Source organism: Saccopteryx leptura, chromosome 5 (genome assembly GCF_036850995.1).
Source record: "Saccopteryx leptura isolate mSacLep1 chromosome 5, mSacLep1_pri_phased_curated, whole genome shotgun sequence".
NCBI lineage: Eukaryota > Metazoa > Chordata > Mammalia > Chiroptera > Emballonuridae > Saccopteryx > Saccopteryx leptura.
In genome coordinates this window covers 50,595,011-50,739,189 of record NC_089507.1, presented here as the reverse complement: position 1 = coordinate 50,739,189, position 144,179 = coordinate 50,595,011, and the positions used below count along the sequence as shown (strand labels likewise).

Genomic DNA, 144,179 nt, shown 5'->3' with positions numbered 1-144,179 from the left:
TATGTGAAGTGAACAGTAATAATTTATGCATTTTAAAAATGTACTTTAAGCTCACAAGGCATTTTCATCAAAAATATGCAAAATAGCAAAATTAAGTAAACATAATTATAACTAATACTCAGATAACTGTGAAGTATAAATGCATGACTATGCAAATATTTCTCTAAAAATGTTCATCTTGAGTCAGTGGTTGAGTCCTTTAAGACAAACATATATTTATATATATGTTTTTTCACAATATTAGTATTCATGTAAAAATGTGATTAGAAAGGATAGTCACTGTGATAAGATACACTAAGAACATTTTTTCTTGAACTGAAGTAAATTGTTTATTGTTGCATATTTTTATTAAAGATGTTCTATTATTTCTACTCTGATGTTTTCTTATTAGCCACACCTCTGATCCATTAGCAAAACAAAACAAAACAACACAAAAACAATGATCATAAAACATTTAGAAGTGGAGAGGAAACAGCAAAATTATTTTGTTTTGTTTTTCCTAAAAGAGAGTCATCATCTTTATGCTGGGTGGATGATCTTTTTCTTTATAGAGCACCTCCTTCTTTTCCTTCAACATTTTGACAACTTGTTTGAATTCCTAACCTGAAAGATTTCAAAGGATTGAGCCATTGTTTATAAGCACTCCTAGTTACCTAATGAAACTTCAAACCCTAATTCAGTGGTTAGCTCCTTAGAGGCAGGCACTAATCTGATTGCCCAGAAGAGCTTGAGTGGATTTGGCAACATGGTTGATTCTGGAGGTGCATTTGAAGAGACCTTAGTTAATCCTGCGGTTTCAGTTGGCTGCCTGAACGATAATCAACCAAGAGAAGAAAACAGAACACTAGAAGTGGAAGTCAAGACTTCAAAACCACACTTTATCAATTTCAATTTTTTTCACTGTTAGTTCTATTAAATAGAATGAGGAAAATCTCAAAAGAAAACTGTGTTTTTGATCCTTGCCAAGGTAGCATTGAGAGTTCATTCATGTCAGGAGTTTTTTTTATGGCAAGATATAATCAACATTCTGGGTCCTCCTTCAGAATTTCCCTCATGTGATTTTATTTTTCAGAAGAATTTGTAGTCTGGACTATCAGGAATTTTGGCTAAATAGCTGAGAGATTTTTCTGCCTTCATTTTTCTTAAAAATGAAGTCTGTCATTTTTAAGCAGCTTTTTAATCTGCGTCATGATTCGTAAAATCTTTAGATTATGAGTTAAAGATTGCTACAACCTAGAGAAGCATCTAAGCTGGGAACAGGCAATAATCAAAATATACAAAGAGGATAGGAAAAGTAAATATAAAATTCTAGAGTGTTTATAATGAAGGACAAATGTAAACAATAAAGTCATTTTAGTTCTCTTTCAAACCATTGCATCTGAATAAATTCTAAGACATTTTATTTGATCAAGTTTTAATAGAATTAGATTTATGTTCTTATATAAATATAAGTTCTTAAACTCTAGAGATAAGAAAAAAATTTGCCCACATTTATATGAAGTCCTGTTTTGAGGTAAAGCTTTAAAAATAAAACTAGTCAAAATAAGAAATGTACAACATATACCCAATTAAGATACTATTAGGAAAAAAATGAGTAAGAGTTCATGAGACACAGAAAAGTACAGAAGGGTGTGGAGTAAGGGTGTAGAGAGTCAAGCAGTGAGCAATGTAGTTTTTGTGGTGCTGAGTGCTTATGAGATGAGGTAACTGTTTACCCATCAATGAAAGGTGAACAATATATAGAATCTATGTAAACACAATTAATTAAATAAATTTTAAAAAATAGAGAGAGAGAGAAAAACATTAAAAAATATATTGAATTTGACATTTAAAAAATGTGCTATCATTGTAAATTTTAAGAGACATCAAACAATAAGACTGAAATACAGGATATAAATTAAAAAATGAGATAAATTAGTTGTAGTTAGAATGGAAACAAGTGTCTTCTGTGTCTCAGTCCGATGCTCTATGCACTGCATCACCACCTGGTCAGGCTGGAAACAAGTGTCTTAAAAAGAGAAATATAAATTTTGCATAAAGTTTTATATTAACACACTATAATATACTAATTTAGCTTCACAGCTTTGTTTCTTCCCTGTTTTTTGGATAACTCTTCAGTTGACATCCCCAACTGCGTTAACTACCAGTCCAATATCTCCAGTTGTATATTGGAAATTTAAATGTCTTTCAAACTCAAGATATAAAATATTTACCATTTTTCTCTCCAAGTTACCTCTTCTATGCTTCATTTACTCTTCTTTACTTTTAGAGGTAAAAACTTGTGTCATTTTTAACATATTCCCATCCTCTACCAATATAGCTAACTAATTACCAACTTCTGATAAATATTATACTGTAAACAATCAAATTCATCACTTTCTTTTCTTGCTACACTATCAAACACCCCATCACTACATGCCCATGGCCTCTTTACTCATTGGTCTTCCCTTTTTAATTTTCTCTCTCCTTTAATTATCATCATGCAGACTGACTGCTTGCAGACTCATTTTCTTAAGCACTTGTTCTTATGATAGTCATTTCCGCAGGGTGAAGTTAAAATTCTTTTGATTAACACTGAAAGCTCTTTATAGGATCTATCTATCCTTTATAATCTAGTTGCCCTTAATATCCCTTAACATCATGCAGTTACTCCCTTAACAAGTATTATCTATAATGTGCTAGACACCACCCTATTCCCTGGGTATAAAACAACAACAAATAATGACATGGCTCCAGATAACAACATGTTCACAACTAGAGGTAAAATAACTGTCATATTAAAAATAAAAACTACTGTCAAGGTAGATCCATATAGGCTGGGCAATGGAAGACTTCAGTGAAGAGGAGATGACAGAGTTAAAATGATAAAGTTTGAGTGGAAGCTCACTGGGTAGACATGAGATGGACATTTTAGGTAGAAGACCAGAATGTGCAAGGCCATGGAGATGTGGAAGAGTTGGGTTGTTCATAGAACTCTGAGTAGTTTGAAATGACTGGCACATAGGTTAGAAACAGGTAGAAAGTAGGTTTAAAAGTGAAATGAGATGGAGAGATTGGCTTAAGACAGGGGCATAGTTTATTGACAGAAATATGAGGAAGAAGCTGAGTTTTCATTTTACCCTACAGATGGGGTACAGATGAAGAGAAGTTCACAAATGTGATAACGGAGTTGTAAATATTCTCTGATGCTTTCTATTTTCTCAGTGGACTAGGAAGTTAGGTTTTCAGTTAAGACTGAGTATGGGGTAGATGGTGCTGGAGGTGTGAGAAAAAAGTATAAAGTAGTTTTCAAAGAGGTTTAAAAAATTAACAAAGACTTAAAAAAGCATTTTCTCTGGAATGCATTCAACCCAATTTATTTTTATCTGAAATCCAATACATCAAAAACTATGCCCCTAATGTTACTTCTAATCTGAAAACCTGATGACATGTCCTGTCTAGATTAAAGTTTTTAAATATTTTGCCATGAGGAGAGCACATAGTTAAGGGAGAATGTGCATCACCAGGAATGTTAAAGTGTAAATTACAAGGCCCTTTTAAGAACCTAAATTCATTAAATTTGAGGTATGATAGGCTAATCTGCATATTTAATAAACACTCCCAGGAATGTCTGATTAAGGCCATTCTTCAGTCAGACTTGAAGGATACTACAACATAGGACAAAATCTCAACACCTTTATGTGACATCAAAGGTTGTTCTTGTTGTTGCCTTTCTGTTGATAAATTAGGATTCTCCAGAGAAACAGAATCAACAAGGTATCTCTTTCTCTAGATAGATAGATGATAGATCCTTTTGGCTATAGTATATCATATATATCTATATGCTCATAAATCTGTATCTATCATCTATCTATCTATCTATCATCTATCTATCTATCATCTAATCTATCTAATCTAATCTATTTCTTTTAATATGGAGATTGAGAAATTTTATTTTAAGAAATTGCTTAACAAAATTGTGAGTTTGGCAAGTTTGAAATTTATAGGACGAGCCAAACTATAAACTCAAGCAAGATTTCTGTGCTATACTTCCAAGGCAGAATTTCTTCTCCTAGAAACCTCAGGTTTAGCTCTTATAGCCTTCATCTGATTGATGAGGCCCAATTTCCTCCTTTATTACAAAAGTAATCAATCTCCTTTATTTCAAGTCAACTGATTATAAATATTTATCATAGCTATAAAATACCTTCACAGAAAAATGTAGACTAGTGATTTACCAAACAACTTGGCACTATAGTTTAGCCAAAGTTGACACACAAAATTAACCATCACACTATCCAACCTCATCTTTGGTCAATCCATGACTCACAGTTTGCTGTGAGAAAAATGAATTGTGAAAAAGAATTGTCATTCTTTGAGCACTGCATGTTGTTTCCTCATCCTAGATATGTTTCTATGCCTCTTTGTCTGGAAAGTACATTCCTGTTTCAACTTAAGCAGAGGCTCTCAAGAGATACTTGTTATATAAATTAAACACTGAAAATACCTAACATTTATTGTAGGTTGATCCTAGCAAGTTGTGTATAAAAGACCTCTTTGAATCATCCATTGACAAGCTAGTAAGAGAGATGAACACTGCTCTTACCCAATATAGCACTCCACATTCATGTGTTCTTTGTATATAATGACATAATAAATAAAATAGGATTATGATCATACTTTAAAAAAATTATGAAAGGCTTAGGCATAAAGAACTTCTAAGACATTTACATTTCCCATCCCTCTTCCTTTGCTACCTGACAAGTTCTTCTCTTATTCATACTAATTCTGTCACCACCCAATGATCATGGAAAGAAACTAGATTTTGAGTATAACTTGGCATCAAACACCAAACTCCTCATAGCCCAGATCCAGAGAGTGTGATCATAAACATTAAGGTAAGTTCATGCACTTTCTTTTTCTCTCCCTTGTTCTCTTCTTTCTTTCCTCCCTCCCTCTTTCCTTTTCTCTCTCTCTTTCTCTCCCTACCTTCTCTTTCTGTATTTTGTTATTTCTGTGCATAACCTGTAGAGTTTCCAGGCAGAAACAAAAAGAAAGAAATATTTGAAATGACTGACTATTTTGATAAACCTTTCATATGCCCTTTACTTTCAGACCAGTCACAAATTCCGGTACATCTTTGCCACTATGGATGATTGCCCTTATTGTGTTTGGAGTGTTGGCAGTCCTGGGAATAACTATTGGTCTCCTGGTTTATTTTCTTGCAGTAGGTTGGTGACGAATACATTTTTACTTATTATATTTTGTTGTAAACTTTATTTCTGTTTCTACAAAAGAAAAGAGACAACTGCAAGCAATGAATTATCTCTAATTAAAATGTTTGTTTCTGGGATTACAGGTAGAAGAAAGTATACCACATAGTGACCTGAATGTTTAGATAGATATTTGATAGGCAGAAAAAGTACTCTACCAATATGGTATTATATGTTATTTTATAATTACAATATTATTTATTTCATGTGTAAAAAATAAACCAAAGATTATTGAAGTTTGACTAATTTTTCCTAACAAAACAGTAATATAAAAGTTCCTTTAATGGCCCTGGCCGGTTGGCTTATTGGTAGAGCTTTGGCCTGGCATGTAGAAGTCCTGGGTTTGATTCCTGGCCAGGACGCAAAGGAGAATTGCCCATCTGCTTCTCCACCCTTCCCCATCTCCTTTCTCTCTGTCTCTCTCTTCCCTTCCTGCAGCCAAAGCTCCATTGGAGCAAACTTGGCCCGGGGAATGAGGATGGCTCCATGGCATCAGGCTCTCAAGCACTAGAATGGCTCTGGTTGCGGTGGAGCAATGCCCCAGATGGGCAGAGCATCGCCCCCTGGTGGGCATGCCTGGTGGATCCAGGTTGGGTGCATGCGGGAGGCTGTCTGACTGCCTCCCTGTTTCTAACTTCGGGAAAATACAACCACAACAACAAAAAGTTTCTTTAACATATTTTAGCTTTGAAAACATAAGCATAGTTGAAGTTATTTTTTAAAAACCACATTTTAACTTTAGACAGTATTGTTTTTTATGTTTTTTATATTCTGCTATGAAAGACTAAAAAATTAGCACACTTCTTATTTTTCTCCCACATTTTCCTGTAGTTTATTAGAAATATTATTCTTTTTACATTGTCAATATTTACAATACTTTATCCTGGTTTGTAATCATAATTACTACATGTATAGCCTTTTTAAAGTTTTGAATGTAAATTTACATATACTTAAATAGAGCATATGCTCACTGTGAACGGTTTTCCCATGACTTTGCCATGATTGCATTTCCCCCCTACAAAGCTATCTATATTCATAATTTAGAGTCAAATTTGTAGATCTTTTTATAAAAAATATCTCCTACATCCCATTTCTCAGAGGCTACCACTTTCAACTCTTTCAATTGATTCATAATATTGTTATATTCTAGTTTTTCAGTCATTGGTTTTATCTTCACTTTATACTGTGGAATATGAGGATTCTATACTCATTCACCTCCTGGCTATATAGCAGTCCATTTGAAATTTTCCTTCAGTAGCATCTTGGGGATTACTTTCAACTGTCTGCTGGACTTAATTTCTTTCTTTTTTTTTTTTCAATTTTTTTTTTTTTTTTGTATTTTTCTGAAGCTGGAAACGGGGAGAGACAGTCAGACAGACTCCCGCATGCGCCCGACCGGGATCCACCCGGCACGCCCACCAGGGGCAACGCTCTGCCCACCAGGGGGCGATGCTCTGCCCCTCCGAGTTTCGCTCTGCCGCGACCAGAGCCACTCTAGCGCCTGGGGCAGAGGCCATGGAGCCATCCCCAGCGCCCGGGCCATCTTTGCTCCAATGGAGCCTTGGCTGCAGGAGGGGAAGAGAGAGACAGAGAGGAAGGAGGGGGGGGTGGAGAAGCAAATGGGCGCTTCTCCTATGTGCCCTGGCCGGGAATCAAACCCGGGTCCCCCTCACGCCTTAGCCGATGCTCTACCGCTAAGCCAACCGGCCAGGGCCTGGACTTAATTTCTTATTGCCTGCATTCCATATTTCCTTTTTATTATTTTATTCACTCAGTTGTGGTGAAAAGTAGAAGCTTTGGGAAATATACAGTTGTGACAACTTGCATGTATAAAAATGTCTAAATTCTCCTCTTAACCTTAATTAACAGTATAAAGTTCTAGGTTGGAGGAATTTTCCTTCTGAAGATAAATCTTTATTGTCCTTTTGCTTTCAAAGTTTCTGTTAAGAAGTCTGATGACTTCTGATTCTAGAAATTTTATATAAAACCTCTTCTCCCTGAACTTCTGAAACCTTATTGAATCTGTTTCTGTGTTTCCAGTATTTTGAAATTTTATGTAATGTGACACCATCTAGATCTTACTTTTATTTATTATGCTTCCAATCTAGAGAGTCATATGCTTCAGTTCCTGAAAATTTTGTTAGATTATTGCTTTGACAATTTCCTGTCCTCTTTACTCTCTCTCTCTCTCTGGAGATCCTGTAACTTGAATATTAGACCCCTAAATGTTAACTTTAATTTTCTTGTCTTTATCTTTTTATTTTCCATCCTTAGTTATTAAAATTTTTGTTTATTGATTGATTTTAGAAAGAGACTATAGGAGAATTGAGAGAGAAAAACATCAATCTGTTGTTCCACTTATTTAGCATTTATTGGGTATCTCTTATATGTGCCCTGACCAGGGACTGAACCCACAACCTTGAGATATCAGGACAATACTAAGCAGAGCTGAATCTAACAGTGTGCACACCAGGTGCACACCCTGGGCCCCACTTCTGAAGAGCCCCACAAAACCCCAAGTTTACACTTTTTCCCTAATGACACCAAGTTTGGTTTAATATGTGCAATTTTAACATTAATAGTACATAATATTTTTTATCTATTTAAAAATATGATTAACATATATTTTTATTTTTCCTGTCTCTCTTTTTTTAAGGGGCCCAATGTTTTCTTCTGAGCCCAAGGCCTCAACCCATCTTAATCTGCCTCTGAGACTAAACATCTGAGCTATCTGGCCAGGGCTCCATCCTTAGTTTTTTAAAAAGTCACTTCTGAGTCATTTTCTTAAGTTTTCCAATCCACCGGTTGAATTCCTTATTTCTGCCTTTTATATTTAATTGCTAAGATACCCTCTTTATTATGTAGCTATTCATTTTTATAACATCTTGATCTTATATCTTAAAAAAATCTCTGAATATAATAATTTGTTTTAATATTTAGTCTCTTTCATCCAAGATTTTCTCTGCTTCTTAAGGCAGTCCATTGACCCTTGACCAACATAAAGGTTAGGGGTACTGACCCCTCATGCAGCGTAAAATTCACATATAACCTTTGACTTCCCTTAAATTTAAGATGTACTATACCTTGGTATCCATGAGGAATTAGTTTCAGGACCCCCCATGGATATCAAAATCCAAGGATGCTCAAGTTCTCTTTACAAAATGATGAATATCAATGCATACAGTTATCTATCCACTAACAGTGTAGGAATTTATTGAAAAAAATTTGTGTTTAAGTGGACTCGCACAGTTCAAATCCATGTTGTTCAAACATTAACTGTATTTCATATTAGATACTTTTCTCAAATATATGGTTATCTTTTCGTGTCTGCTAACATTTAAGATTGGGGATTAAAGGGCTGGTTGAAAATTCTTTATGAAATGAGTGTTTTGACAATGGCTTTTCATATAAACTATTCTAGCTAGGTTGTTTTGTTGAGAGAAATCATATTACCATATATTTAGGTCTTTTCTTTTGAACTGGTCCAAATACCCAGATGGGGGGAAATGCTTCCCTTTTTTAGGGGGTGGGATGGGGGAAAGAGACATATTCTGGCTCCTGCTACCTTTCTTTAGTCAATTTGGGGTAAAAATGCACCAAAAATTTTTGAGTATGCTGCAACTACCCTCTACAGTGTCTCAGTTTCCCTATTATAAAAAGAGCTGCTGGGGAAGACACTGGGATCTAGCTGTTTCAACCAGTCTTCTTAGTTTTAACCATACTTTCATCTCTACTTTCAAAACTACCTGGTGATATTTAGGTTTTATGGCTTAAAATGGCATAAATCTTTACTTTCCCCATTACAATATTTTTTTTTAATTTTTTTTTGTATTTTTCTGAAGCTGGAAACGAGGAGGCAGTCAGACAGACTCCCGCATGCGCTTGACCGGGATCCACTTGGCATGCCCACCAGGGGGTGATGCTATGCCCATCCGGGGCGTCGCTCTGTTGCAACCAAAGCCATTCTAGCACCTGAGGCAAAGGCCATGGAGCCATCCTCAGTGCCCGGGCCAACTTTGCTCCAATGGAGCCTTGGCTGTGGGAGGGGAAGAGAGAGACAGAGAGGAAGGAGAGGAGGAGGGGTGGAGAAGCAGATGGGCGCTTCTCCTGTGTGCCCTGGCCGGGAATCGAACCTGGAACTTCCACACGCCAGGCCAACTCTCTACCACTGAGCCAACCGGCCAGGGCCGCCACTACAATATTTTTATCTTTTGGCTTCACCATAACCAGCTTGTTTTAATGTTATGCTTGTCCTGTATCAATTTTCTTTAGAACTCAATGGGCATTTTTAAACTACAGATTCAAACTTATTTGTTCAGTACTTTTTCAGAAATATCAATTATTTGTCGATTTTTTTTTTTTTGCCTACAATGTTGGTCATTCTTTCAATAATAATTTTACAGTTTTCCTTTTCCATTTAGTTTTGTTTGATTTGCTCACACTTGCCCTTCACAACACAAAGATTTTTAATCTTATAACAATGGCTTCCAGTGTGGCTTTTATCTATGATACTTTTTCTTTCCTCTTCCATTTCTTTACTGAATTCTCCAGATTTTCTTCTTCACTAAATTGTATATTTTGAGCTCTTTATTCTTTTCTTTTTTTAAGTGAAAGGAGGGGAGAATAGAGATACAGAGTCATCTTGCATGTAGCCCAACTGGGATCCACCCAGTAATCCCTTCTGGGGCCGATGTTCAAATCAATTGAGCTATCCTCAGCAATTGAGGCCAACACTTGGACCAACCGAGCTATCCTTAGTGCCTGGGGCCAACACTCAAACAAATCAAGCCACTGGCTGTGGAAGGGAAAAAGAGAAGGAAGAGAGGGATGGGAAGAGAAGCAGATGGTTTTTTCTCATGGGTGCCAAGACTAAAAATCAAACCTAGGACATCCACAATCAGTGCTGATGCTCTATCCACTGAGCCAACTGGCCAGGGTTAGCTGTTTATTCTATAATAGCTTTAAGACAACAGGAAGTAGTAGTTAGAACTCTTTCTCTGTCCCCTTGATAATTATACAAGTTCCCTATTGGATTCTTTGTAATTATTATTTATTCTTCTTGATTTGGGTGAAACTGTTTTCAAAGGATTACTGTGGAAAGTGGGTCTAGGGGTGGCTCATAGGCTAAGGAATATATTTGCAGCATATCTTTTGTTTTGTTCTCTCAAACATTCTTTAAACCAATCTGTTATTTTCTTTAACACAAGGGCACACTTACCTTCAGTTTTTAACATTTAAGAAGCCAAGGTGGACCTGAGCATAGCACTTAATTTACACTCTCCATTTAATCTTAGCCAAAAGGCCTTGTGATTAATTTACCCTCTCTGAACTATGGTAGAGTGATCCTGGCTTCTTCCCTTCTCCACCCCAGCCTAGCTCCAGCAGAAGCTTAGACCATGAATAATTAAAATGGCACAGAAGTGTGGTTTCATTTTGATTTTCACTGCTGTTATTCTGCAGTGTCAAATAAGTCTCTAAAGAAATATTCCTTATCATTTTCCATAACCTGATTTCTTATTATCCAATTCATAGAATCATTGAGAACATTTTAGAAAATATTTATTTAACTCAACTCGTGAGGAGATGATACGAAGTGAAATAAGTAAATCAGAAAAAAACCAGGAACTGCATTATTCCATACGTAGGTGGGACATAAAAGTGAAACTAAGAGACATTGATAAGAGTGTGGTGGTTACGGGGGGAGGGGGAAAGGGAGAGGGAAAGGGGGAGGGGGAGGGGCACAAAGAAAACTAGATAGAAGGTGACAGAGGACAATCTGACTTTGGGTGATGGGTATGCAACATAATTGAATGACAAGATAACCTGGACTTGTTATCTTTGAATATATGTATCCTGATTTATTGATGTTGCCCCATTAAAAAAATAAAATTATTAAAAAAAAAAAAGAATCTTTGCTTTATACAATTTTTAGCCTTAGTGTATACTTCACAGTCTTTGGCATGTTTGCTTTATGGTTTTTGGTTTGGAATTATGACTGTTTTTTTTTCCCTTGAATTGGGCCCCTCACCCGTGCCTTTTCTGAGATTAGAAGCAGGAGAATTTAGAAGTGCTTATACTCTGCTTTATATATAAATGTTTTCATAATTTCTGTTTAAACTCTGTGATTGAACAGAGAACTCTTAATATACACTAACCAAAAAAAAAAAAAAAAAAGAAAGAAAAGAAAAAAAATCAAATGTTCATGCAAGTTTTTTTGTTATTATTATTATTATTTTTTACAGAAATAAGTTATACCAAGTGATGGACAAGTTGTAAAACAAGTTCCTTCTTTCTGCCCCTTACCCATGTTTCTTAATACATATTAGTATTTGAACAACCTATAGAGATGGAATGTTACTCATAAGGTGCAAGTAAGCCTTACTGATATCCCATTCCTAAGGGGTTATTTTCATCTCATCAGGTACCAACAGAGCATAATGGCTGTGTGAATAGTGGCCTTAGCATAGTCATCCATTAGGATTGTCACAAAGAGTTAAATTAAATGTCCAATTCAAGAATTGATTTCCTTGTTCCTGACTATGGTTTCTTAGTCTTAAATGTCTTAGACATTATATATTCAGTTTATCCACTGTACCTGGAGAAAAATGCTCCAAGCTTTTGAAATAAAAATTATTTACATCTTGCCAATTTATTTTTTTAATACTGAAGAATAGTTACAGCTGCCTAATTGCTGTAATAGGCAAAAATATATGGGAATTTAATTAAAAAACTAAAGGATACATTGCAAATAGTAAATTGTGAAAAATAAAGTTGAATACTTTCAAGGTCAATTTTTGCTACTTGTAGTAAAACCTACTACCATTGCAAAGCTTGATCTCTGAAGCAAAAGATCCATAACATACAAACTAACTACAATTAATATTTTTTATTCACAAATTATTATTTATAACCAACCCATTTTTAGCATTTTGTTTAGAACTGTCTGGCTTTTTTCTCCATCACTTTTCTCATTGTAAAATATTTTCACCACATATATAATTACAGTTAAAAAAATTCATATTTTATTTTAAGTATGAGATCTCCTTTTTCTGAATTCATATAGAACTTGTACTTGAACAATTACCTTTATCACTTAATTATATCCTTATTAGTACTTCATTAGTAATAATTTAATCCATATTAAGCCTCTTCTTCTACAGGATCGTTTTCAAAGGCAGTGATCATATTGCAAAATAATGTTAACATTTATTTAGTGCTTATAATATGTTAGACACTATCATATCATATCTAGCATATTCCTGGATACTTAATATATATCACATAGTAGAGGTAAGATATAGCATATATCAAATAGCTTAGTATCTACAAACATATAAGATAGAAATTTAATGAATTAGGTGTGGATTTTAGAGTCAGACAAATCAAGTTTTGATTCTGGGCTTTTCTTAGTAGTTTTATGATACTGAATAAGTTACCAAATATCTCTAAGACTACATTTCTCTGAAGAGTGGGTATACTTCATATGGCTTTTATAAAGTCTCTTCACATAATAAACAGTAATTATTTTTTTAAAGTCTGACGATTGATTGTTCTAGACCAGGGGTCCCCAAACTACGGCCTGCGGGCCGCATGCGGCCCCCTGAGGCTATTTATCCGGCCCCCACCACACTTCCAGAAGAGGCACCTCTTTCATTGGTGGTCAGTGAGAGGAGCATAGTTCCCACTGAAATACTGGTCAGTTTGTTGATTTAAATTTACTTGTTCTTTATTTTAAATATTGTATTTGTTCCCATTTTGTTTTTTTACTTTAAAATAAGATATGTGCAGTGTGCATAGGGATTTGTTCATAGTTTTTTTTATAGTCTGGCCCTCCAACGGTCTGAGGGACAGTGAACTGGCCCCCTGTGTAAAAAGTTTGGGGACCCCTGTTCTAGACAGAAATCTTATTTCTGTGATATGGCCCCGTCTCAATCAAGATGTCACAATGTTTTTTTTACTTCTGTATGATATATATCTACTTCTTTTTTGGTCTTATAAACAGTTTCCACAATGCCCAGGTTATCTAACCAACCATTCCAGAAAGATTCACAGCATTTTTCAATATCTAATATGAGCACAATACTTACTAGGTGGTATTACTATGTAAACTATGTCTAGATAGGAAATCCATTTCACTTAACTAATTCTTTGATCATTTCTTTATCTTACAGAAAACAAAGTCTACTACTATCAAGGTAGCTTTAAGGTGCTAGACATCCCATATAACAGAAATTATGAAAGAGAGGTATCATCAGAAAATAACTATCTTAGCAAAATTCTTGAGACTAAGGTAAATTAGTATTTTCTTCTATTCTTAATTGTTAATTTTCTGAAATGTAAATATATTATTAGAATTTGATGTTTGACCCTATGTTTTCTTTAACAGATGTCTGATGCATTTGAGAGTTCTAACATGTATAGACAATATATCAATTCTCAAGTCATCACATTGGTGTAAGTAACTAACAATAACAGAAAAGAGATCAACCCATCATTCATACTATTATGCTTAAAATTCTCCTGTGTAAAGAGTCTCTTGATATGTTACAGTAATTAGCCAATGAGATATAATATTCAGCATTATCCCAAGCTCTTTCAGATCAGTTGTTCAGTATAAAACCAAAGCGAAGATAGGTCAACATAGCTGAGTTCATTAGATTTATTATGAATGTGTCAATCCTGAAATGACAAATAATGTATTCATCTGGTTTCTTAACATTTTTATGTTCAGAAAACATTAGCTGGTCTCTTAGTCCAATGTTTGATGCTCTGACATTCTTATTTAGCAATAGCATAAATACAGACCCTGTTTTCTACTGTCTTTCTCCTTGCAAGTCAGCTAAATACCTTATAGAATTATCCTAGAGTTCTTATAGGGTGGGAAAGAGCATATCTATATCATATTTTGGTACCAAGACAGTTCTGCTAGTCACCATAATAAGAAATAAAATACCTGTGCTGTGTTCTCAGCTTGTGAGTTTGGAGTAGCATGGAATAACAGAAGGGATCCTAGAATAGGAACTGGACAATCTGAGCCCAGCTTTTGCTAATTAGTAGCCCTAAAGCCTTGGGAAAGTCACTATATCACTTTGAGTCTGCTCCCCTGTCTGTAAAATATTGATCATAACACCTGCACTGCTTCACTCATAAAACTGAGCTCATGATCAAAGAAGACAATGTGCATGGAACAATTTGCAAATAAACACATTTCAGATGAAGGGAACCATTGCTTTTATCTTCATCAATGGCACCAGACTATGCCTGCATTACTCCTGTTTCTGGAACCCATGGAACTGTTGGAATTGCAGAATAAATCAAGGTCTCAACTAGCATTAATGTTGGGGGTCATGTTTAGTACTGAAAATAAATAGGAGACTAAAATTTTTTTTGTATTTTTCTTAAGCTGGAAACGGGGAGGCAGTCAGACAGACTCCCGCATGCGCCTGACCGGGATCCACCTGGCATGCCCACCAGGGGGCGATGCACTGCCCATCTTGGGGTGTCGCTCTGCCGCAATCAGAGCCATTCTAGCGCCTGAGGCAGAGGCCACAGAGCCATCCTCAGCACCCGGGAAAATTTGCTCCAATGGAGCCTTGGCTGCGGGAGGGGAAGAGAGAGACAGAGAGGAAGGAGAGGGAGAGAGGCAGAGAAGCAGATGGGTGCTTCTCCTATGTGCCCTGGATGGGAATCGTACCCAGGACTCCTGCACACCAAGCCGACGCTACCACTGAGCCAACCGGCCAGGGCCAGGAGACTAAAGTTTAATTAATGTTTTCTCAGACAAAACTGCCACCACCAGAAGGTGTCTTCTTTGTTTTCTTATGCATGTAGCTTCAGGAATCTGCAGGAAGTGACAAAGAGGCATTTTCCCATTGGGGCACACCCCGTTATGATAATCAAACTCTCATGAGCTGAGTGCTTCTTAGGAATGATTATTGATTTATATGCCAAAAGAGTGGTAGTCCATTAGGGAGATCCAAAACATAATAATGTCACTTCAGATACTAGCCTCAGGGCTCCTTGACAATGCCTACATGTCCATTGGCCCAGTCTCTTGGGCTGCCCTCTCCTTTTCCCGGTTTCAAACAAATATACCCTGAGCACCACAGTCAGATTAATCTTCTTCATGAATGATTTTACTCAATTTCTCTTCATCACTACTCTTTAGCTATTATCAAAGGCCCCCCTCCATCAAAGTCCAATCTCCTAGACACTGTTGTCACTGGCTACTTGGGCACAGGGGGACAGAAGCATAGTGTAAAGAGCCCAGGTTATAGGTTCAATCATACTGAATCTGGATTCTAGTTTAGTAGCTGCATAATCTTGAGCACATTAGGTAACCTCTCAGAGTCTCAACTTTCCCTTGTCTATAAATTGAAGACAATGACACCTATGTTTCAGGGTTGTGGCAGAGACAAGTGTAATAATTAAGTATTTAAAACACAACAGATGAGCTTGACCTGTGGTGGCCCAGTGGATAAAGTGTCGACCTGGAATGCTGAGGTCTCTGGTTCAAAGCTCTGGGCTTGCCTGGTCAAGGCTCATATGGGAGTTGATGTTTCTTGCTCCTTCCCCCTTCTCTCTCTCTCTCTCACTTTCGCTCTCTCTCTCCTTTCTCTCTAAAAATGAATAAATAAAATCTAAAATAAAATCTAAATAAATAAATTAATAAAACATAACAGATGACCAATAAATGCTAATTAATATTACTGCTCTCTAGTTATGCTGAAGTTTTATTTCTTCTCTTCTCCACTTGATGAAATTTTCTGCTTGGTGATGAAGCCACAATAAAAATATTTAAGGGCCAGTATGTATGTCACCCCTTCCCTGAAAATTTCTCTGAGACTTTAAGTAAAATAAGACATCCTTTTTTTATTATTATCAGCAGATAAGATAAATATCTTACCACTTCTGCCTCATTTATTATAGTCATATGTATACATGCTTTATCTCCCTTAAAAATCTGGAAATTTTTGGGGGGTCAGTAATATGTCTTAGTCACCCCCGCATCACGCAATGGCACTCAGGAAAGTTGTTTGTCTGTAGCAGTTGCTCAATAAATGAGAAATGAATATTTGAATAAATCATCCCAGTTTTTCTACTTTGTGCCTCAGGCCTTTTCTATTTTTCATACTTGTAGAACCACTTATCCTCTAAACTGAAGAATATACTGCATGCATACTGTCACCAAGTAAAAATAGGTAGATGCATAATCCTGTGATTAAAGTGAAAGTACTGCACAAACCCATAAAAATGCAAAAGAAATCAAGATATGAAAGATCAAGAAATAAGAAAGGAAATGCAATATTTTTTAGCAACATATGACAACTTTATGTTGTTTCTAGTCCTGAAAACGACAGCGTGACAGCAAATATATGGCTGATATTTAAAGCTTCCAGGTCAACAAAGGGAGACACAACAAGAAGAATTGAAAGCATCCTACGTCAGATGCTGAGTGACCACTCCGGATCCTTGACTACAGATCCTAATTCTTTTAGGCTTGTAGGTAAGCTTATGTATTAGATGAGAGCAGTGTTACTTTCATCTTTTTATCCCTAACGCATATCAGAAGCACCAAAACAAAGCTGATCCTCAATACATTTTTAAATGAATGCCATTGTTTTACATAAGAACAATAATTTGTATTCTTTATTATTAAAAACACTTTCATTATTCTTCATTATTAAAAACCTTAAAACTGGTTCTGATGGGAAAAAGCTGCTTCATATTTCAAAGCTGTTAGTAAGACTTTGAATAGTTTCTATATGTGTCTTGCTGTTCTTTTCATGATCTGTAACTTTCAAAAACAGCATCGGATCTGCTATTATTACAGATCACTTTTTAAAAGTTATTTTTGTGTAGTAACAGGAATCAGGTTCACTTGTGGGGACTTCCTGCTCTTTTAAAGAATGATGATGTAGAATACAATTCCAATTAAGTAAAGAGAAGTCTCTCATGGAACTAGGAAGATGGTATTTCTACATCACACTCATATACAGTAAAGGAACAATTTAAATAAACCAACGTTCTCTCCTTTCTACTGACGTTTTATCTTGAGTGTCCGAGTCCTACTTTGCTGGACCTATCATCTCACTCCACTGGTCCCAGGGCCAGTGGACTAATGCTAGACATTAAATTTAACATGTCTTTTTTGTTCTGTTTCAGAAATCAGTAAGGTCAACGCTGAAAAGATTATCAACAGTCGTAAGTTAAGATATTTTTAAGTTAAATATGTGAGATAATCTAAAACATAGGTCAAGATGTGTTACTCAAAAAAAGAAAAAAGATGTGTTACTCTCTCAGAGTTTTACATACAACTTACTTAATCCTCACAACCATTCTAAAAATAGGTATTATTATCAATTCCACTGTAGAGTTGGGGAAACTGAAGCACACAGAAGTGACATAATTTGCCTAAGATCAACCAGCTTATAAAAGGAGGAACCAGAATTTAAACCAGCAAGTATGGTTGCAGAAGGCATGTACTTAATCATGACTTTATATGTCTCCTACAGCTATTACATTCTTCAAGTGCTGAGATATCTTAGAGGCCTTATGCTGGGTATTTAGGTTATTTAGGAGCTATTAGGGATTCCTGTACAGATTATTCTGTTCCTATCAGTGTAAGATATTGTCAAACAAAAGGAAACAAGAATGATTTACTTTACTCTCAGCTTTGTAATCAAAGAAACATTATCCTCCTATCCTCAATTGAACAAAATTGACTCCCTCTGACAGGCTGCGGGAGACGAGCAAGGATGTCAGCTACGTATGACAGAGTCAAGGGAGGTTCCAATGCTCAGGAAGGAGAATGGCCTTGGCAAGCAAGTCTCAAAATAAATGGCCGACACTACTGTGGGGCATCTTTGATCAGCGAAAGGTACCTGGTGACTGCAGCTCACTGCTTTCGAAAGTAAGTTCATCATGTTGCCCAAGGCTAAGGAGACCAAAAGCTCTGGAATACTTTCAGTTGACACCTGTTATCCCATTTTAATTATCAGTAGTACTTCCTTTCATTCTCAAATTTTTCCTGGAAGGTTTGGAAGACAAGTTATATGGTAAGCCAATCTAAGGCTTTCTTACCTTACCAGTAAAAATGGAAGAGTCATTTACTCATAACAGGACATCTTTATCTCACATGATGTTTATCACATCATTTACACTCTAGACATCCCAAACTACTTGTAGTTGCTAAAGCACATTGTCCTGTTTTATACCTCCCTCCCTCTCGTGCACACTTGTCTCCCTCTTGTCCCATAGGCAAATATGACTCAGCTCTATAGATTCATCCAAAATGCTACTTTCCCTAAGAAATCTTCTATTTCCTAGAGCATGCAGATTTAAACCCTCCTGTTTGTGGTCCCACTAATTATATACACAACCATTGAAGCAATTATAATTGTTGTGTTCATGCCATCTTTCATTAGACTTAAATTTCTTGACAGCATTTATTTGTATTTCTATTTCCTCATTGCCTTACACAGTGTATAGGGTAAGGACTCAAATAAGATTTTAAAAATTGATTTAAAAATCAGGTTGTATTGCTGTTAATGGATCATTGAACAAGGGAAATTAATGTCATAAATGTATATATTAGATGTAGGCTATATATGTCTATTATTTTGAAATCAATGCAAAATACATGATTTTTGGTTTTTTAGGACACTAAATCCAAGAAACTACACTGTCAGCTTTGGCACCAAAGTAACTCCGCCCTATATGCAACATTATGTTCAAAAAATTATTATTCATGAAAACTATATTTCGGGTGAACATCACGATGATATTGCAATTGTACAGCTCAGTGACAATGTTTTATTTACCAATGATGTACATCGAGTTTGTCTTCCTGAAGCCACACAGATTTTTCTGCCAGGTGAAGGAGTTGTTGTTACAGGATGGGGAGCACTTTCATATAATGGTAAGTCCAGTGAAAACTTATAGTGTGTAAGATACAAAAGCAACAAGAAAAATTAGTGATCTAGGTATAGAGTCGATAGCATTATTTACCTCCAGACGCCCAGTACTCCCAGGCAGTCTCTCAGGAAATGCTGCATATGGAATCATGACTTTGCATATTGCCCTGATTTAGAACATTCCAAGGAGATCAGCATGTTTGTGAGAACTCCCTAAACTGGGAAACTAATTGAGAAAGTTCTTGTCCAAAGATGTAAAAAGAGAGACAAGGGCACAAAAAGGCAGCATTAGGAGGATGTTTCAAATTATTCTCTGAACATTTCTTTTTCACTGGTTTGCCTGAGTGAGTTAAGTGGGCTTTTTCATTTTAAGAACAGGCAAGAGTCAAATATAGGTCTTAGGCACAAAGGACAGAATAAATATTCTAGCCCGCTTTGTCTCAGAGCAGCTCTTTTGCTGAGAATGTTGACTTCTTTTAGGTGAATTCCCAGTGTACCTTCAGAAAGCCCCCGTGAAGATTATCGATACAAACATTTGTAACGCTAGAGAAGCTTATGATGGAATGGTGAAGGACACGATGCTATGTGCTGGGTATATGGAAGGAATCATCGATGCCTGCCAGGTAAGTCTGGACATTGTGCACATTGACCACACAGTATAAAAGTAACTGTTATTATTTAATGAAAATTGCCAATATGGAGAAAATTCTAAGCTTCAATTAATTTGTACTTTGACAATCTTGTTAAATTCCCTTGGCTCTGGCACTAAAGTAACTCTTTCCTACCTGCAACATGTGTTTATAAGTGTTTAACAAATACTTAGGTTGGACTTACTCTGAGCCAAGCACAGACTGAAGTCTTTTACAAATATTCATTCATTGAATCCTTGTCACAACTTTGTGGTGTAGCTACTGTCATTATTATAACTTTATAGGTAATGAAACTGAGGCAGAAGAAGGTAAAGTAATTTTCAAAAAGTTACACAGGGATCTGGCATCCAAAACAACGTAGTCCAGCATTACAGTCCATACTCTTAAACACATTTCAACAAAAAACACATTTCAATGTGCACAATTGGCCTCAGAATGTTTCCAATTATTTCCATCCCATTTCTCTTACCTTTTTAGCCTCCTCATGGGTAGGGGGCTGGCTACTTTTCTTGGATATGAAGCCCTATACTCCAGGTATATCAATAATGTATGTCTCCCAAAGCTTTCTCATAGCACTAAACCTTATAACTTATCAGTTCATACCTTCAAGATTCAGGTCAACCCCAAAGAGCCCCAGAGACTATATTCTGGCTGGTCATAGTTACATTCTGGCCAGTCACAGTTAGAATTAAGGATGAAGCAGGGATTGACACCACGTACCTTTGTATGGTCTCCATGAAGCATGACTCACAAACATCATCTGGATTTCTCATTTAGGGTAAAGTATCTGGAGTAAATTATCATAATAATAAATATTCCGTTTTATTTAGGGTGACTCTGGAGGACCACTGGTTTACCCCAATTCTCGAAATATTTGGTACCTTGTTGGAATAGTGAGCTGGGGAGTAGAATGTGGTAAAATCAATAAACCAGGTGTCTATATGCGAGTGACTGCCTACCGCAAATGGATTGCCTCCAAGACTGGGATCTAAGAGAAAAGCATCTTGTAGAAACAATCTTAGGTAATTTTTACCTATTACATCTAAGCATTCTGTAACATGAATTTTAAATTAGTGTACATAATGATTGTTTTGAAAAAAAAAACTGTTGTCTTGAAGAAATATTTATGCACTTTAATTTTAAGCAGACTGCAAACAAGAAACCTCATGTTTAGTCAAGAAAGGCCCAAGCAAAGAAAGTACTCTTCTTAAAACCTGACTCGTCCTATTAGTTTTGTATTTCATGGACCCTGCACATCATGTTTATCTCACCATAGCGTAGAGCTCTTGGTTTTAGGCATTTAGACTTCATGGAATTATGAAAGTATGTTGTTCATTGCAAGTTACCAGGAGCACTGTGAAAGACTGGAACCAACACCTGCTGAGGGTTGGGTTGGAACTTGCTGTATCTGCCTTCATATCAGTTTTTGTGGAAGGGGTGTGATTGTGAACTAAATCTTGTCAGAATTTAGGCACTGACTTAGAGGCCTTTATTTGGGGTGCTGACTCAGTCAAAGAATTTCACCATCAGCAAAATGGTGATACAACACATTTTAGATTTACAGGTACTAGGGGTACAAACTCCTCAAAGTACATAAAGGTTTCTGTAGAAATTCTTCATTTGTAACATACAGAAAAAGAAGTCGCCATGAGCCATGGAAATGTATATTGTATTTTAATTAAAACAAATTTAAAAGCATACTATCTTTGTTCAATATGACAGTTTTCTTTTTTTGTTTGTTTTCTTGAGAGTTCTTTGCAGGTTTTTTTTTCTCTTTTCTTTTTCTGTTATTACCTCCACTTGGTCAAGGGCTTGGTTGGGAAAGGGCAACACAGTAGTTTAAAAGCTACTTGGAGGCAGGAAGGAGAAGATCGGCTGGACCAGGAGCTACCGTGGGCAGGTTCCATAAAGGCCACTAGGTAGGGAGGCTTCTAGTCATATTTGAGAGTGAGGCTGGTTCAGCCAGGGTTGGGGCCCCATAGCTTGCGGAACTCAGTCAGTCAGGTGGTCGCACATCCTCTCATGAGTGTCAGCTCTGGGTCTAGGAAGTGGTTTTCCAGAGGCAACAGAGATGAGGATCCATGCAGATAGAGCCCAGGATGTGCCTAATCTTCTGGGTGGAGCAGGGTTTCATGGCATGCAGGTGCCTTCCCACTCATCTCAGGATGGCTTCTGATCTTCCTGGAAAGGGCTTAGTTGTCGTGCTGGTTTTGCATCTTCAAGAGATGTAGGGTGCCCTGATTCCCCTCATCTAACTGGCAGAAGAAGTAGTGCAAGTGGTCCAGGGCCACATGACCATGGATATGGGGGCCCAGAGAGAAGCAAGTAAGGGAGGCCTGCAGATTTAGGCTGAATGGGCTCTGATGGCCACCGTACATTAGAGGAAAATTTTGGCTGATTTGAGGGCTCATGATTCATTGGTGACTAGGAGCCAACCATACACACACACACACACACACACACACACGGTATTCATCGGTCTCAGAAGTGGATGATGGAATGAACAGGAAGATGACCCTAGAAGCTGCGCTGGGGGCTGAGGTGAAAGGAGGGTAATTGGAGACTGGAGAGCATCCTGATCTGACCAAAGACAGATATGCACATTGTGCCTGTAGTTGACTGTTTTGTAGAGGAGACTTGTTAATTACTGGCCATATCCTTGGTCTCAGTTTGTAGAACTGAGCATGGAGTCCTGTTTTATGAACCATACAATCTTCATAAAGTGACTTTAGTTTGTAATATTCATCTTTGAAGAATAAAATTTTTTATCAGTCTTTACTGAGTATTTGACTCAGAGTTTTCACAAAAATCCTTATACAGTATTTAAATTTTACTTAAGCTTCAACTTCATGGATTGACTATATGAGGAAATGTTTTACTTACTGAACTTTCTCCTCCCAGAAAATATGAATTTTACTCTACTGATAAGCATTTTCCATGTATCAAAAATCTGGAATAAATACATATCTCATACAACCCTATATATAATTTAGTTGTCCCTGAGTTTCAAAAATTTGCTTTTAAATAGCAGTTTTAAATTCTTTTCTATCATATATAATACAAGTTTTTAAAAATGTTCAGAGATCAAAGACTCTTAAAGTAGTTTTAGCACATTAAATTCAGTTATTAACTACCTTGATATTTAACCCATTTAGTTGTTTAACTAAATTAACACCCAATAAGTCATACCAAGAAGTTACTCAAACACATATGAATAAAAAGGAATAATTCATTTTCAGAAACTGTCAAATCACCCTATTTTGGTCATGGTGACATGTGCATAATCTCTCTGACAATTGCTCCAATGAGCTGTTAAGAAAGAGGAAGAACAGCAAAAACAATAAATCTTTTTTCAGGAAGATTTAGAAAGAGTCAAGTAGAGACTGAATAGTTACTCATCCAGAGTGGGTGAAGGGATTCAAGGATTTGATTTTTGAAGTGGTGGTAAGATTAGAAGTAGAAAACAGTGATACTAGTGACATTGATCTAATTTTAGTATAAGGCTGCTGAAGCGAGCACCAAATACCAATTCTAAATAACTATAGTTTGTCATTCTTTTAAAATAAAATGTTGTTTCATGACAAAAGTGGTGAGTTCAGTATGCAAATCATACAATTGTTCAAGTGCCTTCCTTCAGGACAGCCATTTTAATTCAATATGCAGCAAAAGTGTTTATTTGTTATTTCTTATTTTGTCATTCACAATATTACTGAAGATATGTACTCAGCATGAAAAATTTGTACAGCTCATAGTTTTTAATGTTTCAACCTGGAAATTTTTAAATGAAACTAGGTTTTTATCTCTGTGGATATGTGGCAGTGAAGAATACAATGATACAATGACTCTTGGTATCGTCTGATTCCACTATCTTGATTTGCTAAGGGCCCAGCAGTTTTAGCCACAATTGCATTGCAACATTGATTTGATTTCACAGATCTCCTGAAAGGGTCTCAGAGACCCTCAGGGGTATGTAGACCAAAATTTTAAAACCACTGATCTATCTATGTTCTAAAGGGAAGTTGTACATTACCAACATCTACAAAAAAAAATTGCATCAATCCATAAATGTCCAATTGTCATTAAATCCTATAGTTATCTATGACACAAGCATGTGGAAGAGGCAGCTAATCCAGAAAAGTGATGGGGGCAATCAGAGCTGAGATAAGATGAACAAGAGGAAGCCAGGAAAAGACTTCCTGGTGAAAGGGTGGAGGTGCTTGCATAGAGCATCCAAAAGACACATTGTCAAACACCATGACTGAATATAGCATCATGCATTAGTCAGGATAGACTAGATTATATTGTGGTAACACACACCTGAATCTCCATAGTTTAACACATCAACATTTATTTCTCACCCCCCTACCCTCGCCCCAACTAGGAAACTCTCTTAGACAGCTGCATCAGTAATCCAAGCTGCTTTTGTCTTGTTGCTATCCATGTGAACATGTGGCCTCCACAATGTCTATGGCAAGTGAAGAGAGAGCAGCTAGTAGATCTATTAGCAGAACTGAAAATATAGCCACTAATGCTCCTAGACCATTTGTCAGAACTCCTGAAGTGGGCCTTTCTAACTTTAAGGGGGCTGAGTGATACAAAAAAACACTTGGAAATGTAGAGAGGCATACATTTCTTTGTCCTTGTTCCTTAAAACAAATCCTAGGCACGAATTTCTTTTACCCATTTTTTTTTTTTTGTATTTTTCTGAAGCTGGAAATGGGGAAAGACAGTCAGACAGACTCCCGCATGTGCCCTACCCGGATCCACCCGGCATGCCCACGAGGGGCGACGCTCTGCCCACCAGGGGGCGATGTTCTGCCCCTCCGGGGCGTCGCTCTGCCGCGACCAGAGCCACTCTAGCGCCTGGGGCAGAGGCCAAGGAGCCATCCCCAGCGCCAGAGCCATCTTTGCTCCAATGGAGCCTTGGCTGCGGGAGGGGAAGAGAGAGACAGAGAGGAGGGAGGGGAGGGGGGTGGAGAAGCAAATGGGCGCTTTTCCTATGTGCCCTGGCTGGGAATCGAACCCTGGTCCCCCGTGCACCAGGCTGACGCTCTACCGCTGAGCCAACCGGCCAGGGCTCTTTTACCCATTTTTGATTGGATTGTTCATCTTCTTGGAGTTGAGTTTTACAAGTTCTTTATAAATTTTGGTTATTAACCCCTTATCAGATGTATTGTCAAATATGTTCTACCATTGTGTAGTTTGTCTTTTTATTCTGTTCTTATTGTTTTTAGCTGTGTAAAAGCTTTTTAGTTTGATATAGCCCCACTTGTTTATCCTGTCTTTTATTTCACTTGCCCGTGGAGACAAATCGGCAAATATATTGCTGGAAGATATGTCGGAGAGCTTACTGCCTATGTTTTCTTCTAAAATGCTTATGGTTTCACGGCTTACATTTAAGTCTTTTATCCATTTTGAGTTTATTTTTGTGAATGGTGTAAGTTGGTGGTCTAGATTCATTTTTTTGCAGGTAGATGTCCAATTTTCCCAACACCATTTGTTAAAGAGGCTGTCTTTACTCCATTGTATGCTCTTACCTCCTTTGTCAAATATTGGTTGTCCATAAAGGTGTGGGTTTATTTCTGGGTTCTCTGCTCTGTTCCGTTGATCTATATGGCTGTTCTTATGCCAGTACCAGGCTGTTTTGAGTACAATGGCCTTGTAGTATAACTTGATATCAGGAAGTGTGATACCTCCAGCTTTATTCTTCCTTTTCAAGATTGCTGAGGCTATTTATGTTTTTGGTTCCATATAAATTTTTGGAATATTTTTTCTATATCTTTGAAGTATGTCATTGGTATTTTAATTGGTATTGCATTGAATTTATAAATTGCTTTGGGTAATATAGACATTTTAATGATGTTTATTCTTCCTAACCATGAGCATGGTATATGCTTCCACTTGTTTGTATCTTCCTTGATTTCTTTTATCAATGCTTTATAATTTTCCAAGTACAAGTCTTTAATCTCCTTGGTTAAATTTACCCCTAAGTACTTTATTTTTTTGGTTGCAATAATGAAGGGGATTGTTTCCTTAATTTCTCTTTCTGACAGTTCATTGTTGGTGTATAAAAATGTCTCTGATTTCTGAATATTAATTATATATCCTGTCACCTTGCTGAATTAATTTATCAGGTCCAGTAGTTTTTTGACTGAGACTTTAGAGTTTTCTATATACAATATCATATCATTTGCAAATAATGATAGTTTTACTTCTTCTTTTCCAATTTGGATGCCTTTTATTTCTTCTTCTTTTCTGATTGCTGTGGCTAGGACTTCCAGAATTATGTTGAATAAGAGGGAGAAATGGGGGTACCCCTGCCTTGTTCCTGATCTTAAGGGTATTGCTTTTAATTTTTGCCCATAGAGTATGATGTTGGCTGTGTGTTTGTCATAGATGGCCTTTATCATGTTGAGGTATGTTTCCTGTATTCCCACTTTGCTGAGAGTTTTTATCATGAATGGGTGCTGGATTTTATTAAATGCCTTTTCTGCATCCATTGAAATTGTCATGTGGTTTTTCTCCTTCCTTTTGTTTATGTGATGAATTACATTGATTGACTTGCAAATATTGTACCAGCCTTGCCTCCCAAGAATAAATCCCACCTGACCATGATGTATGATTTTCTTCATATATTGCTGGATCCGGTTTGCTAATATTTTGTTGAGGATTTTAGCATCTAAATTCATCAGGGATATTGGCCTATAATTTTCTTTTTTTGTGTGTTGTCTTTGCCTGGTTTTGGAATCGGAATTATGCTTGCCTCATAAAAGGAGCTTAGAAGTCTTCCTTCCTCTTGAATTTTATGAAATAGCTTGAGAAGGATAGGAGTTAGTTCTTTGAATATTTGGTAGAATTCACTTGTGAAGCCAGGACTTTTCTTTGTTGGGAATTTTTTGATAACTGTTTCAATCTCATTTGTTGTAATCGGTCTGTTTAGGTTTTCTGATTCTTCTAGATTAATTTTTGGAAGATTATATGTTTCAAGGAATTTGTCCATTTCATCTAAGTTGTCTAACCTGGCATACAGTTCTTCATAGTATTTTCTTACAATATTTTGTATTTCTGTTGTGTCAGGTGTTATTTCTCCTGACTCTCATTTCTAATTTTATTTATTTGTGTCTTCTCTCTTTTTTTCTTGGCAAGTCTGGTTAAAGGTTCATCGATCTTGTTTACCTTTTCAAAGAACCAGCTCCTGGTTTCGTTGATCTTCTGTATTGTTTCTTTAGCCTCTATGTCATTTATTTTTGCTCTGATCTTTATTATTTCCTTCCTTCTACTTGCTCTGGGCTTTACTTGCTGTTCTTTTTCTAGTTCTTTTAGATGCAGGGTCAAGTTGTTTATTTGAACTTTTTCTAGCTTCTTAAGGTATGCCTGTAATGCTATGAACTTCCCCCTCAGTATTGCTTTTGCTGTGTCCTATAAATTTGGAGTTGATGTATGCTCATTATCATTCATTTCTAGGAAGTTTTTAATTTCTTCTTTGATCTCATTGTTAACCCATTCATTATTTAATAATATGCTATTTAGTTTCCAAGTGTTTGAGTATTTTTAAGTTTTTCTGTTGTGGTTGATTTTTAGTTTCATGCCTTTTTGATCAGAGAAAATGCTTGATATGATTTCAATCTTCTTAAGTTTGTTGAGACCACTTTTGTGCCCTAACATGTGGTTTATTCTAGAGAATGTACCATGAGCACTTGAAAAGAATGTATATTCTGCTGCTTTAGGGTGAAAAGTTGTGAAGATATCTATTAAATCCGGTTGATCTAGTGTGTCCTTTAAGTCTGCTGTTTCTTTGTTAATTCTCTTCTTGCGGATCTATCTAGTGATGTTAGTGGGGTATTGAAATCCCCTACTATTATAGTATAGCTGCTGATCTCACCCTTTATATCCATCAAAGTCTGCTTTATATATTTAGGTGCTCCTATATTAGGTGCATAGATATTTATAATGGTTATATTTTCCTCTTGGATTGCACCCTTTATCATTATGTAGTGACCTTCTTTATCTCTTACTATAGCCTTTGTTTTAAAGTCCATTTTTTCTGATATAAGTATTGCTACCCCAGCTTTTTTTTTTTCATTTTCATTTGCATGAAATATTTTTTTTCCATCCTTTTACCTTCAGTCTATGTGCATCTTTTGTTTTAAGGTGTGTCTCTTGTAGACAGTATATGTATGGGTCCTGTTTTCTTATCTATGCAGCTACCCTATGTCTTTTGATTGAATCATTTAATCCATTTACATTTAAGGTTATTATTGATATGTAGTTGTTTATTGCCATTTTATTTTTTAAAGCTATATTCCTCTTTTGCTATATTCTTTTTCCCCTTTTGATCTGTTTACCACAAGCCCCTTAGCATTTCTTACAGCATTGGTTTGGTTGTACTAAATTCCTTGAGTTTTTTTCGTTTGTTTGTTTTTTGTCTAGAAAGCTTTTTATTTTTCCTTCAATTTTAAACAATAACCTTGCTGGATAAAGTAGTCTTGGTTGTAGGCTCTTGTTCTGCACTACTTTGAATATTTCTTGCCATTCCATTCTGGTCTCAACTGTTTCTGTTGAGAAGTCAGATGTCATCCTTATGGGGACTCCTTTTTTGGTGATAGCTTTTTTTTTTCTAGCAGCTTTTAATATTTTATCTTTATTGCTTAGCTTTGGTATTTTAATTATGATGTGTCTTGGTGTAGATTTCTTTGGGTTTATCTTTAATGGAGTTCTCTGTGCTTCTTGAACTTGTGAGAGTTTTTTATGCATTAATTTAGGGAAGTTTTCAGCTATGATATGATTGAACAAAGTCTCTATCCCTTGTTCTTTCTCTTCTTCTTCAGGAACCCCTATGATGTGGATGTTATTTCTCTTCATGTTGTCACAGAGCTCTCTTAGAGTTTCCACAGACTTTTGGAGTCTCTTTTCTTTTTTCTGCTCTGCTCTGTGTCTTCATTTATCTTGTCCTCTAACTCACTGATTCGATCCTCAGCTTCATCCATCCTGTTTTTAATTCTTTCCATTGTGTTCTTAATTTCTGATATTGTATTTGTCATTTCTGACTGATTCTTTTTATTATTTCAATGTCCTTTTTATATATGCTATGTCTTTATTTAGGTGTTCATAATGACCACCTATTGTAGTTCTAAGACCTTTGAGCATCCTAACAATCATTATTTTAAACTCTGCATCTGGTAAATTGGTTATATCTGACTCATCCAGGTCTTTTCTGGGGATATCTGTTGATTCATTTGTGTTGTATCTCTCTGTCTGCCTTCCCATTTTGTCTGTGTATAAGAAGGTTTTGGCCACTGGAGTCCACTGGGTGTGGCCTCTGTGTTCCCTAGGTGTGGTCTGTCTGCAGGCCTGCCACTCCTTCTGCCACTGCTGCCTAGGGCATCTGGGTATGGGCGTTGCGAGTACCAGCCCGCTGGGGCTATCACTTTGGTTTCTGCCTCTCCTTCCCCGGAAGGCACTGTGATCACATGCCCTGGTCTACAAGCCTGGTGGCCTCAGCCTTTGCCCCACCCCCATAGGTGGGGTTATGTGCCACACCTGGGCACAACCCTTGGCACCGCAGGCAGGGGTGAACAACTTTGCTCAACTGCAGGTCTACACCTGTTTCCAGGCTTTTGCCTTGCCCCCCCCCCTTCCAGGAGCCTGCTCAGGTTGGTTGCAAGCCTGAGGGGCCAGGAGGGGCTGTGCACCCATGCTCAGTTGCAGGACTCTGCCTGTTCTGGGATTTCTCCCCAAGCCTGGGTTCCACAGGCCTGGCAAGGCTGCACGCCCATATGCCCTTGCACAGTGGGGGGGTCTCTGCCCCTTTTGGGGCTCCCACCCTTCCCCCACAGGTGGGACTGCAGGCGGGTGGGCCCACAGCTGGGCCTGACCACTTTCTCAAGTCCCCTGTGCCCCCCCGAGGCAAGACTGAGCTCACACCGGGTCTCAGTTGTGGCTGGCCAGCTTCTGCTTTTGCCGAAGGAACCATGCTTCCATGTCCCGCCGCCACCGGCCCTCCAGCAAGCCCTCAGCTGTGTGGGTGGGGGCGCTGCAGCTCAGACCCTAAGACTCACTACTGTAGTCCTGAAAGCTCCCTCCTTCTAAGCAGCCCTTCTCTGAGTGCCATGGGAGAGCTTGTTTGGCTGGTGTTCTGCTTCCCTTTGCTGGTATTGCTGTTTCCAGGAGAAATATTTGCTTCAGATATGGGGAATGACTCAGCCCAGGGGTTAGGGTAGCTGTCCCTTCAAGTGTTTCTCCCAGTGCCTCCTAGATTACACTGTCTTCCCACTACTCCAGTCCTTTCCTCTCTCGCATCCCCCAGAGCCCCAGGTGAGTGGTTGTGAGAGAAGTTTACTGCACAGTCCCTTTAAGAAGAATCCTCGGTCTGAGAAATCTGTCTCTTTCTCACAAACAGTATCCTGACTTGTTTCACAGCTAAATACTGTCCGTACACCTCTTCTAGGCTCTGGGGCTGCTGGCTGAGGCTTTGTTCCTGGGACCTTCCCCTCTCCACTAAACTCACCTCCCACCACACAAGTTTTCTCCAAACTGCCGTTTGCTCCTGGGAGCTTGGCAGCTCTCTCCTTGTTTCTGCTTTTTCTACAAGTCTCAGTGTGGCTTCTTCAGAGTTCCTTGGTTAAAGAATCCTCTTAGTTTAGTCCAAAGTTGGTTTTTCCAGATGATGGTTCTTAAAATTAATTTGTAATCAACTTTGGTTCTGGGAGGTGGATGTTGATACGTCTGCCTACTCCATCGCCATCTTGCCGCTCTCCCATGGGGACTTTTTATTTTAAAAAATTTAAGTATATGTATCTATATCATATATACCATATATATACATATATAACATATACATAAAACATTAATATTTAAACTGCATATAATTATTGGCATTTTAACTTAAAAAAAGAGAAAACTTGCTGCGTATACATGCAAAACCTTGAGGCACTACTCTCAGATCTTAGGCAGGTCTTTGCAGAGCTTTGCTGATTTGTACATTTGTTTTCTCCACAAAACTCCATCTGTCATCCAGACTGATGAGAGCATTCCTGATGATGTACTGCAGTTATTACTTTTCAACCTTCTGTTTCTCCATGCCATCAAGGGCTGTGCATTTTTGGGTTTATTCACCCTGTGATGCTACCTTAATAAACATTCTCTAATTCCCTTGACTTTTTTGGGTGGAGATAACCATTGTCTTCTCTTCTCTCAGGACTTTTCCTCTCTTAACAGAGTCTCTCTGACACTTCTGAATCTCTCTGCCCCTTCTTCCCCCAAAACTCCACTCTGAAACTACATCCTGGTGGTCAATTGTGTGTGATATGTCATTGGTGGACTGAGAGCTGCCTTCCTCTAATACCCACTCATTTGTTCTAGCTTTGGCCTGAGGAATGCCACAGGATAGAATTGACTTCTCTTCTCTTGGTGGCTCATCAAGCAGCATTCATGTACCCTTCAAATTTTTCTTGCAAACAAATCCTAAGCATAATTTAAAGCAGACATATCAGACAAAGAGGCAACTAGCTAGTCAAAAGGGGGAAACTTAAGTTAATCTAATAGCTGTTTTGTTTTCACAAAGGAATAAAGTCAGTTTTCTTTTTTCACATTACCCTAAATTTGTTTATGAACACAGTTTATAAATTTAAAGATACAGAACTTTTCATAAAAATAATTGAAGAATCAGCTTGCATAGTATTGAACTTGACAAAAACAACTGTATTATCTCTTTGCCTTGGTTTTAGACTCTTTTCCAGCACTTAGAACTGTTATACTTTAGGTATCTGGTATAAAATCATCTTTACTCCTTGATATATTCATTAATTCTACAAACAGTTACTAAGGATCACCCTGTGCCCACGCTATGTGGTAAGTTTTCATAAACATAAATAAGAAACAATCCACACTTTCTCTCCGCTTACATGGAGACAAATAAACAAATACATAATTCAAAATAAAATGATATGCTTTGTGTTAGGCAAACATGTGTGTAAAAAGCTTAGTTGTATGTTAGGTTTAGTCGCATGTACTTTGCCTGATTGGTGCATGAGCACAGGGCAGCACTGTGTGTGTATAGTCTATGTAAGGAAGCACGGTTCCTTCAGCAAGGGCAGAAGCTGGCCGGCCTCAGGGTGGCAGATTATAAATTATAGATTGCCTGCCGCCATTGGGAGGGGCCCTTGCTTCCTATTATTTGCCAGAGAAAGGGTTTCCCCCCTTCCCCCAGCTTGTTTTGTTTGTGAGTTCTGAGAGGGAGAGAGAGAAGGAGAAGCAGTTTTTCCCCACCTGCCTGCTCATCTGCAGTACTTTTTGAATTTAGATGTGTTCAGAATAGTCAACATTGTTACTGAGTCTGGTCAAGAATCACAATATAGATGGTCTTTCCCTATAAAATTGGGAAGTATAAACTAAAATACAGGGATGCACAAAATAGGTATACAGTTTTGAGTACGTGAAACAGAGAGTTTAATTATTATACTATTTATTATTATTAACCTGCTTTTGCCCACTCCTGTATATAAAATCCTAATAGACAAAGCAAGGCAGGACCAAGTTGGGAAGTGGACTTCCTGAAGCATTCGAAGAAGGTAAGATCAGATGAAGATGGAATAACTGACCCAGAATGGTCTGGGAAGGCACACCGGAGTTGTAGTTTAAAGCATGGACACTGCAGTCATCAAACTTGTGTGGGAATCCTGTCCTTGCCATTGCCCAGCTGTATGAACATAGGCAAGTTTCTTCAACTCCCCAAGTGCCCACGTCCCTGTCTACAAAGCAGCAGTGATTATATATATATATATATATACAAACAAACCTTGATACGATTATATATATATAATCGTATCAAGGTTTGTTTGTAACACAATCCATATAAAGCATTTAATATGGTGCCTAGCACATACTAAACCCCCTCACCCCCCAGCCCAGGTGATTTGTTGTTACAGTAGCTAAGCCTTGATGAGAAGGAGAATCTGGACAAATCTGGACAGGTAGAGAGTTTGTGAAAAGGCTGGCATTTCAGATGAGGAGAATAATGAACTGGAATTAAGCAATGAATATGGTACATTTGAGTTCACCAAGAAATAAGTGCATATGGGGTTGATCTAGCTGCTTCCCAGCTTTGCAGCCTTAAGGGAAGAAGTGAAATGTGTAGTTATCATAAGGAATCCTCATACCCATTAGTGTTCTAAACAATACTTTAAACTAAATATAAATTATTTTCCACCTTTTTTTTTATTCAGTAAGAGGAGGGGAGGCAGAGACAGATTCCTGCATGCACCCTGACTGAGATCCACTTGGCAATTCCACTAGGGGGCAATGCTCTGCCATCTGGGGTTCTTGCTCCATTGCTCAGCAATCAAGCTCTTCTTAGCACCTGAGGAAGAGGCCATGGAGCCATCCTCAGTGCCCATGGCCAACTCGCTCCAATTGAGCCATGGTTGCAAGAAGGGGAGAGAAAGAGAAAGAGAGAGAGAGAAGCGAGAGGGGTTGGGGTGGTGAAGCAGATGGATGCTTCTCCTGTGTGCCTTGATTGGGAATTGAACCCAGGACATCCACATGCCAGGCTATGCTCCACCACTGAGCCAACCAGCCAGGGCCAACCTACCACTTTCAAATACATATAGTTGCTGTTGAAATTAATAAAATAAAATTTTATTTAAGAGTCATTAAATTAATAACTTTAAAAATTTTCAAATAATTCTGTTCTTTGATCTCAACTTAAATTTCACATTTTTGGAGAGATATTTCTGCGTTTCAATACTTAAAATATGAGTGGCCCATGCCCACTCATTTGCTAATCCTTATTCTATTTAATTTGCTTCCTAGCACCAAATGCAAGCTGCAATTATAGTATGTATTTATTTGTATACTTCTTGTCTCCTCTCTCTGATTATAAACTGCCATGATGGAATTCACTATTTTCACTCTAGTATCTAGACCCAAGTCTCTAATATGTACATGGTGGACCTCCAATAAACATTTAATGAATAAATGAACACTTCTACAAAGTATAGCACTAGTTTTGTGTTCAAACAAGGCATATGAATTGATAATGTTATATGCAGTCATTTGTATTTTCTCAATGAATAATTTAAATTAGAAGAATATCAGAAGACCCTTCACTTCTTCTGTATGGTCCTCATTGACTCTTTGCTAAAATGAAAATTTTGTATTAATAAAAGAGATGTCACCGAAGACTTGCCCAATTATGAGACACATAAGAGGGAAATGAGTCATTGTTCTAAAAGGCTGTAGCTTAACATGTGGAAGAAAATCGCTTTTGCGATATAAATACATAGCATAGCTATTCATTTCAGTGTGCAAATGATAAAGACATTAATCAGAGTTTCCCGTAAATCCAGACAGGTTAAACCTCTAATCTATTACGTAAAATTAGGTAATGTGTTTTGTCACTTAGATACCTAGTCATCCAAGTGATGGTACATTCTGAACTCCTGAAACCTCAGCCATGAACATGTGTCATGAAGGTTACTTAAAGGTATAATAGAAGCAAGGTCTGTGCTTATATATAGTAAGGAAGCAGGTCATCAATGGATATACTGAATATTTGGTGAGAGACTTGATGTGACCCAAAGTACTTAATAAAGACCATTATGTTAGGAGACATGTGAATTTTTAAAATCAATGTTACATTATTTGATCCACTGTCTTTACCTTTGATCTTTCTGCTGATATTTATAGATACATATTGACCACTAATTATAGGACAAGAGTTGATAGCTCCACTAAAGTATTTTATGTATCTGAACTTTTTTTCCCAAGAGTTTGATGGAGTTGTCTTCACTTCATTTCCTTCCTATGGGAGGAATGGAAATAGTGGTCATACTGTGCTCTTTTTTTTCTCCCATTTCAGGCTGTTATTTTTTAAACACAGTTCATTAGGAAATTTGCTCTGGATATTTGGCCATGAATACAATGCATTAATATAGGCCCAGGCCAGTTGGCTCAATGGTAAGGCATTGGCCTGGTGTGTGGATGTCCCGGGTTCGAGTCAGGCTAAATAGGAGAAGCAAATATTTGCTTCTCCACCCCTCCCCCTCTCGCTTCTCTCTCTCTCTCTTTCTCTTTCCTACCCACAGCCAAGGCTTGATTGGAGCGAGTTGTTCCCGGGGGCTGAGGATGGCTTGTGACCTTCACATCAGATGCTAAGAATAGCTCAGTTGCAGAGCAATGGAGCAACACCCAATATGTCAGAGCATAACCCCGTAAAGGGCTTGCCAGGCAGAGGTGGATCCCAGTTGAAGTGCTAGTGAGAGTCTGTCTCTGCCTCCCCTCCCCTCACTTAAGAATAATATATATATATTATCATGATAGTAAGACACATAAGATACAAAAAGCTCAGATACATAAAACACTTTAGTGGAGCGATCAATTCTTGTCCTATAATTACTGGTCAATATGTATCTATAAATATCAGCGTAAAGATCAAAGGTAAAGACAGTGGATCAAATAATGTAACATTGATATTAAAAATTCACATATATAAATATATATAAGTAAGTACATAAACAAGCACATGTAAAATAACCTGTTTATCTGTATACTCATATATTGCTACATCAGAATTATTTCTGATATATCTGTACCTAAAAATTCCTAAACTCCACCTCTTGCAAATCAAGTAAGATATTTTCAGTACTAGTGATTTGAATAGTTGCATGTATAACTCCTTTCCACCCACTGTACCATCTGTTACCTATGAAGCACAGACATTAGTCAAAATATTATACTTATGATTCTCCTAGTGGGACAACCTCCTCTACTTTCTTGGAGCCCAGTAAATGATTCTCTCTTCTGTTTCTCTTTTGTCTCTCAATCAAGTAAGTATAATTAGGCCCCAAAATTTTCTGTTTCTACAATTTAAAGCTATTGCCAATCTTTTCAAACAAGATGAATAGGATTTGACTCCAAGAAAAGAAGCTAATGGTGGGGTATCTTAAGATCACTATCTTAGTCTAGATTTCTGAGAAAACAGAGCCTGAGGGTAATTACTTGTGAGGGTACAATTCTGGGGAAGAAGTAAAGAAAGAGCACCAATGGAATAAGAACAAATGGAGAACAAAAACAAGGGTTAGGTTACCAATCTGGATGAATCTTTATATCAATCAAGCTAGGTGAAATATCTCCAGAAGTCTGTATAAGCTATTGTGTTACTGAATAGTCTGACCAGGGAGAGAAAAGATGAATTTATCTTATCTTCCACTATCTGCCTGTGAACAAAGCTTAAACTATTATGAATCAACAATGACATGCTTTTAGGGTTTACCACTTGGCCTTCCAGCAGCCATGGGGAAGCTAAATTTCAAGACAGCAGTGACAGCACCCACAAGCAGCAGTCACATTGCACCGGGTGACCTAGTGAGCAGCAGCAAGTCAGTGATACGTCCCACTTGTCCACATATAGACTTCAGGCAAGCCAGTGTACCTCTCGTGTGTCTCAGAGGCAAATGAAGAGCCCCAGGTGAAGAACAAGAGGTGCAGAGTAAAGAGGTGCAGAGTAAAAATTGCTGTCAGGTTTTGCTTGAGATCCCAGGAGGGACTAGGAGCAGACTTATCAGTGGAATGGACTGGCCAAGCAGGTGGAGCATATAAAAACATAGCCCCCTCCATGAAGATATCAGCAAGCTTCCCTCCAATAAAGCCTGAGATTCTACTCCATGGTATACGCTTATGTGGTAGGTGCCAGGAAGTCATCTGAAGAATTTTCAGGAGCATCCTGCAGAAAATTACAATGTAGAATCCAAGGGATGAACAAAAACTGGGACCAGCCATGAACCAACAAAGCTGGAAGGGAGTAAGATTCTGATAGAAGTGGTTGTAGAAAATTATATTATATATATATATATATATATGATGTATATGTATATTTATGGAAATTCAGCTCATAAAATAAACAGGGAAATAACTTATTCTTAATCCTCCAGACAGAAGTGCTGAAAGAGGCCATTGTTCCTTTTCTGAGTCTTTCCCCCACAGAAAGCCATATCTGAGTCTCCATTATCCTGGTTAACATTGTTAGCCTTTCCCTTTTGATTGCAGGAGACCCCCCACCCACCCAACCCAAGCTTTTCCAGTAACGTTTTCATACAAACTGCCTGTCTCTGTTCATGATGTAAACTTTTTGAAACTCTCTCGAACAACCAACAGCTGGCTTTGACTCACAGTTTTACTTGTGTGTGGCAGGTATAAACCAAGAGGGATATCTCAGCTTCAGAGGTTCCCCCCGAGAAGCAGTCAAATACCAGGCTTCAGTGGTGGGAAGATAAGTCCCATAACTTCTGGATGTAAAAACCAGCAGGGATTGTGGCTGAGTGGGATGGAGGGCTGCTGAAGTTCCAGGCATTCTCTTAAAGGGTCTGCACAGAGCCTTAGTCAGACTCACTCACTCTGAGCTCCAGCACTGAGCAGTCGTTCGAAAGGCACCAGGGGCATATGGAAAGGAATTGAATCATCTGGCATTAGGATGAAACTGAAGGGGCAGCTTTCCTCCAGACAGAAGTGCTGAAAGAGGCCATTGTTCCTTTTCTGAGTCCTCCTTCCACAAAGAGCCATATCTGAGTCTCCGTTATCCTGGTTAACATTGTTAGCCTTTCCCTTTTGATTACATGAGACCCCCCACCCACCCAACCCAAGCTTTTCCAGTAATATTTTCATACAAACTACCTGTCTCTGTTCATGATTTAAACTTTTTGAAACTCTCTTGAACAACCAACAGCTGGCTTTGATTCACAGTTTGGCCTCTATGGGCACCTCCAAGCCCAGCAAAAGTAGTATCTATCTGCAGCTCACTTTGTAGCTCATGCCAAATGGCCCCAGGTAGAAACAGGTAGCAATTGACCTTGGCCTTCATCTCCCAGGAGGCCCCAGAGCTTGTTCACCTGGCGTATAGCTTCAGATAATTAGAATCATCACCCAAACTCCTCCACAGGCAACACACTCAAAAGGAAGAATTAGTGGGCATCAGTATCACATTAAAGTAAGTCCTGCTCCATGGGGTCAGCCTATACACAGCTAATCCTCCACAGTGAGCACAGCCAGTCCTTGTAGCCAATCAGGCTAGCAGTAATTCTTCCCTTTGAGGTTCCAAGATCAATCAAGGCTCTACAACACCAGAAGGGTGTACACAGCCCACATAGGGCGTACACCTGGAGTGCCGAGCTTAAGTGATTGAGAAGGCTGTACCACTGGATGCTATAGGGCTCCTACTGCATAAGGCCACTCAATCAAGCCAGGAAGATATAGCAGCTCTACTTAATACATAGAAACAAACACAGAAAAGGATTCAAAATGAGGAGACAAAATAACATGTGCCAAGTAAAAGAACACAACAAAACTTCAGAAAAAAATAAACGAAGTGGAGGCAAAGGAATATGCCAGATAGAGCTCAAAACACTGGTTATAAGAATACTCGATGTACTTAGGGGAAGAGTAGATGAACTTAGTGAAAATTTCAACACAGAGAAAAGAAATATAAAATAGGAACTATAAAACATAAGAAAAAACCAATAAGACATGAACAACACCCACTAACTGAAATGAAGAATACATTATAGGTAATCAGCAGCAGAGTAGATGAAGCAGAGGATCAAATCAGAGATTTGGGAAACAAAGAAATGTAAAACATGCAATCAGAACAGCAAAGAGAAAAAAAAGAACAAAAAAGTATGAGGATAGTATAAGGAACCCATGGCATATCTTCAATAGTGCCAATTTTTGCATAATGGGGGTACTGGAAGGAAAATGAGAGAAAGCAAAGAATTGAAAATCTCTGTGAAAAAATAATGATGGAAAAATTTCTTAACCTGGTGAAGGAAATAGACACACAAGTCCCTAAAGTACAGAGAGTCCCAAACAACATAAACCCAAAAAGGCCCACACCAAGAGACATTATAATTAAAATGCAAAAGTTAAAGACAAAGAGAATCTTAAAAGCAGCAAGAGGAAAGTAATTACCTACAAGGGAGCTTCCATAGACTTTCAGTTGATTTCTCAACAGAAAGTTTGCTGCCAGAAGGGAGTGGCAAGAAATATTTCAGGTGATAAAATGTAAGGATCTACAACCAAGATTACTCTACACAGATTAGCTATCATTTAGAATTGAAGGTCATATAAAGAGCTTCCCAGACAAGAACAATCATCACCACCAAACTAGTATTACATGAAATGTTAATATAAATAATAAAGTGACAGTAAATACATATCTGTCAACAATTAATTTAAATGCAAATGAATGAAATGTTCTAATAAAAAGGTATATAGAGCCCTGGCCAGTTGGCTCAGTGGTAGAGCATCACCCAACATATGGATGTCCCTGGTTCGATTCCCAGTCAGGGCACACAGGGGAAGTGATCATCTCTTTTTCCACCCCTTCCTCTTTCTCTCTCTCTTCCCGCAGCCATGGCTTGACTGGCTTGAGTGAGTTGGCCCAGGTGCTGATGACGGCTCCATGGCCTCAGCCTCAGGTGCTAAAAACAACTCAGTTGCCAAGCAATGAAGCAATGCCTCAGATGGTCAGAGCATCACCCCATAGGGGGCTTGCCAGGATCCTGGTTAGGGTGCATGTGGGAGTCTGTCCCTGTGCTTCCTCTCCTCTCACTTAATTAAAAAATAAGATATATAAAGGCTGAATGGATAAAAAAATAAGACCATTACACATGCTGTGTACAAGAGACTCACTTCAGATTGAAAGACACACAAAGACTAAAAGTGAAGCAATGGAAAAATATATTTCATAAAAATGAAAGTGTTGGGAAAATGAGTTGTAAAATCTGTATTTTCTGGTTTTGCTCACTCTTATTATTAAAGATGGCCACTGCTCACGTGATGATGCTTTCATGTGATACAGCTAACTGCCTTTCTGCTTGGGAAGGGGCTTGGTTATGCTAATATGTGCTGGGGGAGGATTTTTGTGCTGAAAAGTTTTAAAAGGAGGAGCTAGGAGGCCATTTTGGGAGGAGAAACCATGTTGTTGTAGAAAAGGAGAGGCCATGTGGAGGAGAGGAGGCAGCCAAAATAGAGGCATGCAGAGGGGACTGAGTGAGGCTATGAGGCCTTTGATTCCAGCAAAAACTGGAGAAAGTCAGTGGCTTTGGGAACCCTAAATGAAAAGGGAAGTGTTTTCCTGCTGTGTGTATTTTCTTGCCCACCAGTTGCAAGCAGGAATAAAGGATGGCCCACCATCTTTTGGCTCCACTGTTTCTTTACCATCTGCCCGAATCCAATGAGAACCTGGAAGGGCCAGGCAGCTGTGATGGTGGCCATGGCTACTGGCACTACAGGAAGCAACAAACAAAACAAAAAGGTGTAGTAGTAATATTGGTACCAGACAAAATAAACTTTAAAACAAATGTTATATAACAAGAGGCAAAGAAGGATCAACAATTCCATTTCTGGGTATTTATCCAAAGAAACCAAAAACACTAAATTAAAAAGACCTACACATTCATATATTCATTGCAGCATTATTTACAATAGCCAAGATATAAAAGCAACCTCAGTGTTTATCAACAGATGAATGGATAGAGAAATGTTGCATATATATACAATGGATTATGACTCAGTCATTAAAAAGAATAAAATCTTGCTATTTGCAGAAACATGGATGGACCTAGATGGAATGGTGCGAGTGAAATAAGCCAGTCAGAGGAAGACAAAACCATGTGGTTTCACTTACATGTGGAATCTAAAAAACAAAATAAACAAAGAAGCAGAACAGAAACAGACATCTTAATTACAGTTTTCTTCTTAAAATAAATTTAAAATTAGAGAAAATTTGTAAGTAATTATAAGAACTTTCTTTTACATAATACGTAACATGCAGTTTATATGTCCAATCACCCTCACATACTGTAGTATATATTTCTTACACAAATTGAAACATTATTCTAGTACAGTAAAACCATCAAAATCAGAAAGCTAACATAAATACAATACTACTTCCCAATCCAAAGACCATATTTCAGTGTCATCAGTTATTCTAATCACATTAACTATAGCAAAAGGACACAAATCACCTGTTCCATTTGGTTGATTAGACTCCTTCAGTCTGGAAGAGTTCTCCATCCCTTCTTTGACTTTCATGACCTTGACATTTTTTAAGACTATAGGCCATCTATTTTTCAGGCTATCTCTTCATATGGATTTTTGTATTTTTGGCAAAAATGTTAAAGAAATGATGCTCCATGTGCTTGTTTTCTCCTATCAAGTAGGACACAATTTTGATTTGCCCCAATGCTGGTAATATCATTTGATAAATTAAAGTGTTTGCCAGGTCTCTCCACTGTAAGACTTTTTGTAACTAAGAAGTAATTTGTGGGAAATATGTTGAGATTATGCAACTATTGTTCTAGATTTAGTATGTTTTTGGTTAAATGGATCATGGTTGTAATAGTTATCAAGAGGTAACTTTTCTAATTCTATCATTCTTTTTACATTCATAGGTAAACACTAAAAGGAAAAATTATTCTTTCTTTAGATATTTATAACAGAATTGCTTTGTAGCTTCATATTTTATTTAATAGATTATCATCTGGTACGATATTTATTTTTATACTAAATTATTCTAAATTTGGCCAATGACAACCCTTTTACACTGGCTTTTGTGCCTTTGACATCTTCCTGTTATTCTTTTATTACTTCCATACTTTCTAGGAAAACAAATGTTTCAAGTTCACCTTGTATTTTATGGGAGTCAGACTGGAAATCATCCATTTCTTAAAGAGCCTTGGTTACTTTAATAAAGAATACTATTTAGAAACCAAGACCTGAATGCTACCTGTAATCCTTACTATTTAGGTATTGCTTCTCCCAAGCTCTCTTAGTGAACAAAGCTAAAGAACGTATGTGCATCTATATCTTTAACTATAATTATCTAAGTACATGTATATCATCTTTACATCTATATTTTCATATCATTATATTGAAAACTATGAGTACATACCAATAACTTCATTTTAAATACAAAATCATATTTCACTCAAGCTTTCTGTCTTTTAATGTTTGGAACTTCCTTCTATTGTGAAAAATATGGCTCGTATTATCCTCCATACATTTATTTACTTAGTTGAGTTACCACTGAGTAATCAGTCACCTGATCTTTTGATGAGCTGCTGCTTCTGCCTACTACTCTCCATTCCTGAGCCTGTATGTGGATACACTCTACTGGGCTTCAACCCTGAGTCAGGCTGCCGCCATCATGACCTCCCTGCATGAATGCCCTCATCCAGCCTGAACTCTCTCTAGGCTGTCATATATGACAATTACCTCACCCAGCCCCACTTATTGCATCTGGGAAGGAATTAGGAAAGAAGGAAAGAAGAAAGCAACCAATGAAGGAGGGAGGGAAGCAAAGAAGAAAGGGAGGAACACAAGTTAATAGATTTTAAAATCAAGATCTTTAGAAGATGTAAGAAAAAAGTTAATGCCTCCCCCAGCAGTATCTGAGACTGTCTTCTCCTCATACCAGTGCTAAAATCTGGTATCAAAAGTTTTAGTAAATGCTCATTTAATAGATGGAAATGATGTATCTCCTATTTAAATTCAGAGTTCCCTGATTTCTATTGAGATTATATACTTTTCCTATGTTTATTGGTCAATTGTGTTTCTTTTTTGGTATTATCCCTTTACTAGAAAGTAATAATTCTTCATAAACATTTTTATCTAAAGTACAGTAGAAAAAATAAGACAATTGCTTAAAGAAGACAAGGATTTTCTTTATTTCTCAAAAATAAGTTTATTTAACATGTTTATGTACTAAAAGGGACAATTCAGTACCAAGTAGAAAAAGGCTGATGCAGGAGAGAGAGGCTATCAATTGCTAAAGAGATATCCTTTGAGAGATTAGTGAAGACCAGCTCAAGGGGAATGGCCTTGGATAAAAACAATTGAGCTGTGCATCCACAGAAGACAGAAGAGGCCATAATGTGTGAATTCAGATGAAGACTGATTATTAGGTGAGTTTGGAAATTTACTTCTGATTCACTTCTATTTCTTCAGTTAAATAAATAATAAAGTCACCAGCCAAGTGTGAATGAGAAAGATGTATTTAAAAAGAACAGATGGACTCTGGCCGGTTGGCTCAGAAGTAGAGCGTCGGCCTGGCGTGTGGGGGACCCGGGTTCGATTCCCAGCCAGGGCACATAGGAGAAGCGCCCATTTGCTTCTCCACCCCCCCCCCTTCCTCTCTGTCTCTCTCTTCCCCTCCCGCAGCCAAGGCTCCATTGGAGCAAAGATGGCTCGGGCGCTGGGGATGGCTCCTTGGCCTCTGCCCCAGGTGCTAGAGTGGCTCTGGTCGCGGCAGAGCGACATCCGGGAGGGGCAGAGCATCGCCCCCTGGTGGGCAGAGCGTCGCCCCTGGTGGGCGTGCCGGGTGGATCCCGGTCGGGTGCATGTGGGAGTCTGTCTGACTGTCTCTCCCCGTTTTCAGCTTCAGAAAAATACAAAAAAAAAAAAAAAAAGAACAGATGGTCTGAAATAATTGTCTAGGACAGTGTAAGAATGTAATAGATATGTATAGTAGGATTATTGAATAGTATCTAGGGGCCACAAAATTAGCATCATGAATTTAAAGAGAGAAGAGAGTTAAGACTGTATACAGAAAATGTTATAAAGAAGGGCCGTGCAGTTTAAACTTTGGTAATGAAGGACATGAGAACTTTATGGGGGTGAACAACCCTGAAAAAGGAGGTAGGACCAATAGATCAAAGATCTTAAGTGGGTCAAGAAATTGTTGGAATCAGGTTACAAAACAGAGTGAGCTGGAGATATAAGGAGTGAATGCAAAATGTGTGCATTTCTTCCTCCCCTTAAGTAATGATATATCTAGAAAATAAAGTTGTAGGTTCTGAGTTGTTTTCTTATATACTACTCACAAAAATTAGGGGATATTTCAAAATGAATATGAAGCAATAAGAAAGAGAAGCATTAAATTTTTTTTTATTAAACAAGAACATCAGAAAATCAAATGACAAGTCAAAGAAAGTTGTTTGATTATGCAAATGAGATGCAAAACCAACTTTTATTTCATTGGTGAAAATGCACTATACAAGAGGCTGAAAGTACTGGAGTATCTGCATGTTCCCTGATCCCCTAAATTTTGTGAACAGTATATTTTTAAAGATATTGCTCTTTTTTCTTCTCTTTGCATGTTATGTTTTTATTTGTTTGGGTATTTTTTCTAGCTATTGATATTCATAAATTTTACTGAAGTATTTTAGAGGAGGACTTAAAAAACAGTTTATCATACTTTAAATTAAAAAAAATTTCATTTATTTTTAGGTGAAAGGAGAGGAGATAGACTCCAGCCTGTGCCCCAGCTGGGATCCACTGGGCAACCTCATCTGGGGCTGATGTCTGAGTATAGAGCTATTTTTAGCTACTGAAGCTGATGTGCTTGGCAGTCGAGCTATGCTCATCCATGTCCCCTCTAACCAATGGAGCCACTGGCTGTGGGAGAGTAAGAGAAAGAAGGGGGAGAGGAAAAGGAGATGGTCACTTCTCCTGTGTGCCTTGACCGGGAATAGAACCTGGGACGTCTGTATACTGGGCCAATGCTCTATTCATTGAGCCATGGACCAGGGTCACTTTAAATTCTTTAGGCCTTTAATCTACAGATCTATGTCTTCAGAAATGTTTGACTTTTCTTTATTCTAATACTGTCTCACTCCATTATTTTTAATTTTAATTTTAATTATTTTTTTTAGTGAGAAAGAGAGAAAGAAAAAGAGACAGGAAGGGAAAGAAATAAGAAGCATTAACCCATAGTTGTGGTATTCTAGTTGTTCATTGATTGCTTCTCATACATGCTTTGATCAGGGGGCGAGCCAGTGACCCCTTGTTCAAACTAGTGACCTTGGGCTCAAGCCAGCAACCATAGGGTCATGTCTATGATCTTACACTCAAGCTAGTGAGCCTGTGCTTAAGCCTATGAGCCTGTGCTCAAGCTGCAGACCTCGGGGTTTTGAACCTGGGACCTCAACATTCCAGGTCTATGCTCTCTCCACTGTGACACCACTGGTCAGGCTCATTCCATTATTTTCTTTCTTTCTGGGTTTTTTTTTGTGTGTGTGTGAGCAAGACAGAGAGAGGAACAGATAGGAACAGACAGACAGAAAGGGAGAATGATGAGAAGCACCAATTCTTCACTGTGGCACCGCACCTTAGTTGTTCATTGATTGCTTTCTCATATGTGCTTTGGGGGGCTACAGCAGAGGGAGTGATCATTTGCTCAAGCCAGTCACCTTGGATTTAAGCCAACGACTTTGGGCTTAAAGCCACAGACCTTTGGGCTCAAGTCAGCGACCATGGGGTCTGTGATCACATGCTCAAGCCAGCGACCCTGCGCTCAAGCTGGTGAGTCCACACTCAAGCTGGATTAACCCTTGCTCAAGCCAGCAACCTTGGAGATTCAAACCTGGGTCTTCTGCATCCCAGGCCAATGCTCTATTCACAGCACCACTGCCTGGTCAGTCTTCATTATTTTCTTTTAAAACTCTTATGAAATAAATTTTTATTTTATTCTGTGCCTTTATAAGTATTTTAGTAAACACTCTTGCCATTTCTAAACAAGCAATCTTTGTACCCAGAATTTTAACTACCATAGTAAAATGAGTCTATTTGTTCTAGATATTTATCAGTAGCATTACCTGGAGGTGTTTTTAACTAGAGACTTTTAAAAGATAAAAAAAATACTAAATGAGACTACTAAAATATTATAAAATATTTTAAATGTACAATAAATTATACAGTATGTCCGTAAAGTCATGGTGCACTTTTGACCGGTCACAGGAAAGCAACAAAAGATGGTAGAAATGTGAAATCTGCACCAAATAAAAGGAAAACTCTTCCAGTTTCATACCTATTCAGTGCAGTTCGATGTGGGCTCAGATTTTTTAGGGCTCCTTAGGTAACTATCCCGTATAGCCTCTACAGACTCATCACTGACTGATGGCCTACCAGAACGGGGTTTCTCCACCAAACTGCCGGTTTCCTTCAAGTGCTTATCCCACCAAGTAATGTTATTCCTATGTGGTGGCACTTCATCATAAACGCGCCGATATTCACGTTGCACTTTGGTCACGGATTCGAATTTAGCGAGCCACAGAACACACTGAACTTTCCTCTGTACCGTCCACATCTCGACTGGCATGGCCATGGGCTGCTCCGCTGTTACCATGTTACATCATCATCTGCGCATGTGCACATGCTGCCACATCATCCTACAGAAACTGGGAGGGTTTTCCTTTTATTTGGTGCAGATTTCACATTTCTATCATCTTTTGTTGCTTTCCTGTGACCAGTCAAAAGTGCACCATGACTTTACAGACACACTGTATATAGTATGTTAAAAGTTCACTAGTTAGAGGCTGAATATACAAATAGGCAATGGCCAGAACACACATAAAAATATAATGCTAACCCATTACCTTCAGCAATCAGCCCAGAAAGGCAATTCATTATTGCCAACAATCAGTTCAAGAGGCCAAACAAGAAAGCAGTCAGCCTCAAATGACTAAGACTTGGTTAATAATTTGGTTGATAACTGATACTTCTCTATTTGTTCCCCCCCACCATGAATTCTAATTTAGGACCACCCAGAGAAAGCTAAATATGCACCCCATCAAATCAAATAGTATGCTGCACTTCCAGTTAGCTCTCCTACAGCTTTCCCATGCCTACAGTCTTCAATTAGGACACACCTGAAGCCTTCCCTTTTTAACATGATAAAGCTTTCCCCCTGTTCTGCTGACCACTTTGCTATAGCTGAGTAAATAGCCTTTAATTGTTCTCATCTGGTTGGTTATGTTTATTAGTACCATATATATGGACAATTTATAAATATTATGTAATTTGGTTTCAACATTAAATTCCAGTGGTTTATTATTAAGAAACTGTGCAAACCTTGGTCACAAGGTATAGTAGAGGAGCTGCTTCAAACATTAGGTTTTATGTATAATATTTATATACAAACCTTATGAATGAGCAATTGATTAATATGCCACTTCACCAGTATTTACAACTGTTGCACATACTAGACAAGCGCCTTTTATATGACGACATTTGAGCAGAGATGTGAGCGAAGTGAAGGAGCAAGATTGAAAGGATCTGCAGAAAACTTTCAAAGGAGAGAGAATAGAAATTACAAAGGCCAAGGACAACATAGCTGGAACTGAGAGGAGATGGGGTTGAAAAGATCAGAAGAGGTAACAGAGCAAGATTACATATGGTCTCATATGCTATCATAGGCCTCAATTTTATTCTGTGTTGAAAGGTGCTGGGGGTTTTATGCAAAGCAGCAACATAATCTGTCAAATAATTCAATAAGATTACTCGGACTGTTGTATGCATGATTGACTGAATGGGGCCAATTGTGAAAGAAGTGAGTGATGCTAGTTAGGTGATTGATGATCAGATCACTGATTAGGATGGTATTGATGAAGATGGCAATAAGTGGCCAGATTTGAATTTACATTTTGAAGGTAGAAACTCTAGAATTTCTTAATGAAGTGAATGGGAAGAGGAGTCTAGGATTACTGCAGGGTTTTGTCATGACCAGCTGGGTGAAAAATGGTGCCACTTGCCACCTACTGAGTTTGGGAAGAGTGGAAAGAGCAGTTATGAGAATTAGGGAGAATTAATTTAGTTTTGGACATATGAAGTATAAGATGTCTATGTTAAAGACAAGTGAGTATATTGGATAGAGATTTAGATATGCAAATCTGGGGTTCAGAGAAGAGATCAGGGCTGGAATGTGTAAATTTGTAAATCATGAACATATAAGTAGTATATTTGAAACAAAGGAAGTGGATGTGACTCAAAGAGGAAGTGTAATAGAGAAGATACATGAAGACAGCCCCGAGAATTTGCAAAATTTAATGGTTGGAAAGAGGTAGACAATTTAGCAAAAAGTTTCTAAGTTGTCCTTTAAAAGCACAGCATAGTATATACTAGTCTGAACATATCTCTTTTGTTAATTAATGATAAATTAAAGCCAAAATGTAGCTACAAATTACTTTTTTTTGGTATTTGTTCAATATCTTTGAAACATTAAATCTCTTTAATCAACTCTAAAGGTACTGTGATTAATTTAATTTAAATAATAAAAATGTTTGCTCAATTCTTTAAAAGTTTAGTGCCTAAAAGTGTATCTTAGAGTAGTAAGAATGAAATATATATTAATTCCATGCTTAATCTTTCATTGGAGAGATACTTAATAATCACAAAGGCATTTTATGTACAGCAAAGAACACTTTAAGAATTATTACTGTGGGGGATATTCCCCATTCATTTTCTTCAGCAGCATAAAGGAATCTGAATGAGAAAAAAAGGTATTTCTTAATATAAGGAGCCCATATTCAAGTTCTTTCATCAATATTTTCACTTCTAACTTACTATGAGGCTTTAGTAAAGCTGCATAACCTTTGTATAGTACAATATGAGTATAATGTTTTTTCTTTTTACATGAAGCTGTAAGACCTGATAGTCTGTGTGCTGTCCTCAGGGCTCTCTGGAAGACAGCCAGGGATAATGATAATGAAGACTACAGGTGTATTAAAAAATAACTCATTGATGAGCTGTTGATTTTTGAATGGCTTTATGATTGGCTAAAGAAAGATGGCATGTGACTACCTTCATATTGGCAAGAATCCTTGTGAAACCATGGTCCATGCCTGACACAGATTTAAGTCCTGGGAAGAGATTAACTCAGCCTTGTCTCTCATATGCCTTGGCTCTCAGAGGAAAGATTCCAAAATTTTATTCTAGGACCATTTTAACGGCTGCCAGACAAAGAAGTAGATGCTATCTAATGACGAAACCACTTCCAGATTATAAACTACAAGGTATGGAAAATAATAGAGGATTCATGCATATTGTTAAGTCTTTTTGTTTTCCTCCTTATGCTCTGTTATAGTTTCCTATGGCCTGATATATTTTTTAGTTTACTTCTTTTGCTTACATTTTAAATCTGTGCTGTTCAAATTTTATTCTCTCTACTGAACCTTAAGTGAGTGATTAGGCATTTAAATTTATTGCTTAGAAAGATATGTCCAGTTAATTTAAACATATCTTGGGAGGTTTGTAAAAGCATTTGTTTAGTTTGAAAAGTTTACCTGGCCAGGTAGCTCAGTTGGTTAGAGTGTCATCTCAATATGCCAGGGTTGTGGGTCGATCCCTGTTCAAGGCACATACAAGAATCAACCAGTGAATGCATAAGTAAGTGGAATGACAAATCAATGTTTCTCTCTCTCTCACACACCCTTCCTACCTCTCTCTAAAATCAATAAATAAGAAAAGAAAAAAAGAGAAAAGTTTAACTCAGTTTTTCTCAAGAACCATGGTCTCCTGTTGAGCCCTGAGATGTCATGGACTGCTGACATAAAAACTAAGGTCTCATCTGCATTTTCACCATGTTAACATTTGCACTGATGGAACAAAAGCAATTTGGTCAAAACTGCTGGCATTTTAGTGTGAATCGAGGCAGTGGCACCAAACTGCACCAGGAGTCTTTATACTTTTTTTCTTTCAAATACAACAGAAAAAAGAATTTCAGTTTCACTTAAGAATATTGTTGATGAAGTAGTAAAAACAGATTAATTTTATTAAATCTTGATTGTTAGACACAGATCTCCTTAAATATGGTAGTCTATAAAATGAAACACATATGTAAACACTCAGCTGCATACTGAAGTACAATGGTTGTCCTGAGGAATGTTTCAGACATTTGAGTTGAAAGCTGAAATACAAGTAGCTATTTTTTTTTGTATTTATTTATTTTTCAAGAGAAGAGAGAGTGAGTAAGAGAGAGAGGGAGAGAGAGAGAATGGGCGAGGAGCAGGAAGCATCAACTCGCATATGTGCCTTGACCAGGCAGGCTCAGGGTTTTGAACCAGCAACCTTAGTGTTCCAGGTCGATGTTTCTTCCACTGCGCCACCACAGGTCAGACTAAGTAGCTATTTTTAACATATACCACCATGTTTATCTGATAGAGTGACTGACAGACTAATCATGGTTATTTAAACTTGGTTCTTTGGCAGACAGTTTATTAAAAATTAATGAAAAGAGCTAGTCTCTTTAAGGAAAACAACTACTGTAATAATTTGTTGTTTGTGATAAAATTTAAACTCACTAGTGAAAATAAGAATTTTGAAAAACTTGTATAGTCCCTTGTAAATCTGACAACTTCTCAAAGACTTTTCATAATGAGACTGGCTATGGAATATGATTTTTTGATATTGTATAATAAAATGTGTAAACATTTAGGACATCTGCATAACTATGTGAAATAAGTGAATTGATACTTTATACATAGTTAATGCACAAAATTATAAAATTATATCAATAAAAGATTCACTCATAGTATGACAGAGACTGATATGTTTTTACATATAAAGTATGAAATTTCATTGATATCACTTCAGAGTCTACATTGCAATAACTAATCTCTTAGAAAATACCACTTTTCAAGTTTTGGTGTAAAGTCAAAAAAATATTTCCAATTATTTAACAAGGGTATCAAAATACTTCTTTCCAATTATATCTTTGTGCGAGACATAATTTTCCTAAAATATTTGCATCAAAACAACACATTGCAATATAGCAAGTTTCAAAGCACATAGACATAGAATGAGTTTCATAACTTTTTTGAAATATTATACATTTCCTAAAAAATGAAAATGTTATTTTAAATGGATTATTATTTTAAATAAATAAATATTTTAATTTTTTTACTTTAATTACTAAGAAAGTAAATATTAATAGATAGCTCACATAAACCATAGCTGTTTAGGGTCCTCAATAATTTTTAAGGGTACGAAGTGTCCCTGAAACTAGAATGTCTGAGTACCTTTGATTTAATTCTTTGCAAGGGAGAAATCAGCCAGAACAGAACTATATATATAGTTATAGGGTATTAATTTATTAGCCTTGAAGCTGTGTTTTAAAAATATATAAGTCCACAAAAATGTTATCTGTATTTTTTCATTAACGAATCAGCCCACCATATATTTAACATAGTGATTATGTATCTAATGACTGTGTAGATCAGAAACTTTAAAAAGTATAATGCCACTGCTTAGGTGATACTTTTTTGTCTTAATGTTTATGTCCTGGCCCCTGGCATTTAACACAATCACTTTCACTGTCACAATAAAGATCTTTAACAATACATACTTTGATGATTAGAAATTTATTTGACCCTACTACAAATAATCAGGTTTGGCATAGTCATGTGATTAAAATCCTGGAATTATAATTATTTCAGAATTATAATGGCAGATACAGAAATAGAGGCCCAGAGAGGAGTAGCTGACATATAAGGTTGTTATTCTCAAACTAAAATCTGGGTTCTTAGTCAAACTCTCTTTTCAGTAAACTGTTGTTTATTCTCTACTGATCTTCACTTTCTGATAATGTGAAATCTTTTGCTTTTGAGTGCAAAACTTCGAATTACAATGTTCCAGCAGCAATTCCATAGACCTAAGCTGACGTTCTGTGAAATTTTCACCCAATCCCTCAGTCCACTAGGAGGACCCAATTTTATTACGTCAGTGTTCTGAGGTGTTAAATGAGAGGTAGAAAGACAAAATACTGCAAATTAAATTTAGAATTTTAGCTTAATTTTCCAGGCATTACTGCCCTAGTTGCTGCTACCATATCTCTTTCATTTTTTAAAATTATTTACTGTGATGATTTGGGTAACATTGCCACACTGGAACCTCTGAGAGATTATAAATAAAAAGCATTTGAAGAGCCATGATCTGAGAACATTATGCCAAAAGGAACACTTGAGTTTTGTAATCTTCAGAATTTCCTATGCTCCTTCTTTCACTTTCTTTCATTTTATATTGTTTTCTGCCTATTTTCTTCTTTTTCTCTACTCCTCCCTTTCCCCATCCTCAAATCTAAAATAAGTTTTCATATTTTAAAATAATGTTACATTTATGTAATAATTTTATGTGGCCAGTTTTTACATATAAAAATAATCTTAGTCTTCTATAAATGTGTCTCTTTTATAATATTTTTCTGCACATCTTTGAAGTTTTTTTTTTCTTTTTAAAATGTGTCTACATGAGTCTTAAGGCTATTACTAATTTTATATATATATATTTAATTTTATTTAGAAAATTAAATTTAACTGGGTGACTAGTTACATTTTATACTTTTTGCTTTTTTAAAATATTTTTAAAATTATTTTTATTTATTCATTGCAGAGAAGAGAGAGAGGTAGAGAGAGAGAAAGAAAGGAAGGAGGAGCAGGGAAGCATCAACTCCCGTATGTGCCTTGATTGGGCAAACCCAGAGTTTTGAACCGGCGACCTCAGCATTCCAGGTGGATGTTTGATCCACTGTGCCACCACAGGTCAGGCTACTTTTTGCTTTTAAGAAAGAAATAATTTTATTATTTTCAGTAAGCTAATATTAATAAAGTTATTAAGTATGGCATATTTACTCTTTGAATCAAGTCAGTTTTTAAATCTTTATTAGTTTAGCAGTTTTCTCCTTAATTAGCTTTGGGTATTCAAAGACCTAAATATAAGATCAGAGATGATAAATTATGTGGAAAAAAACACAGGTACTAAATTCATGAACCTTGGCTGAAGAGAACAATTTATGAATTTGATCCCAAAGGCAAGGGAAGTAAAGGCAAAAATAAATAAATGAGGCTATATCAAACTAAAAAGCTTCTGCACAGTAAAAGAAACTGACAACAAAACAAATAAACAGCCAAACTAAAAAGCTTCTGCACAGTAAAAGAAACTGACAACAAAACAAATAAACAGCCAACTAAATGGGAGATATTTGCAAACAACAACTCTGATAAGGGGTTCATAGCCAAAATACATAAAGAATTCACAAAGCTCAGCAACAAACAAGCAAGCAATCAGTTAAAAGAATGGGGAGAGGACCTGAACACACACTTCTCCCAAGAAGACACACAAATGGCAAACAGATACATGAAAAAATGCTCATCTTCACTAGCAATTTGAGAAATGCATATCAAAAACTACAATGAGATGCCACCTCACACCTATTGAATTGGCTGTTATCAACAAGATAGGTAATAAGAAGTGTTGGAGAGGCTGTGGAGAAAAAGGAACCCTCATTCGCTGTTGGTGGGAATGTAAATAGTGCAACCATTATGGAAGAAAGCATGGTGGTTCCTCAAAAAGTTAAGAATAGAATTACTATATGTCCCAGCAATCCCTCTAAGGGGTATATTCCCCCAAAACTCAGAAACATTGGTATGTAAAGATACATTCACGCCCATTTTCATTGCAGCATTGTTCACAGTGGCCAAGACATGGAAACAATCAAAGAACCCCTTGATAGAGAATTGGATAAAGAAGATGTGGTACATATCATATATATTATGGAGTACTACTCAGCCATAAGAAATGATGACATAATATCATTTATGACAACATAGATGAACCTTGAGAACATTATACTGAGTGAACTAAGTAAATTAGAAAAAGCTAAGAACTGTATAATTTCACACATTGATGGGATACCAAGCTGAGACTCATGGGCATAGATAAAAGTAGAGTGATTACCAGTGGGAGAAGGGTGTGGGCAAGGGATAGTAGGGGTGGGGAAAGGGTGTAAAGAGGGACAAATAAAATATAAGGTGATGAAAATGATTTAACTCTAGGTGATGGGTGTACAACATAATTGACTGTTCAAATGCTGTGGAGATACTTACCTGAAATCTATGTATTCTTGTTGATAAATGTCACCGTGTTAAATTTAATTTTCTAAATAAAAGAAAAAATACTATATTTACTTACCAGCCTTTCAATAGTTAAATGTACTCTTACAATTTCTTGCCATATCACATCATCATGAACATAGAGAAAACTGTTAAAAAATATTTTAACCCTTCACTTCAACTATGATAAAAACATAGCTCAGAGAAAATAACCTCTGTTAATACTAGCTGTTTAAAAATATATACATATTAATCTATAACCAATTTCTAAAATCCCTATTGAAACAAATTTAAGGTAATCTTATCACTTACTGAATGATTACTCATATAGAACAAGAATAAGTCATCTTTTTTAAATTATTGACAAGTGAATTTGATAAAATTTTAGTTGTTTACAATAAATTTCTAGAAATTGTATAATAATGATTAAATCTCTCTACAACTGGTATCTACCCTATACCAATAAGTAGATAAAAAGAATAACTTGTAATATTTGAGATGCTAATTAGACATCTAAAGTATAGCTTTCATGAGGAAGCCCAACCAGCCAACATTTCATCATAACTGATTTCATTTATGAATTATGGGAATAAAGAAACTCTTGCAGTGAGAAATACTTAAACTATGCATAGATGAGAGATAATCATGGAATTAGTACATTCACTGGAGATAAATGACACATAACATGTGGTTTAAAAGAGATGGAAATTGATAAACTCCAGTGTTATGTGAATTTGAAATGTTATGAGAAATTGGCCTGAATTTAATGAGAATAATAAGTACATTTTTAGATAGGGCGTGAGATTGGGGGAGAAGTGAGATGGGGCTCAGGTAAGAGCCAGACTTGAGAAGATAAAGTCCAAAGAATAAACATGGTAAGTCTTTGGGTGACACCTTCCCTTCAGCATGGATATTGGCTTTGAAGTACTATTATCTTTGTTGTTTCTGCCTACTAGTGTAGAGGTCAAAGAAAATAAATGAGTTCACTTAATTTCTATTTTACCACTTAATATCAGAAGTCTAGTTTAATTCCAATTTTTAAATTGTAGCTAATAGGACCCCTGGAAATAATTTATTTTAGAACAGTTTCTTGGTAATTCTAATTTAGATGGTTAAGGATCAAATTAGAGAGATTCTTTAAAAAAATCTGTGGCATTACCTGATGGTACTAAAGATGACTGTATTGTGACACATATGTATGTATTTGTGTGGGTAATCCCCAATAATAACCAGGAAAAATCTAATGCTCACAAAGATAACTTTAGAGCATGATATAAGAGGTAGGGTGGGAGTGGGGCATTAGTGGGAGGAATATTTCATCAATGATGTTTAGAATTGCCGGTGCATGGTGACAATGATAACCATACCAATTTCAATCAGATTCTTTTTGTTTTTAAATTCTTTACAGACCATGTATGCTCCTATTTCTTGCATGTAGAACAAAGTGCTTATACAGCTCCTGACTCCAGTCTTGGTGTGCCATTAAGTTCCAAGTTATTACATATCAAGTCTCTTTTGTCATTATCAATAGGCAATGAGCCATTTATGAATAAAATATAAGCCACTGCAAAACTTAAATCAGTTACTAAAAAAGAAGAAAAGTATTTAGAGGAAATGGCTATTCTGATTTTTTTTTAAATTGTAATTTATTAGAACATTTCTTTTTCTTAGCAGCTTAGGAAGACAGAGTCCTTAAAAAGCTCTGGAAAGCTAACAATACAATTCTTACAGATAGATTTTTTTTTTACTTTTAAGATGAAAGTAAAAAAGAATGAAATATTATGATGCAATTCCAACTTCCAGAAGTTATATATAGGGTAAAAGTGAATCATAGTTTGGAATGGAATAAAACAAATCAGTCAGTGAATATTAGCCACTTATATCAGATACTAGAAAACATCTCAGAAGCAAAAGATCCAGTTTTTGGGTTTTAGAATTTAAATGTAGTTGAAGAGATGAAACTAGAATACCTAAGACAATAACAATGAGCACAAAACTGCATATTATTAAGGGATAAATTATGTGTCATAAGTTCTAAATGTTAGAGAAGTCTATCAGAGGAGAAGCTGGAGTTCTGGAATAGTTTACTAACACTGCTAAACAATTCATGAGGATGATGAAGATGATGTAATGTTTATTGAAATATTTACTGAGTGATTACTTTTTTTAAGATATTTTTCCAGGTAATCTACAATCAGTTTCTCATTTACTACTCACAACTATTCCAAAAGATAGATGCCATTTTCATTTTCTTTTTAACTGATGGAGAAATTGAGGCACAGTGAGATTAAGTGACTTCATTACAGTTATAAAGTTAGTGGCAGAACAAAAATTTGAATTAAAGCAGTCAGTACCTAGGAATTGCACTTTGAACTGCTATTGTTAACTGCCAGGGATTTCATTAAGGAAGTTGTAATGGGGTTAGGCTTTTACCAAGTGTCATATTTAACTGAGAGAAAAGAATAAGAAAAACAACCCAGTGGAAAGGAGGCTGTGATAATAGAAAATTACAAAATCAAAATGAATATTACATGTTTTAGGGATGAGAAAGGTTGATTAGACTTCAACTTCATCATGTGACATCATGAGAAATAAAGTTGGAATAAATTTTATTCTTAGAGGGTTTTTTGAATTTCATTGAGTACCTTCTTGATGAAGTAGAAAATTGTGAGCCACGAATGAATATTTTAGTAGTCACATGATGAAAATTATGTTTTTTGGACTATTAGTCTTTAATAAGCAGGAAGGTGAACTTGAAGAAAAAGAGAACAAAAAACAGGGAGTTCAGATGTAAAGCTATTATAATAATCTAAGGTAGGTTAGGAAGAGAAAGAAACATATGGACCGAAAAGATAATTTGAACAAATAATTATTAGAGAATGAAATTGAGCACTGCGTTAAGAATACCTTTTGAGTGAAGCTGTTTGGGACACTGGGTGGTTCCACTGATAAAGACAGGGACACTTGGAGGCACAAAAAGTTGTTGGTTCCGAGATACCTCACTAGATTGTAAAATTCTGAGAGCAAGGGGTATCATATTTACCATTTTAGACTTAGTGATGTAATAGGCATGATGCCTGGCAAATATCAGGTGATCAAGAAAATATTTTTATATATACTGATTGTAATCACAGTAAGATAGTGAAATAAAAACTTTGTAGGCATCTTTAGGACTAAAACTTCAGTGAGGGAGTCAAGTGAGGACACAGGTTTAGGAGTTGTCTGACTAGAAGAGAGTTCTATGAAGTCATGAGAATGGATTAATATATGAAAGAGAAATTTGTTTTGAAAAAAAAAAAATCCAAAGGACCTAGTATAGAAACCATCTACAAGAGGTCTTAAAGGAGTTCTTTCAATTTAAAATTTTTTTACAAAGAAATAAATGCTTATATAGTGTTTGTGTCACAAAAGAGTATATTTGAATTCAATCCTTCCTGGAGAGCTTGTGGTATGTTGATTAGTTTGACCCATTTTTATTTTAAGTCAAACCCAATGAGATGCAGCTAATATATCAATATAAGAGTATAAAGTAGATTAGTGTAAAACATATTAGTATGTCATAGTCATAGCTTATGCTTTCTCTTTTAGGGATAGTATGCGCAAAAAAAGAAAGCAGTGGTCAAGTCTGAGTGGTATGGAGACACTGAAGAAACTAAAGAGTTGGTATCAAACCAAGTAGTGATTAAAGTTTAATTATATTTTAGAAGGAGGTAGGATGTATGTATTATTTAAGGGTATGAGAAACAGAAATTTACACTTGCTCTCATGCTCCTCTGAAAAAGGTAGTATCTCCCAATAGGTCATATTTCTGTTTGTTTATTTACTATTTATACTCAATTCTTTCTATTTTATGATGAGAGTACAACTAAAACCAGATAAATTTATTCATAAACAATTCACCTAAACAAATAAACATAAATTGCAACACAAAAAATTATGATGAAAGCAAACCAATAAATGTCAGTACATGTCTATTGAACCCCTAGTCTTTCTTCAGGATATCTGGGATGCTATATGTAACATTATGACCTGACATCCAAGGCTGACTGAAGACTCAGTGTTAATCAAAGTATTAAACATTAGTTATGCTTTGCTTCATTCTTAATATTCTTTAGATTAAAAAAATTCATAAGCAATAAATTCTAGTAGTTTTCTCCCACACCTCTGTTGATGACCTTGTGCCTTTTCCCCCTCCTGTAGTGTAAGCCCTTTTCTTTGAAGATTATATCAAACTAGTCCAGATTCACTCTAAATGTTAACAGTTGAAAGTAAATTGGTAAAACTCAAAGCTTGCTCTTGGGAATGGTTCTTCAAAATTTCTGGCAACAGGAAATATTTCCTAGATGTTAATCTTAAAATCAACAGGGCTATGAGAGAAGGTGTTATCAGGACCAGTCACATTACCTTCTGGGATCTACACAGCTTAGAAAAACCAATCTTGGTTAAACCATGAAAACTGAGCTCTCTAAATATCATCATGATATTGATGACTTCATTCAACAAACTGACAGTAGAGGTAAATATTTTTTAAATTCTTTCCTCATTCCCAGATTGAATTTTCAGACTATATCCTTCTATAGAATTTTTAAAATAATAATGAAAAATTAAGAGTAAAATTCAACTTTGAAAATACCTGTTACTCCTCCAAGTTTTACTTCCAACTTTACCTTAATAACCTAAATAGACTAAACTCAGCCTCAGAAATTTGTTTATATATATCATTCAAAACTGCATTTTCCTACCGTGGCCGACTGGCTCAGTGGTAGAGCATCGACCTGGCATGTGAAAGTCCCAGGTTCAATTCCTGGCCAAGGCACACAGGAGAAGCACCCATCTGCTCCTCTATCCTCCCCTCTCTCCTTCCTCTCTGTCTCTTTCTTCCCCTCCCGCAGCCAAGGCTCCATTGGGGCAAAGTTGGCACGGGCTCTGAGGATGACTCCATGGCTTCTGCCTCAGGCACTAGAATGGCTCTGATTGCAGCGCAGCAAAGCCCCAGAGGGGCTGAACATTGCCCCCTTGGTGGGCATGCCAGGTGGATCCTGGTCACGCACATGTGGGAGTCTGTGCCTCTCCCCCGCTTCTCACTTTGGAAAAATACAAACAAACAAACAAACAAAGAAACCCCCTGCATTTTCCTTGAAACAGAGTTTCCCTAATATCTACAAGCTTATGAGTGAGTGAAATAAGGCCATTTAATCACTTAATTTAAATTGCTAGTCAAAGGTTATACAGTAAACTTGTAGTGAAGTTACCCAAGAAGCAAAACACATTAGAATGTGAAGAGGTAGTTCACACACACACACACACAGTCATTTGGAAAATATTAGAACACATTCAATTCACAAACAAATGAACAATTTTGGAAACAAATGACAAAGTTTTATACCTATTTTGTAAAATTCAACTGCAAGGGTTCAATGTAGGAGCAATTTTTAAATTTTATATTATTTATTTATTAAACAGCAAAAGGACCAGAATATTTCTTAATCTGATTACCATATCTTTGTAAATTTCTTCTCAGTATGGACTAAAAATTGCTAACAAAAACATGAAATTTTATAGCAACACCTCTCTTCCTTCCCAACATAAGATGTTGAGGAAAAACAAAATAAAAATTACACCTGTTTTACCTTAGATAGCAGGAAGTTGAAATCTATATTAAAATGATAAAATTTTTTATCATAGTTATTAATAGTTATCAAAACTCTTGAGTTCAAGGTACTATAATGCTTGAAAGGAAATTAAATAATCATGAATTAAAAGAGTTTTAGGGAACAATACATAATTTGAAGCTATATATACAGTTGACACTAGAAAACTTTTCAATAGGTTTCTTTTTCCAGAACCTGCTATGAATCCTTTAACTTCTTTGTACCTAATATATAAAACAAAGCATTGGGTAAAAATTTCTATTCCTCTCCCATTCTTCATTACTAAGTACTAAATTGAGCATGAGATCATAGACATAACCCCATGGTTGCTGGCTTGAGCCCAATGGTCGCTGGCTTGAACAAGGGGTCACTGGCTCGGCTGGAACCCCATGGCCAAGGCTCATGTGAGAAAGCAATCAATGAACAACTAAGGTGCTACAACTATGAGTTGATGCTTCTCATCTCCCTTTCTTCTTTCCTGTCTGTCTGCCCCTCACTTTCTCTCTCTTTCTTGCCAAAAAAAGAGAATAAACTAGATTTGTCTTTAAAATACTGTACTCTATAAAGTTTTATATTCATATGTCTCACAAAGCTTTTACAAAGATCACAGACTATTTTACCTGGCACAATATGAAATGCAATGTCAGTTACACTTAAACTAATTCAAAAACAGTATGAAATAAAACTGGATATTTTTGTTGACAGGAAATGTTTCTTGTCTGTCTTCTCTGAATCCTGGAGTCTTTATGGTAGTATTCAAGTATGCTCCTGTAGCAAATTTTTCATCTGCTCTCACAACATAATTTACTATAATTATTTGCTTGACATTTATTTTATTTGATGAACTGTAAGAACTTTACATATACAAATTAATCTTCTTTGCTATAGTGTGCTCAGTAATTAACACACTGGCACATAGTACATGATCAATAAACATCATTTAATGACAATGCATAAATAAATAAAAGAGTCCAATTCCTAGAAGGATTTGTAGTTTGGAAATTTTTAAAGAGGACAAAGTGGTTTCATTATTTTTGAAGAGCACATATTTTGGAATGAGAACCATATAGATATAACTACAGAATTATTTTTTTAAAAAGTGCAACCATATAAGATAAATAAAAAAATCTTCATAAATATTTTTATTGTTGCCTTATTAAGGATATTGTAAAACTCTTAACTATATGGCCAAGAGAATATATCTGTTGTAATCTAGATTGAATTGTTTCTCCTTCTTTTGCTTTTCTTTTCTTTTTATACTTATCTTTTCTGCTTATCTTTCTTTTCCTGCTTCTCCTTCTCTGTTTTCTCCTCTTTTTCTCTTGTCTCTCCTCTTCTTGCGTCTCCTCTTCTTGATATTTCTTCTAGAGTCTGAGTCATTAATTTGTACTTACATAAGATAGTACAGTTGTATGTATAAGAAAAAAAAAGGAAAAAAAAGGAAGATAACAGTATATGTGTATAAACATTACCAAGACAGTCCTGAGAATTTGGAAATAACTTTTTTGCACATAAATAAATAAAGAAATAGTCTCCCCTATGTTATGTCTCTCTCTCTCTCTCTCTCTCTCTCTCTCTCTCTCTTTTGCAAGAGAGAGGACAGACAGGGACAGACAGGAAAGGAGAAAGATGAGAAGCATCAACTTGTTGTGTGTCCCTTAACTGGGGGTGGGTGGGGGCTTCCACTGATTCGGTGACCCTTTGCTCAAGCCAGCAACCATGGGGTCATAGCTATGACCCCATGCTCAAGCTGGCAACTCTGAGCTCAAGCTGATGAGCCTGAATTCAATCTAGTGATCTCAGGGTTTTGAACCTAGGTTCTCATTGTCTCAGTCCAATGCTCTATCCACTGTCCCACCACCTAGTCAGGCCCCTATGTACTTTTTCATGAGGCTTCTAGAGAAGAAAAAATTGTCAAATAAATAACTATCAGAGCATTGCAGTAGGGGCAGGTTGGGTTCTACACTTAGGACAATAAGAAATACTGATAATCAACCAACAGGACCTCAAAGATTATCTGTTTCAATAGTTCTTAATGTGTTTTATATCACAAAACCTATGGTGAATCTGAAGAAAATTTCCTTAGAATATGCACACGCATAACATACAAAGAAATTGTATAGTAATTTAAGTAATTCTAACTGGAACATATCCATGGATTTTAGACCTAGTTCAAACTCTGAAATTTATCTCATTTCATCTTAGAATGTTTTTGCACATCTTTGTCATTTTCATAGATTTTTCTTTTTGAACAGTTACATTCTTCTCTTTTAAAAACAAATCTAGTGCCCTGGCCAGATAGTTCAGTTAGTTGGAGCATAGTTCCAAAGCACAGAGGTTGCCAGTTTGATTCCCTAGTCAGGGCACATACAGGAGCAGCTCAATGTAGACTAAACTCAGCCTCAGAAATTTGTTTATATATATCATTCAAAACTGCATTTTCCTACCCTGGCCGGCTGGCTCAGTGGTAGAGCATTGACCTGGCATGTGGAAGTCCCAGGTTCAATTCCTTGCCAAGGCACACAGGAGAAGCACCCATCTGCTCCTCCATCCTTTCCTCTCTCCTTCCTCTCTGTATAATTGTTTGTTGTTTTTTTTTTTTTTGAAGGAGAGAAAACGAGAGAGACAGGAAGTTAAGAGAAAGAGTGAGAAGCATCAACCTGTAATTGCTCTCACTTTTAGTTGTGTATTGATTGCTTCCAAGGAAAAGAGGGAGTGAGAAGCACCAACTCATGGTTGCTTCCACTTTAGTTGTGCATTGATTGTTTCTTATTTGTGCCTTAACTGAGGCTGAGTCAATGTCCCCTCACTTAAGCCAGTGACCTTGGCTTTTCATGCCAGCTACCTTTGGGCTCAAACTGGCAAACCAGGATTGTGTGGATAATCCCCTTCTCAATCCAGTCACCCTGTGGTGACAAGCCTTTGCTCAGAGCCAGCAATCTGAGGGTTTTAAACTAGCAACCTCAATATTTTGAGTCGATGCTTTATCCACTGCTCCACCACCAGTCAGACTGCATAGTTGCATTTGATTTTCTAGTATTTTATTTTGAATGTTTGCATTTGTAGTCATCAGAGATATTGGTCTGTAGTTTTCTTTTTGTGTTTTTCTTGCCTGGTTCTGGTATCAGGATTATGTTGCCCTCATAAAATGTGTTAGAGGCCCTGGCCAGTTGGCTCAGCGGTAGAGCGTCGGCCTGGCATGCGGGGGACCCGGGTTCAATTCCCGGCCAGGGCACATAGGAGAAGCGCCCATTTGCTTCTCCACCCCTCCCCTCCTTCCTCTCTGTCTCTCTCTTCCCCTCCTTCAGCCAAGGCTCCATTGGAGCAAAGATGGCCCGGGCGCTGGGGATGGCTCCTTGGCCTCTGCCCCAGGCGCTAGAGTGGCTCTGGTCGAGGCAGAGCGACACCCAGAGGGGCAGAGCTTTGCCCCTGGTGGGCGTGCCGGGTGGATCCCGGTTGGGCGCATGCGGGAGTCTGTCTGACTGTCTCTCCCCATTTCCAGCTTCAGAAAAATACAAAATAAATAAATAAATAAATAAATAAATAAATAAATAAATAAATAAAGTGTGTTAGAAAGTATCGCCTCTTCTTTGATTTTTTTGGAAAAATTTGAGCAGGATAGGCATCAAATCTTCTTTGAATGTTTGGTATAATTTAATAATAAAGCTGTCTTGTCTTGGAATTTTATTTTTGGGGAGGTTTTGGTGGTTATTTCAATTTTCTCACCATTTATTTAGATTTTCCAATTCTTCATGATTCAAACTAGGTAGCTTATATATTTCTAGAAACTTAACCATTTCTTCCAGGTTACTGAATTTGATGGCATACAGTCTTTTATAGTATTCTAGTATGATCCTTTGTATATCTGTGATGTCTGTGATAACTTCTTCTCTCTCAGCTCTGATTTTATTTATATGATTCTTTTCTGCTTTTCTTACTGAGTCTAGCGAGGAGTTTGTCAATTTTATCAGTCCTGTCTCACAACCAGTTCTTTGTTGAATAAATTTTTTATACAGTCTTCAATTCTGCTCTAGTTTTTATTACTTCCTTTCTTCTGCTGATTTTGGACTGCCTTTATCCTTTTCTGTGGTATTTCATCCCACTGGGAACTACTGGTGTCACGTGGAAAAAACCTACTCAAGACACAAACTTATGTCAAGAGGAAAAGAGAGGGAGCCCTGCTAAGGGAGGCAAAGAGAGAGATCTCCTGAATCTCCTTCTCCCTTAGCTTTTATTACCAGAAGCAGAACAGAGGCAACAGGATTATAAGGGAGGGAGATCAGGTGACAAGGAGAAGAATGATTAATGGCCATTTTCCTGACATGGAGAAAGGGCTAAATTGATCAGAACATTCATTTCTTTTGTTCATTAACAAGCACAAAGGAAGGGGCAATCCAGAACCTCTAGGATAACTTTCTAAAGCCTGTTCACATGTATTCCTTTGTGTCTGCACAAAGGTCACTTACTCAGTTTCTTGGTGTTTGCATCCAAAAGACATTCATTCAGGCTTTTTTTGTTTTGTTTTGTTTTTTGTTTTTTGGGTTTTTTTTGTATTTTTCTGAAGTTGGAAATGGGGAGGCAGTCAGACAGACTCCTGCATGCGCCCGACCGGGATCCACCCGGCATGCCCACCAGGGGGCGATGCTCTGACCATCTGGGGCATCACTCTGTTGCAACCAGAGCCATTCTAGCACCTGAGGCAGAGGCCACAGAGCCATCCTCAGCGCCCGGGCCACTTTGCTCCAATGGAGCTTTGGCTGCGGGAGGGGAAGGAGAGGGGGAGGGGTGGAGAAGCAGATGGGCGCTTCACTTATGTGCCTTGGCCAAGAATCAAACCCGCACGCCAGGCCGACGCTCTACCACTGAGCCAACCGGCCAGGGCTCATTCAGGGTTTTTAGCTAAAGTTCCCCAATCCAAGTCATAGAGGATTCAAGGTTAAATGGGTGATTCCCTACACTTTTCCTCATTCTTTAAAATGTAATGTTCGGTTGTATACTTGGGATCTTTCTTGTTTCTAAGATAGACCTAGAATGATATAAATTTTCTTCTTATTACTGCTTTTGCTGCATTCTAGAAGTTTCTATATGTTGTATTTCATTTTCATTATCTCTATATATCTTTTGATTTCACCTTTTATTTCTTCTTTGATTCTATCATTTTTTAGTAATATGTTATATAATTTCCATATTTTTGAGGTTTTTTTTGCAATTGATTTCTAATTTCAAAGCATTTTAGTCAGAGAACATGCTTGTTATAATTTCAATCTTCTTGAATTTGTTGAGGGTAGGTTTTTGGCCCAACATTTGGTCTGTCCTTGAGAATGTTCCATGCACTGGAGAAGAATGTATAATCTGTTGTTCTGGGATGAAAGGCTCTGTAAATGTTAATTGTGTCTATTTGGAATAATGTGTCATGTAAAGCTGATATTTCTTTATTTATTTTCTGTTTGGATGATCTATCTAGAACTATCAATAGAATATTAAGCTCCTCAACTATGATTGTGTTTTTGTTCATTTCTCCCTTTAGTTCTGTTAGTTGTTTTATATATTTCAATTTTCCCAGATTGGGTATATAAAGAAGTGTTAGGTCTTCTTAGTGTAGTGTTCCCTTTATTATAAAATGTCCATCTTTTTCTCTCATTACCTTTGTTATCTTGAAATTGATTTTGTCAGATATAAGTATGGCTACATCTGCTTTTCTTGAAGAATCATTTTTCATGCTTTTACTTTGAGTCTTTTTGTTTTTGCCACTTAGATAGGTCTCCTGAAAACAACATATGGTTGAGTTTTATTTTTTGGTGCAATATATTACTTTGTGCCTCTTTATTAGGGAAGTCAGTCATTCACATTTAGGCTAATTATTTTGGGTACTGAACAAGTACAATCAATTTGGAAGTATCTCAACTTTCCCCTTGATCACATGGTATAATGTCATCTTATTACTGACTTTTCCTCATTGACATTTTGCACCATACACTCATACTCATTGTCTTTGAAAGACAATAGAACAATCAATAGTGCAACAATAAGAACCAGTATTGTGCTTGCCCACATGTGGCTAAGGGTGCTGAAAATCAGTGAAATAAAATTTACATGTAGTAATTTTATTACTGATACAAATTACTAATGCTTGCTAACCTTCATAATTAACCAATAATTTTTCAGTCTTATAATGATTATTTAAAAATCTTCATATGCTACATTACTTAGAACATAATATATCAATGTTTTTATTTATTACAAGTAAATCAGAGGACTAGACACAATATGTTGTTGAAAAAATATATAGAGAGAAGAGTTTAAAAAATATTACTTTTGAAGTCTATTAAAAACAATGAGCAATATAGTGCTAATCTTGTAGGAGAGGAGGAAATGAGAGTAGAGAGAGTAAAGTACCTAATATTTTTAGGGCTTTATTATGGACCAGGAACTATTTTAAATATTTTAAACTTATTATCTCATTTAAACTAGGTACAAGTATTATCCTCATTTTACAGAGAAAGACGCTGAAATGTAGAAGGTTCGCACAGTTAGTTATTGAAAGCAGCAGGAATGGAGCCCAGGCATCTCGTCCAGGAACATGTTATCCTCCAGCATCCCACTCCCCTACAGATAATAAAAATGAATCATTTCATATTCACTGAAAGTAAAATGAGGAGAGAAAACCAAATGTAAACAAAGAAACAGAATCTTTAAATCAAATAAAAGATAATTTGAAATAATGGTGTAGCGAGAAAGGTTTCTATGGAAGATAGTTAAACTTCTATTTTTGAGTTTTTTAAAATAAGATAACTTTTACTGTAATTTTTTATTAATTAAATATTATTTTATCTTTAAATTCCTCCCCAACCCCCACAATATTATGATTCAGTATGAAAATCCTGATTTTTTTAAGTAGAAGAAGAAATATCTTCATACTACCTGTCTCATTCAAGAACCCTCAAAGCTGGTTCTTGTACCCACTTTGGATATTCTTCTTGTTAGTATAGTTTTTTTCCTTAAGCCACAGAGTATATTTTCTATTGTATTATTATTTATTAACTTAAAGAAGTGAGAGTATTTTTATGAATTTTAACAAATACTAATGAAAGTGTTTATAAAAAATATTTTAATGTAACCATTAAAACAATTTTAAATGCATATTTGTACATTGGTAATTCCAAATTAGTACAAGTGCTACCAAATAGAGAATCAAACTAATAATCAGTCATAATCATAAACCAGAATAATAAGTTTTTAGGAACTTTTTTGTTAGATTTTTATTATTTTTTACTTTGGAGATAAATCAACCCTCCAGAGAATAAAGTTACTTTTTTTAAAGTAAGTTATTATTTTCAATTTAGATAAATAATATGTTAAATTTTGTGAACTATTTATTCAGAAATATTTTTTTCTTTTCAAAATAATATTGTCACATCTTTTTGTTAAATTGTTGATGACTATACATACTGAGAGTCTGCCTCAGTTTTTTCATTTGCAAAATATGTTAGAAAATGTAATTCATATTAGTGCTTTAGCAGAGTATTTTAATAAAATTTTAGTATTTGATTAGTATTGTATTTGTAGCATTTTAAATAAAGGTATTCTGTATAAACAATAAAATATATGTTTGTAGCTTTTTTTTCTTCTTCTTTAACACCTCCTGGCTCTAAGATTATAAAATTAACTCTTACAATCATGCATCATGCAGCTGTACTGATCTTCTTTGGGAGTTCATGAATTCAGACTAAAATGAATGAATACATTATCTAAAGTGACTATATTCCGTATATATAAAGGGAATTTGCATACACTAAGACTATAATATTTTTCATGATGGGAAAGAAAAAAGAGGGTTATTTTTTTTTTTTTGCCATTTTGGGGGTAAATAAATTCTTACATTTAAATTTGGGGGGGGGGGAATAAAATCCTTGTTCTTTTTAGAGCTAAAATGGATAGTATTAGAAAAAGCTAATCCAGCCCTGCCATTTTTCTTTCTGAGAAAGGTAAGTCCCAATGAGCTAAGCAGCTCTCTTACATGATGTGAAAACAAGCACTCTGGCCTGTAGTCCAGGTCTTTCCTGCACCGTCATACCTCACGGCTCTCTTAAAGGGAAGAGACATACAATTCCAATGAAGAATAAATGCCATCAATGTATTCTAATGTTTTGTTGTTGTTTTTTGAAAACAAATTGGGGCCACACCTCAGTGCTGATCATACCTCCCCAACCGGAAAAGTATGACCTTATGAATCATCACCAGTTGCACGTTTTGTGCCCTTGACTGCTTGAGCTTCTCTGTAGGACCAGCTGTCACAACATTGATCATGTTCTTATCAGACTATATCTCGGCTGCAGACCTCAGTCACTAAACCTGTCAGACTTGTTGCCTTTCTTGTTGCCAATGACTGTCATTATTTTCCAGCTTCCCAGTCCTGACCTGGCTGATATAGATCAGATGGTGACTGGATAGAGGCTGCCCCAGTGCTGGGTCCATGATGTATGCGTAAGTACTCTTGAGGCTTTTCTCAGTCCGGGTTATCAACAGGGACAGAGGTTCACAACTCCTGCGATAGGCTGGACAGATGTTGGCTGTTAGAAAGTGCTATAAAAATAAGAGTTTTTCATGTGTTGTTGTATTTTGTGTTAAAGTTTTATTTTGCTGTTTTTAAATGTAAGAGTTTTTTGTTAACAACAGAAACCAATGTAGTCAGTCCTTTCCTTCTAAGTAATAGAAATAGAAATTATATGCAGTAATAAATTAACTATATTATATTTAAACATTTAGAAAAACATGCTTCATAAAGTAAAATTTTTGATAGAATTTATTAAATTTTTCTAGCATAATAAATAGTTTGGTATAAATGTTTGTCATGTTATTTATGAAAACATTCTCAGAAAACTAAATATAAATGTAAGAGCAGAGTCTATTAGAATTTTTTTAAACTCTAATACAAAGTATGGTAGCAACAAGAATATTGTATATATCATGAGTGAAAAGATTAAAACTAAAATTTTTTGTAGCTAAAAATTACTAAGTTAACAAAAATCTAGACTCTGTAACATTTATCATAATTGAATTTTAAGATAATTGATCAATTATGAATCTAAGGTAAAGAATTTGTATATATTTATATTTAGGCAATTTCAGGCTATTGTTTTACAGACTCGGAAATGAATAACATATTTGGTTAGAGTGATTTCATTCAAACTCCTGCTTAATCAAACATTGCTTCACAATGGGGTTCTTGACTTCTGAATAGACACCAATTTCCCATATGTTCTGCATTAATGTGTCAAATTTATTCATGATTTTATGATAATTATAATTGTGCAATTATTTGATTTTGTCTTTAATTAAATATAGTACTTGAAGCCTGAAGGGTCTGACATTAAATGATGGGTGTTCTTGCCCTTTAAATAACAGCATGAGCCTGAGGAAGAATGGTGTCATGGACAAAGCTTCCTCCTATGGACCCTTGCATGAGAGCATGATGTAGCATATTATCTAAAGTCCTTACTAAATATAAGCAAGTGTATTTCTTGTTTATCAAGACAAGGACAGAAAGTAAGATAAAACATGCAGTGGAAAATACTACCCGTTATATTGAACAAATTTTCATACAAATATGATGGGCTAACAATTTTAGTTTAAAAAAAATAGTGAGCAAAGAGTTCTGTTGTTTTCATTCTTTTCAGATTTCTGCGATATCGTTTTTCTATCAACCTGGTTCTTCTCTTCCCAATTTATGACATCATCTCTACTCATTCATTTTTCCACTCAAAGTATCATTGAAGACATGAAATTCCTGTATTCATCAGCTTTAATCCAGTTTATAGTTCTGAGGATTTTAAGTATACTTTTTTTTTTTTTGTATTTTTCTGAAGCTGGAAACGGGGAGAGACAGTCAGACAGACTCCCGCATGCGCCCGACCGGGATCCACCCGGCACGCCCACCAGGGGCCACGCTCTGCCCACCAGGGGGCGATGCTCTGCCCCTCCCGGATGTCGCTCTGCCGCGACCAGAGCCACTCTAGCGCCTGGGGCAGAGGCCAAGGAGCCTTCCCCAGCGCCCAGGCCATCTTTGCTCCAATGGAGCCTTGGCTGCGGGAGGGGAAGAGAGAGACAGAGAGGAAGGGGGGGGGGTGGAGAAGCAAATGGGCGCTCCTCCTATGTGCCCTGGCCGGGAATCGAACCTGGGTCCCCCGCACGCCAGGCCGACGCTCTACCGCTGAGCCAACCGGCCAGGGCTAAGTATACTTTTTAATTGCATTCCAGATCAGTATTATTTTTAGCACAGATATTGTAAAAAACTATGGATTGTGCCATAGAGATAAGATTAAAAGATTATTAACTGAATTAATTAGTAAAGGTATTTTACCCAAGGGATATAGTCTTAAAGAGTAGGAGTTAGATATGGAAACCTTCTTAGCAGACATTATATCTCTCTTTGCACTGGCCGGGTTTCTCAGTTTGTTAGAGTATCATCCTGATATGTCAAGATTGTCAGTTCAATCTCTGGTCAGGGCACACACAAGATTCAACCAATAAATGTATAACAAAGTGGAACAACAAATTCATATTCTCTCTCTCTCCTTTCTCTCTCTCTCTTAATCTCTTTGTCTAAAAATCAATAGATCTTTAAAAATGTTTTAAAAAGTTATGTCTTTCTCCTTGTGATATAGTGGAAGGAGTACTAGCATGAGATTTAGATGAGTTTAGATCCAGCTTTGCACTCTTTGTTTGAACAGTTTACCTCTCAAGACTTTATTTTTTTTAGTCATAAGACTGGGAAGAGTTCACAATAAAATAACTAGGGGAGAGGTTGTCATCATTAATGGGACCTGAAATCATTTTTGTTGATAAGCACAAAGCTGTTTTTGGTTTATTTGATACTATTAAATTTAGTTTTTATTTTTTGTGTATTAAATAATAATAAAATACTATCCAATATTGATTTTTGTTATATTTTTACTATATCCTAAGTACTAAAGCAGTAAGTGAAAGTATTATTTTGTGAAACTGTTGTTTCAGATATATGATTATGTGTGTGCTCTAAGCTGTGATATAGAACATTTTTTATTGTGAGTCATGGTCAAAAATATTTTTTTTAACATTGCACTAGATAGCCTTAAAATTCTTTAGAAAATTTAAATTTCATGTTTTCTAAAGAATTAATGGCTAGATAACATGAAGAACGTTAACTTTCTTAAGAAATCCTAGAGGAACATTTAAATTATTCCAGAGTATAATTTTTTTTGTTTTTTTGTTTTTTTACTAGTCCCAATATCTGATTCCCTCTACTGTGAGGCAGAGATAAGAAATGTGGTTACCAGCAAGTAGAGACCTCAGAGGCAAGAAGCAAATCAATAAGCACATGCTAATAAATGTAAAAAAAGAAGTATAAACAAGGTGTTATGGAAGTGTCCACTTGATCTCATAAAAGCTTTTCTGAATATATAATTACTGTTTAGTTTTAAAAAGTAGAAATTAGAAGAATGAAGAAAGAAAGAGGTATTCTAGTCCTTGCAAAGGTCAAGAGACTTGAAATATACTCACAAATAGCTATTGGAAATTATCAGGTGAAACTGAAGTGATCAGTCAGATTAAGAAAGGCCTTTTAGCCCTGGCTGGTTGGCTTAGCGGTAGAGCGTTGGCCTGCCGTGCGGGGGACCCAGGTTCAATTCCCGGCCAGGGCACATAAGAGAAGCACCCATTTGCTTCTCCACCCCCCCCTCCTTCCTCTCTGTCTTTCTCTTCCCCTCCTGCAGCCAAGGCTCCATTGGAGCAAAGATGGCCCGGGCGCTGGGGATGGCTCCTTGGCCTCTGCCCCAGGCGCTAGAGTGGCTCTGGTCAAGGCAGAGCGACGCCCCGGAGGGGCAGAGCATCGCCCCCTGGTGGGCAGAGCGTGGCCCCTGGTGGGCGTGCTGGGTGGATCCCGGTGGGGCGCATGCGGGAGTCTGTCTGACTGTCTCTCCCCGTTTCCAGCTTCAAAAGAAAAAAAAAAAAAAGAAAAAAAAGAAAGGTCTTTTAGGCCCTGGCCAGTTTGCTCAGTGCATAGTGTGTCGACCTGGTGTACAGATGTCCGAGGTTCAATTCCCAGTCAGAGCACACAAGAGAAGCAACCATATGCTTCTCTTTCCCTCTGTCTTCCCCTTCTTTCCCACTTCTTCTCCTGTAGCCAGTAGCTTGATTGAGTCAAGCATTGGCCCCAGACAGGAGTTGCTGTGTGGATCTTGTCAGGGTGCATGTGGGAGTCTATCTTACTCTCTCAGCAACTCTCACTTAAAATAAAAGCAAAAATAGAGAAAGGTCTTTTATACCACATTAAAATCTTTGAACTACATTAGAAGAGTTGAGTGAAAGTTAAACAAAAGGAAGACATGATGAAATTTGTAATTTGGAATGATAGGATGGACCATCAAAGCAGGTTGATGGTTTAGTTGCCTTCTGGGTACAGTTGCAGACCTAAAGGAATAGAGTGGCAGGAACACCACCTATATATATACCTATATACAGTATATATATTCTGCCTACAGTGAACAGTCCTTCTCATATTCGGTAAGACACTATAATCATCCTTCAAGATTCTAATCAAAGTTAATTGTGAAAATTTTCTCCTACCTTCACATCTTGTACCTTAATTATTTCTTAAACCCAGCCATCTTATTCAAACCTACATAACACATTGTATATACTTCTGTTGGCACTATTCTGTATGGTTAATTATTTGTTTTCAATTATACCTTCTTAGCTAAGCAGAGTGCTTAATGTATGTATCCCCAGTGCCAAACACAATGCCTGGCCCCTTATAGACTCTCAACATTTATGTGAAAATATTCAATAAAATATGCCTAGAGCCAAAGAACAGAAGATGAGGAAGAGGAAAGGTTAAGAGTAAATAAATAATTTAATTTTTTACATATTTATTCAAGAAAGCCTATGATATATTTGAGGTGGAGTAATTCAAAAGGTAAATAAAAAGCTGAACAGTGGAGAGAATTCATTCCAAGTAAACATATGATGGGAATTTATTGTAGAAGTGATGAGAGCAGCAGATAAGTACTTATAGACTAGACTTTTAAGTTTCATTTATTCATTAATTCAACAAATGCTTATTATTCTAGCTGATAGTGTACTGGTAGCACACCACATACACATAATTATTATATATACCTATATACATTATACACACATGTGTTGGGAATATATATTACATATGTATATATACACATATCATATGCACATAAATACACATATAGACACACATATAAATAAAACATATTCTCTACTTTTATGATGTTTACATTTTAAAGACAGAAACATAATAAATAACTAAACAAGCAAATGGATGTGAATTATAAATGTGATGCATAAAGTTTTTGTACTTTTTTCCAAAACCTTTTTCTAATTCAATTCATTTATTTTATACTTGGATTTGATGATAATGCTGGTAGTAGTAACTACTGGCTGTGCTTTACAATAGGCTTTTAGTTTATATTATAACACTCTGCAGTGCACTTTTGTTTATCTGCAAGATAAATTTGTGAAATGTATTTTTTTTTTACCTCCTTTATTCTCCTGCTCCCTACCTCCATACCCCCTTTTCCTCTGGGGAACTGCTACCCTGTTATCTGTATCTATGTGTTATGTGTCTATAACTTGGCTAATTCCTTCACCTTCTTTTGATTCTATCCCCACATCTCTCTGACAGTTGTCCATCTGTTCCCTGCGACCCTGCCTCTGATTCTATTTAGTCCCTCAGTTTATTGTGTTCGATTCCACATATAAATGAAATGTATTTTTAAAACACTAAATACTAAAAAAGTTTTCTATGGTGTTTAATAAGTCTTGTGAAGACCTAAAAAGGACCTCTTAAAACTATTCAACACATGTAGAAAGACAGCATGGAAACCAATATTTGAAACCAAAATAAGATTGCTTTGCTTCAAATAGTTATTTGCAGTAGTGTTTAAAAAGAATATTGTGTCTTGGAGTATTATGTGATTTGGGTTGTGTTGGTGAATGGGTATTTGGGGACTAAAAGCAGAAAGTTTTCACACTGTTGAGTCATATAATCACTATATGGATTTATTATTTATTATGAAACATTTGAACCCTTAGCTTTTCAGTAATGCTTATATTCAAACTCCTGATTCAAAAACCAACTCAAAGACAAATCAGAAATATTTGCATTGGGTTCTGTACATTATATTTTCTTCCAACAATGTATATAAGTAAGCTTTAACTGTTACCTGACTCTCTACAGTTTCCAGTATTTAAAATATATTAACATGTCTTGAAATCATATTGCAAAGTTTTTAAGATTTTATAATTAATTGCTTATTATTGCTCAAAATTTGAAACAGTCTACTTTAAAAGATACAACATTTATACTACATTATCATTAGATAAAGAGAGCAGCCCACACCTTGGATATTTTATAGAACATAAAAATATATTAATTTAAAATATAACTATAGAAAATATACAGTAGCACAATCTACTAGTAGGACCATATGAAATCTATCTTTTTCAGGTTAAAAATGGCTGAATACTAGAAATTTCATGTAGTTCAAAGTTATCAAGTCTGTTCCAGATACCATTTTATTTATTCTAGAATATAATATATGGAATGACTAATGCAAGTTTCAAATTATATAACTTAAAAAACTATCAATGTAACATTTGAAAAATTCTTTGTACTATCTAAAATATAATGGCTTAAATACTAAAATGTCAACCAATCTTGAACACACATCCCAAAAGGTAAAATGTGGTAGAGTAGTTTTGCAAGAATTAACCTCTGAAAATAGAAAAGAAATCCAATGCACAACAGGGTGTAGTGGCTAGATACTACTGTAAGCAAAAATGGGGGGAAATCCAGTTAATTTTTAGATCTACAAGGTATCAAAAACTACCTTACCTGTTTTATCTGTCCCCTTAGACCCATTGAGAGATTCTTGTATAATCAGCCAAATAAACCTGAACAGTCTTAAGTATTTTAAATTATTGAGGCCTTTGTGTACTATGTAGTGTCAAATCTTAAGAGAAGTGATACAAAGCAAGAATCTACAGTTTCATCTTGATAAAACTTTCTAAAAATAGATTAAAAGTCAGGTCAGTTATGTTGCTCCTATTGTTCACACTGAACTTATGGTTTCAGTCATGCGTGTAGACCTGAACAAGTTGTAGAGACCTGTTAAAGATTGGAATTGACAATTTGCACAGACGCCGCCTCGAAACTACATCTTTTTCCTAAGGTTATGAGGCATTTCCTGTCCCATCATGACCCTACTACTTACCTTCCCTACCACTTATCATTCTTACTTCCATTATCATCTCTCTCTTTGATGCTAACTGGTCTCTGATTATACCTTCATTTACAATATCAAACTTGGGTTGCTTTAGGTAGTATTAGTCTTTATTTTGCTATTGATAAGGTAGACAAAAGAGCAATTCTTTACTCATTGTTTATATATTGTATTACTTTTAAGAATATATTAACTCATGGGATATTATGATTGGGTACTTGAGATATTATCAGATAAAATGATTGAGACAAGTACCTTCACCTTTTCACATTTTTAGTTAACTCAAGTAATATGTCCTTAGAAGTAAACACATACTAATATTCCTTGCCTTTCATGAGTTATCTTTTTGAAGGCAACTACATTTTGCTTAAGACTGTTCCTGTGTTTTGGGTTTACCTCTTGGTTCAATAAAAGCAGCAATAATTGCCTGACTAGGCAGTGGCACAGTGGATAGAGCATCAGACTGGGACATGGGCGGCCCAGTTTAGGAACCTCGAGGTTGCTGGCTTGAGCATGGGGTCACTGGCTTGAGTGTGGGATCCCAAACATGACCCCTGGCTTGAGCCCAAAGGTCACTGGCTTGAAGAAGTGGTCACTGGCTCTGCTATAGCCCCCCGGTCAAGGCATGTATGAGAAAGTAATCAATGAATAACTAAGGTGCCACAACAAAGAATTGATGTTTCTCATCTTTCTCCCTTCCTGTCTGTCCCTCTCTCTCACTCTCTGTCTATAAAACTTTCTAAAAATAAAAAAAAAGGCAGCACAAATTTAGTCAGTATTTATTTCTTTAAAATTGGAAAAACGATTCATTTCTCATTCTTTCAGCTGGTCAGCTGCCATCATTCTCTTGCTGACAACAGCTTTTTAAAAAACATTAAACACTACATATTACTAAATGGTAGTAACTTGGATGATATAGCTTATTAAACAAGAACTTCATTCATGAATTTATTAACTTTGAATCAAATTTTTAGCAGTGTTGTATCTATCCATTTGTGTTGTAGGGGATCTATTTGTCCTGACTCTTTCTGGACCCTCCATTAGTTGAAAATTTGGCCTGACCTGTGGTGGCGCAGTGGATAAAGCCTTGACCTGGAAATGCTGAGGTCGCCGGTTCAAAATCCTGGGCTTGCCTGGTCAAGGCACATATGGGAGTTGATGCTTCCAGCTCCTCCCCCCTGTCTCTTTCTCCTCTCTGTCTCTCTCTCTCCCTCTCTCTCTCCTCTCTAAAATGAAGAAAGAAAGAAAGAAAGAAAGAAAGAAAGAAAGAAAGAAAGAAAGAAAGAAAGAAAGAAAGAAAGAAAGAAAGAAAGAAAGAAAATTTGGATGGTTTAGGTAGAGTTGCAGTTGATTATCAAGGGAACATAGTAATGCTGAGTTCAGATTTAAGCATCAAAAGAAATCTTCATGATTGTCTTTCTATAAGTGACTGAATACATTTAAAAAGGATGTACTCATTCAACAGGTTATGTATTAGTAGTTCTCTGCTTCAATTATGTTATCTACACATTAGAATAAATAAATAAAGATTAGTTACAATGTAATCTACCTATTAGAATTATATTTTCTTTGATTCATATACTAATGTTGCATCTATAATATAACTGCTTACCTGCAATGAGAATATACATGAAAATAGATTTCAAATCCCACAATATACTTAATGAAATATGACTATTATAATGAATATAGCTTTAAGCTTTATTTCTGTAATTCCTTTTTAGAGTTTTTCTGTAGCCAGATATAATACTATATAGAAGTAAATTTCTGTTAATCTATTTATGAAAATAAAAATAGAATCTAATGGAATATAAAACTCAAAAATAAAATTGTAGGTATTACAAATACAAAATTTAATACTTACATTGCTTAAACTATACAAGTTGTAAGTATTCTAGAAAAGCTCAGAAGTTAAGATTCAATTATTCTATGTGATTTCATAGCTACATGGTACGACTTTTCAGACTTTTGGGAATTAGATGATTTTATTATAGCAATGAGTGAATCACTTAATATGTACTCAGATATTCAAAAAGTAAAAAAAAAATGCTGTTTGAAAAAATAATAAATCTAATGAATTAACCATTGGGTTGCATATTTTCATTCATTAGTCAATGACAAAGCAATGCAGCCTTTGAGGGGAAAATTTCAAGAATGAGAAGCTCTTAAATTTCTTTGTAAGCAGCACTCTAACCTACTCATTACTTCTTTTACATATGGCTCTTCAGCAATGTGACAAAGATTCTGGGACATGTTAATTTTGTTTATTTAATATGCAGATTATATCAGTTGTAAATGAGAACATTGTTGATCTCTTTCATCTAAGTCATTTATATCTTAATCATAGCTCCTCCCTTTTAACTGGATTGCAACATACCACTGAAATATAAACCTTTATACCAGTCGATCATACAGGAAGCTAAGAGAAAAATATTGGCTGCTTGCTGAAACAACTTCATTTTAAAATACATATTTATCCATTTAATTAATTAGTTTGCCAGAAACTGAATAATAATAGCACATTCTGTTTGGTATCTGCCATATACAGAGTTTAGCAAAAGTAGGTTTACAGTATGGAAAATAATACAATAATTAAATAATACAAAAATAAACTGTGTTTTGCAAACTCACAACTATAAACCTACTGTATACATAAAATAGAGCTGGTATTTATTGAGTTTTGAATTTATTGTAATCAATAACACTTTGTATAGCTATTTGGTCTGTAAAAAGTAGACAAAATGTTAAAGATATTTTTAGGAATGGCATGCCATAAATGTTGAACAAATATACAAAATATTTGTGAGGAGAGTATGTGCTTAGCAGTTTTCAAGTACTAAGGCTATTTTAAGTCTGTTTTTGCCCCCTCATATATACTCTCAAACTCAGTGGCAACTAGCAAAATGGGATTTCTCAAGAGGCATTTATGCTGTGTCGGATGAGGATGGTTTAGTTGAAAGAAAGGTACTTGAGTTAAAAAGAGAACTTATTCATATGCCACTGGGCTATTCATATAACTAAAAAAGAAAAAAGAAAGAAAGAATGGATATTGGAGGCATGGATCCAATATGGATCCAGTCAGCGAGGTGTGAGAAACAAAAAGGGAATCATTTAGCATTTTCCTCTCCAATTTTTCTTATGTCAATATTTGAAGAGAAAATTCTTGGCTCTCTCTCTCTCTCTCTTTTTTTTTTTTTTTTAACTAATTTATTTTTTTTTTGAAGTTGGAAACTGGGAGGCAGACAGACTCCCGCATGCGCCCGACCGGGATCCACCCAGCATGCCCACCAGGGGGCAATGCTCTGCCCATCTGGGGCATTACTCTGTTGCAACCAGAGCTATTCTAGTGCCTGAGGCAGAGGCCATAGAGCCATCCTCAGCGCCCGGGGCCAACTTTGCTCCAATGGAGCCTCGGCTGTGGGAGGGGAAGAGAGAGACAGAGAGGAAGGAGAGGGGGAAGGGTGGAGAAGCAGATGGGCGCCTCTTCCTGTGTGCCCTGGCCGGGAATTGAACCCGGGACTCCTGCACGCCAGGCCGACGCTCTATCACTGAGCCAACTGGCCAGGGCCTGGCTCATTTTTGAGAAAAAAAATAAAAGTCCTGCCCATTACCTGAGCTGCAGACCAAATATCTAATGGAAGTCTCATTTTTCTCTTTATTGTTAGACGGCATTGGCTACTATTTGTCCAGTCTCAGGGGATAAAATAAAATCTCAGACCTGAGATTCTTTGATTCTGGGAAGTTATTGTGGTTTTCTCTTAATTGTTGTTTGTCAAATGTTGTTTTCTGTTCTTCTTGATTTTGGGAAATGCTGGCAAGTTATGAATCTGAGGTACATTTTGGTTCATTTTCATAGTTAAAATTTTTCAAGTCAAAGAGATTCTCTGACTAACTGCTCTGCAAGGGTGTTTTGGAAAGATAAGAAAAGAAGCAGAAGACAAACCGCTGCCCTTCAGGAACTTACAATCTTAGAGAAGTGAACTTTACACACATAAGCAAATAATAAGTTAGCGTGCAGTTAAGGGTAATAAACTATATACTATATAGCGCAGGTGAAAAGGACAGAAGAATGTTAACATGCCGGGATGTTACATATAATCACCACAGATAGTATCTGTATAATTTGTATACCTTTTGTCTGTATGGTATCCCTGTTAATATTAAGTATTTCCAGGTTTCACAATCACTAGTTTTAAAAATATTCAGAGTAATGTGATAAAATTCTATATATTTACAATATTGTTCTTTAATAAACTTTATGTGATATGATATTGGCCAGATTTATAAAGCTAATTTTGCACATTTAGACACAAAAATTTTTGTGTGATTATTTTGCATATCTCCTTGCCGTGACTTTGGGCTGTTCTCTTTCATGTTCATTGTTTCATCTACATTAGTCTTATTTCAGTATATGAACTTGACAAGTTTCTACTCACCTAACACACAGGCCACATGCATTGCTTCCTCTAAGCTTTACCTAATTAGATAATCCTTCATATTTTGGTTTAAATGTTCCCAGAGAAACTTTCCCTGATGTCTTTCTTTAGATAAGTTTTCCCCATTATATGCACCTTGCATTTTGCTAGCATTTCATAATAATTAACACATATTCTTATAATATTTTTAATGTCTGCATCTCCTCCTCGACTGTATACTCTAAGAGTAGTCTGATTAAACATTCCACTCTCAAACAGTAAAATTTTCAATAATTATTTTTAATGAATATATAAATGTCAGAATTATTTTTTTTTTACCTAGCATAAAAGGAAGACCTGATTTCAAAAAAGTACTGGGAATCTTTTGTAATTAGCATATCATGCATATGTAATGGATGCTTCCAAATTGCATGAAATATAAACAAAAGTTTCTTCAGTGGGTTATAGTATTTTCTTTTTAAGTGTTTCTGTATGCATTTAATACCAAAGCAATACTGAGTTATAATATAGCTTGAATTAAATCTTCTTTGGGTTTCAAAAGAAATTTTTCATATTCTTGTTAGAAGCTATGTGATTAACATTTAAATATGTGCATTGGTTTGATTTTTAAAATTATGATGAACTAAAAACCCAGCCTCTAACTTACTGAAACAAACAAAAAATAATTTAATATAACAGTAAACCAAAGGCAGGGCTAGTCTCAGTGGTGTGTGATATAGCAGCTCAGTTGTATTATATAAGAACCAAGTTCTTTCTTTATCTCTACTTTGCTGTTCTTAATAAGTCAGCTTTTTTTCTTAGTCGGCTCCTCTCAGAGTTGCAAGATGGCTAGAGCAGTCCCAGGGACAAACAATGTCCAGAGGGAAAGAAAAGGAACCATTTCTTAGTTTAACTTATTTTAAAAGAAAGAAAACTATTTTCTAGCAGTGATCCCAACTGACTTTCCTTCTCATATCACCAATGGCCAGGATTGAATGAATGGCTATTTTTGAACAACCATTTTCTAGGAAGGTGGAAGTATCAGGATTAACTGACATTAATTACCTGGGGGCTAAATATATGTAGGAATGTGATTTAATGGAACTTTTGTCCCTGTATCAATGATAATTAATATTTCTTTTTATAATTCAGTGAATTGATGATTGAGAATTCTAAGAGGCAAAACTAGCCAGAAAGTTTTTTCAATTAAGGTGTACAACTTTCTAATTAAGATAATATTATATACCAGTTCTAATTGGTTATTTTTTAATTAGGTGCTCAGATTTCTTTTTGGTGATATCTTTCTTTTTCTATTATTTCAGATATCCATATAAAATTTCAAGAAGTTACCTTTATCCACTACCATGTTAGATGATTAGTATAAAAAGACATTTGACTTTGTTCAGTCTGTGGACATGATCTTAACACTATTTCTTTTTCCCTTGAGAGAATAACTTCTTCCCATTTGATACTTAAGACAATTGAAAAATTAATATTCTAACTACAAACTTCTTTTGTCCAGTTGGGAAAATGATAGGTTTCCTCTAGTCTCTAATAGAGACATTTCAAATTAATAAGCATTGAAATTTTCTTATATCATAGTGCAAGATTAAGATAAAGTATATTTTATGATTTTTCTCTCTCCTTGTTATAATTGCATCTGTGGAAATGAAATGGTCTAAGCCTTATTGAACCATTCAACTAGTGACAATCTTACAGTAGTACCTTGACACACAAGTTTAATTCATTTCATGGTCAAGTTTGTGACTCAATTTGCTCATGTGTCAAATCAAATTTCTCCATTTAAATTAATGGGAATGCAATTAATCCATTCTGGCCCCCCAAAACCACACAAATTCTTTGTTTTATATGCTTTTAAATAAGAAAATGTACTTTATAAATAACAAATACATATACATATGTATATATATACATAACAAGAGAGAATATAAAGAAATAAATTGGTTTATGAAGTGTATTTATCTTCAAGGTTAGGAGAAGATGCTGGCAGAGGGACAGGATACATTAGCATAACAATGGCCCTTCCCAAGCAGGAAGGTAATTAACAATTTCACAGCTACCCAGCACCATTTTTTTTTTAATACAGGGACAGAGATAGAGTCAGAGGGAGGGATAGATAGGGACAGACAGACAGGAACAGAGAGAAATGAGAAGCATCAATCATCAGTTTTTCGTTTTGACATCTTAGTTGTTCATTGATTGCTTTCTCATATGTGCCTTGACCATGGGCCTTCAGCAGACTGAGTAACTGCTTGCTCGAGCCAGTGACCTTGGATCCAAGCTGGTGAGCTTTTGTTCAAACCAGATGAGCCCGCACTCAAACTGAGACCTCAAACCTGGGTCTTCCACATTCCAATCCGATGCTCTTGCCACTTTGCCACTGCCTGGTCAGGCTGCCAAGCACCATTTTTAACAATAAAAGTGAGCAAACTCAGAAAATACAAATTTTACAAACTCATTTGTCCAACAATCATCATTTTATTCACTGACTTTTGGCTTTTTTGCCACAGTTTCCTTGCTTTTATGTAGAGGCCGTTTCAACAAAAACCTTTCCATGGAAGTTTGTTTCTTCCTCCCTTTCAGAACGTTCAGCAGGCTAACTAGTGGAGGGTGGAGGAAGTTCGTTGTATGGCCAGTAGTCGTGGCTATACATATTTAGGTTCCCATTAGATTCAGGAAAATGGTAAAGAAACAGTGGAGCCAAAAAATGGTGGGCTATTCCTTTATTCAAGACTTGTACCGGCCAATAAGCAAATACACACAGGGCTCCCAAAGCCACTTATACCTTCTCCAGTTCCACAACCAGGAGAATCTCTGGTTTTTCCTAGAATCAAAAGCCCCCACTGGTCTCAGTCACCTCTGGTTCCCCATCTGCACACCTTCTGCCTTCTACTCTCTGCACAAACTGGCTTCTCCTTCAGCACCCTGCCATCTTGGTTTCTGTCTCCCTGCCATCTTGGCTTCTCCTTCAGCACTCTGCATCCTCTCTGCTATGATGGCTTCTTCTCTTTCTCCTTCTCCTCGCCTTTCTAAAACGTTTCTGGTGCCAAAACCTCTCCTCCAGCCAATAGTAGCATAACAATGGCCTTCAGCCAATAGTAGCATAACAATGGCCTTTCCCAAGCAGGAAAGTAATCTGCAATTTGCAATCAACTGCCCTGCTCCAAGGGCAAGCACACAAGTGGCTGCCCAGTACCATTTTTAATAATAAAAGTGAGCAAACTCAAAAAACACAAATTTTACAAACTCATTTGCCCAACACTCATGATTCAAATATCCGCTCATGACTTAAAGCAAAAAAATCCCGTGAGTGACCACTCATCTCTCAAATTGCTCGTGATTTAAAGTGCTCATGTGTCAAGGTACGACTGTACTAAGAAGGAAGGTTCTAGTTAGAAGAGAATCTTAACATGAAAAAGTATACACACGACTTTCCATAGAGATTTGTCATATATGCGTGGGCCCCACAAAAATACTTGTTACAGAAGAAAATTAGCTTTCCTTTTATTTATATAACTTATATTGAGGAAGATTACATAAATAAAAGTTTTTCTTATATAAATCTTTTACAAATTTTGTTAGAGTAGTATTTAAGAATTTCATGGATTTTAGTGCTGTTGTATATGGACCATTGTTGGTGATTTAATTCCATCGTATCCTATGTCCGCGGCTGAACACTGGGGAAGAAAACTGAGTCTATGGATATTGCTGCCACTCAAAAGTTCCTTTGGGCATTCAAAACTGCATTTAAAACGAATGCTGTGTTTGTTTTCTGTTGCTACTTGTCTCCGTCTCCACTAGGATGTGTGTATCACTACCTGTGTGTTTGTTTCAAGGAAGGTTGTTAACCTCAGTTAACCCATGTCATTAAGAAGGTATTACTAATCACAGGCATTCCCAGAAATGAAGACTTTTTGGCAAGAATTAGAGAGAACTGTGCCCAAACAGAATATCTAATGTGTATCTGTGCTTCAGGTTGAATACAGATATGTTAAGACACATAAGAGATAAAAAGAATTTCCCCTGAGGGCTGCTGCCTGGATAAAAACTGATTAGCATATAAATATTTATATTGCTCTTGGAGCAGTGTACCTCATTCACCTTCAGCTTGATTATTTACATTTCTTTAGTAGCAAGCATAGTCAGGTATTTAAATTCTCTTCTTGATGGTATCATGTATCTGATGGATTCATTTCACCCACTTCAGATTAATTGTACAGGGTTTCCTTGTAACATTTTAATGACATTAAGAATGAGCACAGAAATGTTTCCAATGAGGAAGTCATGAGAGTGATAAAAATAATTGAATAATATTGGTCATAATTATTAAGGAATGCTATAGAGGCCTCACAAAATAACTTCTCTTTTGTACTTTAAACCTTTGGCCAACTCATTCTCCTTTTCTTTGTGTTACTTAGTCAAACCAATATATAACTTTCTTCTCATTGCTTCTTGGCCTTTTGGCTAAGCGTAAGTGTAACATATAACTTTCTTAAACATAAATTCTTCGTTTTCTGTTTCTAATTTTGAGAGACATCACTTAGTTGATTGATCATATTATTTTTTCATTTATTTTTTGTTCTTTTAAAAACATTTTTGTTATTTGACTGATTTTAAAACAAAGCCATATCCTTAAATTCTGAGTGTAAAAAGCAGACTTATAGCCTGACCAGGTGGTGGTGCAGTAGATAGAGCATAGGACTGGGATGTGGAGGACCCAGGTTTGAGACCCCGAGGTCGCCAGCTTGAGCGTGGCCTCATCTGGCTCACCAGGTTGGACCCAAGGTCGCTGGCTTGAGCAGGGGGTTACTCAGTCTGCTGAAGGTCCACGGTCAAGGCACATATGAGAAAGCAATCAATGAACAACTAAGGTGTCAAAACGAAAAACTGATGATTGATGCTTCTCATCTCTCTCCGTTCCTGTCTGACTGTCCCTATCTGTCTCTGTTAAAAAAAGAAAAAGTAAAAAGCAGACTTATGAAGTTCTCAGGGAGATGTATTAGCATTATTCATAGTCACCTGTTATATAATTCCTATTAATATTTTTCAATTCTTGGAAGAGATAGAGGAAATACTTTCTTAACATGTTCCTGACTGTTTTCCAATGGCAGTAAGGGGATTTGGCTAACTGGTGGAAGGAACAGGAAATGTTCACATGATATTAGTTTATGTGACAACAGGTACCTAGGTTTGTTCCTCAGTGAAGACACAGTGCCTATAATGGTGCTGGGTACACAGTAGGTGCTCAATAAGAACTTGTTGAATGAATACATGTGACAGAAGGGTTAGATTCATTTTGCATGATCCTAAGGAAATATAACTAGTGTAATAGATGTAAACTCTAGCAATGCATTCCTATAAACAATCATCAGGTTATTCAAAGGTGAGAGAAGTTTCCTCAGAAAGTAAGAAAGAAGGAATTTAAGAATAGGCTGGCCAACATTATAGTAGTAATATAATGAAGGGGATTTTAGCTTTGATGATTGAAGGGGATTGATTGTAAGTTATATTTAATTATGAATCTGAGATTCTATATGGATTTCTGTGTAAAACCAAGAAAGAGGTCTTCAAATTCCTACCCTCATGTTTACAAATACATTTGGATCAGCAACCAATCTCAGAAGAAGCAGGTCCCTTTGTCAAAGACTATCTTCTCTAGATTTCAGCCTCTGCTACTTATTCTGAGGCTCTGGGACAGAGAGAAAATAAATGGCTCATGTCTATATGTACTGCGTGCCTGCTGGTTTCTTACTTATAGGTCAAAGCCTGCCCAGGAGTTTCCTTTGTAGACAAGACTTTTTAGAGGTGACATTTGAAAGATGAAAAGGTACCGCTTGGATGCGTGGCAGGTAAAGGCTGGAGGATAGACTGTAAGAGAGATCAGTAGAGGCTGTGTGGCAGACCAGGCTGCTGAGGGCTATATCATGAAGGACCTTGGATGATGCTTAAGAGTTTGTATGTCAATTTAAAATTCAGCATTAATTCTTGCAAATGGGCCTCAGTGAATGATTACATACTGGCAGAGTTCTGTACAGCCTTTCTATCCCAGAATAGCTCTGTTTTAAATTGGTGTTACACATTAGAGTTCAATAAAAGCATTAATTTGAGAAAGGGGTTTTACCATCTCAAAAAATTGCTTTCCCTTGCTCTGGCTAAATACCTTAGAATCCTCCTCACCTCTTCTTTCACATGTTCTGCAACTAGTTTATCAGCAAAGTCTGTTACTTCTGCTTTCAAAATATATCCTGAATCCAATTATACATTCTAATGTTCTCAGTGTTACCATCCTAGTCCAAGCCACCATTTTCTCTTACCTGAACTGTTATTACAATAGTTCCCTAACCATTTCCCTGCCTCTGCTACACTTCATGCTACCCTCGCCACTCACTACGGTGTATTCTCCACAAAGGGAGATTTTTAACAAGACGATTCCATTTCACTGATCAGAACTTTATAATGGCTTCCTTTTTCTCACAAAATAACATGAAAAAGGTCCTTAATGTGACTGCTAGGTTATGATCTGGCTCATGACTCTGACCTATCTCTTCTTCCCATTTCTGCTTGTTCTCTGCACTCTGGCCACATTGACCTCACTCTTTTGCCAGCACACTAAGTCTGTTCCCACTTCAGAACACTTGGATTTATTGTTCCCTTTGCTTCTAGTACTTATTCTTAAATATTTGCATTATTCCAGTCTTTACTTTGTTTATATCTCTGTTTAGAAGTCACCTTTGTAGAAAGGTTTTTTCTGATTCTCTTAACCCAATCACATGCCAACTCATTCTCTATCCCCTTACCTGACACTTCCCATTTACATATAGCTTTTTTTGCTGCTCACTATCTCCCCAACCAAAAGATGCAATGTCAAAGAATATATCCTCAGTCTTGCTATATTTCTACCACATAAAATAGTGTCTGAAACAAGTAGATGCTCAATGAACATACATTGAAATGAATGAAATTAAAGGTATCTTATTAACAGTATGCTTGGTAGTCATGGTAACCATAAAGTCTTCTTTAGGCAAAGGTTTTGAAAAGCCTGGTACGTTTTGTGTGTGTGTGTGTGTGTGTGTTTTAGTATTATACAATTTATAATTTTATTTTTTATTAAATATTTTTCAAGTACAGTTTACATTCAATATTATTTAGCATTTGTTTCAGGTGTACAGTATAGTAGTTAGACAATACAAAGTGTTCCTCCTGATATTTCCAGTACCCACCTGGCACCATACATAGTATTACAATATTATTGACTATATTCCCTATGCTGTACTTTACATCCCTGTGATTATTTTGTAACTAACAAACTGTACTTCTCAATTCCTTCACATTTTTCATCCAGTCCCTCAACCCCCATTCCCTCTGGCAATATCAGTTTGTTTCTGTATCTATGTGTCTGTTTCTGTATATAGGTGAAATCATATGACACTTGTCTTTCACTTACTATAATACCCTCTAGGTTTATGCAGGCTGTTGCAAAAGGTAAAATTTTGTTCCTTTTTATGGCTGGTAATATTCCATTGTTTATATGTACCACTGTTTTTGTATCCACCCATCTATTGATGGGACTTGGATTGCTTCTGTAACTTGGCTATTGTGAATAATGAACAATGAATATAGGGGTGCATATGTTCTTTTGAACTAGTAGTTTGAGTTTCTTTGACTATATTCCCAGAAGTGGAATTGTTGGATTATAGACAGATCCATTTTTAATTTTCTGAGAAAAATTCAAACCATTTTCCACAATGGCTGCACCAATCTGCAGTCCTACCAACAGTGCACATGGGTTACCTTTTCTCCACATCCACGTGTTGTTGGTTGTTTTATTGATGATAGCCATTCTGACAGTTGTGAGGTGACACCTCATTCTGGTTTTAATTTGCATTTCTCTGATGATTAATAACATTAAGCATTTTATCCCATGTCTATTAACCATCTCTATGTCCTCTTCAGAGAAGTGTCTATTCAGGTACTTTACCGATTTTTTAATTGGATTTTTTTATGTTGAGTTTTAGGAGTTCTTTGTAAATTTTGGATATTATTCCCTTATCAGATGTATCATTGGTGAATATGTTCTCCCATTTCATGGGTTGTCTTTTAATTTTGTTGATGGTTTCCTTTACTGTGCATGAACTGTTTGGTTTGATGTAGTCTCATTTGTTGTTGTTTCCCTTGCCCAAGGAGATATATCACAAAAAATATTGCTAAGAGAAATATCAGAGATTTTATGCTGGTGTTTTCTTCTAGAATTTTTATGGTTTGAGTCTTAACATTTAAGTCTTTAATCCCTTTTGAGTTTATTCTTGTGTATGGTGTCAGAAGATGGTCTAGTTTTGTTTTATTGCATGTATCTGTCCAATTTTCCCAACACCATTTATTAAATAAACTATCTTTACTCTAGTATATCTTCTTGCCTCCTCTGTCAAATATTAATTAATTATAAAGGCATGGGTTTTTTTTGGGGGGGGGGCTGTTTATTTTCTTCCATTGATCTACATGTCTGCTTTTATGCTGGTGCCATGCTTTTTTTTTTATTACTATAGCCTTGAATTATAATTTACTATCAAGTTTCATGATTCTTTTAACCTTGTTCTTTTTTCTTAAGATTGCTATTGCAATAAAGGGTCTTTTGTGGTTTTATATAATTTTTTTGGAATATTTGTTTTAGTTTTGTGAAATTTGCCATTGGTATCTTGATAGGAATTACATTAAATCTATAGACATTATTTATTTATTTATTTATTTATTTGTATTATTTCAAAGTTAGAAGCGGGCAGGGAGGCAGTCAGACAGACTCCCGCATGCGCCCGACTGGGATCCACCCAGCATGCCCACCAGGGGGCAATGCTCTGACCATCTAGGGTGTTGCTCTGTTGCAACTAAAGCCATTCTAGCGCCTGAGGCAGAGGCCACAGAGCCATCCTCAGCACCCAGGCCATCTTTGCTCCAATGGAGCCTTGGCTGCGGGAGGGGAAGAGAGAGACAAAGAATAAGGAGAGGGGGAGGGGTGGAGAAGCAGATAGGCACCTCTCCTGTGTGCCCTGGCCGGGAATTGAACCCGGGACTCCTGCACGCCAAGCCAACGCTCTACCACTGAGCCAACCGGCCAGGGCCCTTCTAGATTGTTTTTTTCATACAATTGCAAGAGCCTGGTATGTTTTTGAAGGAAATGAGGAAACTATGTAAATGTTATTCATATTTGTAGGAATTAAATTAAATTACTAAATATTGTTGCTTGTGTAGTTGTTTTCAGAGGTCAAGCTGACCTTGCTGATCTTATAGCCTGGGAGGAGGTTGTTTCCAGGTGCTTACAAGATGGCAACTATAGTTTTAAAATAAAGGTCAGCTATAAAGGGAGATAGAACTTGTGCTGGATATAGAATTAATAGGTCTAAAAATAGTTTTTTAAAAAAATTTTGGAAACCATGAAATTTTTATCACTAATAGCCAAAATGTCTTATATGCCTTTTACTATTATTATATTGCACTATGTAAATAGGATTTAATAGAACTAATATTCCCTCCACCCATCCCATCATGTAAAGAGTTATACACATTCATTAAAGAAGCAAGATGCTATGCAATTTCTGCCCACACTCTGCAACTTTGCTCTTCTCTATTGCTTGCCAAACTAGTCATGTCTAGCTGATAGGGAAGCTAATTTTGATGACTAACTCATATTTGAAATTTCCATTTCCTACCACTTTTTAAGTTCTTTATTCTTCTATAGTCACATTATTGTTTTTAGAATATTCCTTGATGTACCTTTCAGACAAAATCATGGATATTTCTTGGCAGAGTCTTTGATTTGTGTTCCCAGTCTTGAAAATTCTCATTCTCAAATAATAGTATTTTTAGGACTTTATTTTGATGTGCCATTATTACTTAGACAGCTATATCATTTTAAATATTGCAACAACACACTCAGTTCCTCTCTTTTACTACACATCATTTGCCAGTGTTTCTGATTCATGTGTTCAAGAATTGCGGAAGTCTTCCCACAGAAAGGGATCTCCCCAAAAATTCCACTGCTATCAGTTGAACTAAATTAGACTGTGTAAATCATTAACATAGATTCCAAAATTCTCCTAAACACTTAATATTTCTCACTTTCTATCTAAAATATATAGTTTTATTTCTTTAGTTAATTGATTAATTTTTCTATTGAGTGAGCATCTTAAAAATGCTATTAGTCAAAATTTTTCTTTGACTTACAAATAAATTCATGGTCATATTCCTGTTATGATAATGAGAAGTTGTTGTGCTTGTGAACAACAGGTCATAGGTGCAGGATATACTTAACCAGTATCACATACTGGGGAACTCCCTTTATCTTTCAAGGACTAGCTCAGCTGTCACATTGTCTGAGATGTCTTTTCTATACCCATTTCTGTCCCATTCCCAAACAACTTTCTTACTCAATCCTTCATGTTTTTTTATAGTAGTACTTGGTAAGCCTTTATTTTCCATGACACTACACTGATTCTATTATTTTATGTCTTTTTATTTAACATAAACCCCTGGGATACAAAGTCTATGTTATTTTGTTTTTTAAATATTTTTGTATTCTGAGTGTTTAGAATATATTTGGCATATAAGAAAATGTTCTTAAGATGAATTAAATTAAGGATTAAAAAAGGACATGCAACAATCTAGCTGACCATAACACACATCATGTGGCTCTGAGTAGGTTCCAAGTTGAGTACGAGCTGAGTTTTATCTAGAAATGACACATTTACATTAATAAAACAATTGTCATTTTATTAATATGTAGTTTGGGGACCATTTTGCATGAACTCAATGGTCACACTGTAAGACTATGATGAAGGAAAATTACTGGTAAAACTCATAATCTGTTTGGAGTTCAGAAAAAGTAGATGATAGCCAAGATTACAAGGCTTAGACCAAGCTTTGCCTCTGTAACAACAAATGAAATACTGTAGTTTTAGTGATATTTATTATTAAATGGCTCTATTTTATATATACATATATGCATATGAAATATATATATTAACAGCTTTGTTTTATAGATTCTCACATGAAGATTAATGATATAAAAAATATACTTAAGTTGAGGCCTGAGGGACTGGGACGTGTCCCCATGATATTATATTTCACATATATTTATATGCTATATATTGTAAATGTATTTTTGTTATGAGATTTACACTTTTTCTTGAATTTATTGGGGTGACATTGATTAATAATGTTATACAAGTTTCAAGTGCACAATTCTACACCACTTCATCAGTATATGGCATTGTGTGTCCACCACCCCAAGTCAAATCTCCCTCCATCACCAACTATTTCCTGTCTACCCTCCTCCACCTGTTTCCACCTCTTTCCCTCCTGCAATTCCCACAGATTAAGTATATTTTAATTTAACTCTTTAAGAAGAAACAAACAGATTAACTTTGGGAATTCTGGAATAAGACTCATTTAGGCATGAATAGGCTATCTTCATTATCATGACTTATTTGTAATTCATTATTCTCTAATCTGGTGAAAAGTACTATGATTTTTTATTTTCATATTTCATTGAATTTTTGAATAGTTTTAATTCATGGATTCTCACATTAAGATCAGTAATCTAAATCATACACCTAGACTGAGGAACTGGGGCATGTCTTAATTATATAACAATCTCTCCATTGTGCCTAACATAAGAGAGACACTTGTGCTATTTAATGCACAAATATATGATGAAGGTAACTTACTTTTGCACACTTTAACTTAAACTACATAGTTAGAACTCCAATTAATTTGTCAAAAATATCTCTATTCTAAAAAAAATTCTATAAAAAAGAGCTATGCTAATTGCTCAAATAAACTTCTTAAAAGTTCAAGACTAAACTAGCCATAGCTTTTCTCTAATAAGCAATTGTCATATGTTCAACAATCAGCCATCTCTGATATACCAATATACTTATTACAGTTCATTACAACTGGTGCTATAGTTATTAGGAGGGGCCAGGCTTTTTAACCTATTTATTTAGGTATGATTACAGTGCATATCATTAAAGATGCTGCCTCTAAAAGAGGACATAATTCTAAAGCTTAATTAATAATCTACACAGGTGGCATTTTGGAGGGGCAATATTACAGGTACAATAGCTCTCTTGAACAAACTATTATAAGGCTGTCTAGAGAGAACGGTGTTAGACTGAGCTTTTTAATACATACAACTTTTTGGTCTGTGATAATGTAGTTAGCTTACTGTATCTGGCCAAGTTAAGTCATAAGAATGAAATAGTAGCTTAGACTCAGAAAAAATGTAAGCAGGGGCTACCTCTGTAGGAATATAGGAAGGATGTTTTCTGCTAAAGAAACTGAAATGTTTCTTTTAATAACAAAATTTTTAAGCCATGAAATATTCACTGGTTTATAGCTGCTTCTCCATAATAATGTTTTCAGTGACCAGTTCATCCAACAGGTCAAGTTATTTTTCAGTGCAAGCACTTCACACAATTTTCATATGCCAGGAACAGACTTGCAACCATCCTCCACATGTCAGATCTCTTCTTACTCTTCATGTATTGGCAAAAATGTTACCTTCACAGAAAGGACTTTCTTACCCAGTGGTAGAGCGTCGGCCTGGCGTGCAGAAGTCCCGGGTTCGATTCCTGGCCAGGGCACACAGGAGAAGCGCCCATCTGCTTCTCCACCCCTCCCCCTCTCCTTCCTCTCTGTCTCTCTCTTCCCCTCCTACAGCCGAGGCTCCACTGGAGCAAGGATGGCCTGGGCACTGGGGATGGCTCCTCGGCCTCTGCCCCAGGCGCTAGAGTGGCTCTGGTCACAGCAGAGCGACGCCCCGGAGGGGCAGAGCATCGCCCCCTGGTGGGAAGAGCGTCGCCCCCTGGTGGGTGTGCCGGGTGGATCCCGGTCGGGCGCATGCGGGAGTCTGTCTGACTGTTTCTCCCCGTTTCCGGCTTCAGAAAAATACAGAAGAAAAAAACAAAAACAAAAACAAAAAAGAAAGGACTTTCTTACCCACTTTTTCCAAGTAGACTTCTTTCCCAACCCAACCTATACCTTCTTGTTTTTGATCATGGACACCATATTCAACTGCTTCCTAGCTCTTACTACCAGTCATAAGAATCTCTATGTTTATTAGTTGTATCTGTCTCCCTTTTTTTTACTGTAAGCACTATGATAACAAGGACTATGTATTTATAGTTTATTTACTGTGTGTTCAATAACTATTAGTACCTAAAACATGGTGAATGTTTATGATACAAATTATTTGTTGAGTATTTAATAATAACACTTAGGTTTTAGAATTCTTTAACTTTTATATGAAAATTATTCTTCTAGATCTAGGATCTAGACTGCATTTTTTAAATTTATCATTCATTCATTTATTCCAAGAGCACCAAAATTTATTTAAGGAATTATGCTGGATATTAGAGTTAGATAAAAAGTGATAGAATAACCTGTTATTTTTTCTCAATGATATTTTTTCTGATAATTTTTATTTCTATAGTTTTTCAAAAATTATCAATTACCTCTACGTGATTTATAAAAAAGTTCTCACAACAACCTTGAGAAGTGAAGGATATTATTACCCAATTTTAACACACAAGGGTTTCTTAGAATTAAGATAACAGGGTCAGTATGTAACTACACAAGGTTTAATTCCTCAGATTTCTGATGCTGAATTTTGTTTCTTTTTTTAATTCTCTTTTCACTTGTACATCATTACTATAACCATTATTTCAGTTCTATTTAAAATACCAAAAGGTTTGAGTTCCTGTTTTTTATTTTAATAGATTTCTTTAGAATGACATGGACTTCCAAACATCGACAGTTATTTTATCACTACACTAATGTAATATCATAACAATGCCATTTTTATTTGATGTTTGCATTGAAGCATTAAATCATAAGGCATTTTCCTAGAATGTTATTAGGAAAAAACTTGTGGATTTTATTTTAGATATTTTGGGTTTCTTGTCTTCAGGCTGAGCATTATGCTTTTATTTTAAATCTGCTGGTTAGTATGTGGAACCAGTTGAACTAGTCTGAACATTTTTACACTGAAAACAAATAGATTTACTTTCTCAATGTTTATGCATTTAGAAATGTTTCTTATTAATTTTCAAATCTAGAAACAATTATTTTTATAAATTTATAAAGAAAACACATGAGGCCTGACCAGGCGGTAGCACAGTAGATAGTGTTGGCCTAGAATGCTGAGAACCCAGGTTCAAAATTCCAAGGTTGTTGGCTTTAACATGGGCTTATCCAGCTTGAGCCTGGGCTCACCAGCTTGAGCAAGAGGTCACTGGCTAGAATGTGGGACCATAGACATGACCCCATGTTTGCTGTTTTGAGCCAAAGGTTTCTAGCTTGAGCAGGGGTCACTGGCTTGGCTGGAGCAGCACCACCCCAGCCCATCAAGGCACCTATGAAAAAGCAATCAATGAACAACTAAGGTGCTACAATTATAAATTGATGCTTCTCATTTCTCTTCTTTCCTGTCTGTCTGTCCCTGTCTATCCCTCTCTCTCTCTCTCACTAAAAAAAGCAACACATGAGTAACTTTGAAAGTAATTGTGTTGAATTACAGATAACTCTGGAGAAAATATGGAAATATACAATAAACTGTCAGATCATCTAAAGAATTATATTTATATTTTTTAATTACAGCTGACATTCACTATTATTTTATATTAGTTTCAGGGGTACTGCATAGATATTAGACAATTATATAATTTGCAAAGTACTCCACTGATAATTTTAGTACCTACCTGACACCATACATAGTTATTACAATATTATTGACTATATTCCCTATGCTGTACTTTACATCCCTGTGACTCCTTTGTAACCACCAATTTTTTTGAAGGATTTTTTTAAAAACAAAACCCAAAATGGAACAAAATAGAGCAAAACAAAGCCATTAGCTTCTGTGAAGGCAACAAATAGGACTATCCTCTCATAGTTTATTTGTATTATTTATGTGTACTATTTTGGATCCTAACAAAGCCATAAAAGGTTTCTATTCCTCATTTCACAGATGAGAAAACTAACTAACTTGCTATTTTAGCAAAACCAGGATTAAACCCAGTTGATTTGTGTTTATTTCTGTAATAAAAAGGCAGTCACTGTCTAACACACGCCATTTTCCATTTAACCTTGAAAAGGTTGCTTTAATGGAGGAATAAGTTTGAGTTGTCTTTTCCTTCTCCATTTAAATGTTTCTCCATTTTTATTTCCTTTATTAGGAAGAAAATAAAACAAGGCTAAACAGACAACATTTCGCCCAAAAAAACTAAACACTAAAGAACTAACTTATGCTTCATGCTCTCCTTTATACAGAGTCAATGCAAGGTACTGTTAAAAAGTTCTATTTAGATTAGACTCATATTCAGAATAAATGAATAAATAATTGTCCTGTGCAAATCAGAAGAAACATATAGGATTATATAAAGAGGTTTTAAATATTATGAAAATAAAAAAAATTTTTCAAAGTTTGAACCAGTTGCATACTTAAAATCATATTTCTAACTTATAGCCCAGTTCTGAAAGTTTATCACACACTTAAGACTGCCTTAAATTTTTGTTTATTTAGGGAAAACACCACGTCCTTTGCGCTTTGGTATCTGCTGTCTCCTCCTGCCAGCTATACTTTAAAGCACAGAAATGAATATTTGGTAAAACTTACTTCAACTTCCACATGAAACAACAGTCAACATTGCAGTATATCAAACTGAGAATAGTGAATTGGCAAACAAAACTCATTTTAAAATTAAATACGACCATGATGAAACCTCCTTTACAATGATCCAGTGTTATCATGATGTCATACGTGGTTATCATCCCCGTAACTAGGACAGAATTTTATTTTTGTCATTCTTTACTTTGTGAAGGGTTTAGGATACAGCAATCAAATTGAAAAGACTTAGGAAAAAAAGAAAGTGAGGATTTAAACAAATTGCAGCAACCAAAATATTCACACAATAAATAATCAGAAAAACTTAATACCATTGCTTTTGGAAGTGGTAACATCACTTAGGTGAGAAGGTAGACACTGTACATGGGGGCATTAGAAACTTATTTGTTTTTTTCTGGGTCATGTGGCACTAGCTAACAGTTCATTAGGGTTATGCAAACAGGTGTCAGGTGTCGGAGACACAGTAAAAATAAAATAAATCAAGGACCATTGGCTCAGACCCAGGTGTAAGGACACAATCATTTACCTGGACATTGAAACAAAGGATCTATTAATTCTTGTCTTGTCACACAGATAGACAATCAGTCAACAAAACTCAAGGGCTGGAACTAAATTTTCTCCTTTCTACCCCACTGCGTCAGCCTCAGTTCTGGCCCTCACCATCTTTCTCTTGGATCTTCAAAATGACCTCTAAAACAGTCTTCCTGCCTGTACTTTGACTCTAATTCCCATCTTCATTCAGAGCTCTGCGATTATTCTAAATTCTCAGTCTTCTTAAAACTTTGTATTGGCTCTTTTCTACTGCAGAGTCAATTTCAATCTCTTTACTTTGAGTTATGAGATTGCCCATGATCTGGTCCAACCCAGCAGCCTTACCATGCCCTCTTTCTAGGACAGCGGTGCTATGAAAGACTTGCAACTGTGAGTGAACATACTTTAAGAGACCATAAAATTTTGGAAAACAATAGCTATTTTTATGTACATATTCATATTTCCAGTGTTAATTATTTGTAATAAATGTTGTTTCACATTGTCAGTTTCTGTGTTTTGGGTTTAGTTTTTGTTCCACATTCTATATTTTCTTTTTCTTTTTTCATACCTGAAGAACTTTTATCACTCAAAGTTTTAATTATGTTGCCTTCTTGATGAAATCTTTCAACACCTACAGATCTCCAAAAAGTAGTTTTCTTGTACAGAGCTTTATTTTGGTACAGTCCACACTATACATTAAATACTTGTTTCATTCAGCATCTGTATTTTTTTGGAATTGTGGGTATCCTAGGATTAAAAAAGATATCTTAAAATCTTTATACCTCTAGGGCCCTCGAACAGTTTCTGAAACATTATTAAAATGTGGTAGGTACTATTCTAAAGACTTTCTGTTATCTCATTTAATGAATAAAGTTCATAAATAAATACTTAATAGATAACATTAAAAACAAGATTGCTTACAAAAATCTCACTTGCATAATATTAAATATTGAATATCATTTGGGGATTCAGAAAATAAGTAATACCAACTTTCAAGTTGGAGAAAAATAATTTAAATGGCTTAAAATATTTTGGGGTAGGCAGGTAGTGCATGAGTTGAAAGAGGTAAGAGTCAAGTAGAAATAAAATCTTTATTAGGACTGGAGTCTTATCAAGTACAATTCACAATTTGTGATTTCATGGGTAGGTGCTAATAAAATGTGAATAACCATGATCAAGTCTTCAAAAATAATGCTGCTACTTTTTAAAAAGGACATTACAAAAAATTTAAAAGTATTAAATTAAAAGTATTTATGTTAAAATCTTTTAATTTTAATCAAATAAAACTGATAAAATTATTATGTAACTTTGCTGCTAAAAACTCCTATATTAAAATATGAAAATACTATTTATATATTACCTTTCATATTTGTTTTTCACCACCCAAATTTCAAGTTGCCAATATATAACACAGAATGCAATGGAAAGATAGTCCCATTTTTATGTCAACATCAGAAAAAGCTTTAACTAAAACTAATACTGTGATTAGGATGTTGGGGAAGGGTATACAAATTAAAATCTGTGTTCTTTTCAATATCTAAGTATCCTATTGTTATTTAGTAGTATGAACTATTTTCACAGAGGATTAAAGCAAGTAAACATACAGTACAGCCATATGAATACTATTTTTACTGTTTTTTTTTCTTTCCATTATCACAGACCAGTTGAATTTGAATTTTCAGAAGCTGATTACCCACCAGTTGAATATCAAAGAAAACAGCAATATTGGGACTCTATTCGGCTAGCTATTTTCACACTGGTAATTGTAGCGATCATAGGAATTACAATTGGTATTGTTGCTCATTTTGTTGTTGAGGGTAAGTATCCAGGTCACATTTCTATTGCTTAAGTGCTCTATGACTTAATATCTTGAGATTGTCAGTTATATAAAAAATTCAATTTGTATGATATCAACATTTTAATTAGTAATCCTTTACTGATGTTAAATTATATTTTTCTCTGGTATTGAGCTCTGTGTTATATACTTCCAACCAGTGAAGCTTAAAATATTGATAGACACATCTGAAAAACATACATATTTAAAAATAGAAATAAAGTAAAAGATAATTTTCAGAATAAAGAAAATTACATCATGTTTTGAGTTTAATATACTTTTATCAAAATCCATATATTGAGTTGCCCCAAGAAAAGCTGATGATATGAGGAAAGTTACCTAAAACACATTTTTAAAGGGTTAAAGAGCAAACATTATTTCTGAAGGAAAAAGAGATTGTTTTATGACTAGGGAAAGAAAAAAAACTTAGGTATAATTCCACATTATGTGCAAAAATGGATAGTTAGTACCACAGTAAAACCAAGAGACAATCAACCAAGATTCATTTAATATGTACATGTATAATCGCATGTGACTGTGAATTTGCCTAAAATTTTACAGAACCATATGACTTATAACAATAAAACCATACTTGAAAGGACTCCCAGGAAGAGATGACTATTGTCTAGCATGCCCAGCTTAATTTTCTACCCACTTTTTGCTGAATTGATAATATCCATTTCTCAGACTCTCATAACTTAAAAAGATAAACCAAGTTACCCTATCAATTGTGTTTTTGTTGTTAATTATCTTCTTTGTGTTAAAATGCAATAAACTAGTTTTGTTTTTAAAATGCTTTCCACCCCCCAATATGGCAGGTGTTCAAAACAGTAAAAGTAAGAAGATAATAAAAATGATGGCAAAAAAGTATTTTACAAGATATTATAGAGGTTGTAGTATGCTGAATAATGCCCCTATCACAAATCATCTGTCTTATTTCTTACAATTTATCTTATATAGTAAAAGAGACTTTGTGGATGTGATGAAATTGAGGATTCTAAGAGAGAGAGAGATTATTCTGGATTTCCCAGATGAGCCATAAATGTAACCTAAATATTTTTATAAGAAAGAGTCAAGAAGGTCAAAGGAGAATAAGGTCATGTGACAAAAGAAGCTGAGGGAGAAGAAGACAATGTGATGTGTGATCACAGGCCAAGAAAGGAGGATAGTCTCTAAGAGCTGAAAAAGGCAAGGAAAAAGACATCCCCTTGGTACCTCCGGAAGGAACCAGCTCTACCAATATGTTTATTTTAGCCCTGTAAAATTCATCTCAGACTTTTGATTGCCAGAACTGTAAGAGAATTCATTTGTGTTGTTTTAAGCCACTGAATTTGTGCAAATTTGTTACAGCAGTAATAGGAAACTAATACAGAAGTTAGTACTCAAGAATTTGAGAAATCTATTATGTGATAGATTTCCATGCAGTTAATTATGCATTGCCTAATTATAGATGGAAATTTATTAAGAAAAAGGAGAAGATAGTCTATGATAAAGGACAAATAAGCGGAAGGGGATAAAATAGAGGTATCTGAGATGACACACACACCCCAAAAAAGTAACTTATGTATTTTTATAGCATAAAACCAAGTCAATGTAGAAAATTCCATTGTAGTAACCAAGATAACATTAAGAAGAAGAAAAATAATTTAAAAATAGTAATTTTAAAGAGTAAAAAAGAGGAAAAAGAGTAAAAATAATGAAGTATGTGAAATAATCAAAACAGAAATATGGATTTTGGCAGATTTGATAAAATTTACATAATCAGAATTGAATTGTATTTGATGGAGTTATTTTTATTTTAAAGAGCTCAAAAACTATGAATGATCAGCTTTCGTTGTATATAATTCTGACCAACTATTTACTGTCTGATATATAAGAAAATTTAAAATAAAGATTATAAAATAATACAATGACGTTTAGAATATTAACAGTTATCCTCCAACCAGTGACTACCAGGAACACATCTATAGTTGGACTTTGGACTGATTACATGTTGCAGGGAAGGAAGGTATATGCACATGCCATGGGGAACCATGGGATAGGTTAGTCAGACATTGTTAGAAAGGACGGATTAGGAGGTTTTGACTTGTGGTAATTCTTTTGGGAGAGGGTTTTCTCTAGATTGAATGCTGTCAGGATGTTGGACTAATTCTATGATTTCAAATCTCAATAAATCTTATCTATAAGGCAAAGGCATTGAAGTGAGGGTAAAATTTTAACTGTTAGAGAAGGAACAGTCACTCATAATAGCCAAGATAAGGAGATGTTCTATCGTCTTTATTTGTTTGCTTGGATGGTGTTTTTGTTTGAGCTCAACATATCTGTGGAATGGTCTAGTATTTGTCATTGTCTATTTTGTCACAGGGTTGCTTTGTCTAATATTGACGTTCTATGAAACTGTTTATGTTCAAGGGGACAATACCAAGGCTTAGGTGATAGTAGTAGGCCAGCACCTGAATGTCAGGGGCCATGTTTTCTCTTTCTCAGGTTTTATATTTACAAGTCCATACATTCTTGGATATCACTTGAAAAGATAGTTTCTATGTTACTAATTAAATACTCAGTACCAGGCATGAATATTTCTAATGTTTTTCCTTTTTATTCTTAGAATTCCCATCTGGATTTTCCTTTTTTTATTTAATTGAAGGAAAATAAAATATTTTAAAAATGAAATTTCATTAGAACATGAAATAAATGTAACAACATTATACATATATTTGGAGCTTTGTTTCTACTCAATAGTGTTGTAGGAGTCATCTACTTTTTTGTAGGTAGATTTAGCTCATTTATTTTCAATATTGACTACTAATATTCTGTTGTCTTAAACATGCCATAATTGACTCATCTCTTCAAATATTCATGGGCAATTGGGTGGTTCCAAGTTTTAGACACTAAACAATACTGCTGAGAACCTTCTTATATGTATATCTTGGTACACATGCATCATAGTTTGTCTAGGGAACATTTGCAAATATAGAATTGATGGGTCTATGGGCATGTGCTTTTATAACTTTATAGATATTACCAAGCGATTTCTATCAGTGCTGTATAGGAGTTTCTGTTGCTTTATATGTACACACCATCACTTGCTGTTGGCATTACTTTATATATTTGCTAATTTGGTGTACACTGTAGTGCTATCATTGTAATTTGAATTTGCATTTTCCTGATTACTACTGATTTTGGACACCTATTCATGTATTAATTGATCATTTTAATTTTCTATTTTTGTGAAGTGGGTGTTCAGATCTTTTCTCCATGTTTTATTGTCATGTGTTTTATTGATTTGGGTAGTTTTTTTTTTTATATTCTGGATAGCTATCCACTGTCAGTTATATGTGTTACAAATATGTTCTGCCAATGAAAAATATAATGGGACATATATATTTAATGGTAATACCTTCATAATTATATGAGAATCTTTTAATATTAGTGATTAAAACACACTACTGTTCACATGAAATATGACATTAACTAGAAAAAATTCCAACAATGAGTTCTTCATTATCTGGCTTTTGGTTTTTTTTATTTACCTAGGATTACATTTTTGAACAAATATTTTCATGGTTCAGATTAATTTTTTTAGTATTATTTATAATTTCTTAGGATATCTTTTGTTATGATGTAAAAACACATCAGTTTTGTAAAGAGATGCACAAAATATTTTGAAGAACATAGTCTTTAGCATTGTATTTTTATAAAATCCAGAAACTCAGTTTTCTAAACCTATTTTTAAAGCTTGACTTTTTGAGATCTACTGGTAAAGTCTGAGTTAGGGTAGCATCATTTGTCTTCCCATTCTGCAGAACTGGTTTCACTTCCAGGAATGTAGGCAATATATTATCTTTTGAGATTTAGGGTCAAATCTAAATATTTTAATATCAGACCCACCATATACTAGTTGGGTGATGTTGGGAATGTTACTTTTTTACTTTACCAAACTTCAGTCAGTTAAAATAATGTTTTTTTTAAAAAAGAAAGATAAGCAAAAATAATATCAGTTACTTCTAGATGTTAGAGTTATAGATCATTTTTATCCTTTTATATACTTGTCTGTTAATTCCAGAGTTATTGATATCACATCTGTCATTTGAAAATGTTATAAAATAAATAATTAATTAAAAATTAGGATGTTGAGCACAGTTTCATAAAATGCACTTATAAATGTTGAATATTAAAATATTAATTAATTAATTGCATTTTATAAAGCTTGAGGCACTTTTCTATTTATTTATATTACCTGAAGTGGTGTTTGCATTTCAAATGCAAAAAATCAGTATGCAAATTTAGACAAATGCTTAGTTTGTAGTAGTCTCAATATAAATTCTAAAGGGAATGTGCAAAGAATATGCTCAAGATGTAGGCAGGATCTAGGTCAAGAAAAACCTCTGTAGGTCACAACAAAGAGCTGAGACTCCTTTTCATATGCAATGGGGAAAAAATCAAAACATTTTTTTAGAGAGGCAAATTAGTCAATATTTTAATTCAAAAAGATTTTTCTGCTACTATGTGGGTAATAGATTTAAGGAAAACAGAACTTGAGGCTAGGTAATAGAAAGTTGTTACATTTTCTAGACAATAAATAATGAGGAACTGAACTAGAACACTGTTGGCAGTAGCATTTGTGAACATAGGATGAATTTTTAAAATGTGAGTGTTAGGGTGGCGCAGGGGGATAAAGGATCAACCTGGAACACCGAGGTCGCCTGTTTGAAACGCTGGGCTTGCCTAGTCAGAGCACATATGGAAAGTAATGCTTCTTGCTCCTCCTCCTTCTCTCTCTCTCTCTTCTCTCTCTCTCTCTCCCCCCCCCCGAAAATTTAATAAAGTCTTAAAAAAACTTTAAAAAAATTAAATCAACACCAAAATAAAATAAAATAAAAATAAAAAATAAAATGTGAATGATAATATTGTCAGAACTTGCTGATAATTAGGAAGATAGCAAAAGTAACTCCAAGATTTCTAGTCTAGGTGATGAAGTAGATTGTAATGGTAGCACGTAAGATAAATTATCTAGATAGGAGGACTTTTTTAAATAGAAAGTCATTTCGTTTGGATAAACATTAGCTGGGTGGTTGATGAAGACCTGAATTAAGGATGTAGCTCATCTGGATGGAATAAAGGATTTGATAATTATCAATAGGTTGCATCCATAGAATTTAAAGACTGCAAGAATGATTTGATGTTGAAAATGAGGATGACACCAAGCTTTGGGTGATTGTGTGGATGATAGCACTGTTCATGAAGACAGAAAATGTAGGAAGTACTGCAGATTTGAGTACAGGAAGAGGTAAATTATTATTTTCCTTTGGAAATATATATGATTCTTATTGGATATCCAATAAATGGTCCCTTGTAGTTAGAGAATTGAAGTTCATGGCAAAAATCTGGTCTAGCAATAAAAATACTGAAGTCATTAGCCCTGGCCAGTTAGCTCAGTGGTAGAGCATCAGCCCAGCATGTGGCAGTCCCAGGTTTGATTTCCAGCAACGGCACACAGGAGAAGTGCCCATCTGCTTCTCCACTCTTCCCCCTCTCTTTTTTCTCTGTCTCTCTCTTCCCCTCTAGCAGCCAAGACTGCATTGGAGCAAAAGTTGGCCGGAGCTCTAAGGATGGCTCCATGGCTTCCACCTCAGGTGCTAGAATGGCTCTGGTTGCAATGACGCAATGGCTTAGATGGGCAGAGCATTGCCCCCTGGTGGACATGCTGGGTGGATGTTAGTCGGGCACATGTGGGAATCTGTCTCTCTGCCTCCCCACTTCTTCTTCAGAAAAATACAAATAAATAAATAATAAAAGAATTTGAAGTCATCAGTTGTTAAACTAATTACACAGGGAGGTTATTGGACTGAGGTTGTTCTAATGCCTTGGTAGCTTATGTAACCAACAAAAACCTAAACCACAGTCAAGGCACTCTTATTTGAGAAAATTAAATTTAAAAACAACCAAACACAACAGCCTTTCTCATATAAGGCAACCATTTAAGCTGTAGCTAATCAAATAATTTCCTTGCTTTGCTTCTGCATCTTCTTCATAAAATTTCCCCTAAGTCCTATTGATGAAGTAACCCCAACCATTTTTGATTTGGCACTGCCCCATTGGAATTGGTGTTTTCACAAATAAACTTGAAATTTTAAATATGTTTTGGTTTATCATTTAATAACAAATAGTTGATGGTTGAGGCCCTCACAGATAAGATTACCCAGAAGGAGTTATTTAACATGATGATGTTAAGGATAGAGCATTGGATGGCTCAGTAGAGAAATAGGAATACAGAACTCTCCAAAGAGTAGCCAGGGAGGAAGAAAGTATATTAGAAAATGGCTTCATAAAGCTAAAGATGGAGTTTCAAGGAACATGGTTAAGGCTGCAAAGAAATCAAGAAAATAAAGAAAGGTGGCTATTTGATATTACAGCTGTGGTCCTTGACAATGGCAGTTTCAGTGGTGTGTTAGTAGATTACAGAGAATTGAGAAGTGAATGGGAAATAGAAAGTGAAAGCAATAAATACAGTCTTCTATTTAAATAAGCTTATCAGTGGTTTAAAAAATAAATAATAGTCCTTTTGATGTATCTTCATAATACACCTTAGCTATGATATATCTATATTATAATTCTTTGAGAACATTGATAATTTTATATGACTTTCCACAATTGCTTTTAATGTTTACTTTTTATTGTACATTGCATGTCCAATTGTATGAATATTTTGATATGCATAAACACTCTAAGTGAGGTATTCTGAAAGTATAATTTGAGGTGTGAATTTTCTATTCTAGCTGGCTACAATGATGAGATAACTAAATATTTGAAAAAATGTTCATAATAACTTTTGTACTAAGAAAAAATAAACTGCGTTATTGTAAACCTGTTTCCTGAGGTTGAGGGACAGGAACTGATTATATTTATTCATAAATTTTTTGTTTATTTTTACCTTTCAGATGACAAGTCATTTTACTACCTTGCCTCTTTTCAAGTCACAAACCTAAAATACAGAGAAAATTATGGATTAAGAACCTCAAAAGAGTTTATACAAAGGAGTCATCAAATTGAGAGAATGGTAAGCCCAACAGAAATTTTTTTTTTAATTATTTTTTTAATGGGGTGACATCAATAAATCAGGATACATATATTCAAAGATAAGAAGTCCAGGTTATCTTGTCGTTCAATTATGTTGCATATCCATCACCCAAAGTCAGATTGTCCTCTGTCACCTTCTATCTTGTTTTCTTTGTGCCCCTCCCCCTCCCCCTTTCCCTCTCCCATTCCCCCCTCCCCCCCGTAACCACCACACTCTTATCAATGTCTCTTAGTTTCACTTTTATGTCCCAACTACGTATGGAATAATGCAGTTCCTGTTTTTTTCTGATTTACTTATTTCGCTTCGTATCATGTTATCAAGATCCCACCATTTTGCTGTAAATGTTCTGATGTCATCATTTCTTATGGCTGAGTAGTATTCCATAGTGTATATGTGCCACATCTTCTTTATCCAGTCATCTATTGACGGGATTTTTGGTTGTTTCCATGTCCTGGCCACTGTGAACAATGCTGCAATAAACATGGGGCTGCATGTGTCTTTACGTATCAATGTTTCTGAGTTTTTGGGGTATATACCCAGTAGAGGGATTGCTGGGTCATAAGGTAGTTCTATTTTCAGTTTTTTGAGGAACCACCATACTTTCTTCCATAATGGTTGTACTACTTTACATTCCCACCACCAGTGTATGAGGGTTCCTTTTTCTCCACAGCCTCTCCAACATTTGCTATTACCTGTCTTGTTAATAGTAGCTATTCGAACAGGTGTGAGGTGGTATCTCATTGCCGTTTTGATTTGCGTTTCTCTAATAGCTAAAGAAGATGAGCATCTTTTCATATATCTGAGCCCAACAGAAATTTTTAAAGTTTATAAATGTGTTTTTCTGTTTCATTTTAAATGTGGTTATCATAAGTACTGTATTTCCCCATGTATAAGACGCACCTTAATTTGGGGGCCTGATATTTGAAAAAAAATATATTACATAAAGTTATTGAACTAAAGTTTTATTCATCATAAAATTCATACAACTCCTCATCACTGTTAAAACTCCCATGCATTAGCTTGTCCTCATGTGTCTGATGACAAATCACTGTCTTCATATATTGCCTCATCCTCAGTTTCATCTATGGCATTTGAAATGCCACAACCACTGTGTAAGACTCACCCAGTTTTTAGACCCCAAACTTTTTGGAAAAGGGTGCATCTTATACATGGGAAAATATGGTACTTAACCTCTCCATGACTCAATTTCTTTTCCTGTGAAATGAGGATAAATAGTATCTAGATTATACAGTTATGAGGATTAAATAACAATATATATAAAACATTTAAAATAATGTTCTTTACCATTAAATATATATAGATTAGAGTAGGTAACTAATTAGCACTTGAGAAGATTGATAATTGAAACAGATGTTTTCCCTATTTTTAACTTTATTTTCATTCTTGATTCATTTTCCCTAATCATTTTTAAATATAACAATTAGGATGGCCATATTTGCTTAACTATTTTGTTGATTTTGCTTTTAAAAGCATGTAGATAGTCACATACAAGGATATGTGTCTTTAATTCTTGCTATTAATCTCAAAATTAGTAATGGCCTTCAAATATTTTGGTTGCCTTTGAAAACTTACATATTTATCAAGTCACTTATAATTTTTAAAGTATATTAGGCAAGGTAAACTTTTACCTATCATAGCAGAAAGTCAAATAAAATGGTCTTTCATTTTTGTTCTCATGAAAAGAATGTCATTAGTGACCATAGATTTATTTAGAAAAATCAGTATTTTAACCTAGAATACACTCCTTTTAGCTTATGAGAGCTATTAGGGAAAAAGAAGTAATGTTTGTCTATGGAAAAGTAATGTTTCTATGATTAGCTATAGACACTGTCTCTTAACCAAACCTTGAACATTAAGCCCTCTAACAGTTCATTCATTGAACTCACATTTCTCTTAATTATTAACAATGTAGGGAACTATTTGCATGGTGTTTAGTTATCTTTATATAGGTTGATTTTAATGTTGAAAATCGACAAATAATATTTTCCGTTCCACAGCTATTCAGTGTTTGTCGCTTAACATAGCAATGTTTTTACAATTATTGTCACAATTTTATTTTTTTCTCATTTTATTGATTGGTTGGTGGGTTCGTTCAAAATTATGTTCAGATTATTTTATTTTTTATTAAAATATAATTGATATATAATATTATATTAGTTTCAGATATACAACATAATGAGTTGATATTTGTATTTATTACAAAATGACCACCACTTGAAGTCTACTTAACATCACACATAGTACTTTTTTAAATCATCATAAGAACTTTTAAGATCTACTCTCTTAGCAACTCTTTCAAATAGAGTAGTTCCTTCAGTAATGTCATTGTTATAAGGTTGATGAGAATGCATAGGTACTTAACTCTTATTTGTATCAATTAGTCTATGGTAAAATTTTTTTTCTTAAAGTCACAAAACCTATCAAAAATGTTAAGTGAAAACTTACTGTACAATACAGTGTTGATACCTATAGTCACCATGCTGTACATCACATCCCCATGATTTACCTATTTTGTAAGTGCAGGTTTGTACCATTTAACTACTTTCACCCATTTTGCCCATCTTCCCTCCCCTTCACTCTACTTCCTAAACTGATCTCCACATTCTCTTGGGGAACATCAGGTAGTTTGCTCCTGTTATTATACCAAACCCTAGGGCCAGTGCTTTAAAAACTTGTTTGTTTACATAAAAATGAATATAAATTGAAGTTCTGATATTTTCCAAACCCTCTATGAAACACTGGCTTTACCTTGGATATCAATGCTTAAAAAAATCCAAAAAACTAATACTATAAATGATATGATAATTATTGTTGGACAGGAAGATAACTTCTATGCACAGATAGTTTTAATATTGAAAGGTTGTTGATGTTGACTCTATACCTTTCTAAACTCATGTCTTAAAACTAGCTTTCCATGCCTGACCTGTGGTGGCACAGTGGGTCAAGCGTCGACCTGGAACACTGAGGTCGCCTGTTCAAAACCCTGGGCTTGTCCGGTTAAGGCACATATGGGAGTTGACGCTTCCTGCTTCTCTCCCTCTTCTCTCTTTCTCTCTCTCTCTCTCTCTCTTCTCTTCTCTAAAAAATGAATAAATAAATAAAAATAACTTAAAGAAAGGATAAAAAAAACTAGCTTCCCACCAGAATCCTCTTGATTGTTCTCTGTGTGTTCTAAAACTATTACAACTAAGTTAGAATCCTTAAAAAGTTTTTCTCTATCTTTTTTTTTCTACGTTAAGGAAGTAGCACAATACAGAAACACCTTTAGAGATACATAAAATTATCTCTAAAAACACTTTTTCATTAAAGTTTATTAAATCTTTTCCTAATTACAAGTTAAAAACCTCATCTGAAAATAGAAGATGTGGTGCCAATCTTCCAAATAATGGGCACATTCAAACAGACACACAGCAGAGCATTCTTGTTTGTCCCTGGCAGGTCAGATCCCAAAAAGCACAGTCTATGAGGAAGATTCTTGGTTAAATGATTTATTAAACTTAACCAGAAAAATCTTGTAAGAAAACGTGGGCAACAGGAAAAGACAGAGGAGGAAGCCAGACAAAGATGTGGTTTCAGAAGCGCAGTGCAGCCTCAGCTTGATTTCTGAGGAAGATCTGAAACCTGAATTACATCATCAAGGTGGTTCTGCACAGAAGTAAGAGGGCTAGGCTGTTTGTGTTATAACAATAAGGGCTGCCTGGGAAGGTGGAACATTAGATACCAGACATCGCTGAGAAAGGTGCTCTGGTCAGACAAGGGCAGGCCTCAGGGAAGTGTGGGTGTGAGCTGTTGTCAATCAAGATTTATAGAAGCTGGGACACGGGCATGTCTGTCTAGCAGTTTGGGTAGGGAACACATGTCTGCTACAATTGCTCATCACAATTCATCATCATCTAAGTAAATTCAGCTTCTTAAGACATTTCTTAATCCTAATCTTTCCTTTGCTTCTTTTTTTTTTCTTTGGCTCTATAAATGATCTCATCCTTTCCCATGATAAATAGGACACATTTGGTAAAATATATCTATATATCTATATCTATATCTATATCTATATATATATATATATATATATATATATATATATATATATATGACAGAAACCCAATTAATGATCAAAGAGAGAAAGAATGAAAGAGAAAGGTAGGCAGGGTTGGAGAGAGAGGGAAGGAAGGAGAGAGAGTAAAGAAAAGAAAAAGTGAGGGGGGGAAGGAAGGAAGGAAGGAAGGAAGGAAGGAAGGAAGGAAGGAAGGAAGGAAGGAAGGAAAGGAGGGAGGAAGGAAAAAAGGGAGGAAGGAAAAAAAAAGAAGACAAGACTTGGAAATATATAGAAATTTATTTAGTTTTGGGTATGCCTGGAGTCAAAGGCTCAAACAATGTTCTCAGGTTTTAATTAAAAAAAAAATAACACACAAATATATATATTTTTGTGTTCCCAGGTTATTAACTAAAGCAGGAAAAGACAATTTTCCATAATAGTCCTTGGAGGAAAGTATGGAGAACCAACTAGTTGGCCAAATTTGGAACACCTGCCCATCCCTACATTAGTTGCTTGTAGACTAAGAGAATAAAATTGTGCCTCCCTTGTGGGAGCCAAGAGGAGGGGGCAACTTTAGCTTTATTTGAATGATATAGAATGAGTTCTCTATAGGAAAGAGGGGACCTCTTAATGGAAAAGGGGAAGTACTGACAGATATACAATAATTCTAATTTCAAAATTTTAATCACTAACCCAGATTTCTCTGAAGCCCAGACTTGTAAGGTCTATTGTCTATGTGACCTTCCAGTTGGATCACTCGCAGGCACTTCAAAGTTATCGTATCATAATCAAATTCTTGAGTGTTGCTTCCCTATTCCATTCTCTTATTTCTATATTTTACCCCTCAACAAATGGCATCACTGTTCATCTAGTTGCTAGAATATCTACATTTCCCTTATCCTTATGTCTAATTCTTTATCAAGAGTATTTCTACTTTTTTATTTATTATTTTATTGAACTTATTGGGATGACATTGATTTGTAAATCCACAAGGGTTTCAAGTGCACAACTCAACAAACCACCAAGTACCCATCACATCATCCACTTTCTGCCCCTAGAAGCATTATCTCCATCCTAGGTCTAACACATTTCTTCATATGGGAAGCTTCCAGTTATCATTGCTTCTGCTGCAGGCTCCCTCTAATATCTCATCTACATAGCAACCAGAATAATCTTTTAAGAACACATTATGTTACAATTTTGCTTAAAATTTTGTAAGTGGCTTCTGAATGTGTTTAGAATATAATCCAAGCTCCTCTGTATTGATGAGTCTGCTTCTGTTTTGTTTGTTCATTTATTTTGCTCTTTAAATTTCACATAGAAATGAAATCATATGGCATTTGTTTTTGTCTGACTTATTTCACTTGGTATAATACCCTTTAGGTCCATCCATGTTGTCACAAATGCTATGATTTTATTCTTTTTTATGGCCAGGTAGGTACAATACTAGACTTAACCAGGTGGGGAGGAACACTTCATAAATCATATGAATGTCTAACCACTATGCTATACATTTGAAATTAATATAAAATAATATTCAGTGTCAACTGTAATTGACAAATTGTTTTAAAAAATTATTATTCTGACATAAAAAAATATCCAAGCTGCTCATGAAGGCCTCCAAGGAGCTGAATATTTTGGATCTAACTATTGCTCCTACTTTTATACTTTCCTCCTACTCACTGTTCTCTACCCATGTTGGCCTTCTTTTGGAGTCTCTCTGCACATGCCATTTCTTTTCCTGGAAGATTGTCCCATAGCGCTGCTCTTTCTGAAGCTTACTCCTTTCAATTCTTCAGCTATCACTTAAATGTCACCTCCATGAAGAGCCCCTCTCTATTATAGACCCCTAGACATTATTCCATATGATTTTACTATAATAGTTGGCTTTTTATTTATTACTGTCTATCTCGGTAGTCTGTGAGTCCAGGGACCACAGTGTTTTGTTCACTACTCTTTATCCAGTATAATCACCATGCCTGAAATGTAGGAGACTCCCAAATAAATGAGAAAAATGGAAAGAGACAGGGTGCAGTGAGAGAGTCATGAAGGGATGAAAAGCCAATTTTTCCCTCACAAGGCTGTTTCTTAACACTGTTGTTTAAGATTAATTATAGTTGAAGAATTCGTCAATTAATACAAGTGTTATTTGGGCAATACTGTTGAAGAATACCAAGATCTGTGTAATACAGTTTCTTCCTTATTGGAGCCAATAATATAATATATGTATGGAAGTTTGTCCATGGAAAATAATACAAATTAAAACTTAGATAATATAAGACATAAAAACATGATGTAACATTGTGAGAGCTGCCACTGTGCAGAATGTAGTTGTCAAATATATGACCCAATGATCAGTATTTTAAGAGTCCAGAGGAAGGAAAAATTCCTTTAAGCTAGCAGAAAACTTTCTGGAGAAAAAAGGGAAGTGGAATTTGTTTTCTTGATGTATTTGTCCTCTGCTGGTACATAGTTTCCTGACGGTAACAGGAAATCTGCACATTTGCCTGACTTATTTTCATAGGTGGATCTGGAAAGGGATTCCCTAGTTGGCATCTGGTAACTACTGCTCTTCCCTGAGGACTTAATCTGCATGTAGATCTCAGCCAGAGGGAAAGGCACAAACTCAATCTTGCCAGAAACAGCACTAGATTCACTATTAGTCAGAGCCACGCTATTGTTTCAAACATGTTATATTGTTTTTTTAATGCTGGAGTTTAAACAAGGACTACAATTGGTATCTGATTTTACAAAAGAGCTTTTCTACTTTTACCATGAGCTAACCCCTCTTGTCTTAAATAGAATAATCTCTAACAAAATAACCTGTTCTTTACTATGTGGACCAGAGAAAGGGAAGAATACAATTAACTTTGTAATCTGGACTAAGGGCACTAGTGAGTTCTTATTAGAAAAGTATTAACATGAGTTAAACATTTCCAGAAATTGAATACAATAAATAGGTGTCTGGAGAGGAGCAGCTTCCTTAGCCTTGTCAAACAACAGCTACCTCCCAAGAGGCTACCTGTGAGACTTAGAGTAAGGAAAAAAAAGATGTGAGGCCTTCTTAAGGGTTTCCTCTCTACATACACCTACCCGAACATCTGTGGTCCAAAAGATGCTGAATGATGTTTCTAAAATCACCTTCTAGTAAGAGATAGCTTTATAAATTGACAATGTACTTAACCACTATGTTGTCACATCTTCAGACTCACTTATGTTTTTCTAATTATTCATATACATGTGCATTTTTTTCTTTTTAAAAAATTTTATTTAGAAAATTAACTTTAATAGGGTGACACTGATCAATAAGAGTACATAGGTTTCATTTCTGGGTTCTCTGTTCTGTTCCATTGATCTATATGCCTGTTCTTATGCCAGTACCAAGCTGTTTTGAGTACAATGGCCTTGTAGTATAACTTCATATCAGAAAATGTGATACCTCCCACTTTATTCTTCCTTTTCAAGATTACTGAGGCTATTCATGTTCTTTTTTGATTCCATATAAATCTTTGGAATATGTGTTCTATATCTTTGAAGAACCCTGAAATAAACCCACACCTTTATGGACAACTGATATTTGACAAAGGAGGTAAGAGCATACAATGGATTAAAGACAGCCTTTTCAACAAATGGTGTTGGGAAAATTGGACAGCTACATGCAAAAAAATAAAACTAGACCACCAACATACACCATTCACAAAAATAAACTCAAAATGGATAAAAGACTTAAATGTAAGCCATAAAATCATAAGCATCTTAGAAGAAAATATAGGCAGTAAGTTCTCTGACATCTCTCGCAGCAATATATTTGCCGATTTATCTCCATGGGCAAGTGAAATAAAAGACAGGATAAACAAATGGGACTATATCAAACTAAAAAGCTTCTGCACAGCTAAAGACAATAATAACAGAATAAAAAGACAAACTACACAATGGGAGAATATATTCGAGAATATGTCTGATAAGGGGTTAATAACCAAAATTTATAAAGAATTTGTAAAACTCAACACCAGGAAGATAATCCAATCAAAAAATGGGCAAAAGAAATGAATAGACACTTCTCCAGAGAGGACATACAGATGGCCAATAGGCATATGAAAAAATGCTCAACATCACTAATCATTAGAGAAATGCAAATTAAAACCACAATGAGATATCACCTCACACCAGTCAGAGTGGCGCTCATCAACAAGACAACACAGAATAAGTGCTGATGAGGATGTGGAGAAAAGGGAACCCTCCTGCACTGCTAGTGGGAATGCAGACTGGTGCAGCCACTGTGGAAAACAGTATGGAGATTCCTCAAAAAATTAAAAATCAAACTGCCTTTTGACCCAGCTATCCCACTTTTAGGAATACATCCCAAGAACACCATAGCACTGTTTCAAAAGGAAAAATGCACCCCCATGTTTATGGCAGCATTGTTCACAATAGCAAAGATCTGCAAACAGCCCAACTGTCTGTCAGTGGATGAGTGGATTAAAAAGCAGTGGTACATATACAATGGAATACTATGGGGCCATGAAAAAAGAAGAAAATCTTACTTTTGTGACAACATAGATGGACATGAAAACTATTATGTTAAGTGAAATAAGCCAGGCAGATAAAGAAAAATATCATATGACCTCACTCATTTGAGGAATCCAATGAACAATGTGAACTGAGGAATGGAATTGATACAGAGGAGAGATCAAAGGGACCAGAGGAAAAGAGAACAGAAGGAAAGGGGATGATAGGATGGGATAAACCTGAAGGGAAGTGGGGAGGTTGCTGTGGGGAGGGGGGCAAGGGAGATGTTGAAGGGAATACGGGGGAAAGGGGATGCATTCAGTGCAACACTAGAATCTATGTAAACACAATAAATTAAAATCAATAAAAATGATTTAAGAAAAAAAAGAGTAGACTGGTTTCAGGTAAACATTTATATAGCATTTGACTGTTGATTATGTTGTGTACCCATCACCCAAAGTCAAATCATTTCCATCACCTTATATTTATCCCTCTTTATAACCTTCCCTCTACCCTTCTTCCAACCCCCTCCCCCACATCTCCTTCCCCCTGGTAACTACTTCACTTTTATCTCTGTTCACCTATGTATAAAATCATACATTTCTTAGCTTTTTCTGATTTCCTTAGTTCACTTGTATAATGTTTTCAAAGTCCACCCATGTTGTCATAAATTTCACTATGTCATCAATTCTTATGGCTGAGTAGTATTCCATTGTATATATGAACCACATGTTCTTTATTCAATCCTCTATCAAAGGACACTTTAGTTGTTTCCATGTCTTAGCCACTGTGAATAATGCTATGGTGAACATGGGGATGCTTGTGTCTTCATGTGTCAATTTTTTCAAGGTTTGGGGGTAGATACCCAGTAGAGGGATTGCTAGGTCAAATGGTAATTTTATTCTTAATTTTTGAGGAACCATCATACTTTCTTCCATGATGGTTGTACTAATTTGCATTCCCACAAGCAGTGAATGAGGGTTCCTTTTTCTATACAACTTCTTCAACATTTGTTATTACCTGTCTTGTTGATAATAGCCAATCTAACAGATGTGAGGTGGTACCTAATTGTAGTTTTTATTTACATTTGTCTAATAGCTATTGAAGATGAGCATCCTTTCATATATCCATTGGCCATTTGTATGTCCTCCTGGGAGAAGTTGTTGTTCAGATCCTCTTGCCAATTTTGAATTGGATTCTTTGCTGGTTTGTTGCTGAGCTTTTTGAGTTCTTTATATATTTTGGATATTAATTCCTTACCAGAGCTGTTGTTTGAAAATATCACCTCCTATTTTGTTGGTTGCCTATTTGTTTTGTTTTCAGTTTCTTTTGTTGTACGGAAGGTTTTTAGTTTGATATAGACCCATTCATTTATTTTTTCCCTTACCTCCCTTGCCTTTGGGAGCAAATTCATAAATTGTTCTCTACTGCCAAGGTTCATGAGTTTAGTACCTATTTTTCTTCTATATAGTTTATTGTTTCAGATCTTATATTTAAGTCTTTGATCCATTTTGAATAATTTTTGTGCAAGGGGACAAACTGTAATCAAGTTTCATTTTTTTACATGTGGCTTTCTAATTTTCCCAGCACCATTTATTGAAGAAGCTTTCTTTTCTCTGTTGTGTGTTTTCAGCTCTGTTGTCAAACATCATTTGCCTATATATATGTGGTTTATTTCTGGGGTTTTGCTTCCATTCCATTGGTCTGTGTATCTGTTTTTCTGCCACTACCATGCAGTTTTGATTTTCATGGCTCTATAGTATAAGTTAGTCAGGTAGTGTAATACCTCAGACTTTATTCTTTTTTCCTCAGGATTCCTTCAGCTATTCAGAATTTTTTAATGGTTCCATACAAACCTTGTAAATTTTTTTTCTATTTCTTTAAAAAATGACACTGGAATTTTTTTTTTTTTTTTTTTCATTTTTTTTTTCTGAAGCTGGAAACGGGGAGAGACAGTCAGACAGACTCCCGCATGCGCCCACCGGGATCCACCCGGCACGCCCACCAAGGGCTACGCTCTGCCCACCAGGGGGCGATAATCTGCCCATCCTGGGGGTCGCCATGTTGCGACCAGAGCCACTCTAGCGCCTGAGGCAGAGGCCACAGAGCCATCCCCAGCGCCCGGGCCATCTTTGCTCCAATGGAGCCTTGGCTGCGGGAGGGGAAGAGAGAGACAGAGAGGAAAGCGCGGCGGAGGGGTGGAGAAGCAAATGGGCGCTTCTCCTGTGTGCCCTGGCCGGGAATCGAACCCGGGTCCTCCGCACGCTAGGCCGACGCTCTACCGCTGAGCCAACCGGCCAGGGCGACACTGGAATTTTAATGGGGATTGCATTAAATATGTATATTGCTTTGGGTAATATGGCCATTTTACTGTGTTTATTCTTCCAATACATGAACACTAAATATTTTTTCATTTCATTGTCTTTTTCAATTTCTTTTAATAATGTTTTGTAGTTTTCAGTATATAGGTCCTTCACATCATTTGTTAAGTTTATTCCTAGGTATTTTATATTTTTCTTGTAACTGTAAAAGGAATTGATTTTTAGAGTTTATTTTCTGATGTTTTATCATTGGCATATAGAAAAACAGTGAACTTTTGTATATTGATTTTGTATCCTGCAACTTTACCAAATTGGTTTGTTTCTAATAGATTTTTGGTGGAGGCTTTGGGGTTTTCTATATACAGGATCATGTCATCTACAAAAAGTGATAATTTTACTTCTTCTTTCCTGATATGGATGCCTTTTATTTCTTTCTCTTGCCTGATTGCTCTGGCTAAAACTTCCAAAACCATGTTGAATAGAAGTGGAAAGTGGGCAACCTTGTCTCCTTCCTGATTTTAGAGGAAAAGCCTTCATTTTTTCACCATTTAGTATAATATTAGCTGATGGTTTGTCATATATGGCCTTTAGTATGTTGAAGTACTGTCATTCTATTCTGATTTTATTGAGTGTTTTAAACATAAAGGGATGTTATATCTTATTGAATGCCTTTTCTGCATCTATTGATAGGATTATATGATTTTTGTTCTTTTTTGTTGTTGATGTGGTGCATTATGTTGATCAATTTCCATATGTTGAACCATCCTTGTGCTTCTGGAATGAATCCCACTTGATCATGGTATATTATTCTTTTTAATGTACTGTTGTATTCGATTTGCTAGTATGTTGTTTAAAATTTTTGCATCTCTATTCATTAGAGATATTGATCTGTAGTTTTGTTGTTGTTTTTTTTTTGTGTGTGTGTGTGTGTGTGTTCTTGATAGGTTTTGGTATGAGGGTTATCTTGGACTCATAAAATATGTATGTTAGGAAGTATTGCTTCTTCTATTTTTTTGGAAGACTTTGAGAAGGATAGGTACCAAATCTTCTTTGAATGTTTGGTAGAATTCACCATTGTAGCCATCTGGTCCTGGGCTTTTGTTTTTAGAGAGGCTTTTGATAGTTGTTTCTATTTCCTCCCTGCTTATAGGTTTATTTTGGTTTTCTACTGCTTTGTGACTCAGTCAAGAAAGATTATATAGTTCTAGGAATTTATCCATTTCCTCTAGGTTGTTAAAGTTGGTGGCATACAATCTTTTATAATATTCTACTATGATTCTTTGTATATCTATGATGTCTGTGGTCATTTCTCTTCTTTCATTTTAGATTTTGTTTATATAAGTCCTTCCTCTTTTTCCCTTAGTGAGTCTAGCCAGTGATTTGTCTATTTTATTGATCTTTTCAAAGAACTAATTCTTTGTTGTATTACTTTTTTATAGTTTTTTTGTTCTCTATTTCATTTAATTCTGCTCTAACTTTTACTATTTTCTTTCTTCTGCTTTGAATTACCTTTGTTCTTTTTTCTGTTCCTTAAGGTGTGATGTTAGGTTGTTTACATGGGATCTCTTTTGTTTCTTGATATAAGCCTCTAATGATATAAAATTCTCTCTTAATACTGCTTTCACTGCATCCCAGAAATTTTGATTTTCATTTGTTTATATATATCTTCTGATCTCTGATTTTATTTCTTCTTTGACCCAGCCATTTTTAGAAGTATGTTGTTTAATTTTCATGTTTTTTTGTGGGTTTCTTCACTTTCTTTTTACAGTTGTATTCACTAATTTCAAAGGATTATGATCAGAAAATATGCTTGGTATAATTTTAATCTTCCTGAATTTGTTGATGTTAATTTTGTGGCCCAACATATGGTCTATCCTTGAGAATGTTCCATGCACACCAAAGAAAAATGTATAATCTGACATTTTGGGATGAAATGTCCTAAAAAGGTTTATTATGTCCATTTACAGTTAGGGTAAATACTGACCCTTAAGGGTTCCCTATAGCCATTTTATGTTTTGTTTTCTTGTAGCTCTGTGTCTTGTTTGGTTCTTCTCTTTTTTTTGTGTCTGTCAGTTGTTTTTGTTTGGTGGTATTCTATACTTCTTTCCCCTGTTCCTGCTTTTTTTAAGCTGTGTGTTTCAGTGGTGGCTTTTTTGTGGGTGGTTACCATTAGGTTATTAAGAAAAAAATGTTCATATGTATAGAGTCCTTTGTCTTATGAGAGCTTCTGCACTGCATCCTCCTTTGCTACTGCAGATCTTTATCCTTTCCCTTTTTATGTCATTGTTGTCACTGATTATCCTTGGTTTTTATTGTGATCTTGTTGAAGATTTTACTTGTAATTTTTTGTTTTGTTCTTTGTATCTGATAAAACAACCACCTTGACTATTTCCTATAGTAGGGTTTTCTGGTGATAAATTTCCTCAGCTTCTGTGTGTCTGGAAAAGTTTTTATTTCTCCTTCATATTTGAAGAATAATTTTAATAGGTATAGTATTCTTGGCTGGTAATTGCTCTCTTTCAGTACTTCAAATGTTTGGGTCCATTCTCCTGGCTTATAGAGTTTCTGCTGAGAAGTCTGACAATAACCTATGGGCTTTCTTTTCTATGTTTTTTTTATGTTTTTTTTCCTTAGCTGCCTTGAGGGTTCTTTCTTTATAATTGATTTTTGACAATATTATTACTATGTGCCTTGAAATTGGTCTGTTTGGGTTGCAGTAACTTGGCATTCTGTTTACTTCTTGGATTTGAGGCTCTAACTCTTTTCATAGGCTTGGGAAATTCTCACCAATTATTTGTTTGAATAAGCTCTACATTCCCTTCTCCTTCTCTTCTTCTTCTGATATACTCATTATTCTTATATTGCTCTTTTGGGTGGAGTTAGACAATTCTTATAGAGCTCTCTCAGTTTTTTTTTTAATTCATGAGGCTCTTTCTTCTTCTCTCTGTATCATTTCTAGTTGCCTGTCTTTGATGTTACTGATTCTTTTTTCTACTAAGCTTGTTCTGTTAGTTAAACTTGCTACCTCAGTCTTCAATTTGTGTATTGAATTATTGATCTATTTTTAAAGTTTAAGTCTTCTTGGTGAGGTATTTGTTTTATTTATTAATTTGTTGTCTGAGCTCATTAAGTTGCCTATTGGTGTCTTCTCACATCCCATTGAGTATATTTAGAAGTTCAATTTTGAATTCTCTTTTATTGAATTCCAAGGTTTCCATGTGATTGAGATTTTTTCCTAGAGATTCTTTTATTTTCTTTTTGAACTACATCTCTGTCCTGTGTATTCATGGTATTAGATTTCTTCTTCCTTGATGGCATTTGAGAGTGGTATTGTTAAGAACCCTAACAAGCCTGACCAAGTGGTGGTGCAGTGGATAGAGCATCGGAATGGGACACAAAGGACCCAGGTTCAAAACCCAAAGTTTGCAGGCTTGAACACAGGCTCATCTAACTTGAGCATGGACTCAACAGCTTGAGTGCGGCATCACTGGCTTAAACGTGGGATTATAGACATGACCCCATGGTCACTGTCTTGAACCCAAAGGTTGCTGACTTGGAGCCTAAAGTCACTGGCTTGAACTCAAGGTTGCTGGCTTGAGCAGTGGGTCACTGGCCCTGCTGTGGCCCCTCAGTCAATGCACAGATGAGAAAGCAATCAATGAACAACTAAGGTGCTGCAACTATGAGTTATGCTTCTGATCTCTCTCTTTCCTGGGCTGTCTGTCTCTATGTGTCCTTCTCTATGTTTCTCCCTCTCTCTCTGTCACATAAAAAAGAACCCTAACAAAAAAACAACTAAAAATATAAAAATAAAAATAGAAAAAATACAAAAATTTAAAAAATTACGACATAAAAAAAACCACAGAAAGATCAAAGCAAACAAAAAAATCAGAAACAGAACACTACAAAAAATAAGGATAAAAATATGATTTAAAGAAAATAAAATTCACAAGAAAAAAAAGAATAAAAAGGAAAAATAGAAAAAAGGAAAAATAAATTTTGGTTTTGAGAGGTTTCTTCCAATAGGTGTCGCTGTATTACAACTTTTAGCTTTGTGATGTTCTCGGGCTGGCCATCGCTGAGATGTTCCTGTCAATAATGTAGGCAGGGCTGCAGTCACTTTGGTGGGTGGGGTGTGTTGTGAGGGCATTACAGCTTTGGCTTTATGGCTTCAGCTTTCTGGCTTTACAGCTCTAGCAATGGTGATCTTAGGCTTCCTGTCGCTCCTTTCCACATCTCAACAGACTTGGGGACCAGATGTGGAGCACCTCCATTCTCCAGAAAGTGACTCTGGAGAGCTAACTGTGGGGTTTGTCTTTGCCACTCTTGGTACTGAGAAGTGAAGGAAGTGGGATCTGGGAACTGGAGGCCGCACTTTAGTTTTCTCTCTCTGCTGAGTGTGGGCTACAGCCAGACTGCAGGAACACTGGCCATGACCCTGCACTCTGGGTGCTGTGGTTTATTTCCCCCTCTATCTCACCAGTCCTCCTGGCAGAAGAAGACTCAGTCACTCTGAGTTTCCCTCTCCATATCCCTCAGACAAAATCCAGAGAGCCCAAGCTTCCCTCCTTCCCACAGTCCACACAGAGAAAAAAACCCAGTCACTCCAGGTTTCTCTCCTCTCCACTCCAAGGCCCACTGTGAATGCATTTTATCTTCTGCCCCACCTTTTCACCTTGTCCCACCTTCAGTCCATTTGGTGTGTGGATCTTTCATACATGTCTATGAGCCAGCTGGGGTTCCTTTGCTTAATTTGTTGAACTTTCAAGGGGAAATATCAGGAGTATTTCTCATACCACCATTACTCTGATGTCATCTGCATTTTTGTTTCTATATTTTTTCATTTTTTTTTCAATTACAGTTGACATTCAATATTATATTAGTTTGAGGTGTGCAGTTAAGTGCAAAATAACCACTTACTAAGCTATCTTGGACAAGTTGGCTTAAGTGTCCTGAGCCTTAGTTTCATCTATAAAGTGGGTCTGTTGAGGATAAATAAAATATTTTCTTCAGAAGGTGGTGTGAGGTGTGAACAAAAGAATCAGTCCAATGCCTACTGGGTAGTATGGGCTTAATATATGTGAACTCTTCTTAGTGGTCATACCAATATTTTGCTGTATTAGAATCTATTCATTTAAAAAAAAAATGGGTTAAGACCTCACAAGAACTATGATCTTGTTACTATCACATTTTAGTTTGAAGAGATTCTTGGAGTTTTTTTTACTCTGATATGACAGAATCTTGACTTTTTCCAAAGTTCAAAATTTCAGAGCATATTTATATAAAATGCTAGAGATGCTAGAGACCTTAAAATCAGATTTTCTCCCTGATCTTTGAGGAATGGGAACAAAGTGAGCATAGAGAAGCTCAGTAAAGTCAAAATCATAAGTGCTATAACTCAGAACTGATTAAATTCCTGGAATGACCATCATGTTTAAGTCACCACTGACATCTCTGAGCTCTGAGCTCACTTTAGATTCCCATGGATTTCTACTTATGTTTGGCAACATGATTTGCAGATAAAAAAAAACAATGTGTTACCTTCTTCCCTTCAGTGTTGATTCTTCCTTCATTTACTCATGTATTCATTTATGGATTTACTCATCAAACATGCATTTAATGCTTACTGTGAGCCAAGCTGGGGATACAAAAATGAATCAGACACAACCTCAGCTGTCACACAACTACACAACTCAGAGTCTAGATTGGGAAAGACACAGCTGCCAACTGGCATGACAGTTGCTATAAAAGAATAGTGTGCAAGATGCTGAAGTGGTCCAAATAAAGGAGTGTTCAGCTTCAAAGAGAGCAGGTCAAAGATAACTTGGTTGTCACTGGAATTTATAAAAAATTACAGTATTGAAGAAATATGGCTGAGGAAAAAAAAGTATATTTAGGAAAAGGGAAATGAATGTGTAAAGTCATAGACGTATGAGCCAATTTAATGGGTTTAGGGGAAAACAGGCCATTCAGCAGATAAAAGAATAGGGTTTCAAAGTAGGGGCATGGCAGGGGCCAGTGAAAAACTAGGAGTATAGAGCTCAAACTGTGGGAGACAGTGGGCTTGATGCAGAAGTATAACATACTCAGATTTGTACTTTATAGATATCCTGATAGCTAGCATTGTTGGGGAATAACTGAGGGGAGAAAAGGTAGAGCACAATCACATAAATGTGCCAGTGAGGGGTCTGTTGCAAAGGCAAGTTTCAAGGGAGATGATTTTAGACCATAGCAGTGGAATTGAAAGAAAGGATATAGAATCAATAGTTAGAGGATAAAAAAGATCTACTGAGCATTGTTACTAGTTTAGAGGAGTCAGGGAGAAGGAGGAATCCTATAGGGAAGAAGGCAATATTCCCTCCTCCCAGAGGACATAGTAATTGGGGGGCAAGATTGACCATGGACATGGGCCTTTGTAAAAAAAATGTGGACCTGTAATTTCTAACTCCCAGTCCAGTACTTTTTTATCTCTAAGGTGGTGCCTTAACAGTCTTTTGGGAATCAGGGCCCTTTAGGAAATCAGTTCAATCAGCATCCAAAATCTTTCAATGATTCAGACCAGAAAGCTGAGTAATAACATGCCTACAGTATGGAACACCATGAAACCTACTTCTAAATCTAGTACCAGTTGTGAAAGCCTGGCTGCCCTAGAGAGATGACTAACAAGTGAGGTGTCAGAGTCACACAGTAGATGTTACATATTATATTAAATGCAGTCATAGGATAATCATTTAAGAAATCAAGGCCCTGGCCAGTTGGCTCAGTGGTAGAGCATCAGCTCAGCATATGGATGTCCCAGGTTTGACTCCCAGTCATCCTGGTCAAAGCACACAGAAGAAGTGCCCATCTGCTTCTTCACCCCTCCCCCTCTCATTTCTCTATCTTTCTCTTTCTCTCCCTCCCCCTCCTGCAGCCATGGATCCATTGGAGTGAGTTGGCCCCAGGTGCTGAGGATGGCTCCATGGCCTCAGCCTCAGGTGCTATGAAGGGCTCGGTTTCTGAGCAACCAAACAATACCCCAGATGGGCAGAGCATCGCCCCCTAGTAGCCTTGCTGGGTGGATTCCAGTCAGGGTGTGTGTTGGAGTCTCTCTGCTTCCCCTCCTTGCACTGAATAAAAAAAAAATCAGAAAATTAATATTGATAATAGAGTAGAAGTTATAGTTGAGTATAAGGCAAACTTACGGTAGGTTTTCTTAAAAGTGAAAATGAGGCCTTAAAAAAATAGCTCAGATATTTTAATCATTTGATGATAATCATAATGAACATTTCAATAGTTTACAATATGCCAGGCATGGTATAAAATGTGTGATATATATTATTTTATTTAATCCTCAAAACAATTCTATTAGTAGATACTTTTATTATTCCATTTTACAGAGGATTACCAAAATATTAAACAATTTGTTAAGATTGTTTAGTTCTATAAGAATTAAAGCCTGGTTTAATCTTACCACTGTGAATAGTCTGTTCACATACCTGAGAATAAACTGAAATTCTTGCTGTTGCCTCGTCTCTAAATAAGACAAGGAGTAACATTTTTCTTAACATTAATACTTTTTAATATTTTTCTAATCAGATGTCTAGGATATTTCAACATTCTGGAGCAGGTCGGTTTATCAAATCTCATGTTATCAAAATAAGGTAGGTAAACTTGATTTGCAACTTCAAACAAGTATAAGAAGCATTGGATCAATACAGTTGTTCATCTTACCTGAGCAAATGTTTGCAGGTACAGAAAGATGTCATGACTCCTGAGCAGCCCAACTTATACTGCCTAGCCATTTCCCAGTTACAAAAAGATGTAAAATGCTATGACAAGAGATAATGCCACTGATTGTATTAAAAATAAAATTACTCTGCAAAAGAAAAAAAATACAGGAAGAGGAGGGATGGTGCTGCCAACATACCCTGCTCCTTAAGCTCAGGAGAATTTAGTCCAGTTCTTTTTGATTGTCCTCATTTTAAGCCTACCCAACAACCAGCCTATGACTTTGTCTGCAATAGGTTTTCTTTTAATGCCATTGCATTTATATTATTATTTTTTAATTTTTAATGCTTTCATTTTTATATTCTAATGAAAGGTAATATCCATAAATTGAACATGCACTTGTTGTCAGGGACTAAAATAAATTACTAGAGTTCATCCTGAATGTGCATGCCAAAGACTTGGCATATATTAGAATAATACATCCTTTTACTCATTTTGATGAAAGTTATTAAACTTTTCTGTGGATATAAGTTAATATATAACTATATGTATTTGTAATGCTTGCTTGTTTGCTCTACTTTTGATGGTAAATACACACATGGTTCAGGAGCTCACAACTTTTCTTTTCCTCTCCCCCTCAATGTTTGTTCCTTCCTTACTTTCCTTCTGCCTTCTCTTTCTTTCTTCCTTCCTTTCTTCTTTATGTTTCCAATTAAAGTAATTCTAGAAAGGCAACAGGTTTTCTAGACCTATGCATTATGTAAATGAATATATTTAAAACTCTTATCAAAAGATTTCCTTTTATAATTGCTTTGTATAACCATCTACTTATCAAACATATATTAACTAACCATCCACACCCAAATATCAATAGTTTAATACAATAAAGGTTTATTTCACTTTGGTGGCTCGGTTCAGAGAGTCAGAAGTGGTAGCAGGGCACATGAGTGCAGGCTGGGACAGTGGAATTTCCCACTGGATCGTCTGTGTCTGGTTGGCAAATAAAGGAAGAATGAAGGCTTTAGGATAGTGTGAGGACCTGACCAGGTGGTGGTGCAGTGGATAGAGCATTGGACAGGGATGCAGAGGACCCAGGTTTGAAACCCCCAAGGTCACTGTCTTAAGCATGGGCTCACCAGCTTGAGTGTGGGGTCTCTGGCTTGAACATGGGATCATGAACATGACCCTATGGTCACTGGCTTGAGCCCAAGGTCACTGGCTTAAGCAAGGGGTCCCTCATTCTGCTGTAGCCCCCTAGTCAAGGCACATATGAGAAAGCAATCACTGAACAACTAAGGAGCTGCAACAAAGAATTGATGCTTCTCATCTTTCTCCCTTCCTATCTGTCTGTCCTTATCTGTCTCCCTTTCTGTCTCTGTCCAAAAAAATAATAATAATAAGATGGTGTGAGAGGTTTTCAGGTGCTGGGCCTGGAAGTGGGGTACATCATTTTTGTCCCCATTCTATTGTTCCATTGTCTAGACTTCACTAGAAAGTTTCAGTAAACTGCAAGGGAGACTAGGAAATGAAATCTAGACCTGTGCTCAGGAGTCAAAGGCAACTGGGTTTGGTGAACACAAAGTGCTATCTCTTTCACACCACTACTGAAGAATAATGATGGCTACAACTTTGGCTCAAAACACCTTAAAAAGAAAACCCTTTAAGTGTATGTGAAGCATGATTTCATAAACATCTCCTTCTCCTACAACCCCTCTGGACTATGAACTAAGTAAGTGCAGAGAACAATGTTTTTTTAGCTATGTATCTTAACCATTATTTCTAGAGATAGGCTATCCATTCTGTTTCTTTAAATTTAGTGTGAATCTTAATACCTCAAAGTAATAAATGATTAGAGAACTGGCTTTATTATTATTTCTATTTATCTGCATTTTTGTTCTTCAGTCCAGATGAAAATGGTGTGAACATTCTAATGGTACTCATGTTTCGATACCCATCTACTGGTAGTGCTGAGCATTTCAGGAAAAGAATTGAGAGGACTTTATATCAAAGTCTGAAGACAAAAAAGTTGCCTTTTACTATAAATAAACCATCGTTTACACTCACATGTAAGTCCTTTTACCATCTTTGTAATTCCCTTTCCTGCAATTCGCTCATAAGAATTTAAGCCAGTGTATCCTCTCATTTTAAGAATTCACCACTGATATGCATAGATCAGTGTGGAATAAAACTAAGATAAAAATTCTCTGTGAGAGAAAGTTTAGTTTTATGAATATTTGTTTTATATTTGATTTTAGCCTCTGCTATAGTTTCTAATTTTTTCCCATATATTATCATGTTAAATTTTGCAGAAGCATAAAATAGTGGGTATTATTTTTGTCATTGTAAGGAAACTGAAACTCAAGGAAGATACAAGACATGAAACTACCAAGCCTTGTGGCCAAATCTGGCGCAGGTATTCTAAGTCTCAGAGGTCCTAACAGGTCAGTTACGGGGGTTAGCCTCTGTAGTATCAATCTTAGTGAAGGTTCACACCTGTAGGAAGAACCACGGACACGAACTGTGGGCTGTGAAGAGGTTCTCCAGCTTATTTCCCATTCAAAACAAACATTTTTATTCATCTCTTTATTTATTCCTTACAAAACAAAACTAGGAAAGTGGTTGTTTTGTTCCCCCCCCAAAAAAAAATAAAAGAAAATTAAGTTCAAAAAGATTATGAAACAAACAAAAAAACCACCTCAAAGTTAGTTGGTACCCTAGTTGAGAGGCATTTCTATTTTTTTTTATGCCAATAATTAGAGAAAGCAAAATCATGTGTTGCAAACAGAATTGTAAGTGTCATTATCAGGGACTTTGTGCTTTTATTTTCTTATCCCTCCCCCTCAAACTCTAGCATATGTCTCACATACCATAGGTGTCCCAACTCTGTTCATTGCTTCTGCTTAAGTATTTCAAAGTTCAGTTACTTCTGGTTTAATATCAAAAAGTAAGGCTTGCCTTTTGGACCTGAAAGACTTTCCCCTGTTAGCAGCCATGAATTTTAAGAAACAGATGGTCTAAACTTGATTTCCATGTTGTTAGTAATGGAAACTCATTTAAATACATGTTGAGATGGAATCCCCACACACATTGACAACTTTTTCAAGAAGTAATTAGAAATAATGAAGAGTATGGTATCCACCTTTATTATCAATCATGGTATTTTTTAAGATACTATAAATGATAATCTTAAACTAAATCTAAATTTCTGATAATATAATTGCCCTTAATGCATGATCAATGCATGCTAAAATAAAATATCTATCATAAAAGAGATGTTAAAGTGTAGTTTCTCATTTTACAATTAAAAAAAATTTTCACCCTTTTTGGTCACCTACACTGAATTTTTATTATACATGTTGCTTTAATATCGAAATAACTATATTCTATGATGGTACTCAATAAACAAAATTCTATTCCATATATTTTTTTTCTGCCATATACATATCTCTTGTTAAATAAAGAGAAGTGAAATGTCAAGGCAACCTCTAGTAGGATTTGGGACTCACATCCTTCTTTTAGGAAAATCAGTGTTCCTGAGCAACTTATCACATATTTCTCTATTTTTGCACTAAAAATAACCAAAATGAAACAAACAGCTAATCACCAAAAGTTGAATGACACTGAGCTTAAATGAACACTAAGATATATTTGAAGAGAAAAGATATTAAAAAGGGAGATAAAACGTGGAGGAGAGATTATGGTATGAGTGAGGTGCCTGTTATGACTGTATATAAATAAGAGAGCTACAGGCTGTAGTGCCTGTGGTCTTAGCTACAAACTTCTACCATAGTCACCATGAGGGAGAATCCTCAGTGAGAGAAAGCTATTAACCTGCACTAAGTGAATTCCTACCCTTTGTAGGCCAGGGCCTGAAAATTGGGCTGTGAGGGGTCTGCAATTCCTTTAGCTAACTGAAGCTGTCCTTTCAATACAATCACCAGGCCCACTAACACACATAGGCTAGTTCACCTGATATAGTGGACACCAATTTTGATAGGAATTGGAGATTGCTTTACTTGAGTTATCCTGGAGCTCCCAAAGAAGGAAAACAGGAACATTTATCATTACAATTCTTTCCTAATTTTCTAATATTTTTAAGTGAGAAGAGGGGAGATAGTGAGATAGACTCCCACATGAACCCCAGCTGGAATCCACATTGCAAACCCTGTCTGGGGCAATGCTCAAATCAACTGAACTATCCTCAGTGCCCAAAGCCAAGGTTCAAACCAATAAAGCCAATTGCCTGCAAGTGAGAAAGAGAAAGAGAAGGGGAAGATGGAGGGGAAGAGAAACAGATGGCTACTCCTCTTGTGTGCCCTGACCAGGGATCGAACCCAGGACACTCACACATGCCAAACCAACACTTTATCCACCGAGTCAATCAGTCAAAGATAATTTTCCAATTTTACTTTCTAATTTTTCAGCAAAAATCAAGAACAAAATGCTCTTTTTATTTTAAATTAAAATTATACATTTTGGATCAAATCAGAGTAGAAGGTTTTTTGTAACTTGGCTATGAAAAAGTTCATGCCCTCTTGAAATATACATGCTTTGGATAATAAACATTTCTTATAGTGGCTATTTGAACATAATTACATGAAAATAGGAACATATTATTCTACCAACTAATTCATGTTTTGTTTATTTCAGCTATCGACAGCAAAAAGATGAGAAATCTTCTCAACAGTCGTAAGTTCCAAAACTCACAATTAATTGTCACTTTCATAGCAAAGATAATGAAAAGCCATAAAAATCTTAGTAAAATTTACCAAAGTTTCTTTTTTCTTATTGAGGTCAAGTTTCCTTCCATCACTATTTATCCCCCTATAGTCACCCTTCCTAACCCCCTTTTCCTCTGGTAACCACCATACACAATCTGTGCAATGTTGATGCTCAATAAATTATCTACCTATCTCTTTATTCATCTATATATGCTTTATCTAGAAAGGCAGAAGTTGATTTTTGGATTGGATGCTTTAAAATATTATTAAATATTTCTTCTGACCTCAATAATATCAGTAGGACCCTTACAGATAACCTCAGAGACTGTGTGCTAGGAATGGGTTACAAAGTAGTGGCTGCAATGTCTAATCATCAGCACCCAATGCAAGTCAGGATATATATACTTTTTTCCTCCTTCTTTTCATGAAAACAAGCTAATGTATATTTCTGTGACAGGCTGTGGAATAAGGATGACATCTTCAAACATGCCAATACCAGCATATTCTTCCAAAGAAAGGATTGTCCAAGGAAGGGAAACATCGATGGAAGGGGAGTGGCCATGGCAGGCGAGCCTCCAGCTCAAAGGGGCGGGCCACCAGTGCGGAGCCAGCCTCATCAGTAACACATGGCTGCTCACAGCAGCTCACTGCTTCCGCAAGTAAGTTCACCAGGGCTGTCAGGAGTCTTCTTTCTGTAGTAATCAGTTGCCATTAATTGATTTGGTGCTTGGGAAGAGTTTAATCTCACTAGAGTATGCTCTGCTCTATTATGGATGCACCCTCCTCTGTTCCTTATGTGCATTATGCTTGCTCTATGCCCTAACAATGTTCATTTCCTCTCCCTGCTCTGAATATCTATTATATTTGGTTTATATCCTTCTTATAGTTCTCACCATGTATCTTCCCATATTATCAGGACATTAGTGTTATCTTCCCTACTATATAATAAATTTCTTTAGTGTGAAGACTGATTATTATACAGCTTAAAGAAGCTTAAACTTTTCCATATATGTGAGGAGAAAATGCAGCCACTTCTCTGCTTTTTTTTTCAATTATGTTGATCCCTCTGTCCTCCTACAATCCCACAATCAACATTCACTGTCACTTTATAAATAAAAAAAATCAAAAGTTCTTTTAGCAAGAGAGACAGATAGACAAGGACAGACAGACAGAAGAGAGATGAGAAGCATTAACTCATAGCTGTGGTACCTTAGTTATACATTGATTGCTTTCTCATCTGTGTGTTGATGAGGGACGGGTTCCAGCCAAACCAGTGACCCCTCACTCAAGCCAGTGACCTTGGGCTCAAGCCAGCCACCATCCTGTCTCTCCCCTCACACTATAAAAGACTGGTCATATGGGACTTGAAAGGAACAATTAGCTTGAGCTTTCACAGTTGTAGCTCTTAAAGCTCAACTATATCTGTCATGTACACAAATATTCACAGGCACCCTATTGCCCTGGGTGGTCAGGGACACATCTTCTCTTCTCTCTGCAGTTCACTATCAGAGTACAGAAAGTTTTTCCTTTTAAACTCTCAAAAGATAAAAGCTCTGAATGAAGTCCCTGGCCAGTGGGACTTGACACATCCTTTCAAGAAAACTACTTTTGCTGAGTTTAGGATTCTCTTGACCATCCTTCTAATGCTAACATACAAGTGGGTCAAATGTACTTACACCTTTATTTATGGAGTAGACATATAGTGAGAATGACCTACTGAGTTTAAGATGATTGTCACTCTCTTATGATAGAAAAGAGACTCATTTATATTTACAGAATAACTAGCATTATGCTTTAGGTGACTTTGAGTTTCACTAAATTTTTAAGGCTTTCTGATTTTTTTGTTCACGTGGTGCTCCAATTTTTACATTTGTTTTTGGGAATATCATTGATTTTTGTTCATAACTGATCCCTGTTTATATAAATGGAAAGTAAATCCAGATGTCAATTTATTAATATTAAGTAAAAAATCTAAGCTATAGCAATCAAGATACATACTTCGAGAGCTCCAGTGTAGTCTCTGTGTGCTCAAAGACCCAAATGGGAAGTGACCATTGAGTTTGGTAAAATAGAGATAACCTTGATAAGAAAAATTATGCTGATATGATGGGGATTTGGCTAAACTGAAGAGAGAATAGAAGAAGGTTTGGATGCAGTGAGCTTAGATGCCACTTTCAAAGAATTTTTAAATAAAGGAGAACCGAGAAATTTGACAGGTGACAAGGGTTGTGGACTCACAGGAAAGATTCCTTAAAATATGAATGATGCATATTTTATGCCAATAATAATAATAATAATAATAATATAAATGAGTTGGGAAATATAATGATCTAGAAAGGGTACAGTTTGGGGCAATAAAAATTTCATGTTCTTGCACAATGACATATACTGTTGTGAAGGAAAAATACACGGTACTTTGAAGACACCATTACAGTTATCCAAAGAGTTCTTAAATTTTTATGTTTTTTTTTCATACAGTTACAGTGTATTTTTAAAAATCATGTTGAAGATAAATGTTAGCATCTTTATGTCCATTAAAAAAAAATCTCAGTTTTTGTGAAAAGTGTAGGTGGGAGAAAAAGTTCTGACAGGATAGCATGAGACCTGGGCCCTCGCTCTCTAACACTAAGCAGCTGGATCTGCCCCTCACCCGGGCAAGCCATTCAGCTCCTGAGTTTCAGTGTCCTTACCCTCAAGCATGTTGAGTGGGGCTTGTTACATGAGGCTTCCTTTCTGGCTGACAATGCCCTAAGATTTCATCTTTGAATGAAAAATTTCTTTAAAGTATAAGTAAGTAAAATAGCTGAGAGAGGAGCCCTCTGCATCTCCCAGTCCCCACCCTGGTCTCTGCCTGCTTATCCCTGCCTAGTACTTTGAAAACCACTGACCTTTCTGGTTTTCATTATACTGCAACACCTATGATTCACCAACACAGTAATCCTGCATGCACAAGGAAATCCCCTTTTCGAATTCTATACTGCGTGGTTTCCATCACATAATTTTCCTCTACATAAAGAATTTCAAGTTTCTATATTTTTTCAGTCATTTTTGATGGGGATAATTGGGAAAATAGGTATCTGGGCTTTGGGGGAGAATAGGAAGACAAGGAGATGGTAGTATTATATAGCAGTTGCTTGCGATTTACCTTTGTGGAAGATAAAAGCATCTGTTGTGAAGGGAGAGCCTCAAAAACAAAAGGAGGGACTGACTGGGCCAGATCAAAGGGCAGTTAGAGCCCTAACAGCATGACACTGAGTCAGGGCTGCTGTGTGCTTAAATATCTAGACAGGGGCTGGGCATAGATGTTAATCCTGTATATACACAACCCTGTATACACACAAGAGTTTGTATACACAAGAAGCCAATCACACTGCCTCAAGGATAACAGTAAGACCGAGTAAACAAGAGCTGACAATTGAGTCATAAAATAAGAATAGACGAGTCTCTGATACAGAGGAAAAATGTATAATATCCAAATAAATCAAAATTAATACCCATACATTTCATTAAAATTATAGAAGACAGAAGATCTAATAAGTTTCTAATGAACAAGGAATTAAAAGATTGGAAATTAATTGTATAGTATTCATTACTATTTTATAGTATCCATTACTATTGGAAATTTATTCTAGAGTATCCATTACTATTGTTAACCCAAATAAAGCATGAACATTCCATTTAGTTGCTGTGCTGTTTTTAATTTTAGAGGATGTAAAATATTTTAAGGGCTTTCATATTCTCACTTCTACCATCAGCTTATTTAAGCTTTTTTTTTTTTCAATAAATTCATCGATTGCAAATTTTCTCACCATCAGGACTCTTCAGGTGCATAAATCCAAGAGTTGGAGAGAAATAGAGTCTCCATCTTAAAATATAAAGTTAAGCTTCATAAATTTTACCTTTTAATGTTTTGCAGAAATAAAGACCCAAGTCAATGGATTGCTACTTTTGGTACAACTATAACGCCGCCCATAGTGCAACGAAATGTGGGGAAAATTATCGTTCATGAAAATTACCGTAGAGAAACCAATGAAAATGACATTGCTGTGGCTCAGCTCACAACTCGAGTTGAGTTTTCAAATATAGTCCAGAGAGTTTGCCTCGCAGATTCATCTTTAAAGTTGCCACCTAAAACAAGTGTGTTTGTCACAGGGTTTGGATCCATTGTAGATGATGGTGAGTAAATTAACATAACAAGTGTGTCTTAAACCTTGACAAGCTAGCTAAAAGAATCCTTCTTTAGATTTTTCATAAAAATAATATTGATGCTTTTAATATATATGGCCCCAAGACAAGGGCAGGAGGTGTGTTAGAAAGTAAAGGATCAGGTCCCTACCCTTGAGGAGTTCACCATTAATTGAAGCAGTGGTGAGAAAAAGGAGAGGCCAATATAGAAGAAAAGAACAGACTGTTTTATGTGCTATAAGAAGGGACAAAATGCTATAGGAGTACATAGGGGAAAATGATTCCAAATTGTACATTTTCCATATGTAAACATTCCTAGTTAGCATATACTTCAAACCACAATCTTCTTCTTTTTCTTCTTCTTCCTCTTCTCCCCCTCCTCCTCCTTCTCTTTCTTCTTCTTTTTTGTCCACATTCTTTCTCATGTTAATGAAGACTTGTGGTAATCTTAAACATGAAAGTGCTTTGTGAATTTTCATTTTAGTTAGTTAATAGCATCTGTATTTATTTTTCTGTGTCCCACTTCCTAGGGGACTTGAAAGACAACAATTCTAAAATTTTATAAACTGAAGACCAGAACTTAAGATCTCTAGGAACTAGTTCTTTACACGTTAGAAAGAAAGATTTTAATTATTGTAAGGTGGGAAATAAGAAATGTTTAAGGTTCTTTTACGGATGATCCTTAAGAAACTGAAAGACAAATATTAATATACCTTAATCTGGTTTTTATTTATTTATTTTTGACAGAACTTGGTGATATGTAAAATCTCCCAAATGCTCCATGCACTTACAACTTAACTTTCTGAGAGGTTGCTATAGGTCTTCAGTCTTCCCTCCCCTTCCCAGTAGCTCAGGGCTACTCACTGACAGCTTGAATCAAGAGCCCTGAGCTACTCCCTTTCTCTTTCTGTACTCAGTTGTACAGTATTCTCTCCTTCTAGCTCCAGGCCCTGCTCTGCTGGCATTCAATTTCTAACATATACTGGACATTTCTTCTGTTTCCCATACTTCAGGATTCCCCTAAATAACACACTACAGTATAGAATAGGGAAAATAGCTCTGTACAGCTCATATCCTGGTCTCCACTTAAAAAGTTTGGGGAAATGCCTTAATTTCTTTATACAGAAAAATATGCCAGTTGGACAAGATCAGTGTAATGGATCCTCTTCTCGTGGAAAAAAAATGTGTAGAGAGATTTATAATATTGCATGTAGTAGTAAGGATTCCAATAAGTGTTTGAACATTCATTGATATGATATAATACTGGGTTGTATATGTTTAAGGTTCCCCAAATGTAGACATTTATGAAAGAGAAAATAAAATTAGGCAACAATTAATAGTAATAAAATAATATTGTGCTTTCACTCTTAAGAATATATGATTTATGTGTCTTCCATACATAAGAAGTGTTAGATACAATTGTATTTAAAAAACATGTTTTTTGTCCTGGTTGTTTGTTTGGGTAATAGGACCAACACAAAATAAACTTCGGCAAGCCCGGGTAGAAACCATAAGCAGTGATGTGTGTAATAGAAAGGATGTGTATGATGGCCTGATAACTAAAGGAATGTTATGTGCTGGATTCATGGAAGGAAAAATAGATGCATGTAAGGTAAGTCCAAAGTCAAGGTCAAAACATTACAAGGAAACTTTCTATTAGCTATTTCTAAGTTTGGCATATATTTCACTTGGGAGGAAAAAAAAGAGAAATCTATTTCACCAAGGACTCAGTTTACTTAATGATCATAATAACAGAAATTATTATATTGAATGCTTACTGTGTGCCAAGCAAAGTACTGGGCACTTTTTATACATGATTTTATTTATTATGAGATTGAAACAGTACTATAATTATATTACAAATTTGTAAATTAAAGTCTGTTTCTTCAATTACTCTTATGGTCTATTGTTATTTACTTAAACAAACTTGAAAACAAGAAGACAGAAACCTTCCCTCTAAGGACCACTTTATTCAACTCTGTCATTATCTCTCATACATTCATCCACCACCTCCGAGTCTCTCTCCTTCCTCTCCTTCTGTAAGGGCTTTGACCTCTGAAACAGGTTTTTCACTCCACCCAATCCCTGCAGCATTCATACCGATGCATTTAATGTCTGGGTTCTTAGTTCCTAGATCTACCTTCCAGTGATCTTCACCCCTTTTCAGCCGCCAATCCTTAGGCCACATCTTGACCCTTGTCACCCCAAACTGCTCCAACTCCATAAACATGAACTCCCCGAATCTTCCTATTTAACATCTCTCCCAAATCCTTCCTTCCTGCCTGCTTTTCATCTACCTCTGCTTCCTCAGCCACATCCCCGTGTTACAACCCAACCTACCAACCCTCATGCCCAAGCACAACCTACACATGTATTCTTTGTGTCCCTTCTCTGTTTTATCCTTATCTTTAGCTCTTATCACCATCCAATATAAATTTTTATTTCTTTTTTCCCCAAATCTACCATTCTTTGAATTCTTCCAACTTTTTCCACATTCCTCAACTTCTATTTTTATTTTCTACCCCTTTATTCTCAATTGATGATTTTGTTTTCTAGTTTTCAAAGAAAATGAGTAGTCATAAGAAGGGACTTTCCCGTCTTCCCAGCACCAGGCCTGAAGACTTGCCTTCGCCTGGACCCATTTTACACACACCTTCAGTTTAGGTCACAACAAAGAAGCTGCTTCTTTTCTCTTTCTTTCTTTCTTTCTTTCTTTCTTTCTTTCTTTCTTTCTTTCTTTCTTTCTTTCTTCTTTCTTTCTTCTTTCTTTCTTTCTTTCTTTCTTTCTTTCTTTCTTTCTTTCTTTCTTTTTCCTTCCTTCCTTCCTTCCTTCCTTCCTTCCTTCCTTCCTTCCTTCCTTCCTTCCTTCCTCTCTCCCTCCCTTCCTTCTTTCCTCTCTCTCTCTCTCTCTCTCTTTCTTTGTTTTTTTTTTTTTTTGTAACAAAGACAGAAATAGAGAGACAAAGAGAAGGACAGATAGGGACAGAGACAGAAAGGGAGAGAGATGAGAAGCATCAATTCTTCATTGAGGCATCTTAGTTGTTCATTTATTGCTTTCTCATATATGCCTTGACCAGGGGGCTACAAATGACCCCTTCCTCAAGCCAGTGACCTTGGGTTCAAGCTGGTGAGCTGTGCTCAACCCAGATAAGACTGGACTCAAGCTGGTGATCTCAGTGTTTCGAACTTGGGTCCTCTGTCTGCTTCCCAGTCTGACACTCTATCCACTGTACCACTGTCTGTTCAGGCAGAAGCTGCTTTTTTTTTTCCTAAGGCTGATCATTTCTCCTCTGGTCATGTTCTTTTTCTTGTTGGCATTTTGGGAAAGTTTTCACTAGCAATTATGCCCTCTCACCCTTTTTATAGTCACATTTCTTTTGTAGTTAGATCTTTCTTCACCAGATCTCTCAAGTTAAGAAAGAACCAAAATCCAACTCTTCCTTGCCCCATAATGCCTCCAGCTAGCACCCTGTCATCTCTTTACCATCAAATATTTGGGGAAATGTCTATACTTATTGTCTTAATCTTCTCCCTACTGTCACTACTTTCTCAAACCATTTCTATGTGGTTTCTGTTTTATCACTTCATGAAAAATAGCTCTTCCTTAAGTTTTCAGTGAAGCACCAACGATCTCCAACAAATGATTTTTTAACTCTAACCAGCAGTTAACAGTGCTTACCACCCCCTCTTTTCTGAAATACTGTCTCCCCTTGGCATTTAATGATTTTTCACCCAATATGTATCTCTGTTCCTTTGCTGCCTCCTTTTCAGGATCATTCTCTTAATCCCAGATATTAAATTTTGGTCTATCCTATACTCGTTCCTCTTTTTACTCTATGCTTTCTTCCTAGAGGATCTATTTCTCTTCCATAGCTTCAATAATTATCTTTTTGCAGATGGTTCACAAATATAAACTATTAGGCCCCTGACCTCATGTTTGTTCTTCAGACTTACGTATTCCCTCAACCTCCTCTTTTATTTCCGGACTTACAAGTATATTCTACTCTACTTGGATATTTCAAAGGCATCTCAAAATGTTGTTCCTGATTCTGCTCTTATTCTTCTTTCCACCTGATCTTTTTCTTATGTTCTGTATCTCTTTGAATCCCTTTCATTCTGTTAAGCAAGCCAGAAGACCAGAAGGCATTCTAACTTTGCTTATCTGCACACAATACTAACCTCATATGAAATATTTAGTATACATATTTATAAACCATACATAAAGTATCTAATCAAACTAGAAAGAAAGAAATCAAGAAAACCAAGGATGCTGAACCAGAAATAATGTAACTACTCAATATTAATGTTAGTTTTTCTAGAAAACAATGCACTTTAAAGTTTAACACAAAATTTTAACTCAGTTGAGAGACACATTAAATATATAATCTATCTCTGGTTTGGCTGCATGTTCTTTGTACCAGTTTTATTTTTATTTTTCCTGTTGAAGAGAGGTGATTGCAATGAACTTCCTGCTGAATTGCATTAGAGTTAACAATTTTAAATGCATTTTTGTTTTTTTTTTCCCTAGGGTGATTCTGGTGGACCTCTGGTTTATGATAGTCATGATATCTGGTACCTTGTTGGTATAGTAAGTTGGGGACAATCATGTGCTCTTCCCAAAAAACCTGGGGTCTATACAAGAGTGACTCAATATCGAAACTGGATTGCCTCAAAGACTGGTATTTAGTGTGAACTGCCTGTGAATTATATCCATGACACCAGAGCTAAAATGCCTGCATACTGGACATTATTTATATTCATGTGGTTTGGATTAGTGCTTTTGCTGGAGGTCAAGAAGTCCTTCAGGCTCACGCCAATTCACTATTTTGAAGTGGCCTTTGTGACAAAACTGTTTTTCTACCTTGAGGGAAGAAGACACAGCAAATGACTTGTAGTACTGACTCCTCATTCACAAGTGAAACTGTTAGTCTTACTTATTAATAAGATGAATATTTATAAATGGTTTGCCTCAATGGAAGATGAGGACCATCATTTTTCACAGGATCTGAAGAGCTGCCAGGGCTGCCAACATCTTACCTCATATAATATCTGGAGCACCTAGGATTCTTCTAGCAAAAAAGTCAAACAACAGTCTTTCTTGAGAATTCAGGGTTTCATATTCTAGCACTGAAAATTGGATACTCAATGACTAGAATGAAGAAACATGGATTTGCAATACAATTTGAACTCTAACCTAGGTTCCTAAGTAATAATAGAGAGCATTGTCATTAACCACAAAATTGCCATTTAAAAGATGTTTAAATGTATATGAACTACTGATAACATTGTTTTAAACACAAATGCACTAGCTTTAGGATTCATATTATATTGTTAATAAGCATTTTGGATTCATTCTTTAACAGCATCATCAGTTGGTGTTAGGCCGGGGGTGGGGGAGGATTGCTGGGAACATTTTTCCATGGGTACAAGGAAAATAAAAAGAACTGATGTGAGTCAGGCTAGCAGAGGTGGTTTCAAATTACTACTATAGGACAAAGTCTAAATTGTTGAGAGAATTAACTATCCAATTATTCATTTAGAAGTATCTTCATGAATATATTGGTAACAGATTCTTTTGTAAGTATTCAGCTACCCGACAGGCCACATGTCCATCAGACTGTCAGGTTGGGAGAGCTGGTCTGTATAAAGCACTTAGAAGAGTGCCTGGTACATATCATGTACTATAAAAATGTTTACTATAATGGAAAGTAATACTTCTGTGAGTTTTAAGATAAATTAACTTAATTTGTCAAATGAGCGAATGACAGTTCAAAATCTAATGGTGGAAAGCACAGGGTTTGGAATCAGGCTGCCTGAGCTTGAACATTGCTTGTGCCTTACATGAGCGTTTGTCACTGCTCAGGTTTCTTCACATCGCTGTGCATTGACTCCTTCATCTTCACAGTGGGAATAAAAATTGTGCCTACTCATATGACTGTTATGAGATGGAAACACACTAAACGGAGTAAAGGAAGCACTTGGAACAGTGTCTGCACACAGTAGGCCAGGGGTCCCCAAACTTTTTATACAGGGGGCCAGTTCACTGTCCCTCAGACCGTTGGAGGGCCGGACTATAAAAAAAAAACTATGAACAAATCCCTATGCACACTGCACATATCTTACTTTAAAGTAAAAAAACAAAACGGGAACAAATACAATATTTAAAATAAATAACAAGTAAGTTTAAATCAACAAACTGACCAGTATTTCAATGGGAACTATGCTCCTCTCACTGACCACCAATGAAAGAGGTGCCCCTTCTGGAAGTGCGGCGGGGGCTGGATAAATGGCCTCAGGGGCCCGTAGTTTGGGGACCCCTGCTGAGTAGGCTAATAATGTGTACTACTACTAGTAACTATTCCTAGTGTGCTTTGGACTCAATAAAACAATACTCTTTTAAAAAACTGTACCTCATTTCTTTAAAGTCATCTAATCAATTTCAGAATACTTTAAACTACATTGTAAAAAAATTAGGTGACATTAGATTTTCAAAATCACTTTTTATGTCCCATTAATATATTTTGAACTATCTTTACAAGCAGACATAGCTCAAAATATAGGATGCATGGCGGACCATCTGGCCTCAGGGTTGTGACAACAGAGATGCAGCTGTATTCATTTTCAGGTCTCAGTGCTAGACCTCAAGTGTTAGATTTGTTGCTCTGATTTATCAGGGAAAAATTTAGTCTCTCTGTTTCTTTAAGGACTGAAATTTTTGTTAATTTATGTATATGTGTTTATATGTAACATATGTAAACAAGATAAACATAACTAAAAAATTTCCTAGTTATTTATATCTTAATACTAAGATATCATAAACAGAAAAGGATTTTCCGTGCATACTTTCCTTTTAAAAAGAAAATGACACCAAATTTCTCAATGGATGACTGCTAATAACTAAAAACCAAAAAATGAAAGCTTAAATCTTTACATTTCTTTCTATATGCAGAAAAACATCCAAAGCTTCTTGGAGAATATTTAGTACATTCAAGATGTGTTTTAATGACAATAGACCTCTTTAATATCAAAACTAAACACAAACTTTGGTAGAAACAGGAAAACAAATCTATCTACAAAAAATTTTTTCTACTATGTAAGTTCTATTACAAGGGTTATGTGCTTTTGTTTAACTATATTTATATTTCAGAAGACTGTGATAACTTTTGCACATGTGTTTGTAAAATTATATATACTGATTTAAATAATTCTATACTTAATTCAATTTAATTCAATGATATTTTGACACAAATGAGAGGAGTAAATCCAAAAGGCCATAAATAAATTTAAATAATGAAAAAGTAGTTTTTTAAAACAGTATTTATATGTATTATTTCCAGGTCGATTATGTCTGACCTATTGAATGGTGTTATAGGAATCATGCAATAATATCTTTCCTCAAGTTTTCCATCTACCAAATGGGACATTAAGCTATTAACCTCATGGCATTATGAGGCCTTTTTTTTGAGGTAATAAAATTGAAAAATCAAAGATTGGTCAAAACTTGCTCAAAAAAGTGCAAAGTATATTATTGTAAACTTATATCAGTACAGATGCTGCTGCTAATGCATTAAGATTGTAAAGAATTTTTTACAGTGTTAGCATTTTTATTTATCAATACTCTTGCTTTGTGAAATTTGCAAATATATAGTGATTAGAAACAAAACAAAACAAAAATCTGGGCTTTGCCTCTTATGCTGTGAATGCTCTAATAATATTCAAATCTTTTTATATTAAAAAAAGAACAAAACTTTTGATTTGTCTGACTCATTGTTTGAAAAGACAGGTCAGCTCTTTTAGGCTGACAGTAAACACTACAGCACATAATCCCTGTGAGATTTGGATAGAATTTTGGGTGCCATGAAAAAGAACTAAAGAGTTAGTTTTTAATACTAGGACAAGATTGAACCAAAATTTTTGCAAATTCTTAACATATTCTCTCAGTGAAATGTTCATGATTCAACAACAGTAAGAACAAAAATATGTTAATAGGAATCTATCTCTTTCAACTGAATAAAGTTGTTGCTTTGTTAGTATATTTATTTGACAGGGTGGGGGAATGTGTGGGAGTCATTCCTTCATGCAATCATGGAAATGGAAAATAAACTTGTAACAAAGTATTGAAACTAAAACTACAATTAGAGTTGTTAGAGTCTGGAAGGACCTGAGAGATTATCTACAACAAGCTCCTTTTTTGACTGCTGTGAAATCAAAGCCAAGAGAATTTCCCCAAGATGTACGGTAGGTGATAGCCAGTGAAAAAGCAAAACCCAGAAGACCCTTGCCTCTAAGCTAGCTATCTCTCCATCACTCCAATCCAAGTTATTCAGGGTCACTAGCCAGGAACACTGCAGCTCTAGAAGTCACTGGGATTAAATGATTGTTACTAAACTAAGGTTTCTCCTTGCAAAAGCGTGAGGTAAATTAAATTCATATGGTGTTTAGCAAAGCATATCAATGAAGAAAATCAGTTTTGCAATAAAGACAGACACTATATCTAATTAGCCCTAAGGAAATGAAGGATAATTTTAATGTAGGCAAAGTTGCAGAGCTAGTAAATTGGCAAGTCAAAATACTCCAAGTTTATCCCCAAAATTCCTACCTTACTCATTCCCTTTCACCCTCCACACTAAGCTTTATAATTAAGTAATTTAAAGCCTTGATGTGGTATAAATTAAAAATCTACAACATATTTTAAAATAAGGAGCAGCAAAATATTTTGTAACCTCCTAAAAATCAAATGTTTGACTTTATTTTTGCTATTTTAATGGCTTATTAGATAATCTGTTTTAAAATCAAATAAAACTACAGGAAGCCCACAAAAAAGCAGCAAACTACAAAGTTTTTATTAAGTTGCTTCTGTAAATCCTTACAATGAGACTTCTTTTACAGAGTTTAATATTGTCCTTGCCTAAAACTTTTAGCTATGACTAATAAGAAATGAGAGAAATGTAATCACATCACACAAATTTTGAAAAATTTTTTATGATTTTAATTTATTGTGTTTACATAAATTCAAGTGTCCCATGGAATATATCTCCCCCTACCCCCATAAACCCCTCACCCCCCTTTGCCCCCTCTCCCCAATGCCTTCCCCCCTTCCCTCCAGGATTGGCTGTCCTGTTCTCTATAATGCTGTGTTATGTATATATATTTTCATTAATCTCTTTTCCTTCTCTGATCCCATCTTCTCTTCCACTTTCCCTCTGACCACTTTCCTCTGGTCCCTTTTTTTTTAAAATTTTATTTATTCATTTTAGAGAGGAGAGAGAGAGGGAGAGAGAGAGACAGAGAGGGAGAGAGAGGAGAGAGAGAGAGAGAGAGAAGGGGGGGAGCTAGAAGCATCAACTCCCATATGTGCCTTGACCAGGCAAGCCCAGGGTTTCGAACCAGCAACCTCAGCATTTCCAGGTTGACGCTTTATCCACTGCACCACCACAGGTCAGGCTCCTCTGGTCCCTTTGATCTCACCTCTGCCTCTGTTCCATTCCTCAGCTCACATTGTTCATTGGATTCCTCAAATGAGTGAGGTTATATCATATAACCTTTCTCTGCCTGGCTTATTTCACTTAGCATGATAGTTTCCAGGTCTATCCATGTTGTCACAAAAGTAAAATTTCCTTTTTCCTCATGGCCGTGTAGTATTCCATTGTACATATGTACCACTGCCTTTTAATCCACTCATCCACTGAAGGACACTTGGACTATTTCCAGATCTTGGCTATTGTAAACAATATTGCAATAAACATGGGGGTACATTGCTTCTTTTGAATCAGTGATTTGGTATTCTTAGGATGTATTCCTAAAAGTGGGGTAGCTGGGTGATAGGGCAGTTCCATTTTTAATTTCTTGAGGAATCTCCATACTGTTTTCCACAGAGGCTGCACCAGTCTGCATTCCCACCAGCAGTGCAGGAGGATTACCTTTTCTCCACACCCTCTCCAGCACTTATTCTGTGTTGTTTTGTTAATGAATGCCATTCTGACTGGTGTGAGGTGGTATCTCATTGTGGTTTTAATTTGCATTTCTCTGATGATTAATGATGTTGAACATTTTTAATATGCCTATTGGCCATCTGTATGTCCTCTTTGGAGAAGTGACTGTTCATTTCTTTTGCCCATCTTTTGATTGTGTTGTTTACCACCTATATGGACAATTGATATTTGACAAAGGAGGTAAGAGCATATAATGGAATAAAGACAGTCTCTTTAACAAATGGTGTTGGAAAAATTGGACAGGTACTTGCAAAAAAATGAAACTGGATCACCAACTTACACCATTCATAAAAGTAAACTCAAAATGGATAAAAGACTTAAATGTAAGTCATAAAACCATAAACATTTGGAAGAAAACATAGGTAGTAAACTCTCTGATATCTCTTGTAGCAATATTTTTGCTGATTTATCTCCACGGGCAAGTGAAATAAAGGACAGGATGAACAAATGGGACTATATGAAACTAAAACGCTTTTACACAGCAAAAGACACCATTAACAAAATAAAAAGACAACCCACACAATGGAAGAATATATTTACCAATATGTCTAATAAGGAGATAATAACCAAATTTTATAAAGAACTTGTAAAACTCAACATCACACAATTTAAAAGAGAAATAGTCCTTCGCTCTAAACTGCTCTCAACCTGTCAAGTGCAAAATTATCTACGTCATAATGTTGGGAGAATTTCCTTTTGAATAATAAAGATCTAAAGTCAGAGAATGTTTTAAACCTGTTTGTAAAGTGCAAGGTTTATTATTATAACCAGATGTTAGTTCAGCTGATGCTGCACATGCACTAAAATTGCCATTAGGTCTTCAGAGCATTGGTATTTTCATTTATCAGTGGTGTTGCTTTGTGCATTTTGCAAATTCTACTGTTTGTTGAAATTACATTTAGCATTTTCTTGAAATAAATGATATTTAATATAGCTCATATGGTTAATACTAATTTATAGAAAAAAATACCAGGCAAATCAAATAAGTTTTTGTTCATTTAATAGCTTTAAGAATGGATATTATTCAAATTCATTTTATTTAAAGCATACTTTATTATAGTATCTGAGAGAACTCTGTGATCAACCACTGGGAACATTTTTGAGCTATTCTGTAGCTGACAGTGGAAAAATCTCAAAAGCAGTCCAAAGTTAGCATTTAAAGTATATTTTACAATTCAGCATCATAATATTTTAATTTATATTCTGAATTATTAAAGGTTTTTTAAACTTAAGTCACAAAGCTATGCAAGTGTGAGTACGTTAACTAGATATCATGAATTTCCTGTTGAAATTTTATTTTTATACATTTTGTTACCTCGTCTGATTCTGTTTCCCAGCTGTTACTTTAAAAGGTAGTCTTGTAGATAAGGAGATTATCTGGTTAGGTTTTCTTTCTCTCCACTTCTAAATCTAGGTATTCCCTCTAAAAAATGTTCAAATGCTACCTTTTAAATATTTCCAGGAAGATAAATTTCATAAATGCATAAGATTGCCTTCCTAATAGTTTTAATAACTGCCTCTTGTCTACTCAAAACAATAACCTTTTGTTCAACCTCAAACTTGCATCTTCCTTTTTAGATCTAGATACAAATTACAAAATTGGGGGGATAATTTTTAAAATCCACCAGTGTTTGCCCTACAAGTATCATTCTTTAGGAAATGTAGATTAGAGGGTTGAATGAACAGGCTGAGGTGCACAACAAACCAAAGGAGAAAATAAAAGTGGAAAGGAGAAACAAAGAGAATATAAAAGTAAAATGAAGCCATTGGAAAGACAAATAATAAACCACAGCTACCTGACAAAAGTTTCAGAAAAAAATAGTTGAACCACAGAATAAAAATTTTTAATTATTTTTATTTTTTAATTATTTTTATTTATTCATTTTAGAGAAGAAAGACAGAGAGAGAGAAGAGGGGAGGAGCAGGAAGCATCAAATTTCATATGTGCCTTGACCGGGCAAGTTCAGGGTTTTGAACCAGCGAACTCAGCATTCCAGGTCAATGCTTGATTCACTGCACCACCACAGGTCAGGCCAAAAAAAAATTTTTTTTTAAAGGAAATAGATGATTGATTTATTCCCATTAAAAAAAAAAACTACAGGAATATTTAACTAATATGATTTCACATGGAGGGAGCACACAATTGTGCGTACTTAACACAATACATGCATATATTTTACAAAATTGATGTAATTGCATATATAAAATTATGTATTTCTTTACCTGAGATTATATTCAATATTTTTAATGACCATGTATTTGGTATAATTGTCATTTTTTAAATTTAATTTATTGTGTTTACATAGATTCTAGTGTTGCCCCGATTGCATCACCCCCTCTCCCATATTCCCCTCAACATCTCCCTTGCCCCCTTCTCCATAGTGCCCTCCCCTTTTCCCTTCAGGTTTAATTCTATTCCTCAATTCACATTGTTCCTTGGATTCCTCAAATGAGTGAAGAAACATGATATTTTTCTTTCTCTGCCTGGCTTATTTCACTTAACATAATAGTTTCCAGGTCCATTCATGTTGTTGCAAAAGGTAATATTTCCTTCTTTTTCATGGCCCCATAGTATTCCATTGTTTATATGTACCACTGCTTTTTAATCCACTCATCCACTGACAGACACTTGAGCTGTTTCCAGATCTTAGCTA

The 144,179-nt window shown here is 35.9% G+C and overlaps 2 protein-coding genes across 2 annotated transcripts in view; both read left to right on the top strand.

The window, feature by feature from the left end:
• LOC136406142 (transmembrane protease serine 11B-like protein) overlaps positions 1–21,527 on the top strand; it is a 22,209-nt gene extending 682 nt beyond the window's left edge. Inside the window, exons 2-10 of the mRNA XM_066385976.1 lie at positions 5,095–5,210; positions 13,424–13,542; positions 13,639–13,706; positions 16,598–16,758; positions 17,418–17,456; positions 17,991–18,165; positions 18,914–19,173; positions 19,649–19,791; positions 20,649–21,527. Of these exons, the coding sequence (XP_066242073.1) occupies positions 5,095–5,210; positions 13,424–13,542; positions 13,639–13,706; positions 16,598–16,758; positions 17,418–17,456; positions 17,991–18,165; positions 18,914–19,173; positions 19,649–19,791; positions 20,649–20,810 (1,243 nt within the window). The 3' untranslated portion in view covers positions 20,811–21,527. The remainder of the gene's footprint in view (positions 1–5,094; positions 5,211–13,423; positions 13,543–13,638; positions 13,707–16,597; positions 16,759–17,417; positions 17,457–17,990; positions 18,166–18,913; positions 19,174–19,648; positions 19,792–20,648) is intronic.
• A 45,985-nt stretch (positions 21,528–67,512) lies between these two features.
• On the top strand, positions 67,513–137,766 carry TMPRSS11F (transmembrane serine protease 11F). Its single transcript, XM_066384823.1, has 10 exons — positions 67,513–67,663; positions 96,775–96,932; positions 103,891–104,009; positions 122,496–122,560; positions 124,530–124,693; positions 127,278–127,316; positions 127,806–128,007; positions 131,265–131,524; positions 133,003–133,145; positions 136,062–137,766. Exons 1-10 carry the CDS (start codon positions 67,653–67,655, stop codon positions 136,218–136,220), a joined length of 1,320 nt encoding a protein of 439 aa, XP_066240920.1. The 5' UTR covers positions 67,513–67,652; the 3' UTR covers positions 136,221–137,766.
• Positions 137,767–144,179: the final 6,413 nt, after the last annotated feature.

What these genes read in the sequence shown, in the direction of transcription:
- TMPRSS11F (XM_066384823.1), top strand. An exon ending in GCAGCTCACTGCTTCCGCAA is followed by an intron (nt 128,008 to 131,264) that starts GTAAGTTCACCA and finishes AATGTTTTGCAG; the next exon opens with AAATAAAGACCCAAGTCAAT. An exon ending in GAAAAATAGATGCATGTAAG is followed by an intron (nt 133,146 to 136,061) that starts GTAAGTCCAAAG and finishes TTTTTTCCCTAG; the next exon opens with GGTGATTCTGGTGGACCTCT.